This window comes from Erpetoichthys calabaricus, chromosome 4 (assembly GCF_900747795.2).
Source record: "Erpetoichthys calabaricus chromosome 4, fErpCal1.3, whole genome shotgun sequence".
Classification (NCBI taxonomy): Eukaryota; Metazoa; Chordata; class Cladistia; order Polypteriformes; family Polypteridae; genus Erpetoichthys; species Erpetoichthys calabaricus.
In genome coordinates, this window is record NC_041397.2 from 66,670,143 (window position 1) to 66,814,321 (window position 144,179).

At 36.2% G+C, this 144,179-nt stretch overlaps 1 protein-coding gene across 2 annotated transcripts; it reads right to left on the reverse strand.

Moving 5' to 3' along the window:
* Positions 1-248: 248 nt before the first annotated feature.
* On the reverse strand, positions 249-46,545 carry LOC114651332 (claudin-10-like). Of its 2 annotated transcripts, none has more exons than XM_051926795.1 (5): positions 46,259-46,545; positions 10,040-10,201; positions 9,864-9,945; positions 6,231-6,341; positions 249-852 (listed from the first exon to the last, which is right to left on the reverse strand). In XM_051926795.1, the coding sequence occupies exons 1-5, from the start codon at positions 46,470-46,472 to the stop codon at positions 717-719; spliced, it is 705 nt and encodes a 234-aa protein (XP_051782755.1). In that variant the 5' UTR covers positions 46,473-46,545; the 3' UTR covers positions 249-716. The 2 variants fall into 2 exon arrangements, with proteins under 2 accessions (XP_051782755.1, XP_028657092.1); XM_028801259.2 differs by lacking the exon at positions 46,259-46,545 and adding an exon at positions 24,065-24,461.
* Positions 46,546-144,179: the final 97,634 nt, after the last annotated feature.

Here is a 144,179-nt window from a genome sequence, read left to right on the forward strand (position 1 = left end):
GAGGCATCAAGGGTCTGCTCTGTCTTTACTATTTACGGGATACCTTATACTCGACTTTTGATTATCGGTCTCTTGTTTTTGTTAATAACCAATCATGTTTTTACACTTTGGCTGGCACACAGATCCACACTACATCCCCTTTGGTAAGTCTTATTTGTCTTCACACAGGAATTTCTATACATTAATTTTAAATTTGCTTCCCTAATATTTCTTAAACTTGATGATTTATTTTAACGTGGCTTGTGCTTCAGCTCTTCATATTTAGAATTTAGACTTTAGTAATCGAACAAGTACTTTTACATGTATGATGTAATAACAGTGGAATTCAAAATGTGACTTTCTATACTCTACCATATACGATGTGTTGGTGCTGACTGATGACTTAAATTTCTTATGCTAAAATACAAAGCTTTTGCAATATTAAAAAATAGCTTTGTTCAAGAAAACTGTCAAACAATCATGATCATCCTACACAAACATACAGTAATCCATTATTGACATTTCACAAATATTGAGCCTTAAGGTTTTAGTTACTGTATATATTTTAATATGTACAAATGATTTAGTAATGGCAGTCAGTTAAAAAATATTTTTTAAAGAAAGCAAGCAAACAATGTGCTGTGGTCCATTTCATATTTCCACCAAAATAAACTGATCAATGCCATGTGTACAGCACCTCGCTGTCTTCTTTGGGTTTCTTCTTTTATTTTGTGGAGTTAAACGTAGGCGTTTTTATCAAACTGTTTGGGTGGAATTCCTTTTCCTCTGCTTGATCGGACATCTGCTGCCTCATGTTGCGGTTTTATTCTTGAGGACAGAAAGGAGGCTGCTCCACTATAGGTGTATCCTACCCTGTAAAAGACATGAGACGGGACCGCATGTTAATTGACACAATTAAAGCTTTTTGTGATTCACAATGGACAGTAAAGTGGCAAAACCTATCATCCTGTAAATGTGTTTTGTGAAAAGAAGCTCAGGGTTGTGAATGCATGGCTCAATATAAGAATGAAAGTCGACACAGTGCATTCATTCACTTACCTGACTTTTCTTTATTCAATATTTTGCTATAAAGACTAATCGCGTTTTTCATCATAAATTCTGTATTTCTACCATTTTATGTTATAAGGCACATTTCCTCTGATGTTATAAAAATATCAGATCAAGCTGCAGTATGACTGCATAGGCTTGTGACATGGCGTCCTTCTGCACAGTCTGTGCCTGAGGAGTCTGGCAAGATGGCAGTCAGCAGACACATCATTTGTATCTCTGAAAATTTAATCCCAAATCCCCACTTTAACAAGCCGTTTAGTTAAAAAAGTAAAGAGAAAATGATAATAAAGACATATAGAAAAGGAAGAATAAATAATCAAATATGTCAAACTAGTTTGGTTTCAACTATTTAAATGATAAAAGCATCTGAAATGTTGAAAATTTCAAATGTGTCTCTTCAAATTCCACTGCAATGTGAGTGGATGACACAATTACACAGCCCTCCAGAATGTTTGAGACAAAGACACATTTTCCCTTTATTTACCCCTGTGCTTCACAGTTTAAAATTACAAATCAAACAATTCAGATGTGATTAAGGTGCGTATTGGAGACTTTAATTTGACCATATTCGTGTATATTCTGGGCAAAAATTGTAGAAATGACAGCACTTTTTCAACGTGGTCTCCCCGATTCAGGACATCACAGGTGTTTATGACTACTCAGGTGTTTTTCAGTGCTTCACTAGTGGAGGCATAAGATACCTCGGCTTGCTTCTACCCTTTGGAGTCTGTAGCTGCTATTGTTCAACATGAGGACAAAAGCTGTGCCAATGAAAGTCAAAGAAGCCATTATGAGGCTGAGAAGCAAAAATAAAACCGTGAGAAACATCGGTAAACCCTTAGGACTACCTACATCAACTATTTGGAATATCATTAAGAAGAAAGAACGTACAGGTGAGCTCAATAATCACAAAGAGACTGGTAGGCCAAAGAAGACCTGCACTGCTGATAGTGCAGATAGACACTGGATGGCAGAGGTACCAAAATTGAAGAAACTTTTAATACATTAGCAAATGTTAATGGGTTTAATAATAACCAAAACCCAGAAATGTTATTCAAAGTAACAGATATTAACAATAATTACAAAATAATTTATTACACAGATTGTATTTTGGTTGGAGGAGATTTTAATTTAACACAGAATGACTAGACAGATTGCCAGCTGCTAAATATGATTCATATCACTGTATCAACAACAAGGAGGCCAGAGTTTCTCTGTGCTCTCCGTGTCTGAGTGGGTTTCTCCTGGGATCTCTGGTTTTCCTCCCAAAGTTCAAAGACATGCAGGTTGGGTGAATTGGCATTCTAAACTGGCCGTAGTGTGTGTTCACCATGTGATAGACTGGCACAGTGTTCAGTGATCATTCCTGCCTTGTGCCCAGTGCTTGCTGGGATAAGCTCCAGCTCCCCCGTGACTCTGAATAAACGAGTTTAGAAGATGGGTGGATGGGTCATTATTTAACTTCTAATTTTAAATTATTTAAATGATGTATATAGGTACTAAGAAACTGAGATGTATGGTAATACATCAGGATAAAACTAAATGGAAATTACAAATCAAGGACTGATCATTAGCTTATGATAAATACATTGACAGACTATGTGTCTGGTGCAGATGTTCTTGTACTTCTTTAACAAATCGTTTAATACAAATTGCATTGAAATCATATACAAGATATATCCAAAACAAAGATTATTGGAAGTGCAGTTCATATTTTTTAAATGGCGAAGAATATGTAAAAGTACTTAGGACTTTAATGGAACAAATAATAAATGATCACAGCATGGATTAATTTAGTAATAAATGGGAACATTTTACATTCAAAGTTAGAATATTTTCAATTAAATTTGGCAAGATGAAACAGAAGGAAAAAAATAAAAAGAAAGCAAACTGGTTCAATACAGGTGGGATTGTCTTAAGCATGCTTGTGTCTCCCCTTTGTATTCATTGGGAAAGGGTCGTGTACAGTTTGGGAAGTGTCTTCTGATGGGTTTAAGGAATCGACGGCAATGCAAAGGTCTCAAAGATGCTAAGAAGGGCAAGACTGGGTGGTATGAAAATAAGTTTAAGAAACACTGGTCTTAAGAATACCCCTGATAATATCAACAGGGACAATGCAGTATGGTGGATATGCAGCCTTCTTTAGGTAGTTTGAACATTAAAAGAGATCAGGGGCATTTAGATCAATCCAGAAGAAAATGGCTTAGAGAAATACTTTAAATTAATACTTTAAATATTGAATAAAATGTGCAAAACAAAAAAAGAAGAACACAAAAAAAGCACATACAGAAGAATGGCACTAAAAAGGTGGATAAAAGTAATTGCAAAGGTACTGCAACTTCAGTATTTATTACATATAATTCAAACTTTCATAACTACACTTTGCTGTGAGACGAATCCACCATGCTGGTCCCTTGTCCCCTGAGTGGTGAAGTGGCTTCTCTCTCGCATTCCTAATGTAAGCTGATGCACCTAACCTTCCAATGCCTTGTTAACAATTTCTTAATTAGAGAATTGTGGTACAAACTGTTTCATATTATTGAGAAATGAAGGGTTCATGGTTATATAGATGTTTATGTGTTTCAGTAATATCTGGGGAAACTGGTTATGGATTCTCTGACAGGCTAGGAATGCATTAATATTTTTTCCCATTCAAAATAATGTAAAATAGTTTTATGGCAAGCAGAATTAACATTTAGAGATATCTTAAAATGAATTTTAAGATATCTGGAAATGCATTTTAGATATCACAAATTGAATTACAGATATCTACAAATGCATCTATTTTAAGATATCTAAAAAGCATTTTATAATATCTCAAATAGATTTTACGATATCTTGAAATGATATGCTGTACATTTTGAAATATCTTCCTGTGCATTTCAAGATATCTCAAATACATTTTGAGATATCTCGAAATAACTTCCTGAAAAATTTCCTATTCTTTAAATAGGACTTCCTGTCTATTTTAAGATACCTCAGAATGAATTTGAGATATCTTGAAATGCACAGGAAGTTATTTTAAGATATCTGAAAATGAATTTGCGATATCTTAAAATGAGTGGGAAGTTATTTTAGGATATCTTGAAATATAATTAAGATATCTCAAAAGGCATTTAAGATACAGTAACTTAAAATTCACTATTGTTTGAGATATCTAAAATACATTTTTAGATGTCTAAAATTAATTTCATGATATCTTAAAATGGGTTTCTTCTCCATTTCTGATATTTAACAATGTATTTCAAGATATCTCAAATTGTATTTCAAGATATCTAAAATGCATTTTAAGATATATTTAAAAGGACACTCAATTATTTCAAGATATCTCAATAGCATTTTCAGATATCTACAATACAATTTAAGATATCTGAAATACATTTCCAGATATCTCAAAACAGCTTCCTGTCCATTTTCAGATATCTCAAATACATTTTAAGATATCTTATAATAAACAAGAAGTCCCATTGAAATAATAGGCAGCTTTACAGGAAATAATTTTGAGATATCTTGAAATGCAGACACAATTATTTTGAGATATCTGAAAATGTATTTGAGATATCTTGAAATGAATTTGAGATATCTCAAAATGTATTGCAGATATCTTAAAATGTGAAGGAAATTATTTTAAGATATCTCAAAGCAAGTTTCAGATATGCGGTGGGCTGGCGCCCTGTCCGGGGTTTGTTTCCTGCCTTGCACCCTGTGTCGGCTGGGATTGGCTCCAGCAGACTCCCGTGACACTGTAGTTACGATATAGTGGGTTGGATAATGGATGGATGGATGGAAGTTTCAGATATCTTAAAAAGTAAATTACATTTAAGATATCTGAAATTCATTTTGAGATATCTCTAAATGTTAATTTGGCTTGCCATAATAGTTTTCCAATGTCTGATTCGTCATTTTCAGGAATAGAACAGAATTGTAATAATGAGGGATGACTGTGCTGTTTGTTAAAATAAATAAGAGCTAGATGTTCCAGGTCTAGGCATAATGTTGCCCTGGTGCTGCTTCACAGTTCAAAGGACATGAGTTATCTCTCAGTATATATACATATGGCAGCAAATTAAGTGTTGTAAGTTTATCATCAGATTCCAGGGTGTCATTCTGTAATTAATTAGTCCTAACTATCACCCAGCCAAATTATAGAAATTTCTGAGCAGCAGTTGTGTTTAAATAAAACAAAAGGATTCTATCTAGTATTTTCCTTAGCATACTGAACAATCCAAAGTGTCCTTTAATAAAAACCGGTTGGTATTTCGAATAGGAAAGCATAGCCAAGTACATTTCACGTAAAACGCTTTTGAGGGTGAAGTAGGAGATGAACGTCTACAACAGAGGCAGCACAGATGCTGGAATAATCCCACAGCTCAGTGAGCTACAATAACACTTCGATAATTGCTTCTGAATCTGGCGTTCCTTAGCAGTGGCACAGCTACCTTCTGAGAAATGGCTTTTACTTCACCTGCTCATCGGGCTGCGAGTTAAAAATAAACAAAGTGCTCCTCAGGAAAAATGCTAATCTGACAAGAACTTCTTGAAGAGGAAGACTTTTAAATGCAGTGGCACGCAGTGCCTTGTCACATCCTTTTTGCATTGTTTTTGTTTTGGTTATCAAATTGCAGATAATCTACCAAGAGAAAGCAGGCCGACTTGGTGGGGGATCCTTAGCTTTGCCAAAGATGTACAGAAGGTGTTGACATCTGCATTGGAATGCAAACAATGTGCTTTGATTACTGCTTTGCATCTGTTACTACTTTAATGTGTACCTGGTACAAGGATGGAATGGTAGGCTTGAAGAAGTTGGTCTTACAATTGTATCATTTTCAATATAATATAATATAATATAATATAATATAATATAATATAATATAATATAATATAATATAATATAATATAATATATATTAAATCCAACGTCTGTCTGTCTGTTTGTCTGCTGTTCACCAGAGAACTACTTAACTGATTTAGATCGGGTTTTTTCTATAATTTGCTTGAACAATCCAGTTGATTTTGCGACTACTCTCATTACACTATGTATCATAGTTCGCTTGCGGAACTGATTTATTCATGCAAATCCAAGAGACATGCAGTGGGCTGATGGTAGGGGGGCAGGGACCTCCCAAAAAATAACAGAGGAAACATAACTTTGTGGAGTTATTTTTACTTTTTAATACTGACCTTGTGGTTGTTGTTCCACCTTCAGACATTGAAAAACAGAAAACAGCACCACCGAGAATGCAAAGTGCGGAGCCTGCCCATCCAATGAAGAGAGCTGCTCCCAATTCGTACCTGAAAATGACAGCATAATTAAAAAAAAAAACATTTCTTTGTCTTAATAGTACTATGCCTGTTATTTCCTTTTGGACTAAAATTGTTAAGATGGTAGGTACACTTTGTTATGTTTACTTTAAGGATTAAATATTATTAAGAAATGCAGGAAATCAGGAATTATAAAGAGCAGAAGTACATCCATCCATATTCTGAACTCATTTTTACTGAGGTCCAGTGGCATTAAGAACTGGATAGGATCCAACATGGAACTGGATGCCAGTCCTTCACAAGGCATTGTGTCACACAGTCAAGGCCAATTTACAGCTTCTAATCTTTAAGATATATGAGTAAGTTAGTGTACTCAAAGAATCACCAATATGAATGCACAAAGTATGTGCAAACTCCACACAGACAGTGATTGGGCTGGGATTTGAACCTAAGTCTATGGAGTTATGATAGATAGATAGATAGATAGATAGATAGATAGATAGATAGATAGATAGATAGATAGATAGATAGATAGATAGATAGATAGATAGATAGATAGATACTTTATTAATCCCCAAGGGGAAATTCACATACTCCAGCAGCAGCATACTGATAAAAAACAATATTAAATTAAAGAGTGATAAAAATGCAGGTATAACAGACAATAACTTTGTATGATGTTAACGTTTGCTATTTTTTTTTGTGTGGACACATTTTTAAAAGACTTTTGTAATGATCTAAAAGTAGGAACAGTTATTCACGAGTAAATCAAAAGGTAAATGCAATTTGAAAATGATGCGGTAACCACAAAGGATAGAAACTGACACAAAACAACACGTTTGTGATGGCTTATGGAGAGTTTGGTACATGCGCAGTACAGTGTTCTGTTGTTAGTCTAGCTGAAGTCAAGGTCAAATGAACATGGACACTTCGCTGTGGGACAGCACCATTGTAGAATGTATTGAGATTTCTTTAGGCAGAGGAAGTGAAACCTGCTGAAATTCACTGAAGGATGTTGACTTGTGCTGATTAGTAAGGTGTTTGGGTGCATATCTTGTGCAGACTTTACAGTACCCCAAGTCACCATGCACTATGACACGTGCAGATCCATAGGTGATATTCAAATGTGCAGCAACAGAGAACAACATAATCTGTCAGTCTTCTCTGATAAAGGCATTTGCCATATCGATGTGGGCTTGTGTGCGTGATGTTGTGCCCAGTTGAGGCTGGGTGGTCTTGTGGCCTTGGATCCCCTGCAGATTTTGTTTTTTCTCTCCAGTCCTCTGGAGTTTCTTTTGTTTTTTCTGTCCTCCTGGCCATTGGACCTTACTTTATTCTTTGTTACTTAGTATTGCCTACTCTTATTTTAATATTTTTCTTTTTTCTTTCTTCTACATCATTTGCATGAAAACGTGCTATTTAAAAAAATGTTGTTGTTGTTGATGTTCGATCAGATTGAGTTTCATCAGTTACACTTGTTCTTCCTGCTTTAAACCTTCTACCCATTCATAAAGTTTTCATTTAGTCATGCTGTTTTCACAACATTCTTTGGTGATTTTCAGTAGGTTTCACTCCCTCGGTCCAAAGAAATCTCAATGCAATAGGTTGTTCAAAAATGGTGCAATCCTGCAGCAGAGCATAGCACCAATAATCTAATCAGGACACATTAGTATGTGCTTGTAGACAAAACGGGAATGCTATTGGTAGGGTTGTTACCTTACAGTGCTAGGATGTTACATTCTTTCCCAGAAGTAGTTGGCATGTTCACCCTCTTTTGCATATTTAAACCAATGCCAGTAAATTGCCCTGAATTGACTTATTGTTATGTGTGTATCTTTATGACCACAGTCTATAGTCTCATTTACAGTTACTTTCTATTTGGCTGACCTTGGTTTTTGGCAGAATGACTCTACAATATATATTTTTTAATACATTCTGTAAGTATTCTTCATTTAGTTTTACCTACTGCATTCCTTTAACAGTCACATTGAGTAAAGAAGCAATCATTTTAAGATATAATTAGTAATGGGCTTTTAAATGTGTGAAGAATCTTTTCTGTTATTACAGTTACACTAAAAACAGGTGCCATTAGCATCATTGGTTTTTTGGATCACAATGCTGCATGTGGTTTTTGGATTTTTTGGATCACATGCTGGATACAAATTCACTTTAAGGTTAGCTGAATTTTCATAATTTTATAATCTGACATGCCAAAATAATATTTTAACATGCCATGCATGCGTATCTGTGGATCATTTTATAGCTCAAATTATGTAGCAATACCACTCCAGGATGAGAGGGGGCACTGTCACTAACAATCTTATCTCTTCCCTCCACTCCGATCTCCTTCCTCCAGGACACCCCATCTTTCTGGTCTGAATAATATAAAGGTGGCCATTCCTGGAATGTGGCATCTCAGTCTCAATCTGATCCTACTGCAGAGGAGCTCCATAGACAACCCTTAGGTGAGAGCCATCAGTGGCTACAACCTGTTTCTTTGTTTTCTGCTTGAGCCATCAAGCGCCTGTTTATTTTGCTAAGAAAGAATGTTTTTGTTGATTTATTATTAAGTAGGGTGGTGGTTTGGCACTCCAACGTTTCTTTGGACTTTGTCTGTCCCTCGTGCCACGACACATGTTATTGTATTCATTTATATTGACCCTGTATGAATGACTGCTGATGTGCGTGCTGTTATACCCTGTGTTAGACTGGCATCCCAATGCTATTGGGGTCTACTCAACTGTGGTCTTCTCACAGCCCTATATTGGAATGAACAAGTCCAGAGAAAGGATGAAATCATTTTACAAAAATGTAATTATAAAACACTCAACATAAGACGGGAAACAAAGCTAGACAGGCAGCTGGATCACCACAGCACTCACTCACATGCACCCCCACAATTTAGAGTTTCCAAATAACCTAACCTGCACATCTCATTGTATGTGGAAGGAAAAATGGAGTAGTCAGTGTAAGACCTATGTGGACATGGCAGGAATGTGCACACTCCTTGCAGACAACATCTGGGTGTGGAGGTTCACCTCAGGATGCTGGATTTGTGAGGCCAACCACTGCACCATGGTGCTGCACTAAATTCAGTTAATTTATATCAGTTATTTAAGCAGTTCTGGGCAGAGAAAAACTGAATAGCATTTGAAAGATCTGCCCAGAAAGACCAACAAGAACTTGACAAATCCAGAGCTTTCCACCAACCCACACTAATAGACTACAACTAAGTAAAGCATGGATGGCACAGCAGCAGAGTGAGTACTGCTGCCATTTATAGTTCCTGGCCTGAAGTTCAGTTCTCAGCCATCACTGTAGGTAGTCTACATATTCTTCTAGCATTAATATGGCCTTTCCTCTTTCCTTACATTGTATAAAAACAAGCAGGTTTAAGGATGTGGGTATGAGAGTTCCCTGCAATAAGCAGGTACCCCATCCATAACTCAGTACTGATTATGATGGTCTATAAAACAGATGGGTGGATGAATTTACCAGAAATAAAATATTAAATACAACTGATCAAATATTTGTGCGTGAGACATTACTTACTTTTGTGCAACAAATGTAGGATCAAAAAACTCAGATGTAATTCTGTGAGCATATAAAGAGCATGCAGTCATTGAAGACAAACCTATCAAAAAACAAAAAGAGAGTTTTGTGAATGTACATTTGCAGTCTGTTCAAACAGGCTAATTGGAGAAGAATTAGCTGTGTATGATATTTACCGCCAAGTAGGAAATTTAATCCTGCCAAACAAGCAATCCTGGCCTTTACTCTATCTGATCCTCCAATCTTGGTACATTTCATTCCAACCAAGGCAAGAATGGCTCCAAAAAATCCAAGGCAGACAGCTGCAATCATGAGGCCCCTACAGACTTGGATGTAACCTGTGACAAAACAGTTGTTTTTACTAACTTGAAATTGTCTTTTTCGTATTTTTGGTATGCTGACAGATTGAATATAGTATATTACACAAAATTAATATTACAAGTAGCAGTGGAATGCACTACACAGAAATAAAATTTGCTTTAATGGCAAGAGAACACTCATTACTAAATGTTTGATTCCATGAAAACTAATTCAGCACTTTATCATTAAATTCTTTCACAAAGGTTACCATACCATTTTTTAAACCTGCTCAGTCCTAAGCAGGGTCACAAGTGCCTATCCCAGCAAGCATAGCGCACACGGCAAAAAAAACCCATGGACAGGGCGTCATTCCATCACAGGGTCGACACACTTTAGCATCCCCAATCCACCTAACCTGCATGTCTTTGGACTGTGGGAGGAAACAAGAACACCTGAAGGAAACTCACACAGACACGGGGAGAACATGCAAACTCCATGTGAATGTGAACCCAAGGCAGCAGCAGTACCAGTGTGCCACCCTTCATAAAATTTATTTGATATTAAATTCAGGATGTCTTGAAAAATTAATGTGTTTAAAATTCTTTAAGCCAAAACTCAACTCAGCTACCAGTACAGTAAAACATTGCCTCCCCATCCAATTTTCTAAACCCAAGTTCATATTGGGCTATCAGATTTTCATTCAGATCCTAATAGTAAATAAAAGTTAACCAATTATGAAGTCATTTTACACATTTATTTGGTTATGAGCCTTACTATAACTTTTTTAGGAACCTTTAAAGACATCTCTTTTAATTAGTACCATAAGTTGCCCAGCATTATTTCTAAGACATTCTGGGACCACCAGGAGATCACATATAAAAGGTGGTGGAGAACTCAGGATGCCTCCAAGCCTGTTTTGTTCTCATTTCAGGTGGGAGTCAGAAATGCCCTGAGATACCCAAACTGCAGAGGAGCTGACCAAACCATAAATTAATTAATTACATTTATATTGTTCTTTTCTTACATACCCAAACCCTTGAATATTTTGATGTAGGCCAGTCCCACAGTGAAAGATAAAAAAGAGTGCAAAGCAAAATGTCAATTTGCTAATCTGCTCTAGCGTAACAGTTCAGGGAATGAGCACCACCGACAAGCTAAAGTCGGACATCCAAGAAGTATGCGGAGATCAGACAGAACTGCAAGGCTCTGGACATCCTACACGGTGTTCTCAGTTCATAGCCTACCAGATACCAAGAGTTCTCCTGAACTTTAACTTTTGACAAGATTTGTGGCAAGCACCACAATGTCACCTTCTCCCTATGGACAGGTGGTCCCTCTGCAGGCATTTGCAAGGGTCCAGGAAGTGTGCAAAACCATGGTAGCCCTGAGAGTTGGTTTATCTGAGAAGCTCGTTCAGACAAGCCACTGTTAGGAATTTGTACGCATTTATTTTTACTTTTTGCACAGGATTAATAGTTACTTTTGGACCTGTTTTCTTATGTGACCTGTTTTCATAATGGTGATGTGTCCAAGTCACCAGTCTGTCTGTTTGTTTGTTGTGGGCACTGCTGTTTTATGTGTATTTTTGCAGGGGCTCCACCATAATGTCTATAGCAACAGTGCATGCTGATAACCATGATGCACTGGTGGTCCACAACATGTATCGTTTTTGCTTTGCTGCCTTTAAAGAATGCGGCATGCATATCTCATGAACACTCAAAACTTTTCAACAAAAGTGTAATAATAACTTGACTATTTGGACCAAATTCAAACTGAACCAATGTAATGAAGCCACAAAGGACTCAAATTCAAACCACACACCCCTAATGTGAATCATGGTAGTTATATATACTAGAGGGACTAGTGCAGGGGTCTGCAACCTTCACTATCAAAAGAGCCATTTTGCCCCCCCCCCCCCCCCCCTTCCTCCAAAGAAAAATAGTCTTGAGCCGCAAAACATAACACAGCTTATAAACTTTTAAAAGTTTTAATCTTTTTTTAGATTTTACATGTTACAACCACGGAATACAACAAACAGAAGTGCAGTGTGCATGTGTAGGGCTACTTTGAAATAAATTAAACTGAACTATGCAGGCCTATTTGAGTCCTTCCTATACCTGTGCAAAATTAAAATAAAAACTAGCCCACTTTAATATAAATAAAACATTTAGCTGTAGCTTAGCAGCTTTAAAAAAGTAAACATTAAATTCCATTTCAGTGTGCTGAATCAACTGAAGCACCTGAACATACAAAAAAACCTACATCAGCTCCGGGTCCGAAATGAATGTGTTTTGTTTTTCTGAAAAATAATAGCCTATTAAATGCTATTGTTGTCACCTGTTTAAAGTGACTTCTGTTTCTGAAGTTCGCTGCTGATCATCTCTATGTCGGGGCTGTACAATGTGACTTTGACCTTCACACAGGACTGCAGGCTCTCATGTGTGAGGCAGGAGCGATATTTGGACTTTATGAAGTTCATGCTTGAGAAAACTTGCTCACTTAAGTATGTTGAGCCAAAGATGGACAGGACTCCAAATGCATATTTTTTCATGTTCATATACGTTTCGGGAATGGCACTCCATGTGTCGAAAACAAATTTGTCGGGTTTGGGGAGGTTTTCAATATCAGTCCATTTGTGCTCTTTAGCGAGAGTAACCTTCTGACGGGTGACTTCTTCAAGATCCGCTGTCAGGCATTTGAACTTGGACACCCATAAATCTTTATCTGCTATGTCGTCCAGTTCAATTTCTAGATCGGGCTTACTTACTCACTCCTGTGAATGCGGATGTGTTCAGCAGGGATGGGTCGATGTCCAGGGGTGTGACAGGGAAGGAGAGAGTGTGTGTTTTTCCTTTCTGAACTCACTGAATCCTTCTCTAAATGCAGCTTGCATTTTCTGAACAATTTCCCGTTTGTTTTTAAAGTCGGAGAATAGATGCTCTGATATTTTTATGAACGATTCTTTCATGTATTCTCCGTCTGTGAACGGCTTACCCCTCCTTACGATCTCTTGAGCTGCCACAAAACTAGCAGCTGTAGTTGATTGTGGAGAAGTGATCCACTTTTTGAAAGTATGTTTGCTCTGTTCAGCTTTCCGTTGCAGTTCCGAAATTGCTCTCTTTCGCTCATCTTCACTTGGGTATTTTTCAGTGAATGCTGAGTGCTTGTTTCGAAAATGTCTTTCAACGTTACATTTTTTGTTGTTCGATAATTTATCGCCACATATTAAGCACACCGGTAAGCCAGCGTCGTTGGCGGTGAAGGCAAATGCTTCTGTCCACGCAGAATTAAACTCTCTAAATTAGATGTTAAAATGTATAACAGTAGTAGTAGTAGTAAATAAACATATATATATATATATATATATATATATATATATATATATATATATATATATAAATACAAGTTAAATTAAGAAATTGCCATTATTCATTTTCATGGTTTTTATTTTTTTGTCAAGGCCAAAGGGAGCCACTGCAAGGAGGCTGAAGAGCCGCATGTGGCTCCAGAGCCGCGGGTTGCCGACCCCTGGACTAGTGGTTAGATAGACAGATAGATGTTTAATTGCACATTATATATAATAATAATAATAATATAATAATACATTATATTTATATCACGCTTTTCTCATAGTATTAGCTGCCCCCTGTAGTAGTGAAACAGGACAGTGAGGAGGACCTTGCCCGATTCCCTACTCCTGACATCACTCTTCCCCCTCCCCTCGGCCCGCAGACTCTGTCTCGGATTAGCACAAATATATCGCTCCTGCAAGCGAACTTTCATTCTTGGTGCAATGAGAGAAGCCACAAAATCAACCGGAACATTCAAGCAAATTCTAGAAAAAAGCCGATCTAAATCTGTTAAGTAGTTCTCTTGTTCGCTAGCTAAGCAGATGTAAGATACTCCCCGAGGCTGGTGTGTGAGTAAGGAGGGATCCACCTCTCTCCCCTCGGCCCTCTGCATCTCTCTCAGATTCACGCAAATAAATCGGTACCGCAAGCGAACTATGATCTAAATCTGTTAAGTAGTTGTTTTGTGAAAAGCGGACAGACATAGAGATAGACAGACAGATGTTGGGTTTTACATACAGTATATAGAGATATGCAATGGAGAAGCAAGATGATTCAATGGTTAGTGCTCCTGTGTTTGCCTATGCGTGGTGAACACGTTTCCTCTGGCTTCTTCTTCTTCATCTTCCTCCACTTCTATGTGGGGTTAATGTGATTGATCAACCCTTTATAAACAGCTCTGTCCTGCACCTCCTCGCCAGTCACGTTCTGTTCCTTCAGATCTTCTTTTACTTTCGACCTCTGCTTTGGCCTCCCCCTCTCTCTTTTCCTCTGCACTTCCATTCCCATCACTCTTTTGCCCACATATTCATTGTCTCTCCTCATCACATGTCCATGCCACTTCAACCTACCTCCTTAGATATCTCTCCTTCCTTTGCTGCACCTCTAATTGTCTCATTTCTTATTCTGTCCTTTTTTGTTACTCCACTCATTTATTCAACATTCTCATTTCTGCCACATCTCACTTCTTCTTCTGTGCTCCATTTTCTGCTCATGTCTCAGCTCCATACATCATTGTTGGCCTTACCACTTTCTTAAAAAATTTACCCTTAACCTTCGATAACAACAACATTTTCCTCAGGTTACTCCAGTTTTCTTCCACATCTCAAAAACATGCAGGTTGAATTCATTTATGGCCCAAAATTAAAATTTCTCCCGTGCGTGTGAGTGCTGTCTGAAAATTCACATGCTCCCTGTAATCCTTGAACTGTGTTGGCAAATTACAAAATCAATAGATGAATATTTAAACTATTTGTATATTTTGTCTGAGTAGTATACACTGCTTTATATTCTTTAAAATATTTCCAGAAAATGTAGTGCAGTTCTAAGTTTTGAACCAGAATGTACAGCTCTGCTGGAATAAAGTGAATGTTCTCAATAACAAGTATGTATCAAAAAATGCTTACAACTTGCCAGCAACTGTAATCAATTTTCAGGAAAAACTTTTAGGGGAGTTTTATCTATTAATTTTTGATTTCATGAAGCATTTTTAATTGCTCCAAAAAGGGGAGGGGAGTGAATAGCATTGGAAATGTGACCATTCAAGAAGAAAAGGAAGTGGTGAAATTCACTTACGAAGGGTGTTGACTGCTCTGATTTATTTGCAGATAATAGTTTGCTAGTTAACAACTTAAGTGACTGGAGCATGAAGAAAATGACTTTAGGGCTCAATAAAGACACAATTTATGTCTGCGTCTCCAAGGAGAAATGCTAAACATTGACATTTAGAAAAATAAATGACACCTGCTAAAAATAACAAATGCCCGGGTCTTTCGATAGCTTTTCCCTCAGCACTCCCAGTAGTTTCCAAAAACAATGAGCAAAGCTGAAGAAAGTTGTTGCATGTCAAAAAAGGGCAAGTGAGTTGTTCAGCCATAAAATTAGGCATCTCTTTTATTCAGTATTTACTTTCAAGTTGCTTGTGCTGAAAGCCCAAGGCTCAAACGTCTAAATCAGTGAGGATCAAAGTATGGGCTGTTCAAATGTAGACAAGGTCTTGGTTAAGTGCCAGATGTCGGGCCAGACTTCACACATGAAAACTGTGAAATTTTCAAATGAACACAATGTAGCCATGGGCTGGAAAAAATGGCCAAGCTCCTTTCATTCACATATATCAGTTGCACAAGAAATAGCAAGCAGAATGGCTGTTACCGTGAACAAAATTTAAAGGTACCAAAGCATTGGTTTCAGCGTTATCATAAATGCCATCGTGCTCGCTATGTATTTGTTCTGAAAATGGTGGAAAAAAGGGGGGCTGGTGAGCCAGGTTTCATCTTGAGGACTTCCCTTCCTTTTATAAGTCTTTTTGTTTCCTAAATTCAAGTTCCTACATTTAAGCGCTATCTGACTTATACATAGGTCTAACCTGTTAGATATCTTTTAAGAGTTTTACTGCAATTAAATATAATTTACTTTTAGGTGAGCCTTTATCTTTGCCCTTTGCCTTTGAATAAGATGGAATTTAGCATGGCAGCCAATTCTAATCAAGAGGAGGTTGGTGATGACTCGTACTGCTCACATAGGCACGCAAATATGTAGTCTATGTATCTCTAAACCTTATAAATACATTCCTTTACATTAATTTACATACCTTAACAGGTTCAAGTAAATATCTTATTGGTGGCAGTAATCCAAAAGGTGTACATTTTTCAAGACTGGAGAATAGATGTTTTCACTAAGGACCAACCATCCATCTTACCTCCTGCTATTTCTCAAATATTTTTCAATGAAATTTAATGCAGATGCCTACAGACGTGCTAGAGAGTTACTGTCATTCACTTCTGCACCATGCATTTTTTCCTTACTATGATAAAAACACAGTGGTTACACTAGCTGTTAATGCTAAACTGGAACACAACTCCAAAAGAATAAAGCAAGATTTTAATTTCTTCTTAATTTGTGCTGTCTGGATGACTTTGTTTACTTACTTGACTAGGCAACCTACAGTTCTGGGGTTATCTACCATTCCTCCAACATCCTCTCTCCTATTTCGACTTTGTTTCTCTCTGTTATATACAGTAATCCCTCCTCCATCGCGGGGGTTGCGTTCCAGAGCCACCCGCGAAATAAGAAAATCCGCGAAGTAGAAACCATATGTTTATATGGTTATTTTTATATTGTCATGCTTGGGTCACAGATTTGCGCAGAAACACAGGAGGTTGTAGAGAGACATGAACTTTATTCAAACACTGCAAACAAACATTTGTCTCTTTTTCAAAAGTTTAAACTGTGCTCCATGACAAGTAAGAGATCACAGTTCCTTCTCACAATTAATAGAATGCAAACATATCTTCCTCTTCAAAGGAGTGCCTGTCAGGAGCAGATCATGTCACAGAGATAGAGAAAAGCAAACAAATCAATAGGGCTGTTTAACGGCTTTTAAGCATGCGAAGCACCGTGGCACAAAGCTGTTGAAGGCGGCAGCTCACACCCCCTCCGTCAGGAGCAGACAGAGAGAGAGAGAGATAGAGAGAGAGAGAGAGAGAGAGAGAGAGAGAGAGAGAGAGAGAGAGAGTTTGTTTTTCAAGCAAAAAATCAATACGTGCCCTTCGAGCTTTTAAGTATGCGAAGCACTGTGCAGCATGCGGTTTCAGGAAGCAGCTGCACAAAAGATAGCAAGTGAAGATAATCTTTCAGCATTTTTAGACGAGCGTCCGTATCGTCTAGGTATGCGAACAGCCCCCCTGCTCAATCCCCCTACGTCAGAATCAGAGAAAGTCAGCGCAAGAGAAAAGTAAGCTGGGTAGCTTCTCAGCCATCTGCCAATAGCGTTCCTTGTATGAAATCAACTGGGCAAACCAATGAGGAAGCATGTACCAGAAGTAAAAAGACCCATTGTCCGCAGAAACCCGCGAAGCAGCGAAAAATCCGCGATATATGTTTAAATATGCTTACATATAAAATCCGCGGTGGAGTGAAGCCGCGAAAGGCGAAGCGCGATATAGCGAGGGATTACTGTACTCAACTTTAACTTTTCCGACTTTGCCCTATCATTCATTCTTACAAATACTGTCTTCCAGAATCATCACCTAAAAGAATGGCTGTGTTGAATGGTTACCTGGAATTCACAGGTAACTGGTTTTTGTATATGAATATGTGATATCTGATCAACTGTACAGCCATCCTGTCCAGACAAATAACAAGATGTATTCATTCAATGACTTAGGTGGTAACCCCATCTCAAACTCCATGTGTAGCTGTTATCCTTCATGCTTACAGTGTTTCTGAACTCGTCTGGCTAATGGTGGTGACTTTTTTGACGGCAGATACGCATACATTTACCACTGGTGTATCCAGAACACCTGAAAATCAATGTTATATAATACCTATTCAGCTCCAGTGCTGGGTCCTGGGGTCAAATCCAGGCCTGTGCCCTGACAGTGTGGAGTCCGTACAGTCTCCATGTATCTGTGTGAATACTTTTTATCCAATTACTTTACTTTGCCTTCCACGATTATAAGATATACGTATGTTAGATTGACTGCTGACTCTAAACTGTACATTTGAGCAATGCCCCATCAAGGCTTGATTCACACCTTGTACTTGTGGCTCTTTGTGTGTTAGAAAATAAGTGGGTTAGGAAATGAATGAAGGGATACACATATTCAAAGAAGCATCACTCATATCAGGAATAAGTAATTAAGTGGCTTGAAAAACATAGCAATGACCAACTAAATAATGTACTGTAATAACAGTGAATTAATGTTATGCACTTAATATAAATACTATTTATTTATTGGCTGATTTTTTTGTGAAAATTAAAAAATATATTAGAATAAATGAGTCATCCTTCTTGTTTTTGATCCTGTTTATTGCAGTTCTGGGCTATAGGGTCAGAAGCCTGTCCTGGCAGCATTAGGCATACAGAAGAAAAAACATTGCTAGATGTGTAGCCAGTTACTTTATCTGAAACACTTATTAAGCATATCTATAAATTTTATTATTTTCTATCTGAAATTTTTGCTGTTGTGAAGATAAACTAGAACCTATTGATATGCAATCATAAACAACCAAGGGGAACATTAGAAGTCTGATAAATCTGTCTCACCGTTTAAAAGTTCTCAAGGATTCCACTTTAACTACACGACTCAGCAGTTTACGTCAAGTTCAGATTCTCACAACCCCTTGTGGGAAGAAGTGTTTTTTGGTTCTTTCTCTTAATTTTTAACAATTTTTAATTTGTTTCACATGTCCCAGTTCCTGTTTGTTGTTACTTGTTATATTAGGAGACAATTAAGAGAGCACACTCCACAGAAAATTACTAGGAATTATTAGCAAAACAGCAAAAGAGAATTAACTTAAAACTATGGCAAATCTATGGGACAAATAAAGTTCTATCTATCTATGTGTGTCCTTGACCTGCCCAGCAGGAGACAGCTATTTCAAACGGGACTGTTTCACTCAGGCATACGAATCTGAAAACAACTAACAAGTACTTTTTAAGAAGATCATTTGGGAGCTCATTTTTGACTGAAAAATTCCTAAAATGTATGTAAATGTATATGATATAACTGATCTGAATGCTTCTAGGTTCATATTATCTTTAAAATATTAGTAAAAACTACCAAATTCTGTGTATTTTGCTATTTTAGCAAGCAGAAAAATTCTGATTACACTTCTTTTTCTATCTATCTATCTATCTATCTATCTATCTATCTATCTATCTATCTATCTATCTATCTATCTATCTATCTATCTATCTATCTATCTATCTATCTATCTATCTATCTATCTATCTATCTATTTAAAACAAGAAAACATCTGGAAACCATACCCAGGAGTAATGGTGTCCGGTGTCCACCAACAAGCTGCAATGTCCGATAAATGAAGGCAACAAGATGCACAAAGAAAGAGGGATGTAAGGGCTAGCATATCCAGTGAACAAATGTTTCTAAATGAATCGAAATGTCATTGAAACAGACATACTTAACATTGTACCAGTGTGCCTGTTTAATAAATGGGTGTTTCGCTATGCTAGTCTTTCTAAAGACTTTCTATGTCTCATAAACGTAAATTTCACACTATTGCTCTTTCCTAAATACAGAATAAGAGAACAAAAAATAAATCATCTAATTTAACATTAACAGTGACTGACTGACTGTTTGCAACAAAAATCTGCTACCTCAGTTGATCCCAGTGCTCTGGTCTGAAATGCTCCATCTCAATCCGAAGATGATGAAATGGTTAGAGATCTTAAAGGCCAGTGCATCAGGATGAATTCTCTTTTGGAATCCTGGAACTGTTACACACTTTTCCTTAATTTACAGCATGAATTGTTTTCTGTTTAGAAAGACCCAATTACAAAAGGGCCATATAGAGATACATCTTACTGGCAACAATTTTCAAATAGTTTGTGGTATTTAGAAATTGCTCTAATTATATTAAAAGAGTGAAAAATGTGAAATGTAAAAAGACTCACGCTATTACTCTGTCAATTCCAGCCTGCCCTGTCAAAATCTAACAGAAAAGATCCATGAGCTCTTGTGACCTCAGGTTTATCCTGGTCCTCCTGTCTATATTAATCAGCAGCAACCGGAATTCATTAGACCTGAAGATTATTTTTTAATCTTTCTGTGTTCTTCAGCTTCATGCCATTGTACTATCTGATACACTTATTACTCTGACAAATTAAATATAGACACATGCATGCTGTGACAAAAAAGCTGTGCCCAAACATTAAATTAATACCAGTGTACAGAATACACAACATGTGACTAAGTCTGAGCAGAGGAATGATCTGGTCCTCAAACCAACTGCATGTAAAGGTAAAACCTGCATGGCTTACAATACAATGGACTTCTGTATGTGACATGGCATCAGGTCTTAGAGAATCTGAATGTTATCCTTGTTTACCTCTAACTGAACATGGTGTAGCATTCTTCTCTACAGGATGCCAACAGGTAGTGTGGGGAGAATGTGGAAAGGCTGTAGTCAGCATCTTAAAATACTGCACATGATCATTTGGACACTGAGTTGGATACTCTCACCATATTTGCATTTCTCATGTGTACTCATAGCATTGTCCCGCTGAAACTACCCTGCTGCTAAAATTAATACATAACATTTTATAGATGTATTCTTACATATTAAATCATAGAGGAGATTATTATGGTAGGCAATGGAAATCTAACTGTTGAAACTGAATGTTCTGGAGATCTGCCAACTGAAAAGGTTGTCTGCACATCAATACCATCTATGTCACCCTGTTGTGGAAGTCTGGTGATCTTCAGCTCCAGGAGAAAAGTAAGATTCATCACTGCAAAGTTTTTGATGGCATTCCATAACAGGTTAGGTATTTTGAAATCTTGAGCCCAATACAAGCCCAGATGTATCTGGTGATGGTGAATGGTCAAGGGTGAGCACTGCAGCAGATGCCATGAATGGAGTTTTAACTCCAAGGGTAATAAACCTGTAGTCTGAAGTTAACCATGAATTACGCCACATGTTTTTACTTCATATGTTAGAAAGCACTGAAATAAACCTGTGACGGCCTGTAAACGTCTGTGCTGTTGTTCCTGTCAGTATTTCAGAACCTTTCCGATTCATGTGAGAACCTTACTGCTGTTTGCTGTCGTCACCCTACTGTTATTCCAATATGGATAACGTGCTGCAATAAATAAAATTGACTACAAAGTCTCGTAAAGACCAACAATGCAGCAGCCATTGAAATAAGACTGACAAACACACTGTCTGGATATTCTTCTGTGTTTTTGCAGTCACTGTGATTCTACTTATGGTGGCCTTATCCAAGTCGTCCTGAGTGCAGAAAACATAAATATCTAATCATCTGATTAACTAATGTCCTTATCTCCTTTGCCTAGTTTCATTAAATTAGACCACCAGCCATTAGTGCAACTATTTCTGATTTGGCATCAGAATCCACAGATCGTACAATAAGTAGTGAATGAGTACTGAACATTTTCCTGCATTGCTTCCACTCCCTTGTTTTCAGTGGAGTAGTAAAATAAGTACTTTGCAGTTGAAGGAACTATTAAACTTAAAAAAAAAAAATAAAAACACTAACACTGCTAAGATGTGAGTTATTGCATTTAAGCAGTTGCCATTTTGTCTGCTGTATATTATATATGTATGTGTCTCAAGCCAGCAGATGCCCCCACTAGGCAGGGGGTGTGTAGTAGTGGCCAAGGCAATGGACTTTAATCCCGAAGGCTCACTGTGTTACTCTGAGCAGCTCACTTGAGCTCCTTGTATCCAATTATAAAAAATCCACATAAACAGTCAGATAGTATTGTGATGTTATAGGTCAGACCAGATTATTGTGCCAGTCAAATGTACAATAAATAATAACACTGAAAATGTTCTTGTCGGCTTAATTTATTAACAGCATTAGTGGCAAGAGCTGAAATTGTATACATACTGTGCACAATTATTTTAAAAGAAATGTCCATCTACCTGTGAACAGTGGAAGACTGAAATGCTTGTGTGAAAAAACAAATGAAACCAAAAAGCTGGCAACAGTCATACTGAAGTTGAGCTTTTTTCAAAGTTATTCTGCCTCACTCAACAATTATATGCATTCACTTACTCAATAAAACAAAAAGTTATCATTTCACTTATTGAACGAAAAAAAGTCTTGTTCAAAGCTCAGAGATTATACAAGACATCAACAGGAAAACAGCTGATCATTTATTAATATGTTTAAGTCCATGAACACAAGTGAAAAGTGGCAGGGAGCAACAGAATTTGAATTATTCAGTGAAGCAGCAGATCTTTGAGGTACACTCATGTGGGGTCCACCCATATACAGGAATATTCACTACCAAAAATAGCACAGAAATAAAAATAACAAAGTGACCATTTAGTAACAAATAAGGAGGACTGGGGCTCAACTATGCTGTATTTAACACTCAGTGATTGCTGGGATAGGCTCCAGCTTCGCCTCGACCTTGCACTGAATAAGCAGGTAATGAAAATAGATGGATGGATGGAAACGGGATTCTTAGAGTTAAAATCTCCACTCCATTATATCGAACAATTTAATAAACAATTGGGCATTTGACCTTTTAAGCACCATCCTAACCGTAAAGGACAGGAACTTTCTGCCATTCAATAGTTCTTTGCTGAAAACACACATACTTCCACTGAGTGTGATTTTAATTAACTTTAGAATTAAATATCACATCTACTACAAATATGAACTATTTTGACCAAACTGCATTTTCTATGAAATGTACTCATTCCAGTAATCTAAACACAATATGCTAAATGTTAGTGCGAATATTACAAAGTTTCTGTTTTACTGGTACCCCTCTGACTGGCCTTGACCCTGAATTGGATTACAGGTATTTACAAGATGAGTGAAATATCAGTCACATTTTCCTTGAACAAATCCCTATATTTCTGTTATTCCAAAAAACAAAAATGCCTTCAAGTGTGTGTTGGCTGTAGACAGCTGGCTAGCGTTTACTTATAAAGCTATCAATGGTGTTTATATAGTTCCACTATTATATGAACTCTCAGACTTTTCTCTCTGTTTTTTTTCTTGTAAGAACCTTGTGTGTCCTTGAATCTTAACTCCACCCTGCTCACAGACCTGGCCAGCAGGAGACAGCTATTTCAAACGGGACTGTTTCACTCGGGCATACGAATCTGAAAACAACTAGCAAGTACTTTTTAAGAAGATCATCTGGGAGCTCTGTTAGGCATTTTTGACTGAAAAATTCCTAAAATGTATGTGAAATTATATGATATAATTGATCTGAATGCTTCTAGGTTCATATTATCTTTAAAATATTAGTAATAATGTTTCAGAACTACCAAATTCTGTGTATTTAGCTATTTTAGCAAGCAGAAAAATTCTGATGACACTTCCTTTTTATCTATCTATCTATCTATCTATCTATCTATCTATCTATCTATCTATCTATCTATCTATCTATCTATCTATCTATCTATCTATCTATCTATCTATCTATCTATCTATCTATCTATCTATCTATCTATCTATCTATCTATCTATCTATCTAAAGGGCAAACATTTAAAAAGGAACTCAGACCTCCAATAGCCAGCACAGATGGGAAGTCTTTACGGATGGAGACTCCAGTACAATTAGTAACACAATTATCTTTAAAATATTAATAAATATGTTTCAGAACAACCAAATTCTGCATATTTAGCTATTTTAGCAAGCAGAAAAATTCTATCTATCTATCTATCTATCTATCTATCTATCTATCTATCTATCTATCTATCTATCTATCTATCTATCTATCTATCTATCTATCTATCTATCTATCTATCTATCTATCTATCTATCTATCTATCTAAGCACACAGTATAAAAAGTGCAAACATTTAAAAATGATCTCAGACCTTCAAGAGCCAGCATAGATGGGAAGTCCTTACAGTTGGAGACTCCAGTAGAATCAGTAACACAAGTTTTCCAGAGGTTGGACCAGAAAGTGGCAGTGGTAATTACTGTGCCATCAATGGAAGAGACTTTCCAATAGTCAATAGGCAATGTGGAAGAGATGAGGATCCAACCAGAAATTGTCAAGATGAAGGCTAAAATCTCAATGCCCATGTTTGCCATTCTGTATGTAGATTATATTTAAAGTTCCCTGAGCATAAAGAATGAAGGCTTTAGTTTGTTCTAGTAATATAAAATTTTCCTTCTCAGCCCTCAGAAATTCAGAAGTACATTTAACTCCTATTGTCTGAAAAGCAGCACAAATCCACAACAGTCCAACTGAAAGTCAGAGGAAAATTCCTTCTCCCTTGTAATTCACTCCCTGGTTAAAACTTCCCATACAGGTTATTAATAAAATAGGAGGGGCTCATTTGTCCATTTGCATCACCAAGTGCTGACCAATAGTTTTTTTACCTCTCTGTGAATTTCTTTCTTGTATTTCCATGTCCCACACACTCCAGCAGTAATGAGTAAAGAGAAGCAATGTGTAACCCCAAAAAGAAAGCACCATCTCTGTTTCAAGGGGTACTCATTTTACAGTTTCTCTACAAAAGGAAAAAGTCATTTTCAAAATAAAAAGGTACTGAGAAAAATCATGCCTGTTTTCACTTATTTTGTAAAATACAAGAAAATATTAAATTAGGAATATAGCACCATATGATCTCATATTGTATTCAGATTAATAAACTAAAATATAAATTATTCAGTATAAACTCAGTACTGCCATTTTCCTGTTGTTTGTCAATATCCCAGACACATACACTCATACAGATATATTTTAGAAATAGGGTCCTCTTACCCACTGTTCTTAAATTTGATTAAGCAGGTTCATCCTCTCATGTTGAATATAGCACTTTTGAAAATGCATGTAGTAATATATCATAATATTAATATTAGTAATATATAATATTAATAATATTAGTAATATTAGTAATATATATATATATAGTAATATATCACAATCAATAGAAGGGGTAAGCCTTTAAATTGGGTAATAGATTTTAGATTTAGTCACTCCAGAAACAATTGATAGTTGATGGAAGGATAGTGGTGGACTTGTGTAATGGAGAAAAAGTGCATCCACCAGATGGGTGGCAGCAGGTAGACCAATTATTCTACACATGGCTCCCAGCCACCCATTATAATGGACTGGTGAATTGTGTTAGGAAGTGGGGGTTCAACACAGTAAAGCCATCTGGAGAGCTAGAAGGATCTCCAGTAAACAGCCCTAGGGCTCTAGCCCTGCTGATGACTCCTGGTGAGGGCTTAAAATCTCCATCCAGTCATTCTACAGATGAATGTAAAGCTCAAAGAAGAACTGAAGACTGGTGAGAGGAAAGGCCAGAGGAAGAAGAAGGAGGATGAAAAATATGAGCAGGAAGATGCCTTTCATTCATTCATTCTCTTTATTCTTCTTATCTCTTCTGGCTAACATGCAGGTTCAACAGAAGAGCTGTAAGTTATATACCAGCCTGCTCACCTCTCGGTGTGTGCTTTTCTCCCTCTAGTCAGGGTTCCTAACAAATTCCCAAAGATGTGCCTCGGCTCTCCATAACTCTGTAACTGCTTTATAGTGCGAAACTTGTGCAAGCAACTCCATGGAGAGTGCTAAATAAAAATAAATTGTAATGCAAAAAAACAAATTCAGAAAATGGATTGACAGATATAGCCTATAAAAAAATAAGTTTATATTCAAATGTTTGTCCAAGTATTTGTGCAAAACGTAAGATGAACACAAATCTAAAAAAGAATAATGAGATTCAGTCCGCTGCTCAACAAGGGCCACCTAATTTTTTTTTTTCGTTGTGATCTCTTGCTCACCTTTCAGTCTGTCAGTGCTTTTACAGCTCAGTGGGTTTCTATTGTTGGGTCCATTTTATACTTTACCCTTGATGTTTATGCCATCTCATATGAGAAAAGAAAAAAAGGGTCACAGGTCATTTCTACAGGCCTGTGGACTCCTTACATTGTAATCTCAGGGTGCCCTTAGTCTACTCTCATTTTATAATCAAATATTTAAAAAAATATTGATATGATGATCCTGTGCTTAGCTTAATTGGATAGTAGGATGAGCCAAGGAAGGAATTGAGATTTGAAGTAGCAATGCATAGACTTACAGGGTACCTTCAACCACAATCCCATAACATCGTGCACTCTGAGACCACAGCTTTAGAAAATGGAGTAAACTATCTGTCCACATTACTAAGTTATTAGTGCCACCCAAAATTAACAAAGCTTTCTATCTTTGAGGACCTTTGTCTTCAATAGAAAGGAAGCTAAGAAGGCACTCCAAAAATGTCAAAATCAACTTAAAAAAACAAGTGATTGTAAGTATGGTACAACTCACTAGATTACATATTTAGAATGATATTAAAAACAACTACAAATATGCAATTATTTTCCACTTTGCAAAAGAATTCTCATTCCTATAATGTTTGGAAAGGTGGTCAGGTTTCCTTCGGTAAAGTTGCTAACCTGAATGCAGTCATAGGTTATGACAAATACATTCTGAAATTTTTCAAGCAAGTAAAACAGAAATTTTATATACTCGCTAGTCATGGCACTGGAGAGTGGCAATGTGTTGTATGTTGATTAGCACATCCATCTTACTAACCAAAGGTTGTAAACCGGATATGGATGCAGGGCGCTGGGCGCACGAGGAGCACGTGCACTGCCACATTGCAGCGCATTGAGGCGCATGCGCACTGCTAGAGCCCACCACAGAGAAAACAAAAAAGGTTGTAAACCGGATATGGATTGTAAACCGGATATGGATGCAGGGCGCTGGGTGCAGGGCGCACGAGGCGCACGCGCACTGCCACACTGCAGCGCATCGAGCTGCACGCGCACTGCCGCACTGCTATGAGCCCGCCACAGAGAAAACAAAAAAGGTTGTAAACCGGATATGGACGCAGGGCGCTGGGCGCGGGGCGCGTCGAGGCGCACTCGCACTGCCGCACTGCAACGAGCCCGCCACAGAGAAAACAAAACCGAGAGGATTCAGCGCATATGTGAATCACATTACAGTATTACAGTACGGAATCCCCAGACGTCCAAACTACACGGTGTAAACCGGATATGGACGCAGGGCGCAGGGCTGAACTTGCTGTGCTCCACTCTGCCAAAGGTCGGTGTCAGCAAAGGCAACGGAATCACATCTCCACAAAACGAGACCGCTTTACTACAGATATGCGTATGTAATTAAATGACATTACCCCAGACGCACCCACCCTCCATGATATGTCATCCATCCAGATATCGGATGGAACAGAAACTGATTGCCATTCTTGGATATCCGATTCGCTGGCGAATCGCGGGCTTACTAGTATACTAGAAAATAAGAATTTCACTGCACTCTGTACTCAATACTGCATGACAGTATTGGTCCAATGGCCCTTAAACGGGTAGCTCTACTGCCTTAAGAATCCACCAACCTGAGTTCAAATCATAATCACGTGCCCAGATGCTGTCTATGTGAAGTTTGCACATTCTCGCCATGTCTGTGTTGGTTTTCCAAATTGGCCCTGTGAGGGTGTGTAACATGGTAGGTTTTTCAGTAGACCGTCACCCCATTCAAGGTTGGTTTCTGCCTTGAAGTCAGAGCTGCTGGGTTTCTTGTGATGTTGAGTTAGGCTAAGTATGCTTAAGAATGGTGTATTATTTTAAGTTATGTCAATTAAATGGCATAACTCAGTTTTCCATATACATTATGCCATAACATTTTAACCATTTTATTAACAGCACTTATCAAAATTATTCTAATGCATATGCATCATATATATTTTTATCACTGTCACTGTATGAAAATCTATGGTCAAACGTAATTAATTATGCAGGTTTAATCGACTTTAAACATATTCATATAAAATGATGTAGGCAACATAAATTAGCTAGAGCAGGGGCCTGAATTCTTAAGTAACATTTAAAAAAATACATGGATATGAACAACAATTCCTAATGTACACAAATGTATATACAGAATTTCAAAATTATATGCATGAAATGAGTGTATGACATTGAATTCGAAATGTTAGTGCAGTTAGTATAAACTTGGCTGTAAAAAAGACAGCAGCGCTTGAAAAAGTCCAGTGGAGAGCGACTAGGCTGATTCCAGGGCTACAGGGGATGAGTTATGAGGAAAGATTAAAAGAGCTGAGTCTATACAGTTTATGCAAAAGAAGATTAAGAAGTGACATGATTGAAGTGTTTAAAATTATGAAGGGAATTACAGAGACTGTTATTTTACAACGAGTTAATGAAGAACACAGGAAAACAGTTGCAAACTTGTTAAGGGTAAACTTCACAGAAACATTAGGACATTTTTCTTCACACAGAGGACCACAAACACATGGTATTAAAACCAAGTAGTGTGGTAGACAGTAGAACTTTGGGGACCTTCAAAACTCAACTTGAAGAAGTAAGTCTACAAGACTGATGAGCGTTGTTGGGCTGAACGGTCTGTTCTCGTCCAGATTGCCTAATGTACAAAAAGGGCATGAAAACAGCAATTCAACTCAAGAAAAAATGATGAAGGGGTAACTGAAAAATCCATCAATCCATTATAAACGCAGTTTAGGGTCACAAGAGACACAGCCAGTCCCACAAGTATTTTAACTGGGAGCAAATATGAAGAGGGAAATAGTGAAATACTAACTAACTAAATAAATAATGTAACTAAATCGGTGCCCTTCTTTATCTATGAAGAACTTGGAAGTACATTTTATTTTACTTATTTTTAATGGTGTAGGGAGGCACAGAGTTAAAACAGCATAGCCTAAATAAGAATTTAGAGGAAATTGGTTTTATGGATGACTAAAAAGCTGTGAACTACATATATTATATTGGGTACACAATAAAAATTCTAACATAGTGTCACGCATGCATGTTGGAGGAGCTCCTCGCAGGCTCCATTGAGGTATGTAATAACCTGCCAAGGTCGAGAGGGTGCGCCGCTGAAAACACTGTTATCTCTTTCTTTTCCCATAGTGCAGAGAAGCCGCCCAGTGAAGGCGTTTAGCCCCGCCCATTCTGGTCCTACCACCATAAAATTCTAGGTGTCCTGGAGGGAGGCGTCACTTTTTGCCAGAACAATCCGCAAGTAGGAGCTCTGCTAAGATTGATGAAAACTCCATTCTACCTTTGTTTGATTTCCCATTGAAGGGGCTTGCACCAGCAAGTGCTATTTCAGTTCTTTTTTCTTTTGTTTTCTTGACTTCAGATGAATAAAAGGGACAACCCAGTTGGCACGGTCCTGAGCTGTCGTCCCTGCACCTAGCCACAATAGTAATGAACCAATGAATCCATTTCTACTTAATATATTCCTTCATACCCAAGTACCATAAGGAAAAATAACAAACAAAAACCTTTTTTGTTGACTTATTGTAATGGACTTATGTTGTCATTTTCATGTCTGGACCCTGGACCCATCACTTCTATTTTTAAAGCACAAGAACAGAGTACATATTTTTCAAATTTAGAAAAAGAATTTTTTACTTTAAAACTTTTGTTTATGTGACAAATTAATATATATCACAATTGCGAAGAAATAACTTTGACTTGGAAAAATACTGAAGTTATTCTTTAATTTTTAGAATATAATTATCACTCCTTTTAATTATATTTCAAAATGATTTTGCTACTTTTCATGCAGATTACGCTTTATTTGGATACACAGATTTTCTTTCATATACTTTCCTTTACTTGTTAATTGTGAATTTAGATGTGTGCAAGTAATAATGGATTGAGTTTACCCTTGGATGGACTGGTACCTCAATCACAATACAATCACCATTTTCCTTCCTTAAACCCTGCTTGAAAGTTATTGTTTTCCTCGTGTATAAATTATGTACTTTTCTACAAAAACTTCAGTGTTGTAGGAAAGGGTTCATCTGAACACTCAGTTAGTTCATTATTAATTTTGCCTTTGCCAATGTCAACACCTAATTAGAACACATAACAAGACACCAAATTAATGTACATTGAGTGAGGGGTCTCTGTTTCACTTTCCAGCCAGGATACCAGAAATATAAATAGATCTGTGAACGGGGTTCATAAATCAGTGAAAAATCTACATTAAGCACTTTCACTTTCTCTGTTGTTGTTTGTCATGGCAACAGACTTATTTTCCACAAATAACCCAAACATGCCTGTTACAATAAACAAAATATATTGATAACATAAGGATAACAGAAGATGTAAATATGCAAGTACATATATAAATAGTTCAAATGATCAAAGCAGGTGTACTTATCATTCTGACATACTGTAGGCATTGTTTTGTTCCTTTCCTGGCCGACTTTTCTTCATCACCTTGGTTGCTCCTTCTGGTTTTAGGGTGGTACTGCAATTTATACACAGTGCCCTTGGTTGCTAGCAAGGTTTTTTTTTTCTTTATTGATTTTAATTAGAAACAGATAACATTTCATACAATCAAGTCAAACTTAAGAAAGGGAAGCAAAATTCAACCCCCACCCAAGAGAAGGAGAGAGGAGAGTCAGCAGCCAAAGCTACTCTATAAAAGCAACAAGAAAGGAAGACCATCCTTTTCCCCAAAATGGAAACTTACTCTAATTTGATCCTGTCATATTTATAAAAATTTTTGAACAGATCCTTTAAATGAGAATTTGATTTTTTCCAATCGCAAGTTGTATAGAACATCAGTTACCCACTGACTTAAAAGTGGTAAGGTGGGATTCTTCCAGTTGAATAAAATGAGTCTACGCACTAGTACTGCAGTAAAGGTGTTTGTCTTTCTCCACTTTAAGCCCACCTAGGAGTGCACCAATGGGTTCGGTGTGACACCAAGGCTGTCTGATAGGCATGCAAAGATTTTGGTCCAAAATGTTGTTAATTTGATGCACGCCCAGAACTTGTGGCTCAGTGAGGCTGGAGCTTGATTGCCACGTTTACAGGTTGAATCTTGCTCTGGAAACATTTTGGATACTGTATATACTCGTGTTTAAGTTCTCCCGCAGATAAGTCAGGGCTTGATTTTACCGTATAATTTCTGGTATTTTATAATGTCGGCTGTACAAGTCGAATGCGGAAAACTCACGCTATTGGTCCAAGAGATTATGATATGCTAAGACCCACCTGAGAGAGTAACCACGGAGCACACTGCCTTTTTTTCCTATGCATTGTGCCTCCGTGACCACACGGTAATACCCGAACTATTCCAAAGCGACGTTTGCACTGTTTAGTGTTTTCTGTATCTCACACCCTCATACACCTTTATCGTAAGAGCATCCCTTATCTACGATAGAGAGTTCAGTCAGAAGAAAATATGAAGCTGGTTTACAATTAAAAGTCGTTGAAGTAGCAAAAGAAATTGGTACCTGCGCTGCTGCAACAAAATTCGATGCGTCTGAGAAACTGGTGCGAGATTGGGGGAGGCAAGAAGATGTAAAAAAAAATGTAAGTGCCACATTTTTGAACGAGCATGTAAGTCGGGGTCTGATTTTATGATAAATTTTTCGGGTTTCAAGACTCAACTTATACGTGAGTTTATATGGTAATTTTAAAAGAGATAATTGTGCTTGATAGAAGATTCAACGTTGAATGACTGAATGCTTTGCATATATGGAGCTCGAGTGTATTCTGTGCATGGCTCCCTTCCACTCCTTTTGTGAAATATTAAGTGACATATCCTTTCCCCAATGTACACTAGGGTCTTTGAAAGGAAGAGACTTAAAATTTTTGTTTTGCTAGAAAAGCTTTGCCTGCTTAGTCAACTGGTGATCAGTCAGCTCCCATCACTAGCAAGGTGAGTGGATGGCTTTTATGTGCAGTCAATTTCTGCTAAGGAAACAGCTGTTTTAATGGTATCCCTCATCTAACTCCTTTTATGGAGAGTCTTCCATTTTTCAAGTTCACTACTGGTCACCCTTTGGAGCAGAAGGAATTGCTTTTTCCTTTGTTAAGGCTACACCCTATGAGCAATGAGATCTCTGTTATGGAGCAGAAGTTACAACCAGGTTGACAGCAGTGAGCTGATAGAGGAAGCAAATATTTGGGTCTTTAAAGGAAGCAATAGACGTCTTGCCATTGCTTTCTTTGGTGCACATAAGCCCAGCCTTTTGGGTTGGCTACTGGAGCAAAATCATGCCCATTCAATTTACCCATTACTGAGATATGGTCATTTGTGTCTCAGCCATCTCTGGAGTGTCACTGGATGGTTGATCATTATGTCAGATGGGGCACAGAGGCTGTATTCCAAAGGGAGGACCAGTCAAGGGGAAGCAGATATTAAGAGCGTCTGGCAGTGGCTTGTGACCCAGATATAGCAAAATTGGTAATGTCAGGATGTCCTACAATGCTATAATTGTTTTATCTTTTAAGAAAGTTTATTTTCTCCAGGAGTGTATTTCTTGCTGCTGTGATCCATCAGTTGTAATCGTAGCTGTAGGTTTTTGTTTTTATTTAGTTACTTTAGTTTAGTTACTCAAAACACTAAAATTATATCAGTTCCAATTTCAAGAAATCAAGTAGTGGTGCAGTGGTTAGCACTCAGGTAGGACAGGCCCCAAGACCCAGACTAGCTTCTTAGCTCATTCTCACTCAATATGGAGTCTTCACATTTTATGTGTGTATTCTCAAGCAGTTTAGTTTCTTAAAAAATTAAATTAATGTTAGTTAAGGTCTTCCCTTCTGCTTCATGCTGCCACAATAGATGCCAGCTTCTCTCAACTTTGTAAAGGTAAAAAGGAGCTTTGGAAGAAGAATAGATCAGAATGTTCACCGAATGAAAAAGTATAAAGTGAAATGCAAAGCAGAGATTTAGTTAGAAACAGGATTCTAAATGTATCTGTAAGTTTGATCGGGTCCTTATTGTAACATATTAAAACAGATGGATGTTTTTTTCGCATATCACACATTTTAAAGCATCGGTAACAAATATATTTAACTGTCATTTTTAAAACAGACACAAATCAATATTAAGAAATGACAAAGTGGTTTTTGATTTTCACTGAGTAGTTATACCTCTCCAAGAAATCCAATACTGAACTTCTGTCATTTCTCTCACTGATAAGCTCATTTTTCCATCACAGCAAAGGTTTCAATGTTACTGTGAAATTTATATATCATAGTACATATTAAAAATTCAAACATTCAGTTACATGGTACCTCATATTTCATCTTCTTCCAGGCATCTGATTTCACAGCAGCTTGAGAAGTAAAAAAAGCTCAAAATGAATATTTTTATTATTATTATTACTATTATTATTATTGTTATTATTATTACCATTTTGTTCACTGTAACAATGTTTCTGAAGTGCTACAGATGAGTTAAGAGCTATTTTGGGGTACAGTTACACAGATACAGTCACCTACTTCACGGCAAAGTGAAAGGAATGAAGACGTAATATGACTTAAAATCAACTGCATGAGAAGATTTGATCTTACCATATGACTCATGGCCACACACATATCAAATCAAACACAATTTAGAAATGATGCGGAAATAAACACATGACTGGTTTACTCACAAATCTGAGTAAAGGTTATTTTATCCTGGCACAGTAAATAAAAACAATGGGATTGCATGGAAAGCTAAAATTTTCTTTTATTTTCAATAGATTGCGCCCTGTGTTAGCTGGGATAGGCTCCAGCAGACCCCCATGACCCTGTAGGTAGGATATAGCAGGTTGAATAATGGATGGATGGATGGATTTTCAATAGATATACACTAAACTTCTGAAGTTAGTTTAATTGTAGATGTCTGTATTTCCCTTAAAAAATGTATATACTCTAAAATGATATTGTGAATAACTTTGGATATTCTGCCAAAGAACAATATTAATCAATTAATGAAGTACTATTGTTCAGTTGAATCTTAATCTTCTTTGCTGTATGTTAATACTTCTTTCTTTTTGTGGCAATGAAAGTATTTTTTTCTTAACAAAATCTTAAACTTCATTCTTGTGATTTATCCTTTACCACACTGACAGGCTAAAATGAGTATTAACTCACTTTATGAAATCCTTTATAAAAATGAGAAAACTTTTAAAGTTCTACAATTCTATAATTTATACATTACAACTAATTGTGTCCCATCACCCTTAGCTAGCCACGTTCATCATGCCAGCAGAACTAAAAGCTCGCAGCTCTTTCCTCTTCTGCCATCTACTGGCTCTCAGTTGTCAGTGCTTAAGAAATATTTTTTCACAATTTGTAATTTATGAGATATTTTCTTTAGTTCTGCAGTAGTGACAAACTGCATCTACTCAAGACATAATGTGTTGAAAATGCAATTTATTTAAATACACCACTTTACACTTTTGTTCCTATTTGGTTTATTTACATTTTATAACAGGAGCTGTTTATGAATATTTCTTAGGGTGTCTGCAGAGCTCAACTAAATGTAGTCAAGCCATAAAATAAACTTGGTTGTGAACACCAAGAACTATTTTTCCTCACTCCTTTCCAGGATTATGATATATTGATACTATTGTGCTGTACAAAAGACCAGCTAAGAAAATCATTTTTAAAATAGTTACCTGTACAGTGTTTATTTACTAGAAAAAATACTAGGAAAGAGACAGAATATATGAGATTAATAATGATCAGGATTAAGATGTTAGCCTGCAGAAAGAACTATTGAAAATAGGGGATACATTAAAATTTAAATATCTACGATCAAGGTTAGATGTAGATGTAGATGTGGAGAAAATCTACAGAGTGCAGTGTGGATGGAACTATAGGAAGAAGGTATATCAGGAGTATCATGTGGTTGAAGAATTAAGGTGAAGGTTATAGATGAGGTTTTTAAGACAGTGATAAGACCAGCAGTGATGTATGGTGCTGAGACATGGGCAGTAAAAGGAGGCAGGACAAGTACAGTATAGGCATATGGGCTCTGCCTAGGGGGCTCACAATGTTTCTGATGTCTATGTATGTTTCTGATTTGCTATTAAAACAGGAGCCCCAGCACTCTACTTTTTGGTCTATTTTTAATTATTACAGTTTATTTTATGTTCTTTTGTTGTGACTGACTGGCTGTGATTGTTTTCCAGTTTCCAAGCTGGTTTTCCTGTGTTAATCGTGCCCACATGTGTCAGTGTGTGATGTCCATGCAGCTATTTTCCAATATGAAGAAGACCTAGAGTTATTTTTGAGAATCCTCTGATCTGATATCTACTTAAATGGGCATATTCTATCAATTTGTTTAACCTCTTTAACACCTATTGGCTAGCTTTTTGTTTCTTTATTTTTTTAAACCAAATATTTTAAAAATATTTTTAGAATGACATACTCCTGTTTGTTTTGCTTTTTTTTATTTTAGGACTGGGGTGCCTTTGGGCAAACTGCAAAATAAGCAAATTAGGAAGGTACTTAAGATCAACAGAGCGCAACAAACAATATGGACACCGTCTTAGCTTCTACTCTAAAGTTATTATTAGGGTCAGTGTTTTGTGCTATTAGCTGTTTTCTGGTTGGGTCTTTAGATTAAGTGATTCTGCAACATGTTTAGTGCTTCTTCGTTTTCATTTTCTCCCACTTCTATGTGGGGCCTTATCCATATAGCTTGCTCCTGTATCTCCATCACACTCATACCGTTTTCCTTTGAATCTTCTTTTACTTTATCTATCCACTTCCATTTCAATCCTCTCCTGCTTTCTCTTCCCTTGTACTTTCATTTCCATCACTCTTTTGCCCAGATATTTATTGTCTCCTCTTCAGTGCCTATACCACTTCAACCTGCTTTCCTGTATTTTCTTAGATATCTCTTCTACTATTGTTGCACCTCTGATTGTCTAATTTCTTGTTCTGTTTTTCTTTATAACTCCACACATCCATTTCAACATTCTCATTTCTACCACATCCAACTTCTTCTCCTGCGCTCCCTTTACTGCTCATGTCTCAGCTCCATACAGTATGCCATTGCAGATTGTGGGTGATCTCTGCATCCAGTTCTCCATCTTGGGCTACCGATCATCCTAGGTTCATAAGCTTAACCACTCTTTTCAATAGCTCTCCTTGTAGGCTAACCTCTGAATCCTGATCATCATTAACCCTCATATATTTTGTCTTCTTTCTTTTTATCTTCAATCCTCTATCTTCCAAAACTCTTCTCCATTCTTCCAAGGTCCTCTCCCCTTCCTCTTTTCTGGTGCTACACAACATAATGTCATCAGCAAAAGGCAGTTACCACAGTGCTAGTAAAAAAAATAATTTGAATTTGTGCAAGCTAAATCAAAATAGATGACTATTAATAGGTGCCAAAATCTTCAGCTTTAGTGTATTAAGAACAATGGCTGTGTTGTGATTTTCATGCAGTATTGTGTCTTTTAGTTCATCGAGATTAGTTGTCTAATTGTCAGACTTTAGAAAGCAGGAGTTAATGAATATTGACGTGTATAGAATAGCCTGAGTCAATCAGCTACTAGCTACTTGCTACAATGGTGCCAGTAAATCAGATTGCACAACTCCTTGTACATTGTCATGGATGAGACACGACAGCTAAGTGTCAACAGAGTTGCTCACAGTGAGTTTAAGAGCACAAATCCTGTAGGAGTGTTAAAACATCGCCTGGCCTAATCAATTCTTATTCCTGGTGATTGTGGTTGATGGAAGATCGGGATTTGGCAAAACCTCCAACTGTGCACTGCTTCATCCTGCCGAGTATCCTTAATACAGGGAGATGGTGGTATTGTGTTTGTATAGCAAACTACTTTAATACAAGCAGATAAAACAGTGGATGTCACAGGGTATTTATTTAAAAATTATAATTATAATTAAATCATAATTATGCTTCCAGAGTTTTATGCATACAATAAATATTCTTTTTCAGGAAAAGTTTGGAAATGATCACAAGAGCCTGACAATGAATTCCAGTGGCCATACAGATTTTAAGGTTTCAATCCAGTAGAGCGCCTGTGGGTTGAGACGGGATGAAGCACTTGGATCAGAATTTCTTTATTCAGCTAATCTGTAATAACCATGGGCAAACTACAGTTGACTTGGGACAATATTTCTGTGCCACACATCGACATCTTTGTCCTTGATTAACACAGTCTACTCTGAGCAAAGTGAAAAGATAGTTGAAAGAGCAAACAAATTACTGTACTTTGATGTGTATGATTTGAAAACACATATGGTCAGAATGTTTCTCTGTTACTGTTGACAGACCCAAGTGACTTACTCACTTCAAAAATTAAAATTATTAATATTGCACTACATGAAAATCCAGGAGCCAAATTAATTTTACTGCTTCTAAGTTTCGACTCTCCAACAATTTGTTGATTTCAACAAAACTCATCAGCAACTTGTTCCAAGTATCTTCATCTCCCTACATGAAAAATACTTCCTAAAATTTGTGAGACATTTGCCCCTAACCAATTTCAACAGTTTTCAGCTGTGGCATTTTGCCCATGTCTATGCTAACCACTATTGAGGCTAGGGTCAGTGTTTCTGTGGATGAACTTTAGCATTTGGTGAGCATTTTTAATTTGACAGAAATGGCATTTATAAAATCAAATATTCTGGTGGGGTGATACAGACCTGGGAGAGAAATTACATCATCAGGAGTGGAGCCATTTTGAGAAGCCATGCTGAGGATGTGTATGGTTATGAATCAGAGGGCTAGATAGAGAGCAGATGATCAAACACTTAATGATCAGTACTTACAAGTCCTGCTGCTCTACTGAAATCCATTGGCCTTGGTATATGGCCACAAGTCTCAGGGAGGAATCTGGCTTGGATCAGCTCATGGAGTTGGGCAATGTGGGTGCAGATGGTGTCTTCTCTGGCCCCAAGTGAACGTTGTGATGCAGCTCTTGTATACATGGCCAAGAGAAAGATCATTGGAGCTGCCAGCAGTATAAAAAGCTATAGGGGATTAAAGTGGCAGCAGTGTTAGAGGGTGGTAGATGGAAAGAGGCAGCCTCAGGCAAACTCTAACTGAGGGACCAAAAGAGGGAGACAGCATTTCACAATATTTTAGGTAACCAGCACCACTGATGATAATTTAAAAATCACACCAAGTAAGGATCTGTTGACCTATTATTTTGTCATACAGTGCATCCACCAAATGACAGTATTTAAAGATAACATCAACATCATATATTGAAAGAAGAAACACAAACAATGATGATGATTATTCCAAAACAGTGACATGTGCAATGTCATGCACTCTATAAATTCATTTACAAAACATTAATCAATGGGTTGGTGTGTGGAAGCACCTCACGGCTTCATTTCTTTCTTTATGTTCTCCATGCAGGTTTTTGCACTGGGTATTTACAATGACATGTTTAAGAGTTTGGGGTTAAAAACATGACTACTTATCAAGCTTTATTTCCTGACAGTGGTCCATAGCTGGTTGTGTTATGTGCTATGAAAATGCAAGGGCATGAGGGGCTGAATGAACAAACAGCTCATATATGCGCTGCACGCTTGTTTCCTTTGTGTTGGCATCTTTTTGGGCAGCAGCAGGCCAGTAATAGGGCACAAAACTAAGAAGAAGTATAGTTTTGCCAAAGTCGCTAGTAGCAAGTTTGCAGGAACAGACGAGAGCAAGTTGAATATGGTGGATGTTTGCAACATGAGTGGGTATATCCGTGTTAATGTGGTGGTGTTTAACAGATCTGCAAGACCTTAAAACCCCCTGGTCCTAAATGACAAAAACAATATTTCTTTATATTTTAAAGATTTTCTACAAAACATTTTTCAAAAAGGAAATCAAAAATAACGTGAAAAAGGGATGCCTAAAAAGCAAACCATAGCAAGCTAACACATTCCACAATCTCAACAATTTTATCCCTTAAAAACTCCAAGGCCATAACCAGAAGCCATAAAGAGAAAACACATATAATATCCAAGAATCATAAGAAGAGCCAGAAGATAGAAGATTAACACTAATACCCAGGCATTCATTTTCACTGCTTTTAATTTAAGTGTGTCCTATTACTGGGTTTTCCTCAAGGCATTGCAGCAGTCTTTAAATCAGTGTCCTCTGGTGTACTACTCTTTGCCATTTATTAACTAGCAGATATTTTTTTTAACTTTTATGTTGAATTTGTGCTCTTTTCTCCTCTATTCTGCAGTCACCTGGGGTACTGGAAGAAATGAGGAGGAATTGGAAACCTTATTATCGACTGTGCCCAATGGAGGGTGGGAGACCAGCTGGCCTAGGTCATTCTGATTTTTATGATGCACAAACTGATTACCATAAGACCTAACTATCTGGTTTGCTCAATTCTGTCTTCCAGCTGTGGCCCATCAGATTTTTCTCCTATCACCCATGGTAGGAGTTTTAAGTTTTCCTCTGCTCCATGTGAGCTGGTCAAACAATTACAATCAGGAATCAAAAACTTCATCTACATCCTAGATCTGTTGAAACCACTATGGACTGTTTTATTTGTTTTTGTATCTTTTCATTAACTTTATGATTGACTCAGGAAGGCCCACGTAACACCTGGCTACAGCAGATAGATGGTCATTTCCGGAGGTTAGGACTGTCTGCCTGGGGGGATTGCCAACCAGAATCTCGAGCTTTTTCATTGTGTGGTGGGTACAGCAATGCACTGTACCAGTGCCTGCTCCCCAACCTGACCTGACCTGATTAATTTCATTAATTTTCATTAACAACAAACTGTTTCTTGCCATGTACATATGCCTAGGGAAAATGTAGATATATACGGTATATATATATATATATTTATATGTATATTAATTAGATCTGGTTGTATAAATATTTTAATTAGAAAAACTTTGAGTGAAGGTTTGTTTTGCACTTTAGTGGTTAAATTTTGCTTAACAAAACCTGGTTAATTTTGGTATTTAGTATACAGGTACTTACATTTATTAGAAATTATCATAGTATTTAATTTATTATAATAATCCAAATAATAGATTTGCTGTTGTTGATTAATCTGTTCAAAGCACCTTGAATTGCATGTAAATGTATGATAAGGTTATCTATAAATAAAGTTATTATATTTATTATTAATAATAATAATTTCCAGTATTTTCTGCTTTTCATGTTTGTGTTGTGTAATTTTTTGTTAATAGTTTTGTGTCTTGGCATTCTACACTTTGTTTCTCAAATTGTCATTTGTGTCACGGTGTAGGGATTTTCTTATAGGTAAAATAATTTCATGACTCCACAGTGCGTGAAAGATTACTTTTGTTTTGTTAAGTCTGTCTTGGTTGAAGGGAATAAGCATAATATGGTATATTAACAAGTAATTTCCAAGAACGCTAACTTGTACTAAGACAATACAATAATCCAGAGTGCATACAGTAAAATCCACACAAAGTGCGGACCTACTTTACCAGTTCCTCATCCTGTGAGGTAGCATCCCTAACTACTGAATTGTGAATGAATATATATAAAGAGAAGAGAGGAATGCATTAATATACTGCACAAATATACTGCAAGGCCATCTTAACGTATGGGCACAATGGGCTCTGGCCAGGGCCCCAGGAGCATGCGTGTCCACGATGTTTCTGATGCCTATGTATGTTTCTATTTTGCTATGAAAACAGAGGCCCAAGCACAATACTTTGCCTGGGGGCCTATGACACTGTTAAGACGGCCTTGAAATATAAATCTTTCAGCTAACAGTATAGGTCAAAAAGGAACTTAGGGTTAACATAGCAATACAGAAGAAAGTAATGCAAGCCAAATTAACATTTAGAGATACTATATCTCTAAACTGGTTTTATGGTGTGTGTGACAGTGTAAGAGAATTTCTAGTAAGTTACTGTTAAATTAATGTATTAAGTGGAACAGATAATAAAGGGTTCTGTTATAACACACCAACAAGATAACATTTAAATGGAATATTCTAACTTATTTTCTTGTCATTCTGAATAGAGACTTACTCTGTATTTATTCAGCCTTGCACTTAGCAAGGCATAAAGTGTAAACAGTTTCAAACCTTAACTTAATGTAATACAATGTAAAGTAACTTGTATCTTGTACCTTGTAAACATAAATTTATTAGTAGAAGAATAATGTAACTTTAAGCACATAATGCAACTGAAGCTTAATATCTGAAAGCCAAGATTTTAACAACACAGAGAAGACACCATTCTTCCCCTTTATCATTTTTTTTAATTCTGTGTGTCTAATAAATGTTTCCTGAATTCTTTTGTGATTTGTTCTTCTTTTTTTTAAATTAGCTCAATTGAACTATGGATTTTATTTTATTACATATTCTAGTTATGCTGAATCCTTTCTTGAGAGCTTAGCAGCTGCTTAGTTTTTTGAAATTGGAAAAGATGCAGCTGCAGACTGAGTGGTGCATCCAGCTGGACAAATAATCAGACAAAAATGGTCCAAATTCACTAACTTGTAACTCTGTATGGCCAAGGGAAGAGAGAAGCAAACGTCTTTTTACTTAAAAAATAAGTAGTTTAACCAAAACCACAACACAAATCCATACTGAAATTTAAAGCAAAGTGAAGTTAAAGACAAGAATTTTTCCTGAGAATTCTATCGTTGTCTTTCTTTAAGGGGTCTTAAAGTTTGGACCATTGTTTGGTACAAGCTTAAATATCATAGCAACAATGATGTCACGTTTAATACGGCACATGACCACATTTCTAGTAAATGTGTAACACCATAGTGATAAGACATAAAATGTGGAGGCACTTATTACAAACAATGCACTTTAAGTAGATAACCCTAATTGGAACTGTGTACGTGGATGAAGAAATTAAAAAAAAAAAACACCCATGTTGTAACTTTAAATGACAAGCAGTGGTACAAGGCGGATGGTGTCAGAGCTCCTTTGAGAATGGATGGATGGAGACTTTAGCATTACATATGAAGGATATAGTGGTGGATTCTGTCTTGATGTTAATGTACAGTGGTATAAATCAGAATGGGCTCTATATACTCTGAACTGCATACTCTCTTCAACATTTACATTGCTCTACATATTGTAAGACTTCAGCAACTGTTTGTTACAGTTCAGAAGAGCAATTTTAAGACAAATCCTATTCATGTAAGAGATGTAATAGGTGATACATTACACGATTCGTAGTGACCCTCATGATATTTCATCTCTGGAAATTTCAGCTGTTTTTAATTATTATTAATATGTAATCTCTCTGACTTTTTTTTTAAAACTATGGTATGTCGTAGGCTAATAAAAGGAACATAAAGGTCCATAAAATAACCATTCATGCAATTACAAGGCAGACTTTGAAAGATAAAAAAGCACAATAAAAGAATTTTAAATATTAAAATTAGAATGCTATTTTTACAAGAACTCTTTCACAGTACAGACTAGCACTGGTTTAAAAAAAAAAACCACAAAATGATTTAAACAATATGACTGGTGACGGGCACTCCTGAGCAGACTCTGACCTCAAAGTAATGTCAAAAACATCATATATATATATATATATATATATATATATATATATATATATATACCCTGTATATATATATATATATATATATATATATATAAAAGAAAGGGATTTATTATAAAAAAAAATAATAAACAGATAGGTACATTGTTCAGGGTAAAGACAAAAAAAATAAATGGACAATACAATATACTAATCTACCAGGTAGGATGGCTGGTCCACTTTCCGACCTTAATGTGTATTTATTTATTTCCCTCTTTTTTTCTCTGGCCTTTCCTCCTCTTGGCAGGTGTAATAATGTACAGGAAAACCCAGCTATCAGTTCCAGAGCTAGGAAAAGGTTGGAAAACTCCTGAGGGTCATCCTGCCAGGAATCCCAGAGACACTGAGGCCCTATTTTGAATTTTAGCTTTCCAGACATCCCAAATGTTAAACTTTGATTTCCGTGAGAAGGCCAGCAGTACCGTTTCTCCCATGTAAACAGTAACCTTGTCCAGGAGTAAGCAGTCTTAGAGAAAGGATGGATTCACATGATCACAAAGGGGCAAAGTCTGTTTTAACAGGTACAAGTCTTCCACTGTGTATAGGTCAGTCACATGGAACGCAAACACAGCTAGATTTAGAGAGACCATCTTACCTCCTGGCACAGAAAGAAATTGTATATAACTGTAAAAAAACAAACATATCCATGGAGATAACAAGCAAATGCCAAATAAATGATGGCACTAATATCTTGTATTTTCCGTTATTAAAAAAAACTGTAACATCATGCTTCATGAGGTACTCTCATTAACACATGGAATAACAATGAAACTAACAATCGAATAAATGAATTTCACTAAAACAAAATACACATTTATCCACAACAGCAACAATGTGAACAATTTGCAGTCAATAAATTATTACAACTCGCTGTCATCACAAATGTTTTCTACAACAGTTGTCCTGTACTTTATTAAAGGCAGAAACACATTAAACATATCGTTGGGCCATTTTGGGCCTGTCATGTTCAGCTTCCGAGTATCGTACCAATTTACCTGGACATGACAGCAAAAAAACATAATATATATCTTAGCAACAGTCAGTCTCCTTGGAAACAGAAACAAATAACAAAAAAGTAAGGAAATATAGTACCTTATATAATTATTAAATAATTAAAACTATCTAGGGATGTCATGCAGATTGACTTTAATTGAATCTCCATTTCTTGATCTCGCCATCTTCTTATATAATATGCTACCGTGGCTGTCTGTTTGTCTGTCCAGGATTTTAAATCACTTGTAGCTTGCAAACCGTTTGACCTATTGACCTGAAATTTAGTACACATATACTACGTGACCTCTACTATCTGCTTTTGGGGTGATGATTGACCTCCAAAGTTATTTCTCTTTTTATTTTATTGTAGAATCAACTCTCGGTAGCGGGCAGCAGGGCGGCTGTGCAGCGAATGTGTACGGGCAACGTTCTCATCCCTACCATCTTCACCATCACTTCCCCTACCCCGTCATATCTTAAATCATTCTTGAGGCAGATTGAAGACTTATGTGCCAGCTTAAGTGAAAAACTAAAGAAAACGTACTAAGTAATTGCAGCACAAACACTGACTTGATCAGTTTTAACGTGAAAAGATGCCGACGAAAGAAGAGAAGAAGAGGGTCGCTAGGGTGGAGAAAAGAAGTGCTGCACAGGAAACAGCAAGCGCATCAACTTCTGAACAAACGAATGGTAATTGTGCAGAGAAACAGTATGAAAACTATGAATACTCAAGTCAAGTGTATTCACTGCACGTTACTATGCAGTGCACCGTTACTGGTTGTTATCTATATATATAAAATTCTTTTCGCATTTGAAACGGAAATTACGTATGACCACAGAGGAACAGGAAAAACATTCTTAATAAACCTGATTCTTGCCGAGAGAGCAAATGGTGACATAGCTCTGGCTGTAGCGTCATGGGGAATCGCTTCTACATTATTAGATGGAGGCCGTACAGCACATTCGGCATTGCAATTACCATTAAACCTCGCTCATGACGAAAATCCAATTTGCAACATACGCAAGGGCTCTGGAAAGGCAAAAGTCTTGCAACATTCAAAGATAATAGTTTGGGATGAGTGCAGCATGGCACATAAAAGAGCTTATGAAGCCTTGAACAGAAAAATGCAAAATCTCAGAGATCCTACCAAAATAATGGGAGGTACTGTTGTTTTACTCGCAGGAGATTTTTGTCAAACATTACCAGTTATTCCACGAGGGACACCAGTGGATGAACTCAACACATGTTTAAAATGCATGCTTCTCCCACGGTCAGTAATATGTCGCATGTTCTCGGGTAGGTACACTAAAAAATGAATACATTTATGCACGTAATGGGCAAACAAAAAATGTAGTATACCCGAAACCACTGCAGTAGTACTCAATGTATCTTTACTTCTTAAATGTTAATGTTTTACTGTTTAATAATTTATACGCTTCTTATATGTTGTTCAAATTCTTTTATCAAAATATTTTACTGTTTAATAATTTATATTTATATGCAATGTGCTTCTTATATATTACTTCATATTCTCTTATGTTAATGATGTTAATAATGTTGTTTATATTGATTTCTATATTATTGTAAATGCTCTTTATTTGTTGAAAAATAAAATTGCCAATTAACAAACTTATTTTATAAAAACTACATTTTATTTTTTTCCCTTGCACTCAGTGAGCGAAGCCACTGGGTAATCAGCTAGTATAAAGTAAAAAAGGAAGATTTTATTTTATTAATTACCTTTGTTAGTGAAATCACATGCTGTTTTTTGGCCCAGTTGAAGGTATCTTTTATTATTGAATGTTAATGATACTTCCTATGCTAATTTGATTAAAGCCACACTTTTTAATTGCCTGCAGTTTCATGGGAGCCTAGCTGGAAAGTGAGGGCCACAAACCTAAACTCCATTTGTAAAACCACAGCTGTAATCCAAACGTCCACTTTGTTTGTTTTTTGGGCCTTCATTTGGGAACGCTTTCTGCAGCCATTACAGGGGAATAAAATGATTGCCTGCTTAATCATATATCACGTATGCTTTCAGATCTATAGACTAACACTTAATTCATATTGCTGACCCAGCCACTCAGTTTCCTACCATCATATCCAGTGCATGTTCATAAGGCATCTGTGTCTATCCCAGAACCATTAGGCACAAGACAAGGCACACCCACAGTCACTCCTACCAGCCCAGTTATGAATTGTCAACTAACCTGACATACATGCCTTTGGGATGTAAAAGTAAAAATCATAAATTTTGAAAAAACTCACACAGACACGTGGACAAAATGAAATCTCCATACAGGCCATGCCCAAGCCAGCGTTTGAATTCAATCCATATGAGGTAGCAGCACTAACCACTGGGTGGACCTTAAGGTCATTTAATACTTTTGAATAGTCAATCGCTAACGGTATGCACAGGACTTTCACCAAAACATTTCTCTATTCCTTTGAAATCTAATTTTTTGACACTGAAATGTGAATTTCTCCTTGGGATTAATAAAGTATCTATCTATCTATCTATCTATCTATCTATCTATCTATCTATCTATCTATCTATCTATCTATCTATCTATCTATCTATCTATCTATCTATCTATCTATCTATCTATCTATCTATCAATGTAAGTAAGAAGGTGTCTTCACTGACACATAGTTTTAGGCAGTCAAGCAACGATTACATTAACATCTTAATATGCTATACATTTTTAAAATATTTATCAGTCAAAATGTAACTCACTGTCCAGTTTTAGAATGGTCAGATGCCTCCTGCAGTGTACAGCCCCCAAAGCATTGCCAGCGCAGCTCCTCCAGAGGCCCTGAAACACCCACGTCGCTGTAATTACAGAAGAAGCTCGGCTTGTTGTTTTCCATTCATCAGAGATGGTTGAGGCCAAGATAGCACCAAGACCACCCACACACCCCACAAAAGCCAAAATCTGCATTGCCTGCATTGCGTTAATAGCGTTCAGTCCTATTTGGAAGCCTGTAGGTAATTGAGTGGCCTTTGCAGTGGGAATGAGACGCAGGCGAATTACACGTTTAACACATGTTTATCAAGTAACTGATTTACGTGTAAAACACCGATGTGCTTCACTGAGTAGTCTAGGTAGAGGAAACATAATAAGATTTATAGTTTCTAAAATATCACTGTCATTGAGGACAATTCAATTAGATTAGTAGGAAGCTGGTAATTCTTTGTATTGTTTTAATATATATATTTTGCATTTTATTATGGATTTTCAGCAGTGTTAACCTACTATAGTTTTAATAAAATTAATAATTGAACAATCTATGAAGTCTGTGGAGCAAAGTCCAGTGCTTTGGTGTTCAACACTTTCTGTTCATTTGTTATTCTGTTACTCTGCCAATAGCCAGAAGAGACAATTGCCTTCCTCACCCAGAAATTGGAGTTTAGTACAACAGAAAAATGAATCTCCGTAAATCCATACCAGATACATCCTTTAGTTTATTGTATTAGTAGAAATACTGCAAAAGAAAAATAAAAGGATGCATATGCTGGTATTGATTATGGTGTAAGTTTGGTGTCAGACATATATACTATACATCCACCCACTTCCTGATTTCAAACTTGCACCAATTCAAAGACTCAGGGATTTTATTTCAGTACTCATTCACACAAGTAAAAGTATATACATAAAATACATATGTACCTAAAAGCGAATTTATGGCAGATATTAAAATGTACATAAGAAGAATACCAAATGTAGATTGCAATTTGATCAAATAAAAAGTCCTTACATCTTCTATTGACTGTAGCCGTCCACTGCTGCTGAAAACAAGTTTGAAATTTTAGAACAATATTAAATAAAGGCACATGCCCCTTGTCCTTGAATAAATCTAAAAGATTTATTAGATAAGAGGTGGTCATTAGTAGAGCGAAGTGCTCAATTCAGTATATAAAAGGATTTATCAAAAACTAAAAGGGAGTTGGCATATAATAGATTGAAAACTAGGGGTAAAATAATGAAGTGAACGTGCATTTCAACATGAAACCAATGCAGATGATTAGAACTAGAACTAGACTGGTGTGTGTGTGTTTTCTCAAGGTATTTGTATTCTTCTTTCACAGCCCAGAAGAAATTCAAATAAAATTAAATGACAATCATAACCTGACCCATGTGTGGGGGGGCTTTTCCAGACATGTACAGAGTGATGAGCTGGCTTTCTCAACAGATTGGCCTCAGACACCCTAAGACTGGATTGAGTGGGTTTCACAAATGGATGAAAGGATTTCCTTGATTTCCTTCCTCTATGCTTACTCCTTGAGTAAGCATAGCTGGCATAGTTTTGGAATCATAACCCTTGAACTATTTTTAAATTATTAGCTATGATGTTAGCTCTATAAAAAGTATACATTCTCTCCATTTTTATATTTCCTTACAATAATGAGCATGCTGTTCTGTGAACTGGCACCCTCTGTATCGACTGATTTTAATTCTGTATCTAGTGCTGCTGAGACTGACTGTGTGCTCTTGTGACCCTATAATTGATAAGGGAGTTTCAGAAAATCAATAAATGTGATTAATTAGTATTAATAATCATGCCTAAGTGAGTGTGAATGTATATGTAAATATATCCTGAGATGGACTGTGATTTGGTGGTTCTAGAATACACAATGCTCCCTGTACCCTTAACTTTGATGCTGAACATTTTTTGGTGCTGGGACAACTATTTGAAATTCAGATATCAGCTGAACCTCTTTGTAAGAGGCTGAGAAAGTTTTTTATTGCTGTAACCATGTTGGAAATGTTGGACGATTATTATTTAGATTTATGAAACAGGAAATGAAGAGCAGCCATATAAGGTCAGTCAGTCAGTCATTGTCTAACCCGCTTTGCCCTGAACAGGGTCCCAGCTAGCATAAGGCGCAAGGCAGGAACAGACCCTGGACAGGGCACCAGTCCATCACAGGGCGAATACACACACACCCTAACCACACACTAGGGCCAATTTATTGGCACCAACCCACCTAACTTTCCTGTCTTTGGACTGTAGGAGGAAACTGGAGCACCTGGAGAAAAGCCATGCAGACATGGGGAAAACATGGAAACACCATGCAGGGATGACCCAGGACATGAACTCATACTGCGAGGTAGCAGGGATACCATTGTGCAGTCAAGCAACCCATTGTAAAATGTCAAATGCCAAAAACAACAAGAGAAGACTAATTGTTAAGGTCAGAAAAAAAGACAAAGTCATAATTAATAATCAAAATAAGAGATCCTAAATGTGTTTAATGTCCTTTGTCTACCTCACTATCACTGTGTATTTGTTTGTTTAGCCATTATTCACTGCATGGACGCAAGGCACAGTGCACCGCCATCTTAAATAGATGCTGCATGATAAGGTCGAGTGTCACGCCAACTCAGGTCATGTGCCTGGTAACAGATATCGTTACCATCAATTACATGGCTATGACCACAAAAAAAGCAAACATAAAATGGCATGAATAAAGTAATTCTAAAAATGACTACAAATAGTGAAAAGCAATCAAAAAACAAGAGAGAGAGATAAAGTGAATGGCTTCTGCTTTTTGATGTACAAGGTTAAGGAATGGCTACGTTTAAGGTAGGTCAAGGTAAACTGTATTATTTTTTTTAAGTTCAGCAAGTCAAGCACATTAAAAAATAACAGACAAAAGGCAGGAAAAATATATTGTAAAATCATGAAAAATGCTCACCTGTAGTATACAGTATGCAAGGATCTGTTCCAGTTCTTATTAATGTACTTTATATCATTCAGCAGTCTAATTTCTGATGGGAAAAAAAGATCGCTTATTTCTTCCTCACTGCAGGACTTTTTCTCCAAACTTACAGTACAGAGGATAAAGCTGGATCATTAAGGACTTTGATCAAGATCTCTAAGAACAGGATCTGCATTGTAGATGTCTACAGAAATTTGATCAACTCCAGTAACACTGCTTGCAGCTTAATTATGCGTAACATTTTAACTTTATCCTGAGCATGCATGTCTCCCAAAACAGTGATTAGACCAAAGGACATAATATTCAGGGAAAGATACACATTTAATGTCTGTTAAGAATAGATATCTACATAAACCACAAGCTATGACTTAAAGTACTACCAACTATTTGTTGCATTACGTAGTGGACGTTACTTTGAAAGAGTGGGACTTTCAGGTACCTGCAGGTCGATAGATTTTGTAGACTGGGAAACTTGAGCAGGTTGATAAGCAAAACAAGACTGGTTCATGTAAAGAGTTTGGAAAGCTTCAGGGACACCTCTGGATGTCTGTGTTTATCTGAACTGGTAGTAGTATATGTACTAATTGTTTAATTCATTGTGACTGGTGGGTGATGACATTACTGAACTGATCCTAGATGAATAGGAAAAATCTTTATATATAATACACTACCGTGGCTGTTTGTTTGTCTGTCCAGGATTTTAAATCACCTGTAGCTCACAAACCTTTTGACCGATTGATCTGAAATTTGGTACACATATACTACGTGATGTCTACTATCTGCTTTCGGGGTGATGATTGACTTCCAAGGCTATTCCTCTTTTTATTTTTATTTTATTTTATCAACTCTCAGCAGCGACCAGCAGGGTGGCCGTGTGGCGCATGCGTACGAGCGCCGTTGTGAATGTGAATTTCCCATTGGGATTAATAAAGTATCTATCTATCTATCTATCTATCTATCTATCTATCTATCTATCTATCTATCTATCTATCTATCTATCTATCTATCTATCTATCTATCTATCTATCTATCTATCTATCTATCTATCTATCTATCTATCTATCTATCGTTCTCATCCCTGACACCTTCGCTGTCACTTCCTCTACCTCTTCATATCTTAAATCATTCTTGAGGAAAATTGAAGACTGAAATACCAGCTTAAGTGAAAAATTAAGGAAAACGTACTAAGTAATTGTAACACAAACACCGACTTAATCAGTTTTAACGTGAAAAGATGCAGATGAAAGAAGAAAAGAAGTGGGCCCGTAGGGTGGAGAAAAGAAGAAGAAGAGCTGCTCAGGAAGCAGCAAGCGCATCAAACCTCTGAGCAAATGAATGGTAAACATACAGAGAAAGAGGATGAAAACTATGAATGCTCAAGTCAAGTGTATTCCCTGCACGTTATCGTGCAGTGCGCCATTACTGGTCTTTTATAATTCCTGACGCTGACTGAAGGTTCAAGAAGAGAATAAATCACACTTAACCTCTTAAAAGAATCCAATAGTTTCTAATAGAAAAAAAATGAACTGAAAAAAACTGAAAAGAAAATCTGAAAGTTTAATTGTGGTATTATTAAAATAGTGTTATTCAATAATTTAAAAGACCTGATTGAATTAGGCTTGTCCAGTGACCTATGACTTAAACCCAGACAGATTTCTTTACAAGGTGTATTATTAGTCTTTGAACATTTTCAAAACTGTGCTGTCGAGGAGAATGTTTAGGCTTAATATTAAAATGAGAAATCCCATGGGGCCTAACTTAAAGTTTTGCTGTGCAACACTAAACTTAAGAACTGTGAACAGACATGGAGAGTTTGGGTTTATTCATGTGGTCTTGAGTGGGCGGTCACAGTGCAGATGAATTGAACATTGCTACTTGAAAAATAAATAAACTGTCATCAGTATTCTAATCGGGTTTGTTTCCCAAAAGCATTGTAATGCTAAGAATGTTGTAAACCTCATTGTTAAGATCAGTCATTAATTTACAGGCTACTATAACTAGAGTAGTACATTAAATCCTTTGTAATCTGCTTGCTCTCTAACCCACGTGTTAATTGCCAAGCGCTTTATATTAACTGGCTGGAAAAAATGTATGCCAACCGTTGTGACAGACAGCGGTCACCATGTAGTGCTCATTAAACTGGCGTCATGACAGTTTTCTGCACAATTAAAACACTAAAATGTAAACTTGATGATCTCATTTTCATCTTGAAATGCATTTGTAATATTATATTGTATGAATGCATTAAGTTCATTCAGACTATTCCCACTGTTAATAATTAAACTTTGTAATCCGATAATATTTCTGTGTTCTTTAAATATTTTGAAGAATATGCGTTCTAACATTGCAGCTACCTTTACACTGAAAAAAGTATAACCTCCATTCAACTTAAAATAATTAAAGTAATGATTCACACTTAATATTTTCAATCTGAACCAATATAATTCTTTTTATCTTATTGAACCCACAATTTTTAAGTTGAGGCAAATCATTTAGAGTGATTGGGTGCAATTAACTTGTTTTATACTGAAGTAAATCTATTTTTTAAGTTATTACAATTTAATATGGTTTATTGGTCGTAACCTGTTTTTATGATGCTATTAGAAATATTATGAACATAACACATTCCAATGCAGTACTTTTTACATTTATTTAAAAATCTAGTGCAAATACACAAGCATTTTGAAGTGTAAATCTTAAATATACAACAAAAAATTAGTAAATGTTCCTACAGCTTTCTTGAAGGTATGTTTTATTATGAGTCCTTATACTTAAAATTAACAGTTGAGAAACAGGGTTACTTACCAGAAATCCTCCATTATGAAAGTCTGCTGCTGAAAATGACCAGACCTGTATAGCCACGTCCTCCACTTGAGAAAGTGTTATTCTTTTTAGGCAGTTGGAAAACCAGCACGCTGGAAAGTTTGACCAGATGAATATACAAACGGCCCTCGCACTCCGCACACAAACAACCTAAAATATTAGGTTAACTGAAATAGGATGTTTATGTTTATTCCCTCCACCATAACTTACTTTGGTACAAACAAATTTTTTTACTTTGATTGAGATCTGTAACCAAATATTTCAAGCTACAACACTACATGACTAATCTTAAGTTGCTTGAAAGAGAAAATTTACGTTGAATGAACAACATCAAATGTTATAATTTTGTCAGTGTACTTTGACTGGGACATTTTCTGTATTACAGTTGCTTAGGGAGAGATGTGGAAGGAAAGAAAAGGGAACTACAGGAATTGAGTGTTGGCAGTGAATAGAGAGAGATAGTATGAATGCAATAAAGAAAATCCACTGAGTAGAATATCAATTGAATTATGTACCTGTATCTCCGGCCACATCTTCATGAACCTATTGGCAGAATTTGTCATTGTGTCAGAAGGCAAGGGTGAATACTGGGTGATAGTGGCTGTCTGCTTTGTGCATGACTGTTGACACCTTTGACTAAAACTCTGACAGAGTGTGAAGAGCAATGCCATGCAACACATCAGCATACCCTCAGCAAAGGGAACCCAAGATTTAGATATCGAATGTGATCAGATTTTCACATCAGTGTGGATGCTCTAGGATAACTGTTTGTACAATGTTAATAACATTGCTATATACCTGCTAGCGAAGAAAACACAACCATATTACTAACAAATTTTTTTTCTGGCATACAGCACTTAAATATCGTAAAGAAAATAACAATTATAAGTGGAAAGAAAAGTCAAGGAATAAGTCAACAAGGAATAGTCCCTGCAGCCATCTAGGTATATAGCTCATCCAGGCAGTGAACCAGTGATCATTGTTTTCACCATAAAAGAATAGTAGTTTGTTAAGGTCATTGAGAAGATGTTCAGAATGATGTGAGATAGAAGATAGATCTGGAAGTCAGATGTGGAATACAGGTACAGCACTAGTTTACAGCAACTGCTCAGGTTCCTCCTCCTTGGCTGAGAAGCAACATATCAAGAGCTATTCAGTTTTGCAAAGAAACCACAGAAAGGTGTTACTTGGGGCCAAAAGGTTGGGAACACAAGAGAAAGCCTTCCTTCAATGGGGGAAATATTTGCTCTCAGATTAGTTAGATCTCCATTTCACATTATACTGACTGAAAAGGTAGTCAGTAAAAAAATATTGTATAAGCGATGACCAGGAGAAAGGATGTGGTCAAAAAGTGGGCAAGGGTTGATACTGGAAGTTAGAAAGAAAGTGTAATAAGCTAAATTGCTATTCAAAAATCATAGTTTAATGTTTAGAGCTAGTTTCTATTGCCAGGAGTCACAAAAATAAGAAGTGCTTAATCGCTATTTAAATCAATCTCAAATAATGTGGGAAGTGCACATGGTGAGCTTCACATGGTTGTTCCAATGACGTCACCCATCATGCACTCCTGGTTTATCACAGGAAAGACTGCCACAGTAACAACCATGCCACTGTCCCAAAATGATGGCAAAAACAATATAGTTATAAACATTTCAGAGAAGTATCTGTATAAAAATAAGGTGAAACATTGAATTACTTGTGTCTGATAACCCCATGAAAGAAGTCAGAATGAATTTTATCTTGAGCAGGAATTAATGGAAGATACAATTCATAACAGAGCCTCCAACCTAGGGTGTGATACCTGGTGTCACACATGTGCACATGGGAGGCAGCTAAAGGGCTTGAGTAAGGGCAGTTCCGAGTCATACCAGGATGTGACAGAGTGCAATGACTCTTTTTCTCCCTTTCCTGCCGACCATTCACGGGAGATTCCACCTGGCCCTCTTGACGTCACTTCCGGGACCGAGCCTATGGAAGGAGTCCTTTCCGGCTCCGGCCCCTGTGATGTCACGTCCAGGCTCGAACCTATGGCTGAAGACCTTCATGAGCCCGACCCCTTTGATCTCACTTCCTGTCTTCCCCTTTAAAAGCCTCCACCTTTTCCCTATTCCCTCAGTTCTGTTTTGGACTTGGTTTTGTGCACATCAGTGCTGTATACATTTTTGCGACTTTGCAGCCAGGATACCAATTACACAGGTGGCTGCCCCAAAACTTTCTATGATTCTGAGTCGAGTTTGTGACACTGGACATGTCCATCAGGTTTGGAAACTGGAAATGAAGTTTAGACAGGAGTTCTGGAGTGTGGACATCGCTGGAATGGACCCAAGAATGTCTATATGGCTGTACCCCTGACAATATACTAAGTCACAGGTGTCGGACTCCGGTCCTCGAGGGCCGCAGTGGCTGCATGTTTTCATTCTAACTATCTTCTTCATTAGTGAGCCGTTTTTACTGCTAATTAACTTCTTTTGCTTTAGTTTTAATTAACTTGACTCAGGCCCCTTAATTGTCACTTTTTCCTTAATTAGTAGCCAAACAATAATGAAACAAGCCACCATATCACCAGCTCACCTGTGGCACTGGGGTTATGCACTATGGACAATGTAAATATGGATAATAAACGTGTGGTGGACTATAAAATGGTGTCCGTCTGTCTGTGTCCGGGCTATTTCTCACAACATTTAAATGGAATCACATGTTTCTCATTAATCTTTGGCAAAGTGGTAAAACACTTTTTATTAAATCATACTAGAAGAAGGTCTTCTTTTGCTATGATTTGATAAAAATTTTACCAGACTTTCTTCTGGATTAATCAGCGTATCTCCCATCACAGTGTTCTACAGACATGAAGTTCAACCCCAGCTGATAAACATACTGCATTTATTTTGCTTTCCAGGAAAGAATGTTCTTCTACCTTGAATTCTGGGAACACATAAAAACAAAACACAAAATCACAGAAGGATACAAAGCAGGAGACTTAAGCTTTGAAAGAAAGGAACAAAAATATAATAAGCAGGAAATGTTTCAGAACATGTGGTTTTATTAGAACAGAAAAAAAATTGACAAGTACAAGCCACTGAGCCCAACAAAGCTTACTAATCCTGTCTACCTAATTAGTCAAAACAGCATCAAGATGTGTTTGGAAGGTCCCTAAAGTTCTACTCACTCCTACTTTCCCTGTTCTTAAGCTCTTCCTCCACTTATATCGACTCAGCTGTAAGACTGGGTCATGTGGTGCTTCTTTAAATTTCACTATTTTGGTTTATAAGCCCTGGACCAGCCCAGACAATTCTATCAGGTTTGTCTTTCTGATGTATGACTCTCAAAATAAACCATTTTCTTATACCTCAACCCTTTCTAATTTTTTCTGTGTTTTTTTCTTCTTTGCCTGTTATTCCCCACATAAACGTTATCTCACACACCTTCCATACACTATTCTTTTAAATGCCAGAGACACCCTTTAAATCTGGAATACACAACATCTCTCTAAACTGAAATGAGCAATTGAAGCAGCATACAAGAACTAAAAACAGAGTTTACTTTAGGGTGTCTTACTGAACTTACCTTAAACATACAGATGAAATTCCTCCAGAAGAGACATTTTCTGAAGGTTTTATCTATCTTCATACATTATGAATATGATGTCAAGTGTGCAGACTCGATTGATTTCCTGTAATGTACTATGAATATCACCAAAAAGTCTTGATGACATCATATTATTTGATGTCTTAGTATTAGACATAAAGGCTAAGGCCTGGTAGTTTACAAGACTACTTTGTCTGCATCTGCTTCTTAGGCATGTTTAATAATCATTTAATAGAATCATCCATCCAGATCTAGGGAACTTCTGTAGTCCATCTATGGATCAAGAATGTCGATGGTGCTTTTCATTCTATTTCAGTTTTTCTTTCCTTATTGCTGTCCATTCTCTTTCTCCTAGCCATTCTTTAATGTCATCACTCCATCTTCTTGCTGGCCTTCCTACTCCCTGTTTACAATTTCTTTTTTTCTATCATCATTATTATTAGCATCTCCTTTCCCATTCTGCACATGTGCCTAAACGACACAACTTCTGTTCCTTAGTAGCTTCTCAAATCACCAACCAGAAAGCATTTGAGTGAAGTTATTTTACTAGGCTTTATGAAGATCTTAAGCTTTCAGGCCATTGGAGAGAGTAGCCCTAACTTGTGATAGCAGAACATCCAGGGTAGCAGATTCCTTTGTGACAATACACATTAAAAATGACTGGGCTCCTGTGGAGGATGTATTGCAGACAAGTGCACGGCATGCCAGTCACACTGTGAGTAATCTTGCTGCCTATATATAGAGCTGCTCAGATGACTCGCTGTTGTCCCAAAAACCTTTCTAGCATTTTCAATGCGCTGTTCCATTGTTTGACTGCATCAATCACAAGTGTGTGTTTGTTGGCAAGTCCAATAAATGCTGCTTCTCTTTAAGCTCATGACTAGCTGTACTGCTACAGTGGAAAAAGTTTGCAACACACTTCACTCGACAAAGCAGGCGAGCAATTGTTGGAATACAGTGATCCCTTGCTATATCGTGCTTCGTCTTTCGCGGCTTCACTCCATCGCAGATTTTAAATGTAAGCGTATGTGAATATATATCGCGGATTTTTCACTGCTTCACGGATGTCTGCGGTCTACAGTACGTGTGCTTCCTCAGTTGATTTGCCCATTTGAATTCAAACAAGGGACGCATTTGAATTGAAACAAGGGACTCTATTGGTGGATGGCTGAGAAGCTACCCAATCAGAGCATGCGGTTAAGTTCCTGTGTGCTGCTGATTGGCTCAGCGACAGAGTGCTGCATTAACCAGGAAGTACTAATCTCACTCATTCAGCATTAACGTGCACAAGCGCCAACAGAAGATGCAAATGATTGCAGAAAAGGTAAAAGTTTTGGATATGTTGAAGGAAGGAAACAGCTACACCGCTGCAGGACACCATTACAGCATAAATGAGTCCACGATTCTTTTTATTTAAAAAGGAGGAAAAGCATATAAGACCTACGGCCGCAGTGTCTTTTAACCAGGGCGCAAAATGAGTTGCAAGTGGACGTTGTAAGGCAGTAGTCTGGATGGAATCTGCTTTAGGGATTTGGATTGAAGAGTGATGGAAGAAGAACAACGGCGGTGCTACACAGTCGCCTGAAGAGGCTCCTTTAGAATTTGTGAATTTCCCATCGGGATTAATAAAGTATCTATCTATCTATCTATCTATCTATCTATCTATCTATCTATCTATCTATCTATCTATCTATCTATCTATCTATCTATCTATCTATCTATCTATCTATCTATCTATCTATCTATCTATCTAGAAGAGCTGTAACGCTATCCTTTGTTGTGCAGTAAAATTAAACTCATCGTTATCTGACAAGTTGTCGTGTCATTGTTGGTGAGTAACCATAATTAATTATTTACGTACAGTACTTATTACATGAACATAGTTTAGTGTCACTGTACACACATTTTATTGTATACAATTGTTCTTGCATTGTACGTATTTATTGATGGTGGCCTGTCTGTCGTAATGGCTGTAACATATGTGATATCGGAGACGCTCGATATCTTTAAAATAATATTTAGGTTTTACTGTGTTTACATACATAATTTCAACGAATCTTACCTAATATCTTAAGAGAATACAAAGGGTTTATGCTGTATAATTGTGCGTGAAATGTTTATAATAGTGTGGGAGAGTTTATAAGGGCTTAAAATATATAAAAATAACCACATGAACATATGGTTTCTATTTTGAGGATTTTCTTATTTCGCGGGTGGCTCTGGAACGCAACCCCCATGATGGAGGAGGGATTACTGTATTCAGAGCAGCCTGCGATACCAACGTGAGTGTGTGCTCAAAGCAGCTGACTTGAAGTAGCTCAATAATAGAGCCTTTATCAGATAAGATGGCTGGTTCTTTTTCTTTTATACTCCGTTCATTCAGTGCCACTGTCCACAAGCATCAGCTTTAGATCGTCATTTTAAAATACTTCCTTTTAGTCTGAGGACTGTGAGGACACATTTTAGAGATTGATTAACGTGACTGCTGACAACTGAAAACGTGTAACTTGTAGAATTACAGAAAGATACGAGAATTCCTGATGTATCTTCAATTTCGACTACTTCAGGATATTTTTAAATGTTCAAAAGGAGAATAAATTTGGCTAACAGTTTAGGATTATTTCAAATGTCCAAAAGGAGAATAAATTTGGCTAACAGTTTAGTTAAAAGGTGTTGCTGAAATTTGTCACATTGTATTAATGCTCTCTATGCATGGTTAAGTCATTTTAAAAAAAATGTCATCACAAATATACCAGTCAAGATAATTACAGTATTCAGCTAAATTTTTAACATGTGGACTTTATCAAAATATACCAATATAATCTATTTAAAAAATGCAATTAATAATTCTTGACAATACCACAATAGTGCGAAATGCAATGCAGTGTCATGCGGAAATTAGCAGGGCCTCTTCTAGAAAAGTACCCAAATTGCAAGTACACTCTGAGTCTTGATATGTCATAGTCATAACTCACGCTGATGTCATGTCAGATGGTTATCATTAGCGAAACATGTTTTTCTGCATTAATATTTGGACATGTTTATGACCTACAAATAAAATGTGAGTTTCAGTGTTTCAGCGGGAAGTGTGAAATTAACAAAGAGGTATCATCATGAAATCTCTTATCAGTTTCCAGGTTCAGAGACGAAAATCCATTTTTCTTGCCTTCTGATTGGAAAAGTCATTGATGACATCTTCGTAGTCTAATCTGGATGCAATATCTTTTTCTATAGATAGGATCCACAGACCACAAAGCCTGTCTTGAGACATGGTTGATCTGTACTGGAGTATATAACTTGACAAAACTGCTTGAACGTGACATGCGGACCTCAAAAGTGGGGTTCCCTTAGGCGCAGGGCCTGGGGGACATTCAAAAAGTTTCTGCACTTTAAAATTTTCTTTGGAAACTGTGAAGGCGGGAGGAATAGTAATTGGGCATTTAAAAATTGGTATGACGTTGGAAAAATTGTATTGCAAATGAAGATAACTGTGAAAAATTTCTCATAATTTGTTTTTGAAATTCTTAATAAATAGAGTTAAAAAAGTGCAGAAACTGTTTGAATGTCCCTCATATAAATAATTCTGTATAGAACAGGAAGTGTTCTTTGAAAGTGCCATCCATAATAGTGCAGGGGAGCAAAGGAAATTTGTCATTTTTTGTCATTGGGATAGATAACCGAATGTGCCAGAACTTTGGCACATCCAAGGTTTACGTAACTTCCAATAAGCGGGTCAGTTTTTCCAGAGGTTTGTGAATGTCAAGTTAAACAGATGGATCTGTCCAAATAGAACTGTGGCTTCTATGTGGCATGTGTGTATACCATAAAGATAATCATCCAGAGACAATCTATCACATTTTGTTTTGTGCAGACCTGCTATACGCATCTTTAAATGTTATCCCTCCCCACAGGGCATGCTGGGTATTGTAGTCCCAGGGGACAGCCCTGTTGGGTTCCTTGGGGTCCACTAGGGGGAGCACATGCACCTCTACTGCATGTGGCTTCAACCTCACCCAGAAGTGCTTCAGAGCTACAGCTTAATACCACCGTAACCAATCTTATTTGGGGAGGAGTTTCACACCAATAAAATCCCTCTGTTTGTGACAAAACCTCTGAGGCTAAGGATCTGTGCTGGTATCCAGAAGGTTGCCTGTTTGAATCCCCGTCACTGCCAAAAGAGATCCTACTCTGCTGGGCCCTTGAGTAAGACCCTTAACCTGTAATTGCGCCAGGGGCGCTGTACAATGGCTGACCCTGCGCTCTGACCCCATGGGGTATGCAAAAACTAACAAATTCCTAACACAAGAAATTGTATAAGGTATAAATAAAGAACAAAAAAAACCCAAAAAAACCTGTGTTTGGGAAGCTGGAGGTCCCCCCGGGTGGCCACAACACTAAATATTGCCTTTTAAGTGTATTGTTTTGGTGGTTTATGGACTTATTTTCATTAAAATTTATTTTAATTGATTCATTATTAAAAGATGACAAGCTTTTATTAGAAAGCCTTGCATATACTGAATGTAGCTTTTTCTGTACCACTGTTAATAAGGTCTACAGATTTGCAGTTGAAATTTATTTAAGACAAATGTCTATGATTGTGACATTTTGCAAGAAATTTCCATTTATTATTACCTTTCATACATAGTCTTTATGTACAGTATGTATGTATTTATTTATATTCCTGGAGAAAATGGTCTTTGGTACAGTGCAGCCTAGGAGACTGTGTAGACCAGTTACATTAGTCCCCCTACACACATTTTCATTTGCACTGTATAAGCTTCTTCTGTCCAGAATACTCTGCATATCCTCTTCTTTCTTGATCATAATACAAATGACTAACACTTTATAAAATGTACTGGATATGAATATCGATTAATAGGTAAATTGAACCCGAGTAGTGTTTCTCACATAAACCTAGAAACGATACTACTCCATGCTTAGAACCCAGGAGAGTCAATATTATGATTGATTGTGAAGGCTTATCCATTCATCCATCACATCCATGCATCCTGGATCCTGTTTAATCCAGTTCATGGTCACAGGAGTCAGAACCTATTCTGACCACATCAGGCTCAAGGCAGGAAACAACTCTTAGAGTGGACCAGTCCATTACAGGACACATTTACAGTATGTGTGCTACTCTATATGCTGTAGCTCTGTGTTATGCTATTGGCAGGGTTTCATCTTTGGCTAAAGTTTCTTTTATTTTTATTTACTCTTTTTGTTGTCATTTACATATTATTTTGTAAATTCAGTTTGTGCATTAAAAGGTTATTTTTCTATGGGTATGGTTTTGCTTTATGTATTACCTTTTATTACTGTTTAATGTTAATAGTAGTTTTTGTTTTATGTACTCCATCTTCTTTATGTTGAGCCTAAGATTTTGGGGCTCCTGATACTGTAGCTGTGGGATTACTCGAGGTCTTTATAAGCAATAGCGAGGGAGAGGGAGAAGGTCTCCTTTGCATCTGAACTAATCCCTTGACAAAAGTGTCAAAAGAAACAACAACTGAACTGAACCGGTTACCTTTGTAATGCTGTGTCAATGTATTTTTATAATTAATTGCTTCTTACACAAAATTGAATCTGTTAGTAGTTTATTTTGGGTGTTTAAGATTAAGGTAGACTCTACCCTATCTCTAGACAGAAGAGCAGCTTCAGCGACAGACTGCTGTCACTGTCCTGCTCCACTGACAGACTGAGAAGATCGTTCCTCCCCCAAACTATGCGACTCTTCAATTCCACCCAGGGGGGTAAACGTTAACATTATATAAAGTTATTGTCTGTTTTTACCTGCATTATTATCAATCTTTAATTTAATATTGTTTTTTGTATCAGTATGCTGCTGCTGGAGTATGTGAATTTCCCCATGGGATTAATAAAGTATCTATCTATCTATCACAGCAAATGGTAAATAAAATATTTATAATAAAAAAAGTCTTAATTATGATTTCTATATTACTTTTCCTTTTCAGACTGAGCCAGTTCAAACAGTCTTACCAGAAGAAGGCCATTCTGATGGAACAGTTCAAGGAAAAGTTTACTGAAGATACTTCACTGCTGGAGCAAATTATGCAATGTCACTTAATCTACTCATACTCAATATACTCGCTCAAGTATGTGAATTTTTTTATTTTGAGAATTCACATGTCTGCAAGCTTAAACTCTTAAAAATGTATTTCACTGTGAAAAGTTATCAGGATTAGGAATCAGGACATTAGAAGGTCAGCTCAGGTTGGATGGTCTGGAGACAAAGTCAGAGAGGCGAGATTACGTTGGTTTGGACATGTGCAGAGGAGAGATGCTGGGTATATTGGGAGAAGGATGCTAAGGATAGAGCTGCCAGGGAAGAGGAAAAGAGGAAGGGCTAAGAGAAGGTTTATGGATGTGGTGAGAGAGGACATGCAGGTGGTGGGTTTAACAGAACAAGATGTAGAGGACAGTAAGATATGGAAAATGATGATCCGCTGTGGCAACCCCTAACGGGAGCAGCCAAAAGAAGAAGAAGAACACAATAAAGAAATAAAATTAGAATGTTTCTATTACGTCTTATTTAAGTACAAAATTAAAATGAAATTTATTTAAAATGTAACAAATTCCACAATTTTGCGGTGTTTGTGTAGTGAATTAAATGCCAATGCTTAAAGTGAAGATACATCCATGACTTCTTGTTACGAGTTGTTTGGCAGAACATATTATTGATGATGAAAAGGTGTGGCACATACTGTCAGCCGTAGTAGACTGTTGCTGTTACTTTTGCCAATCTTCTTGCATCCCAAGCATTCCTTCCCAGGCTTGATATTCAGGCACAATTATGGCATTAAAGTCAACAGAAATGACTTTGAGACAGGAGAAACAAGTGTAAACTCTTTGCAGAAACCATCCTTCACAAGCGCTGAGGTTTTTAACAGGGAACATAGGCAGTGATCAGCGTAATGAACATCTTTCGGTTGAGCAGAAACCGCAGAGTTATCAGGCAATCTTCAAGGAATTCAGGAAAACTTGAGAGGTTACATATTGGTTGAAATTTAATGGCAAAGCCAACTTCAGCTTTGCAATATTTCTTGTGACTACTGGGTGTACACACTGCACTAATCTGTTAGCTAACACTAATCTGTTAAGTGTGTTTCACTCAAAGTCAGGTTGTCCAATTTATAGCTAGCTACTTCTCTAGTGTTGTGTGTCTTTCTGGCCTGGATGTTTGGATATGTACTGTCCTGTACCATCTGTACCATATATTTACTTGGGGTGGATTGCAGACTTGTTGAAACATACAGTGGGTGTATTCATTCCTGATCAAATGGATTGACAGATTGTGCAATAAAATTCAAACACTTTTCGTTGGTATTTTATGCTCTACAAGCTATTGGTTTTACACTTTTTTTATTATGTTTTCAGCATGCTATGTACATAGTAATATGAAGAAAGTGAAAGTGATTTGTTTTTGTTCATTTCAGTTTAATTATTTTTAAAAGCCTAATTGATTTTACGGTCTTTTCATGTAGTATACTTGTAACAAATGCAAATTAACAATAGAAGAAGAATTTATCCAGAAGTGCATACAATATATTTTTGTGAAAACTTGAAAAAACCTGAAAATTAATGTTTCTGTGTATTCTTTCTGCAAAATAATTCTTATTCTAAAATATGTTGACTGATTGAAAGTATTCTTACATTTTTTTTCTTACTAATAAACACATTTTGTTTATAGATTGCTTTAAAAGTTTAAAAATGTAATGAAAGAAACACAAATATATATGGCCTCTCTGTACCAATGATATCCAACGTTGTTTAGATACATCAAAGTGGACATTTTAATTCTTGACACTACTGAAAATGGTATTTCATGTGTTTTCATTTCTTTCTTTTTCTAGACATCTTATATCCTACAAGGTTGATGGTTGTCACATTGGTAAGGCACATTATTAAAGAGATGGAGGAACATTTTGGTACAAACATTTTAGTAGCTTATACATTTGAATATCTTTATTTAGATTTTATTGAATTCGATAATATGTATATGCACAATGACTGTTCAATTTTATTAAAGCAGGTGGTTAAATTATATGCTATATCAAATTGTTGGTTTCTATATTCAACAAATTCTCAATTGAATACATGTTATTAATTTAAAATGCTTAAATATACTCATTTAAATTTATTTAATATATGTTAAAAATGGTCACATTTTATTTTAAAAATAGTATGACATCAGCATCCCTTTTAATTGAGTTGTGTTTTAGTTTCTGTGCTGTAACCTTATTGACGTTTCTGCATGCTGTAGCAATAATGTACAGATTATCATTGATAGTCTTTCTTTAGCATGTGATTTTTGTAGTAGCTTATAACAATGTTCTCTTAAAGTTTGTCAGTGTGATTAACCTCTTAATCTTCATTTTTTGCCCTGACAGTGGTATCTAAGGCACCTCAACAAGTTTTGCTATTAAAACTTCCACTAGTTACACATGGTGCATTAATATTTTCATAAATCTCTGTTTGTACTTCTCTAAACCTGATATGTATGAGTGCTGGTGTAAAGTTTATGAATATATGTTCTACTTATCACCTAATGCATTCAGAAACAGCCATTACTGGCCTTCCTTGTTAATAAATATTGTGTATATTTTAAACTTTTCAGGGAATGGAAGAATTTTAATCTTTTTTTTCTTTCTTATCTCAGTTTCGTATTGCGATATGCAGAAAATGAAATGGAATTCCTAATATATTTGGTCTCTTGATAGAAACAAAAACCAGAAAGAAATAAAAAGGTGTGCAAGCAACAGGAATACAAGCAGGCCAATTTTAAACACACTTTTACAAAATTTTGTATAGAAAATCATGGGAACATAAGTGGCAATACACAGTAATGGGCAGAAATTAGTTTTTATAGTTTTGGGGTAAAGGTTTCTTATGTCTCCAGTCAGCACATTATTCTTCTAAGATCCACTGGGAATTTGTGTGTTACCTATGTAGGGATGATAATGTCATGCAGTAATGCTATCTTTCCTAATGAAGTACATTCTACAAAACAATTAAGATTAAGATAAAAAATTTTAGTCTGAGGTTAAAGTCTATACTAAAAAGTTACAGTATACGTTTTTGGGGGGAAAACAGTATTGATAAGTCATTTTGAACTATCCATCCATCCATCCAGTATCCAACCCACTATATCCTAACTACAGGGTCACGGGGGTCTGCTGGAGCCAATCCCAGCCAACACAGGAAACAAACCCCAGGCAGGGCGCCAGCCCACCGCAGGGCACACACTCACACACCAAGCACACACTAGGGACAATTTAAAATTGCCAATGCACCTAACCTGCATGTCTTTGGTCTGTGGAAGGAAACCGGAGCACCTGGAGAACATGCAAATTCCATGCAGGGAGGATCCGGGAAGAGAACACAGGTCTCCTAACTGTGAGGCAGCAGTGCTATCCACTGTGCCACCATGCCACCCCTGTCATTTTGCACTAAAGCAAGCATTTTGTTTCAGTCAGTTTGTTTTACCTAAACATGTGGATCTTTAGTTTACAGCTTATTTTGTCACTAGTATATATCCATCTATCCATTTTCCAACCCGCTGAATCCGAACACAGGGTCACGGGGGTCTGCTGGAGCCAATCCCAGCCAACACAGGGCACAAGGCAGGAACCAATCCCGGGCAGGGTGCCAACCCACCGCAGGACACACACAAACACACCCACACACCAAGCATACACTAGGGCCAATTTAGAATCGCCAATCCACCTAACCTGCATGTCTTTGGACTGTGGGAGGAAACCGGAGCGCCCGGAGGAAACCCACGCAGACACGGGGAGAACATGCAAACTCCACGCAGGGAGGACCTGGGAAGCGAACCCGGGTCTCCTAACTGCGAGGCAGCAGCGCTACCCACTGCGCCACCGTGCCGCCCCACTAGTATATAGTATAACTAAATTAGTTTTTTTTCAGGAGCTAGTAGTTTCACAGTTTGCATACTGTTTGCTTTGCCTATCTCTCACATGGCATACAGTTTTGTATTGTTCATAAGAATCTGGTCTTTTAGCTGGGTGTGGTCTTTGGGACAAAAAACAACCCAAAGACTCCGCTGCAGTTTTACTATATTTGTGAACTTGGAGAGGCATCAGATAACTTTTAATAATTACCCAGTGCAGAGGATGTGGACCCACCTGTGCTTGTTGCCCCACTAGCTTTTGTAAGAAGACACTGGCGATACCATATCTTAGCATTTGAGTCCTATTTATGGTTGTCTCAAGAAAATACCTCCAGATAGACAATGTTTTTAGTGAAAACTTCAAGCCTTGCCCTCCATTGCTGAGGTGTTTCACTTTCAAGTTGTTTGCTTCATTTAGACATTGTGTCTCTTCATCTGTGTCATTAGCATGACGTTGTTGTTACGCGGCAGCATTTGCTGCACACAGGCCTTTCATAGTGAGAAGTGAGGTTCATGCATGTGCCATCTACTGGCTGTGGTCGAGCATGAGCAGAGTGGACTGCTCCATTCACGCACACACAGGTCTTTCGTTTATGTTTCTAATGGTGCTTTACAGAAAAAGTTAAGTTTTTTTTTGTTTTTATTGCTATTCCTCTCACTTATTGTTTCTTGTCAATAATAAGTGGTCAACTGAGAGCAGTTTGGATAAATTTGCTTCTTTCTTCTGACTACTGACACTAATGCAGACTCTGTTTTTGAGTTTTGTCTCAAGCCAAGCCTGGAGAGTCTGGAATTTTGTTGATTTTGTTTACCATTTGTAACAAATTATTTTAAACCTTTGTGGTTAAATATATCGGCAAATGTTTTTGATCTTTTATTGCTACTTAAACCATGGTTTTGTGTCTTCCAGTAGATTGGCTTACATTTTTAAACCTATTTTCATCTGTGTTGCCATCCTTCTGCTGGTAGAAGGACTCTCCAGTCAAATACACTCCATTCAAATACTTTTAGTATTATTATGACAAAGACCTGAGCAGGATTTTAGAGCATTCCCTGCAAGGGAGAGTGGAAAATATGTTCAATGTTTTTGCTAATATCGTATATGAGGAGGACAGAGACAGAGAAGGCAATATCAAGTGAACCCCAGCTCCAAGATGGAAAGGAAGGAGGGAGAAGTACATAGATGCCAGCTCTGCAAGAATTAGAGAAAAGCCTTTAGAGAAGAGAAAGCCAGCCTGAGAGTGTTATGGGATCAGCTCAAGCAGAAGCTGCCCAGTTGTGCATAATATGCATAATATGAATAAATTAATAAAGAATTGGACTGATTTTATTATACCAGATTTTAATGAGGAGTATTTGTTGTTACTTTGCTTTTTCACTCCAGAATATGAATGGTATGAAATGCCATCTGACATGCTGATTAGCAACTGTGGATTGGCCCTGTTTGTGTGAGTGTGGGATATACGGACGTGAGAACGTACACAATGGCGGACTGACACTCCACCCAGGAATGATTCCTACTGTTTCTGGGAGAATCTCTAGTCATTGCAATGCTACATAGTGTTAAGCGTATTCAATAATTGATGGATGGAAACTCTTACATTTTGTAAATACAACTAGTCTCAGAATATATAGTAGCAGTTAAAAAAAACAGTGACAGATGTTTTATTCTTTTATAATTTTTCGGGGATATGGGTGGAAGATCAGATTACTCAGTGTAAAATACATTCAAAAACACATTCCTAAATGAGGTGAAAATGTAAACTCAACATAAACAGGAATGTATTTTATCATTTTAATTATTTATTTCGTGGATGTATATGCAAATCTGTGTCATGTTTGTTTTCTAAGTGATTTTTAAACTTTATAATTTAATTGTTAATTTAAGCAAAATTTTGCACTTGCACATTTAAAGGGATATCTGGTATTCTGTGAGTGTCAAACCACTGCATATGACTTTTTGTGGTTAGTTATGTATTGAAAAAGATGTCAGTTAAATAATAAAAAAAGTACTCCACATCTGTAGATATCAGAATTCATTTTTGAGTAATGATCCATTTTATAAATTTGTGGCAAGACCTCCTCCAACCAAGAATCTAAAGTGAATTGAGAACAAACTCTCTAGTGGGAGTGCGGTGTAATGTTCTACAAATAATCCTTTAGTGAGATTTTGCTTCAGATTGTTTTTGATTTCTATGGTAATGTCTCGGTTACTTCAAAATATGACATTATGTGTGCAATTTGAATTTCAGGGCCACTGAACAGTGACCCTGTAGTTAGGATATAGCGGGTTGGATAATGGATGGATGGATGGATGAACAAGAAAACCAAAACATTACTGAAACAATGTATAACCACATCAATGCAATTGATATGCTAGACATTAAGTTTTACCTTGGAATTTATACAGGTAATAACTAGTATTGAATTAAAAATGATCATATTTAACAAAAATATCCTTAGCTGATTTCTATTAACTTTTAGGTTAATTTCTTGTGTTAAAATTAGCACACTATAGTCACATTTCCATATGTTTTTACATCAATCATATTTTGTAAAAAAAAAAAAAAACTACATCAAATAGCAAGAAGTGTTTGCCTTAAAATGCCAAAAAACTGCTGTTTAATAAATGTTAAACTCATGTAGCAAGAGATGAAGAATTTAAATAAATAACAGGCCTGGCAGTCACTGTTTGCAGCTATCTACTCTATAAAGATGTAATAAAGGGGAACTCGTTTGATTATATAAGACACTATAGAGTGCAAGTCTTGGAAGTTTATGCTTAAATTGTACACTTTTTTATGACTTATTTGGAAGATTGCGTAGTGTTATAGAAAGTTCAGAGAAGAGCAACAACCCTGGACTGTAAGGTATGAGCTATGAGGAAAGACTGAAGGAGTTGAACTTTTTCATCATAAACAATAGGGATTAACTGGTGACATGATTAAAATGATCAAATCTGTGTCCAGTTTTTACTCTAAAAATAAGTTCTTCAACACAGCCTGGGTCCATGGGTAGAAACTGGTTAAGCTTTACTTTTGCAAAAGTAAGAAACTATTTCTTCACACAGGGAACCATTGATGCATGAAATAAGTTGCCAAGTAGTGCAGTAGTACTGTATTCTTATTTTTGTAATGCATTTTAGGTGTATTTAATTGATTTAAATACATACACAGCAAAATAGTCAGTGTTAAAGGAACTCTTACTATTTTAAAGTAACCCTGAAAAGTGTAGATAAAGAAACTGGGTTTCCATAACACCCATTAAATGTTATTTTAGCACTGATTTTGGTGTACATATGATCAAATAACATACATTTTAATTTACTATAGGAATGAAGGCACAAGATATTATATTTTAGCAGACAATATTAAAAAGGCACAGAGTTACTAAAAGCAGAGTTCTGTTCACCTAAAAAGCACACATTTTATTTTTTAAGCTAGCTGACCTCTTAAGTGAACATGTGTAGGGCTAGATGTCCAGCTGCTTGCATTTCAGTATCAGACAGAGTATACGTGTTACTGAGCATTCATTCAGAAATGTTTTTCACTTAATTAGAAAGCTTTCCAATGAATAAATGATAAATACAAACATTATAGAGATTATAGAGTAAGATGTCATTCTTTCTAAAGCTCCAACATTTTTTGGGAGCATCCCCACTGTCTGTGTCTTGCGACTCCTGCACCCCTGACGGTGACTCTGATGATGATCAGTCTCTCCTTATGACACTGGCTTGATGCACAGCATTCCCTCAGTTCTGCAGTATACACTGTATATGCGAGTGTAAGCCTGCATTGAAATCACAAACTACAGGGAGTTTGTCCCATCTTTATTTAATGCTGTGTTTTCTTTGTCTTGGTACTTTTAAAAACAAATTCCCAGGAGCTTGTGTCCCCTGTTGGTGTCACTACTGCTAATAAGTACCTGTTGATAGAGTTTGTGTTATTCTTTGGTTTGTTCAGACATAATCTTAAATAATTTGTATACAGTTATAGGCTACCACCTTTCCAACTCAAAATAAATGGTGGGCAAACAAAATAACTGATGCATAATATGTATTACAAATAAACATAAAACGCTTGTTGCCATCTGCTGTATATTTGTCATATAAATAACGTGAACTTCTTGCTTTAGAGTTGGAAAATTATATTGTTTAGTTTTAAAAATTTAAAATACATGTTTGGTCACATATTGTTGATGTGAGCCTATGCCAGATTGATCATGTTGATATTTAATAAGTCTTTTATAATCTATGTAATTTTTTTCCTAGAATTTCAGCTTTATTTTGCCTATATTAAAATTTTATCATTAGGGAGGACTTTATCACCTTTATATTAGATATAACTGCCACTTGTATGCAATTAAATAAATCTGCAACCTTAAATATATGGATATCTGATGTTTTCAGGATTAAGAGCCAGTATAATCATGTTTGCAATTCTATGCAGCTTGCTATTCTTCTGAATTTAAAAATAAAATGTTTCATGCAACACTGAGAAGTGGTATAAAGTTCTTTGACTTGAATAATATTGGCAAGTGGCCCTCATAATTTGTCAAAATATACTGTATATCTGCAAATTTGTCTTTGGAGGCACAATATTATTTTGCATTATTGCATTGTTAAACATCTACTGAAATTTAAGCACACATGCTACACTGTTTAGATTTAATAGTGCTGGCTGTGGAACAGAATATTGTTTAAATTTTAATTGGATTGAATTCTAATAAATAAATCAGCTTAGTTATTCACTAATTATTAACTCAATTTCAATTTATTCTAAGCTATGCAGGCTTCTTTGATGTACTGTAAAGTCTTCCTTGCTATAGCAGTAGTTTAGCCACTAGAGGGGGCTGTTTGTTTTCTTATGCTCTTGTACTGTCATATGACTTCATACTTTTTAACACTATGCACAGTTTTAAACCTGGAACATTTGATTTCTTTAATCTATTGTATTAATTTAGATAAAATATTGTTTAGTATAATTTTAATGTCATTTTGTTCCTACTCAGTTCCATTATTTTAAAGTTATTATTTATTATTTAAGCATTCAATGTTGCAGTTTAATTTGCTTCCTTTTCTTTTCATATGGCCAGATTATAGTTTACACATCTAATCACGACAGATAAAACATATCATGGAATAATTCTATAATACATTATGTATTTCAACTTTTGACAAAACCAAATTTACATGTAAATGATTTTAGAATGTAGAGGAGCAGTTTGACCTGTACATTTCTTATATTAGATCTTTGTTTAGTGTTCTAAATATATTTTTTAACATGTCCAGTTCAGGAAGCAAGACCAAAGTAGCAGTATTTTTACAACGTCACACCCACAGTCTTGCACAACAGAAAATAAAATTTAAAAAGTAAAACAGGTTTTATTGCCTTTTTAAAGTAGTCATATATATCTTAGTTGTACAGGAAGCAAGTTTATTAGTTTATAACTCAGCTCCATTTTAAAATACAACTTACAAGGTAAATGCAATTGGGATAATTATGTTGTGAATGACTTATTTCAACATAATTGCCTTTATTTTGAAATAAGTTTCTTTTTCATGCCAGTGTTTATGGCTTTATAGTCTATTATATATAGATATGATTGTTGTTAAGTAAGACTTTTTACTGCAGCTGAGCCTCTGTCTATAGAACCAATAATGCAATCAGCAGTAAAACTGATTATGACAGAACTTAGATATGCGAAGATGCATAATAGTCGTGAGCAAATAGTGCAGAGCTTTTCCTGCCAGCCTAATCTGAAACTTTTGATTATTCCATTATACGTGTTTAAGATAATTTTGATATGAAATATATGCCAAAAAAATAAAAAATCCTTCTCCTATAGACATTAAGTGAGCTTATTTTTTTAAAAGTAAAACTTAACAAGATTTAAAAAAACAGTCCACCTGTATTGCTTCATGTTGCTGTTGATCTTTAAGTTCCTGCCATTGCCATCCATATAAATGCTGTAATACTTACAATATGCCACATGCCAGCCAGGCCTTATTGTAATACTTTGTAGCTAATGGTGATGTTCAGGTAAATGGTGCACATCTGTATTGTATTTTTCTGCTGTTACTGTTTTTGACATTTTTCAGTTTGAATGTGACTAGATATTGCTAGGTGGAAAGATAGATAATGTGTCCTGCTGTCCTAATTGAAATATGTGGGACTTTAGGTAGCCCTGTTCACAAACTAAAAATGTACTCTCTTAATTTTACATTGTTTTACTTTTGACATCTGTCCCAATTGAATTTCTTAGTAGAAATTAGAAAAAGGAATTCTTCAAAGAAACATGGAGTGAGTCATGCATGCAACACAATTAAGTAAATCAATTTGCACAAAGTACAAACAAAGTCCTTTAAATTTTTTCATAAATAGGTGTCTCCTAAATGTAAATTCTGATGCTGTATTACTTCTTGTTAATGTGTACTATTGATATTACAGACAAATTGACCAATTTAATAATGTATTGTATACAGTTTATAATTTTGGAGTACAAATGCAATATATCAATCAATTTGTTGCAACTTCAGTACAGCTGAGAATATGAAAGATAAATGAAATATTTAAAATGGATCTCAGCATTAAAAGTCCTATTAGCTTTCATTTTTATTGCTTTTTAGTGGGTGGTTCTTTCTGGCTGTTTTTTTTTAAACTCCTTTTATGTATAATAACAAGTGTGCAATTGTTAATAATCAACACTGTTTAGAAGCAAAGGTAAAATCACCTATAATGACTCACAAAAACCACATAATAACACACTAAATATGATTTGAGGGTGTTCAAGTGCTGTGGCTATGCCTAATATTTAGAGTAGGTGGAGTGATTAAGACTTGTTTTGCTTCACAGTGTTTAGAACGAATATTGTGTTTTTCTTTTTTTATGCGATGGAGTAGGTATGTGTACTTGATCACTTATCTGGGTGTGTCATTTAGAAGTAGGTTTAAGGGAGCACCTCCTTTTCTTTTAATAGTATATGAAGTAGATTTTTATGATTATGAAAAAAGAAAAAGCTTAGCAGTTGCTGTTATCTGATTGCTGTTGTGTTGCTATCAGTAACCATTGTATATTAGGGCCAAATACAAGTGCCCTCCATTGGAAAGTAAACATTCAAAGAGCTTTATTGCTGGATTTATCAGGTACAGTTCTACTGAATTGCTTTCCGTGCTAAAACACAATTAGTGACCCGGCTATTTATGAAACCATAAAGCTGTAAATGTTTTTGCATTAGAATATTTAAAAAAAAAATATTTAGAAGTGGCAAATTATTTTTTGTTAGAACAGGATTTGAATCATTAGTGAATATATGCCCATTTAACATACTCCTGTCTAAAGTAATATTCATATTATTCCGTTTGTATTTCTAGTAAGTAGAATGGATGTGCTTGAACACAACATGGATTATGTAGGTCCTTACCAATAAGAATAGTTGAAAGGTTAGGGCCCTTATTTCATTAAATCCTCTTTCAAGCAACTCTAACACCTGATGCTCCCTTTTTAAGCCTTTTACTATTCTGCTCTAAAGTTCTTTACAGTTTACAAGGCTGCTGTGGACTGCAGTTACTCTAAAGAAGGGGATACGGTTGCAAATTTCCATTTTTACGTGCTAAAGTAAAATGAATGGGAATCTGGGAAGCAAGTGAGATAATTATAATTTAATAATATTCTTTTGGATGCACATTCTAGTGTTTCCCAAACTATTGGCAAAGAGTGTTTTGAATTATTTTGTAGATGCCATAAAGAATAGACAGGATAGTTGAATTGCTTTTCCCAAGATATTTGATTCAATTACTGATATGGATCTGTGATTGCCACAGTTTTCTCAAAGTTTCAGGGACTTTGTTTTTGTACAGTCTCTCCATGTTTGCTTAAGTTTTACTGTCATTCTGCTTTTTCTTCCAGCATTCAAAAGATGCGCATGTTAGGTTAATTGTTTGAAGTCTGGTTTGAAGTCCAAAGCGTTAACCACTTGGCCACACTGCCTTCCATGTCATATGTCATACACTCCAGTTGACCTGCCTAGCAATGGCATGGCAACCTACAACACCACAAAACATCTCAAAATGGCAGCACCCAAAAAGGAAAAAAAAATGATGCAGTGAGAGAATGAAATTCTTTTCAACATCTTTAAAAATGCATCAATTTAAAAAAATCCCAAATGATTTTTAACATATTTTTACAGAACAAAGCAACAGCTGCAAAAAATGTAAAACAAAAACCAGATCGTAACACAATGACAATTAAAAATTAAAATTCTACATCTTTCTCTGGCAAAAAAAAAAAAAATTGTGCACTGAATTCAATACTGTCATTGGAAGTCAGCTTGGACAAGAATTACACTTGGATTTTACATAACACTTCCAGTCACAGCTAAAGAGTCTCCTTCTACACCTGTGTTGAAAAGGTGATAAACAGAGAGGGTCTGGCCATGGTGATGTTATGATGCCATTTTTACAAATTAATAACTACCCCATATTGGCTGAATTTGCCTCAAAACATGGCAAAGACAACTCTCAAAGGTGGAGATTCATTTGTGGTGTCCACTAAAATTTCTGTCATTTACAGCAGCCATTACCAGTTGTTTCTGGATTAGTGTGTGGTTCAAGAACCAGAATTGCATGGGCTAACATTTGATTCCACTTCTCCCTTTGGTGTTTAATCACTACATTCATACACAAAAGCAGTGTGATCAGTTATACCATCCAGATAATATTCTCAAGTCTTATTGTCAGAACAACAGTTACAGTGGAACCTTGTGATCTACCTCCTTTTCCAAAAAATGTTATGTCGGAATGATTAAATACATTCTGACAAGAGCACACAGTGGAGCTGCACTAGCTATCTTGTCATTTACTTCAGTATTTCTCACATTTTAGGTTCTACATCTTGCCAGTGTTTCAGAGTGAATTAGATTCTAAAACAGCAAATCTAATTTTCTAGCGAAAGTGGGAGTGAAAATGCAAATGAGTCGGGCCAGGAGACCTTGTCGATTCCAGAAGGTTGATTGAAACTAGAAATGGCCTTATTTTCCGTGCTGAGCTTGCTACTCCACCTGCGGAAACAAGCAGTCCAAGCCGAAGGTAACGATTGCCTCAATGATACCCACCATAACTACTGCAATATCTACCACACTTGGGGAGGACATAAATGAGATAAAGAACAATATAAAGAAGAATACAAAAGATATAAGGAAAGATATATATAAGGAAATGACAGGATGATGAAAGATATAAAAGACATAAACATGACAAATAAGAAGCTGTTTCAGGATATTAAAGATTTGGAGAAACGTTTAAGTAATCTCTTTGAGGTAACCTTTAAAGCTATGTTAGAAAAAATAGAGGAGAAAATAGAGAAAAATGTGAGTATGTCTGAAAATAAATTTAAAGCACTTGATGCTCAGCTTGAAGACGTTAAGCAAGCGTTCACGACACGTATTGAAATAGTCGAAAAAATGGCTTCTGCTGCTGATGAAAAAGCAGTGGCTACTAAATCTGAATGCAAAGTGCTTGGAGACAGACTAGTTGTGCTGGAAGATGGATATAGAAGAAATAATGTCAGAACTGAAGGTCTCCCAGAAAACTGTGAAAGCCCAAACCCAGTGAAATTCATCTCTGAATTATTCTCTCAAATAATTGGAGAGGACTTCAAATCAGACACCACATACTTGAATCGAATGCCTCAAAATCTAGAAACTTCATTGTACGCGTCAATGAATTACAACCAAATATTAATCTGATGTTACTTCTCAGACTGAAACAAGAGATTATATTTGAAAATAACTGTAGTCACATTTTCCCTGATTTTGCCGTATTTTACAGCATCAAACAGCGTTTATGCAAAGCTGAAATCAAATACAGCCCTGCTAAATTGAGAGTGGATATTCATGGCAACTTTTATATTTTTAGTTCTCCGGATGAGGCAGAAAAGGAGCAAAAAAAATTGATCCCTACATTTTTTGAAATATGATTGTGAATCACAAAGTGCCCCGACATGGCAAAGAAGACTTTACCTGCAGTTTGGCCTATTTGCAGTGAGCCTTTTGCCATAATTATACATTTTACTACACATTTTACTTCTTTTCCTGCTACTTTAATGTTTTAATTATAATTATATGTATGGGTGTGTGCATGCATGTATATATATATATTTGCATATATGTGTATGTATACTGTATGCATATGTGTGCATTATGTGTATGTATGTATGTATGTATGTATGTATGTATGTATGTATGCATATATATATATATATATATATATATATATATATATATATAGTATATATCATTTTTTTTTCTTTCAAAATGGGACTGTTTAACATCAAATCCTTGATTTATTGTATTAGGAGTATACTATCATACATTATCTGCATCTCCATGGACACTCTTTAACATTACACCCTGGGTTTATTCTTTCAAGACTGTTTAAGATCATATTCTAGGCTTATAGCATTTGGACTGTCTGGCAATAACTACTGGCAAAAGATATACTTTATTCCTTCTACACCGTTGCTTGTGGGCATGTTTTGCTGTGAACGTGCTCTGTCTCTAGGCATGTCAAAGGACTAGGACTTTGTGAAGTGTGGTCTAGCCTCACTTTTGGAGGCAAAATGGGAGGGGTGGTTTGAGGGAGGAGAGAAAGAGAGCAAGCTATTTCTGATCTATCCTTTTCATCCCCACAATTGTAAGTGCCAACACAACAAATAGGCTTCATAGCCATAACTCCTTGCAGTATTGAAAATTAAGATTAAAGCTATCATATGTAATAATGTACAACCTTAATTTAAGATCATAAAATGACAACAAAAGTTAGGAAGCATTGTCTCTATGATCAAACAGTAATCTTTGTGAGCTGGAATGTCAAAGGTCTTGATCACGAACTAAAGTGGAAGAAAGTATTCTCACACCTAACAGGTATAAACGCCAAGACAGTGTTTTTACAAGAGACCCACTTATTAAGCAAGGATCAGTTTCGTTTGCAAAGTTGCTGGACTGGCCGAATATTCCACTTCAGCTATACAAAGAAAACTAGAGGTGTGGGAATCTTAATTCACAGAACAATTTCATTTGCAGTATCAGATCCTGAAGGACGAAATGTGATGGTTATGGGTAATCTATCCATCTATCCATCCATCCATCCATTATCCAACCCGCTATATCCTAACTACAGGGTCACGGGGATCTGCTGGAGCCAATCCCAGCCAACAACCCAGGTCTCCTTACTGCGAGGCAGCAGCGCTACCACTGCACCACCGTGCCGCCATGGGTAATCTATTTAATTGTAGAGTGATTTGGATAAATATCTATGTAAAGTATTTGCAATCATTCCTAACATGAACACTCACAAAATATGAATGGCTGGAGACTTTAATTTTGTTTTAAATCCAGACCTGGGTAGGTCTTCAGCTACAGGGGTGACAACATCTAACACTACAAAAATAATCACACAGTTTTTAATTGATCATAACATCAGACCCATGAAGATTTCTAAATCCACACCTAAGAGCATATTCCTTTTTCTCACCAGTACATCATTGTTACTCAAGAATTGATTATTACTTTGTAGATAACAATTTCCTGCCCATGATCAAATATTGCAAATACGATGCTATTGTTATCTCCAACCATGCCCCCTCATCATGGAGCTCACATCACTATGCTCCACATATTCATTTTGTAGCTGGCGTCTTAACCCCCTGTCGTTAGCTGATGAGAACTGTACAGAATGTATATCCAAGCAAATTGATTTTTTTTAGAGACAAATGTATCCTCTGACGTTTCTGCAGGAATACTTTGGGAAACTCTGAAGGCTTTTTAAAGAGGACAGATTATCTCATATCTTTCCCACAAAAATAAATTGGAAACCAAGTAGGCATAAGAGTTAATCAGTGAAATTATCAGAATTGATCAAGAACATGCCAGGTCTCCAAATGAGGCACTGTTTAGGAAAAGACAGGCTTTGCAATCAGAACTCAACCTCTTGACAACAAAAGAAACAGAACAACTCATTATTAAATCATGACATCGTTACTACGAACACAGAGAGAAGGCTAACGAGATCTTAGTGCAACAAATCTATAAGCAGGATTTTTGCAATGCTATATCAGTAATCACCAACACAGACGGAGACAGAATAATTGGGCATGAAAATATAATACACACATTTAGAGACTACCATAACTCCTTATAGTCTACTCAATTTAAAGAACACAAGATACAATCTAAGGTGCTTTTTGATATATTATGGATACCACAGCTATATAAGTGCAGAGGAACTGGATAAACCTTTGACATTTTCAGAATTACTAGATGCTGTAAATTCACTTCAGAGTGGGAAAGCAGCAGGTCCTGATGGCTACCCTGTAGAATTTTATAAAATATTTTCAGTTATCTCCCCTCTTATTAGCAACATTTATAGAAGCCAGAGACAAAAAAGTCTACCTCAAACTTTTCACCAAGCATTAATTACCGTTTTTCCTAAAGAAAATAAGGATTTATTACAATGTGAATCATATAGACCAATCTCACTTCTGGATAATGATGTTAAGACCTAGCTAGAAGGATTGAGAAAGTGCTCAGTTCAGTAATTTCTCAAGACCAAGCCAGATTTATTAAAGGTAGACATTTGGCATCCAATCTTCGAGGCCTATTAAATGTAATATATTCACCTATAAACACTCTGGAGATCATATTATCTTTGGATGCAGAAAAAGCATTTGATATGGTTAAATGAGATTACCTGTTCACCACTTTGCATAAATTTGGGTTTGGTCCAAACATATGTGCATTGATCAAACTACTGTATACCAGTCCAGAAGATTCAGTTTGTATTAGGAACATTATTTCAGACAACTTCAAACTAGAACGCGGTACTAGACAAGGATGCCTCTTGTCACCATTGCTATTTGCAATCGACATTGAGCCACTGGCTGTTTACTTTCGAAATGCATCAGAGATAAAGGGGATTTTCAGAGAAGGACTTGAACAGAAAATATTACTTTATGCAGATGATATGGTACTATATATATCAGACCTACACAATTTTGAGCCTATAGCCCTAACAGCACTAGCAGAATTTCAAAAGATATCTGGACTTAAAATTAATTTGATCAAAAGTGTGCTCTTTCTAGCAAAAAACATTAGATTGGACACCTTCCCTTTTATCATTGCAGATCAGTTTAAATACCAAGGGGTTAACATCATAAGTAAATATAAAGCTCTTTTTCAACAAAATTTTGCTGTTTGCATGGATACAATTAAACAAGATGTGCATAGAGGTCTACCTTCTATCTTACTTTAGAAGGAAGATTTAACATTGTGAAGATAAATATCCTCCCTAAGCTTCTGTTCCTATTTCAAAAAATCCCCATATGCATTAACAAATCTTTTTTTTAAGAAATTACATTCAATCATAACTTAATTTATTTGTAATTCAAAAAATCCACTCATTCAGAAGGCGACCCTACAACAACCTAAATCAGAAGGTGGCATGGCTTTACCTAATTTTCAGATTTAATACTGGGTGGCAAACATACAAGCTATAAAAACCTGGACATTGGCACAAATAGATGAACACACACAAGCTTGGTCTGCAATAGAAATGAAATCCTGCAGCACTTCTTTATATTCCTTGCTTTGTACACCAGTAAATACAAGTTATCGTCAATATACTAACAACCCATTTGTCATTCATTCACTCAGAATATGGAACCAATGTAGGAAGCACTTTAAGTTGGCACCTCTACATGATAACCACCTTTTTCCACCCTCTTGAACTTACACAGTTTTTAATGTTTGGAAAACATATGGGATTAAATCATTTAGAGATTTGTATATAATTAATGTACTATATTTGCATCCTATGAACAATTACACTCCAAATTTAATCTCACATCAACACAATTTTTCCACTATCTCCAAATTAGAAACTTTGCTAAATTAAATCTGCCCAGTTTTCCACACCTCTCACTTATTTCTATTCCAGAAGAGATATTGATCAGTCCTGGGGACTCAGACAACATTTCTATAATATATAAAAATACTTTTAAAGTCCCTTCCTTTTAAAGATCCCAGAGCACAGAGGGAAAAGGATCTTTTACTCAACATTTCAGAAACAGAGTGGAAAGCAGCCATGCGCAGAATTCACAGTAGCTCTATATGTGCAAAACATTTAATTATTCAACTTAACATCTTTAATCAAGCACATCTATCTCTTTTAAAATTGTCCAAAATGTTTCAGGGCAAGATCCAACCTGCGAATGTTGCAATCGAGCCCCAGCTTCACTGGGCCACGTTTTGGGCATGTACCAAATGAACATCATTCTGGACAAAACATTTAAAATGCCTAACAGACAGCCTTGGTATCACAATCTCTCCTAATCCATTAACAGCTGTGTTTGGTGTACTTCCAGATGGGCTTAAAGTGGAGAAGGACAAACAAACTGTAATTGCCTTTCCTTCACTATTAGCATGTAGACTTATCTTGCTCAACTGGAAGAATTCTAATCCACCTCTTTTAAGTCAGTGGGTAACTGATGTTCTATACAATTTCAAATTGGAAACAATCAAATTCTCTGTTAGAGGATCTGTTTAAAACGTTTTGTAAAATCTGGCAGGACCTAATCAATAACATTTTAGAATAAGCATTTATATTGGGGGAAAAGACTCCTTTCTCTCTTTACTAGTCTCAGTGGTTTTGTTCTGGTTGTTGGCCTATTCCTCTCTTTCTCATGGGTGAGGGTTAATTTCTATTTAGTTTTGTTAAGTTTGACATGATTGTATGGAATGTGATATGCTTGTAATAAAATAAATAAATAAAATAAACAAATACAATAAAAATAGTACTGTGTTATTAATATTGATACATGTTTATGTCTAGCACTAGTTGTGCTGAAATCTAAGTAATTAACATAGACCTCGTGTTTGTTATTTGACACGTGTTGTCCATTTGGTCTGGTTTAATAATACACATCCGGTCCCCTTCTCCCATGCCAGCCTTTTCCTCTTCAGACAGAGCAACCCATTTTCATTGTGTTGCTCATCAAACTAAACACTTTTATAGTTGAAGTGTTTTGCTAAGAAAATGCAGTGATGGCCTCAAATGCCTGGTTTAGCTAGTGTAGCATAGTCGTGTTGGTTCTTTGGTTTCCCAGTGTACATATTGATTAATCGTTATTGTCTCTCATCCATTGCCCAACATGTTAAATTATCAATCATTAGCATTTCAGTTATAAGCCTCATTCCTACAGGCCTGAGCAGATGCAAATAAATTGTTACCACGCTGCTGTTGCTGGTATATAATGTTGAACAACACAAATACAATAAGCCAATTTGTCTTATTTTTAGAGTTTTATTTTGGTAATTTATATTCTCTGTCACATGTGTGCAAATAGGGGACAGTTTAAGAATTCGGATAAATTGTACTATTCCTCTGGAAAGCCTGGAAAGTGCTGTTGACAAATGCCTTTTCTCTTCCCCTTTTTGCAGATCGGAAGATTGACAACCATGACACCTCTGAGGCCACTTCCAGATTCTGTCCACCTGGACCCGCCTTTTCCTGCCCTGGACCTTTGTGCCCAGAAGCAACTTCATTTTGAATCAGTCTGATGGAGACTTGAGTCATCTGGACATTTTTCGTAACGCTGTACCACACGTTTTATTTGAATATATGGGGTTGGCCCTTGTGGTGCCCCAAAGATTTCTAATGTCTCTTTGCCTCATTATTACATGTCATATTTGATTTTTATGACCCTTCTTCTACATGTTTTTACTGTTTTTTTAAATTTTTCTTCCTAACTGTGGCAAGTGATGGAAGCACAAATACAAAGGCACACACACACACAGACCATTGATCTTTTGTTAAGGTAGATTAGTTAACCTATCATTTGCTGTAAAATATTCTGTGATGAAACTTAGCTAAAGTGTTCCATTATAAAATACATAAATATTAACATACATTGTTTACCACTGAAGAGAAACACATGATAAAATTATATAGATTTCCTAGTCTTGAAATGCTGTGAAATATTTGCAGGATTTAATTGAAGAAGACATTCCATGTATACTCTAGGCTCCATCAAATAACAACTACTTTCATTCTTTTGTTGTTTTATAATGTTAGGACTGGAAGAGGATTAGCAGAGGATGAAACTAGATTTCTTATTTGGGGTATGTTTGGGGCCGTAGGCAAAATAAAAAAAAAAAGAAAGTTGCCGTATCACCCAGAAACTCTTTCCCTGGTGGACCCTGGAAATCCTTTCACGTAAGGAACAAACCTTTCCTATCGTAAATATATAAAATTAAAGCAAAACATAATGTGTCGCTAATTCAAAAGTTGCTAAACTATATTTTTTGGCAAGAAACACTTGAACTGAATCTTTATTGCCAAGCAAAATATTGCAGTTGCTAGGAATTTGTCTCTGTGTTACAGCCATAGACATAAGAAACGGCCAAGCACAACTAATGGTACAATAACTGTTAGTACAATATACTGTACAATATCTAACATCATCACAACATTACATACTGTATATAAGGCAGCAAACAGTACAAAAATGTAATTATATAATTTGAACAATGAACATTTACACAAAACAATGATACACCTAATAGAGACGATCTTAACTTTTTGGACTTTAGTGTCACAAAATGGCAGGACACAATTTGTTTTTTTTCTCATATTTTCTTCATCCTCTGTGTCTTTTTACCACTGTCATTTCCTTGCTGGCTTATCACGCCAGAATGTGAATTAACTGTCTGCTAAATTATCCAATAAGCTAATGCATTTAATCTTGACATGTGATCTTTTACTGGCTAATTAGCTAATAAAAGCATGTACAACAGCATGTACAAATTAGTCCTTCAGTATTTTGGTTTAGTGATGGCTATGACAAGATTTCCACAAATAGTAGTATTATAATGTATTCAGCTAGTTCTAGCTATATCCACAGGTAGATTGAAGAACAGACATGCATTCCACAGAACTTGACATAATTCTTTGTGGTGCTGGATGTAATTTCAGTGAGACAGAAATGAGAGAAATAAGATACTGGACTAACATAATTTAAGTCTTCATAGCCATTTTTCTAGCTGCAGCGCTCTGTTTTGGGCAATGGAATTAAGTGAATGGAAGGACATGCTCATGTCATCCTGGAAACTCTATGTAGATCATTGAGCAGCAGTGTGTTGGTGAAGGCATCTAAAAACAGCATTGCCAACATTAAAAAGGCTTCCCAAAATAATGAAAGGAAAAAACAGAGGTGTGGTACTTATTTTACATTTTTGCTGATGAAAACAGAAATCAGCTGCCATTTTCCTTCTGCAATGTGTTTTGGCAAGATAACAGTTAGCCTCAATAGTTAAGCCACTTTAGGTCTTAGTAATTGCTTTTCATGCACTGATGTTAAAGGACATTCACAACAAACACAAGAGTGACAAATGACATAAAATTTTTTGAAAAGGGCAGATTTCATGTACTAGGATATTTGACGATATCACAAAGTCTTTGGCAGTGGTTTTATTTAATTTATGCAGCACTTGATTTAAAACTTGTCGGATTGCTTTTTGGTAGAAGTATTGTTGAACTCTTGCATGGGCATGGCTATAACTGGGTTCAGTGTTTTGTGTGAGCAGAAGTATGCAGGGAGGAGTAGGATTAAAAATGTTGGTACCAGGCAACCTTGTAAAACGGAGAACCACAAAAAACTTGATCAAATCATTAAAATCATTCACTTCTGCTTTGCATTTAAACAGTGTAAAACAAAAGTAAATATGCTGCACAGTCCCAGGCAGACATTCACTTTATTAATACAACTTCATTTAATTGCAGTTGTACAAAAACACGTTGCATGTGGAATTTTAAATACAGAGTGCATTACCTGGTAGTTTAAACATTTCAAATTAAAGTTATAACCTTTTTAAAGTATATAAAAAAATAAACAGTTAAAAGTCATTATATGGTGAGCTTCGGTTTTATTTTATTTCTGTTGTGTGGTAAAAGAATAAGTAATTAATGCCTGCAGCCAACTTTACAAATGGTGCTTGCTCATTGATAGCCCACACAGTGTGTGCATGTGACCCACTGCATATTTCTACTTTAGCATAAACACTGCTTGAAACTTGTCTCACACAAGATGCAGTAGACAAATAGTGCATGACTAGCATTAACCTCAAATCTTTTGCCTTTTTAAGGTGAACATAGTGTTTGTTTATCAAGCCGATGTTGTCATGGTCTCTTAATATAAACTGTACATCTGGAGGCAACCATGAATGAATGGTGCTTAAAAGTGGGTGGGACCAATTAGATGGCTCACTGAGTGTCACATTTCTAAACCAATCGAATGCCTCATGAAGACGGTGATCACAGTAGGGGGCGTTAATTTTGAACTACAAAGAACAGAGGTGCTCCCGTTAACCTGGTTCAACAGGGAGCAAGCTTCTGTTTATGATGAACGATGATTTATGCTTTATGTTTAAGCTCTCACTATGTAAGGACGGCATAGAGAACACACCGACGGGAGCAACCAATAAAGTACATAGCATAAAGAAAAAAGAACCATAACAATAAATCCATTATGATTGAAGAAGAATCTAACAAACTTTACTAATCAGATTCTTTAGCCTGTTCAAGTCTTTTTGGTCAATACCCAGCTGCACTGCTTTGCACATGAGCGTTTGTGCTGACACCAGAATTAACTCTACATCAGGGAACTTTAACTCCAATTAGACACCTCTCTTGCTTTTAACACATTCTAAATAGTTCCTTATGCTAGAAGTGCTATAACTGCTTTTGAGTGTATAAGCTGTGATGAAGGGGCACTCATTATTGAGACATCAGTGTCACTGCCCTCATTCTCCCTGTCACTCATGTCACAGTCACTTTGACTTTTAAACAGGTTTACCTTTGCATTTATTTGCTTGGCAGATGCTTTTATCCAAAGAGACTTAGTAATAATAATAATAATAATAATAATAATAATACATTTTATTTATTCATAGGTGCCTTTCTTAACACTCAAGGACACTGAACAATAAAGAATCACATTATAAACAAAACAAAAAATACAAAGAAAAATAAAAAAAGTTAAAATCATACAGAGCGATTGTAATCAAAGAGAAAAAGCAGTCTTAAACATATGAGTTTTAAGTTTAGATTTGAAAAGTGAAAATGAATCAATATTTCTAAGCTCCGATGGTAATGAGTTCCAGAGCTTTACAGCAAACTAAGTGAATGCTCTGCTCCCCATAGCGGTAAGAAGGGTGAAGGGGACAGTCAAGTGGATGGAGGAAGAAGATCTAAGGGTGCGGGAGGGAATGGCAACGTGGAGGAGGTCAGACAGATATGGAGGGGCAAGGTTGTGGATAGCCTTGAATGTTAACAGGAGAATTTTGAAGACAATACGGAACTTAACCCGAAGCCAGTGAAGCTGCTGCAAGATGGGAGTGATATGATGAATAGAGGGAGTTCTAGTAATAATGTGGGCAGCTGAATTCTGGACCAGTTGAAGCTTATAGAGAGATCTGCGAGAAAGACCAAAGAAGAGGAAATTGCAATAATCCAGGCGAGAAGTGACAAGGCTATGAACAAGGATAGCAGTGGTGTTGGGAGTGAGGGAGGGGTGAATAGGATTAAAATGTTACACAGGTGGAAATATGCAGACAAGGAGATGTTATTGATGTGGGACTGAAAAGATGGAGTACTGTCAAGGATGACACCCAGGCTCTTGACCTATGGGGAAGGGGAGACAGCAAGTATCAATAATGATTTGGATAATGTTGATTTTGTACCAATGAAGAGAACTTTACAGAAGAACTACAGGATAACCTTACAGAACTTACAGAAGAAGGTTACAAAACAGGTTGCTATATTTTCTGAATGACTAACTGGACACAGAGCTTTTCTTTGCTGACTTTGTATTTTCTGATTTGTTCTTTCTCTTATAATAGAACTTTAAAACTCTCATCACACTCACTCACCTCTGTACTTCCACTCTTCTCACTACACACATCCAGAGGTCTCTGACTCATCTGCCCCTCCAGAGCAAAGGCTTAGCCCAGCTCCAGCAGGAGTCTGTCTTTAGTGGCCATAAATTGTGCAGTTATATTGGACACCTGAGACTTATTTAAAGTGGGGGCAACTGCCGCAACTCCCTCTGAATGGGCATTAAATGTTGTCTCCTCACTGTTACTTGTCTCAGACTCTCTGTTGTCTCTATTCACTGCACTTTCTAAGGAATTCCATAGTGCATTATTAACCAACACATGATTGGCCTCAGCTGCAATTTCTTTAGAAATAAGAAGTGTACTCTTCTCACGAGTGACTTTAAGCAATGCACTTCAGGTCAGATCATTCACTACACCCACTCCAGCCAAAACCTCATGGAACCTAGTTTCACTTTCCTCCATATTGTCTGTCACACTGTCATACTCAGTCTTACTGTTCCCATTGTTATCTGCATTATGATTTTCCTACCCACCAGCACAATGGACTCGCTGTGTCCCTTGTGTCCAGTTCTACCACAGTTAAAGCACTTCAGTGAATCAGATGTGATAAACTCCACATAGTCACTGCCGTTGACCATAAATCTAAGGGTTATGTGATGTCATCATTTATGTTATTTATTATCCTAAAAACTTGTCTCCTAAAAGAAACAGCATGTTTTAATTACTGCATTTTGCACCCTAATGCTACCTTCATTAATTCAAACATAGCCTGAATATAGCATTGCAATTCTTTCAGCAAAAATGTCATTCTTTAAAAAAGGTGGAACATTTGAAATTATTATATCCTTGCAGGTGCCGATAAGGGTAAATCTGAAACTAATGCACCATTAATAACAACCCCTTCTTCCATAAGATTATTCATTTCTTACAAAACCTGACTTGTTCATTCTCGATGTAGACCAAACATTTTACGAAATGATCTCTTTTCCCTCTGCTAACACACATGCTTCAGAAGAAATCTGAATGTTTACCAGGACCTTAGCTCCATGACAGCACTAAAGATTTTCAGATGACTTAGGCAACAAGCCAGACACCGTGCCTTCGGACACAGCCATGGCGAGAAATGCCAAGGCCGTGTCTTAACAATAAAAAACATCAATAATAGGTATATGCCAAACCTCTAATGATTCCTCCATGACTCAAACACACCCTCCCCAGACAGCACCAATCAGCCAACAATCAGAGAGCAAGAGAGATAGATTGATACATATAAGATAGCTTCGCTCAGGTGCAGTGTATTATCTTGCCAACTCATCCAGTTTGTTGGTGTAGTCCACCTGTGTAGGAAATGCATAGATCACCTGCTCTTAATTAATTAATGACAATAAATATCCTCTCCCCCCTAATCCACCCCCTCCTTGCTAAGGTCCAATACTATGGTGGGGATTTTCCATAAAGCAAACTAAAATGAAGACAAAAGAGCATTTGGAACAAGTCAGGGATATAATTACAGGTCTGAGGTAGGGTACAAGACCATCTCAAAAGAATTGAACGTACTTCACAGTTCAGTGCAGCTCATCATACAGAACTAGAAAAAGTATAAAATTTATAGCCACACTATCTAGGTAAGTCTGCCCCTCGAAACTTAATTGTTGAACAAAAATGGCACTTGTCAGAGATGCCACTGTGATACCAATTGATAATCTGCCTTAGATGCAGAAGTCCATCCATCCATCCATTATCCAACTCACTATATCCTAACTACAGGGGTCTGCTGGAGCCAATCCCAGCCAACACAGGGCACAAGGCAGGAAACAAACCTTGGGCAGGGCGCCAGCCCACCGCAGAGTTGCAGAAGTCAGTGACTATAATTAGAGAAGATGTTCACAGACCAAAAATCTCCCAACACATGGTGTAAAATGGGCCTTTATGGATGAGTGGCAAGGACAGAGCCCTGAGAAATAAACCTTGGCCAAAAAAAAAAAAAATTTTAAAGGGCCATTTAGAAGATACTACATATATATGCTAGAACGTATTGTCGCCTGATGAGACTAGTGTGGTCCTTTTTTGGCTTAAATACTGAGCAGTGTATGAGGCATAAATCTGACTAAAGAGGAATTTTTAGGTAGGACACTAAGCGGTATGTGCGGAGTAAATCTAAGACTACACGTCAGCCAGGAAATACCATCCCCACTGAAAAATGTGGGGTTGGCAGCATTGTGTTGTAGGGATGCTTTTAACCATCAGGGAATAGCAATTTGATCAGGGCTGATGGGAAGACAAGTGCTTCACAATACAGATAGATCCTGGAGGAAATCCTGCTCCTCTCTGCCAGAAAAACATAATTTTTATACTGCACTTGTTTTTGTATTGTGTTTTGTCATCTGTCTGAGGAGACATGCAAGTACGAGTTTCAATGTACACATCACAATAAACCTGACTGAAAGCTGAAACTGGCGTGGAAGTTTGTCTTTCAACTGTACAATGAGCCGAAGCACACTGTCAGAGCAACAATGGAGTTGCTTAAAATGAAGGAAATTGATGTCTGTGAGTGGCCCAGTCACAGCCCTGGCCTTAATCCTATCAAAAATCTGTTGTAGGAGGTAAAAATTGTTGTCTACACCCCAACTAACTTGGCACAGCTTGATCAATTTATCAAGAAGGAATGGGTAAATCTTGCTCTATCACGTTGCACAAACTTTATTAATAGACTTGTCCAAAAATGCTGCTTCCTGTAATAGATGTAGTTCAACCATGTAGTGGACAAGGGAATTAATCATTGCAAAATATAGACATGCACAGTATGTTTTATGGAATGGAGTTTTTTAACGGTTTGTGATTTTTCTAATTTTTGGGCATAACTGTTTTGATTTACACATTAGAATTCTTAGTCAAAAACTGTACAAAATTGAAGGTTGTAGCATTTATTTACTATGTGCAAAAATGGTTTGGGGCTAATTGGCTTTTCAAGGCACCACAGCTTTTCTGTAACACTAGCAAACAATTTGTTCATACAAGTCACTGTTTTTCATGTCTAATGATCACCTGGTAGAAGTGCATTTTAGACTATGAACATTAAGAGTTACTCTACTCTCTACCTTTAGCTTTACTTCTCAAACTTGCCAGTTATGTACTAATATATGCATTATGAAAAATCTGTCATACAGTTTCCAAAGTTTAGAAGTATGCCACTGGCCACCTGTATTTATTGGTTCATGCACTAATCATCAAGGCATTTGTGAATCTGTCAGGTGGTATGCTTCTTCTCTCCCATTACTAAAAAGAGCTAAAGCTAAGTGGACTATGGTGCCAGCTGTACTGTAGATAGAAGGAGCACAGACACTTTAGGCACGATGACTATGCTATGACAATGTACCATGGATTACACATGGTGGGTTACAGCTGTTGAGCCATACAGTTAGTGGCTCTGATAGATGGGCAGCAGACTGAGCCTTAGCATAGTGGGCCTTAAAGCCATAACATGAATCATTATGTCTAAGACAGATTATGATTAAAACAGCAATGGTAGAACTAAGACTTTTTCAAAGTTGTCTGATGTTCATTATGCAGAGATGACTTAAGTAGTCATTACATCTTTTGAAATTGCTTTTTATGAAATTAAACACAAGATTACAAAACAGTGTATTTGAGGTGTGTTAAAGTTCTGATGAAAGGAGACAGCTGCTGTAAGTATGTGACAGTTGAAGAAATGGGCACAGGTTATGAGAGCATAGAAGTGACCAGAATCAGTAAATCTGCAAATATCAAAATAGTACAGGTTGATAGAAAAGTTGATGTATTTCTTGAAAAAGATCTTTGGCTTTATTGCTATTCCTACAATTACTCTATCGGTGAAGCCATACTTCTTATCAGTTAGAGGTAAGTCTCATTGCTTTTAGAGCAAATATTATAAGAGTATTTTGCCAGGAAAAAAAAACTTTCCATGATAGATTATGAGCCTTATTGGTAATGGGCTTCCGTCCTGAATATTTATTTTAAAAGGAATAGTAGAATATAAGGTAGTAATGTTCACCTGGAAGTGCTTAGTGGCTTCATTTTATTTGTAATTAAGTTTTTACTGTTAGTTAAACCACTCAAAGTGTTAATTCAGTATGGAAGGGCTGATTTGATTAATATAGGGAAGTGGTTTGAGTTCCACGCATCCCCAAGGCTGGACTTTATTCCACCAGAGGTACGGCGGACTACTGAGGCTTTTACCATCCCCACTCTGTGGCTGAGACGGCGGAGGAGACACTGTAAACAAAAGCGGGGCAGAAGGAGCGGCCTACGTGCTAGGCTACATGCTAACCCATACAGACCGGCTCTTCCCAGTCTCTTCCTCACTAATGCCAGGTCTCTCACCAATAAGATGGACGAGATTTGGCTGAGGATTGCCTCACGTAGGGTGGACAGCTGTGCAGCAATTATTACCGAGACTTGGCTGGATAATAACATCCCCTGTGGTGGAGCTAGAGGGGCGCACTCTGTTCCCGGCAGACAGGACTGCAGCTTCCGCTAAATGTAAAGGTTGAGGGCAGGCGCTGTACATTAATAAATCCTGGTGTACAGCTACAAACATTATTGGAACATACTGCTCCCCTGACTTGGAATATCTGGCAGTGAAATGCAGACCATTCAAGACGGTAAGAGAGTTCTCCTCCATCCTGATAGTGGTTGTTTATATCCCACTGCGAACTAACGCTAAATTAGCATTGGAAGAGCTGTACTGCCTGATTAGCAGACAAATGAATGCCAATCTAGACGTGGCTGTGATTGTGGCTGGTGACTTTAATCATGTAGAATTAAAAGCAGTGCTTCCTAAATTTTGAGGATTTATAAACTTTCCAACTAGAGACAATAGCTTCTGGATCGAGTTTATTGCAGCATCCCAGGAGCATACAAGGCTGTAGCAGCCCCACATCTGGGCATGTCGGACCACATTGCAGTGGAGCTGATCCCAGCCTATACTCCCATGATCTGCAAGATAAAACCAACTACCAGAACAGTACAGGTATGGACTGAGGAGGCATCTTCAGCATTACAGGACTGTTTTGAGCATACTGACTGGGGAGTGTAAAGAGGGCACAGATCTAGAGGGATATACATCATCTGTCCTATCCTATGTGCAGTTCTGTACTGATGCTGTCCTGCCCAAAAAAGACCTTTAGGGTGTTTCCAAATCAGAAACCGTGGCTGGACAGTATGGTGAGGTCCCTGCTTAAAGCCCGGGACGTTGCATACAGGTCAGGTGACAGGCTAGCATATAGCAAAGCTCGAAAAGAACTAAAAAAAAGGAATAAACCTGTCAAAATACAGATACAAACAGCATATCGAGGAGTATTTTGATAACAACTACCCACTGAACATGTGGAGAAGCTTAAAGACCATAATGGATTATAAGCACAGTGATCAGCAGGTCAGCTATGACTCTAGTCTCCCTGACACCTTGAACAGTTTCTTTGCACGCTTTGATGCATCTAGCAGCAGGGAGACTGTACATTTCCCTTGGCTGGAGGAGCAGCATCAGCCTCTAGTCCTGCAACTACACCAAGTGAGGTCCACCCTGAGGAGGATCAACACCAACAGAGCTGCAGGACCGGATAAGGTGTCGGGTAAGACACTGACAATATGTGCTGATCAATTGGCAGGAGTCTTTCTGGACATTTTCAACCTGTCTCTGCAACTTGCAATGGTCCCTGTCTGCCTCAAATCCTCCATTATTGTGCCAGTTCCTAAAAAATCAGCAGTCATCTGCCTTAATGATTACCGCCCTGTGGCTCTGACCCCAGTAATAATGAAGATGCTTTGAAAGTATCCTCCTAAAGTACATCAAGGATGCCAACCCTGCTGGATTTGACAACCATCAGTTCGCCTACAGGATGAACAGATCTACAGAGGATGCCGTCTCAATAGTACTTCACACAGCCCTGACTCATCTGCAGTGCCCTAACACTTATGTTAGGATGCTATTCGTCAATTTTAGTTTAGTGCTTAACACCGTAATCCCGGACAAGCTGGTACAAAAGCTTCATAATCTGGGTCTGTCCACATCGTTGTGTCTCTGGATCAGGGACTTTCTCACCAACAGGCCTCAGGTGGTTAGAATTGGAGATCATACATCAGCTACACTGGTTTTGAACACAGGCACGCCACAGGGTTGTATGCTCAGCCCAGCACTCTTCACGTTATTTACACATGATTGCTCTGCCATCCATGCCACAAATATGGGTGTGCAGTTTGCAGATGATATGACCGTGGTGGGTCTCATATCAGACAATGATGAGACTCACTACAGAGAGGAGATACAGCACCTAGCACTATGGTGCTCAGCCAACAACCTCATCTTGAACACCAGCAAGAGCAAAGAAGTCATTGTGGGCTATAGGAGGTCCAGAAGAACAGAACATGCTCCTATATTCATACATGAGGAGGCTGTAATGTGTGTGGATAATATCAAGTTCTTGGGTATCCACATCACATTGGACCTGACCTGGTCTTTGAACAGATCCGCTATAGAAAGCATTCTCTGTCACAGTATGACAGTGTGGTATGGAGGCTGCACAGCACAGGACAGGAAGGACTTGGCACGAGTGGTGAGAACAGCACAGGGGATTGTGGGAAGTCCTCTCCTAGACCTGGACTCTGTATATGCTGGAAGGGTGCAGAAGAGGGCTAAATGTATAGCTGTGGATCTCACCCATCTGGGAAATGGACTGTTTGTACCACTGCCTTCGGGAAAGTGGTACAGAAACCTAAAAACACGTACCAGCAGACTGAAAGACAGCTTTTTCCCCAGAGCTGTGAAGTCCATCTGCCCCTGCTGATACACACACATACATCTACCCCTAACCTGCCCCCCTGTAGACATGCACACTCACTTTCCCTCATAATCAAACACACACACTCGTATTCCTCCCCTGCAGACCCATGCACACAGATCACTGGTTTCTGCAGGCGTACTACCTCAGGAAAAGTCTGGACTTGATAATGTTTTATTGCTGCTGTCTTTTATACTTTTTATGTTTATTTTATTATTTATAGTGTATTGTATATTTTAAGTATTCTGCCTTGAAGCCGAGTCCTACCAACAAAAATTTCGTTATGTGTATGCATAATGACAATAAAGAATTCTATCTGTCTATCTATCTTAGTGTTGGTTGGTTGGTTGACTTATATACACTAGTTGGGTAGAGCTGGAAGAGGCTTCAGCAGATCTATATGTATTAGAGCTTAATAATACAGTCTTGATTCCTTAGATGTGAATGTTTTCACTGACTGAAATTGCTAGTTGTGACGGATGTTGAAAAATAGTGGTGGAACATAAACAAACTTCTCTTTATGTACAACATTTACTCTGGGCTCACACATTTTGAATAAGAATGATATTTTTCCACCTTAGGACATCCCACATGACACAGGGACCCATACTGTATGGGCATCCTGCTGAGTGCCAAATATTTACAATTTGTATTGATGAATAAGAGAGGTGCATCAATGCAGCTTTAAGTTGCAGAAAGGAAGATGTTGACTACTATTTCCATGTACTATATCAAAGGTTACTCAGAATATGCAACCTTTTTGAAGACAGTGTGTTTGGATATTCAAGAGGGTACTGCCTCCTAACTGTAGTTCTGCTGATGGATTCACCTCTAATGTGAAGAATTATAGATATAACCTGGAGGGGTATCACTGGAAAGCACATTCGATAAGTATCTGCTCTGACACCAAATAATTAATTGTTATTGTATTTCTTGGCAACTCATGGAGTATTAATTATGAATAACACGCTCAAACACAAACTTACTTTAAGTACACCTGGTACCAGTTTATCTTGGACGAATGTTCATTATTAACTTTGCACATATATAATCTAAACTGAGGCTATATGGTGAAAGGACGTTTTCCGTACTTAGGTAGTGCAAAGAACTTTAAGCAAAAGGTGTACCGGCCAAAGGGGCAGCTTTAGGATGACCAGTTAGTAGTCAGCAGTGACATGAGTACCTAACAGTGAAATAATCTTTCACTTCAGTGTTAGTGTTATTGCCTCTACATTGGAGCTTTGTGAGGCCGTGGACAGATTCTGGCAGACCTTTTGAAAACTCAGCAAAAATATGTGGGCTGCTATCTAGGCTGCTCTTCTCAAGAATTTCAAACTTTGAGCTGGAGTGGGTTGATCACCAAGTTGATGAAGTGACACCTTGAGGATTTTCCAAATAAGGGGGTATTTTGTAAATTTCTGAAAGTGATACGGCACTGGTTATGCAATAGTGAAGCTATTCTTTGCCTTTGCACAGAAGATAACAGGTCTTAGACATCTGATATTTCTTTATTCATATATTCTGTGGATTTGTAAAAGAGTCATAAGCTCAATCCCCATAATGTCTTGAGGAGGCTTTAGGTGTATAGAGTTACAGTCCTTGTTATTCAGACCTTGTCTGTGTTCTCATACTTGGCATTGAGTTGACTCTCTCTAACATTGACATAAGACTTCACTGCAGATACACATTGTCTCCTCTTCTCTTCATGAACTTCATGAGCTAGGTATTAGTGTATAGCTGAGGCTTTGAGAGTATCCACTTTAAGGAACAAAAGGGCAGTTTGCAAATAATGTTCTTTAGGCCTCATCTCACTGTAACAGCGGGTCTTTCATTACACTGTTTCACAGTTTAGTCTGAAACAGTTGTGATGAGACTTACAGTAATACATCCACATCTGAAATCTCATTAGTAAGGAAAGGCACATGCTGTGTACAGGTAAGTTTGTTGAATTTTGCCCTGAGTGGAGCAGTTTTAAATTTATTGGGTCTTTTAAACACAGCAGAGTATAAAGACAATCCTAAGATTGATCAATGGTTCAGTGCATGCAATATTATGCTAAACAGTCCTAGTGAAGCTGGATCAAAGTACTTGGATAAACATTTTGATTTTATAGTCAATTCATATCTGTCATGGTTTTGTGTGGGTCTCACCCCAGATTTTGTTTTGTATTTCTTTTGTATAGTGGTGTTGTGATTAGGCTTCCCAATGAACACCTTGAGTCTGTTTATGGGTTTAGACCTCAATTAGGACTTTATACAAGCACTTGAGTCTTTCCTGTGTTTATGTGCTCCCTTAGGTCATTTGTATTCTTCTTTTGTAGTTTTTTGGCTTTTTTGTTTTTATTTTTTTGTTGTTAGCTAGTTCAGGAATGCTTCAGGGTTGTGCTTTTAGATTTGTTGTCTCAATTTTTTGTTCAGGATTTGCTTTTCAGTGTATTTCATTTTTTTCTTTTGAAACTACTGTATCTAGTATTTGGCAACTTGGAATCATTTCTGATTTTTTTTTGTACTTTTGTTTGCTTTATTGTTTGTATTTTACATTTATTAGATTAGAGCCTAATACAAAATTTTGGGTAGCCTGCTAGTGTTTTACTGAGTCACTATTTGTGACAGTGTGAGAAGCTCCACAATCTTAGATGACCTTTAAAGTGGGACATAAACATCTGACTTTTCTTGGGTGGTATTACTTCATTCAAAGTGTCTAGATTCAGTGTCCTTTTGCAAAAGGTGTTTTGTGCTTCTGTTATTTGGCATGTTGGGAATTTCTCAAGGACCTCTTATACCTTAAGCAAGCAGGCCTAAATTTAATAAGAATTTATGGTAGCCTGTTGGATTATTTTAGTCTTGGCAACTCTATACTAGGCCTTTCTGAAAAGTATATCAAGCTAATATGTAGGTGAATAAAAATGTATTTTGATGAGGAGGTTTATATAAAAGAAGCCATTTCTTAAACTCATCTTTAAAATTGATGTGACAATGTCATGCAATGAAAAACACTTATAATATTTAATGTCTCTAGCTACTTCCTGTTTTTGTTATCATCAATTATATCTTGTGTAGTAACATTCTGATTAAATGTATCTGTTTTTTTTTATTTTGGCTAGCCACATATTTGTAATTGCATTTTGAATTATTGAAAACTGAATTATATTTTAAACAATAGAGATTAGAATTATACATTTTAGTGAATTCAAGTAAAAAATATATAGAATGTAATTTTTGCTTAATAAAGTAGTCAAAATGTAGTTTATTATTTCTGAATGTATAATTACAGATATCTCAAAAACCTCTCCATAAAAATCAAAAGAAAAAGTAACTCATGTTTATTATGTCTAATCTCTGACTACTTTAAAATTATATTTTTGATATGAAACATTATATTTTAGACGAGATTCTATATTTCAACTATTCAAGAAAGGCGTTAATATTTTATTGTTATACCATACTTGTGAAATTTATAAGCTCAAAGGTATGGAAGAAATAAATAAAATGTAAGCACCTTTGCCACAATGGTTTAATTTTTTATGGTGTGACTGGTAGCCCTGAAAGAAAAAAAATGTTAATATGAGAGTTATATTTAAATGTTTGTCAACATCATATTGCTTAATAACTGGCAACTTTGTTTGCCAGACTGTGGCTTAAATATGAAAAATCAGTCTCTGAGAAACACTCAGCCCTGGTTGCAGTGATGTTGCTACCATAGCATGGGCTGCACGTACTGTACGTACCCAGTTATTTAGTAGTACTACTACTTAAAGGGAACAGTTAAAAGCCTAGAATCACAAGCACAACAAGGAAAGAGATATCTTGCAATTGTGAAAGTAACTGTCAAAGAATAAAATTTCGGAGCTGCATTGTCAGATTAAAACTAACAGAGTAACATCATGCAATTAGTTTAGTGCTCAGTCAGCTGCAACCCTCATCTCTTGTCCGATTTTGCTGCATTACACATTTAAATCTTCTATAAAAAATTTCAGCATAGTACATGATTGATGGATTGACAATCTATCCCTTCCCCAATCCACCAGCTATTTTAATCAAAAGGGTTGCCTATCAGTGGTAGTTTTTTGCCTTTTGCACCATTCTTGGTTAACTCATGAAATTGTATAGAGAATAGAGAAATGGTAAGATTATGGGATAAAGGACCAGGAGGTGAAATGCATGTACTCTAAGGCCTGGTTTATACTTAACGCAACACGATGCGTGGTCAGGTGGACGCTACTGCTCTGCAAGTGTTTTACTATTTATACATGTGCGCGTACTTTACGTAAATCTGGAAGTTTCCACCAGGTGGGAGTGCGAGATATCATCATGTTGAGAAAATGTTCGGGTTCACTGTGTTGTGAATTGCCTGAAACACCCATTAAATTCTGAGGACATCTTGCCACAATATCTCTGAAAAGGAGGTTTAATGATTACATCCATCAATCCGGGGATGCGCCCATTTCAGCAAGCATCAGACGCGAGACAGAAACAAAATCCCTGGGCAGGGCATCAGCTCATCACAAGTTGAACACAAGCATACACATGCACTAGCATCAGTTTAGCATCACCAAATCCCCAAACCTTCATGTCTTTGGAAGGAAACCAGAGCATACTGTGGAATCCCACTAGGAAAGCATGCAAACTTCAGGCATGGATCGCCAGCGACGTGAGTACCTGCGAGGCAGCAGCGCTACCGCTCTGCCACCATGCCGCCCCCATATGTGTAATTATTAACAGTATTCATTATTTAAATTAACGATTTACCTGTAAAATGTAATATACATAGCTTAATGCATTTCATCATGAAAGTGATATCAGGTATAAATCTAAGGATTCTAAATGTGCAGAGAACTGGAATATCATACATTTAATGTGTTCTCTGTGGCGATTGCTACTTGCCACTGCTGTCAATTCAAGAGTAAGCCCCAGAAGCATGTAGCAATTAACAACTGGGTTGGTTTTAAGATGACGTTTATGATGGTCTACTTTAATGATAAGTAAACTACAAGGTTAAAGTGGACATTTCGAGATTAAAGCCAAAATTTCCACTTTAATCACAAAATACACCTTTTCACCATGTTCTTAATTTTTTTCTCTGTGGCTCAAATACGCTGCTGATACATGATGATGCTGTTTTGAAGATGCAAAAAAAAAAAAAAGATGGCACAGAAGATGGTATGTGAGACTTTTAAAATGTATCATGTCATTACGTATGTGCGACACTTGAATATATAAGCATCACGAATGCATTTGTATGTCAGCATTTTGCTTCACCACATCGAACCATTCCTCAAACATCGAAGCACGAACATTGATCCCGTAGGATACTCAAAGTGGCTTTCTGTTACATGTAGATAGTAAACAGAGACTCTGACGTAACATTCCGACTTTTACCGCACTCTGGCCCCCGACTTTTTGTTGGTACTGCAACTCACGCACACGTCCTCAGAAATTAATGCAACATGCTCAGAGGATGAGTCAAATGAATGCTGGGAATGCATGGCAGCCATGATGCGTGCATGTACGTGTTCTGAGCATTAAGTATAAATGGGCCCTAAAAGGCAGACAAAGGTCAAAACTGTAAAGTCCAAGATATACTGTCAAAACCAAAATGCTAGCCATAACTTAAAGTAAAATGTTGTAGCCAGACAGTTCTAAACACTAAACACTAAATGTAATATAAATCTAATGCAGATATTTTAAAAGGAATCCACAATTGTGGACAACCAAGAAGTGAACAACACTGACCTTTATTACTGTCGCAAAAATGACATTATGAGCACTCCCATTCATCCCAGCATAGCAGCCAGATAGAAATGGTACACAAAAGTGCCACACAATGGTGATAAATTCACAAAATAAAATGGTGTTGCATAATAAAAAAAATAAGATGTGAAAAAATATTAACAAAAATGAAACCAAAAGTAAAAAATAATGGCAAATTCGAATTATACATATACCAGACCACTAAATGGATTAAAGAATGGTTAGAAAAAATAACACTAAAGAAAATAGACACTATGAATAATCATAGCAGTTATGCATAAAAAGCACATAATGACAGTTATAGCTATCATACCACATTCAGATTCACCAAGGTCACTTATTTCTTCTGTTCTGATGCTCAGCTGAACACTAACTGGTACTAGAAAGGCTGTTATGCCTGATTTTTACTATACATTAGGGATGTGACAAAGACCAGTACTTTGGTACCAAGTTGATACCAAAATCTGTTTCATGTAACAGTGCTAGCTTTTTTGCAGTATCGGTACTACTGAGTGAAAGTTGATACTGCACTCACGCGTGACTGCAAGCAGGCAAATTACTTCAGAAGGCACAATAATACATGAGAAAAACATAAGAAAAAAACTACAGAAAAAATGTCTTGCAGTGGTGATGATACAGCACCATATTAATATTACTGTCCTGCTCCACTGACAGACTGAGGAGATCGTTCCTCCCCCAAACTATGCAACTCTTCAATTCCACCCGGGGGGGTAAACGTTAACATTATATAAAGTTATTGTCTGTTTTTACCTGCATTACTATCAATCTTTAATTTAATATTGTTTTTTGTATCAGTAAGGTGCTGCTGGAGTATGTGAATTTCCCCTTGGGATTAATAAAGTATCTATCTATCTATCTATCTATCTATCTATCTATCTATCTATCTATCTATCTATCTATCTATCTATCTATCTATCTATCTATCTATCTATCTATCTATCTATCTATCTATCTATCTACCATGTCATAAAGAAAAACAGCAGAAATCAAGAAAGAAAGTGGTTTGAATTTGATGCAGGAGAATTTCAGCGCATGATTGCAGGGTAAAAAAAATCCAAAACACACTCCTTGTTATTGACACTTTTATCCCATTACTTAATTAGTTCAGAAACAGATTACTTTGTGCTTTAAAACTAAAATAACATTACCAATCAGATGAAGTGTAATCCTTTAACTTGTATTGTCATGATCTTTGTAAGAGGAGATAAAAAGATGAGCTTAATTGCTTTTAATAGTATCCTACACAGTCCAGATAAAAGAATGGAGGCTTCACATTCATTCTCTGATTGTAATGATCACTCATACAGATGTCTGTCAGTCTAAGCATCCATCCATTTTCTAACATATGGAAAATATACAGTTGAGTGTCATGAGGGGTGAACCTCGCATGCATCCACAATTACCCAAATTAGACTTTGGGATATAGGAGGATTGGCAGTGCTAAAAACAGTTGTAGCAAACAAAGTGGCTATTTTACAGCAGCAGTGAAATTATCAGATCCTTTTGTTAATACCAAAATTAATCGTATTAGTGTTTCTATGGTTTCAAGCACAAAGCACATCTCTTTATTAGTGCAATAGGTACTGGGTTAACAGAAATGCATAATTGCAGACATTCAGCTAGGAGTATGGGGCAAACAGCATAATTCATTGATCAATACAAGTATGCTAATGCTAAATTTGTGTCATTCATTTGATTTTAGAAGGCAAACCAGTGTTCATTAGTATACCTCATAAGTGAAAGCACACGTCATGTATATGAAAGATACATTAGCATCTGTAATGCTGTCTGTCACTTGTAAATTAACTTACTACAGGTAACAAGAGTCCATTAAGTTATTTAATTCTGCATTAATTCACATTCATAAACAATAACAAAGTCTGATCACTTATGTAAGATACCTTGAAAACAGCACAACAAAGGCAGTCTTACAATAGTTCTGAATATTGCATTAATATAAAATCTGACAACTTTGATTTCACACATGAAGTTTTAAACTTGGGACAATTAAAGCACCAGTAGTTTCTGACATTTGAAGTATGACTGATCCGTTAAATATTACTTTTTAGTAGTACCGGTACATTTTTTTTACCAGCTAACGTTGCAAATATAAATCTTACAATAACAAATGTTACAAATCTAACAAAGTGATTTTCTGACAAACCAGATTTTAAAGGTATGTTATGTTTAGTTCTGAAGTTACAAATTTGTTTATTTCTTATTGTCATATTTTCTTATTTTAACTCAACACCATCATGAATCTTGTTATGTGACCATGATTGTCACGTTGATGACGTCAGAGGATGTGACAATATAAATATGGTGGTGATCATACACTGCGTTACCCTTTGGTGGGTACAACTCTCCTTACAATTCTTATTGGTAATTAGTTCATTTATAAGTGGTAGGATTTCTAAAAACCTAAAAATGACATTCAGTGTCATCCTTTCAGTTCTGGGTACTTGGCTATATTTTGTGTTCCTGGTTGTGTCCCTTGTTGTCCAATCTTGGTATTTGACCTAATATTCAGCTTGCCCTGACCATATCTTTTTGCTGCATATTCATCTATTTGCACATGCTCATAATAATCCTTTCTATATAGCTGTATAGAAATTTTCATTTACCTCTATCAATACTTAAGGTGGTCACCATACATCTTAAATGAGTTCTTATACCATATGTATGCCCATGGAATTTATAAACAAACATTATTAGATATGCACAAAATAAAAGGAACAAAAAAAGTCTCCTTGCGTACTGTACAAGCTTTTAGGTAAATTTAATTTTTCACCAATCTGTTCACTTTAAATAAATGCCTACAAATGCTTATTTTTTGTCACATGTTTCAAAGTTCTGATTGTACTACTATGATGGCATTTGGAAGGGAAATATTTGACTGGGCCTTTTTTTGCTACTTCTTGCATTTGACTGTTTGTGTGTTTAAAACATTGAGAATAATCTAGGTCATTTTAAAATGAAAGTGAAATGAAATATGCACATTAAGAATTAGAGCTATGGGTTTTCATGGGGATGCTTTCAACAGCTATTAGTAATACATGGAATAATGTCACCAAGAATCAGAGATACATTGCATATTTTTGTGGTTGCACTACCCAAGCAGCTAGTGGCCAGAGGTCCAGTGATGCACTGATTAAAGCTTGTTCTATACCTGACATCTCCTTTCAGTAGTGTAAAGCCACAATCAGCCTTTGAAGTAGTGTCTAGAGTAGTGTCTAAGTAGTGTCTGTGGCTACTAGTTGTGCAGCAAAGGCTAAAAAGGTATGTATATTAGGGGCTGACTGATAAGCCATTTCTGTAAGTGGTGATGTATTAAAACCATATATACACACAAAGAAAGAGTGGTAATCAACAAATGATGAAATAAATCTACAGTAGAAGCTCTTATTTAAGTGACCAAGGTCATTAGTAGAGTACCTTAAAGAAAATACAGCTTCAAATCATTGATGTATTTTCAAACAATGAGAAAAAGGATAGCCTCACAGAGCATGAAAGACTGGTGTAAATGGATTCAGAAATAAAGTGATGGGTAAAGGTCTTGTATATTTCTATTTTATTAATAAAAGGCTCAGAATGAAATATAAGATGGGGTAATAATGATACTGCAAAATGCTATGAAGAGTTTATGGTTTTCCTGAAATCTCTATGAGTAATAGCAGTATCAAATAAAAAACTAAAAATGCCATAATTGCTTTAGATTATGACATGGTTTTTCATTTTTTTTGTGTTCTATATCTAAAGTTATGGCATTGAAGTTTTTTAGTGTAGTATCGAGCATTTAGCTGACCTATACTTTGCCCCAATTTATACAACAGTATATGAAGGCATTGTTAAGTATGCATTAAGTATACTCTGGAATTTGTGTAAATGGTTACTTTCACACTTGTCTGTTATATTAAGTGCCAAAGAAAAACTCAACCTGAAAAGCACTGAAAGTCAATGATGATTAGTTATTTAACCACATGTCACTGTGCCCCTCTTGATGTTATATTCAATGTACAATACAGTGAAGCATGTAAAATATTATTGGTAAACATATTACATCATATATATACATATATTTTCCTCAATAGGATCCGTGAACACTTTCTCACCTACTAGCGACTGGAGCAGTCTGGTTTTACACCTAAATCATTGACCGGATCCTGGCACTGAGGGTTCTCATGGAGCACAAACGCAAATATTGGCAGAGTTTTTTTACAGCCTTTGTCAATTTTACGCAAAGCGATCAAGCTGCCTTGTGGGACATACTAAGACTTCGCAGGATCCCTTCAAGGTTGCTGGATATCATGGTTGGCATGTACACTGGTACTGTGAGTGTTGTACAGAGTGGAGGTAGAACCATTGTGTTTTTCCCAGTTGGTTCTAGTATTTGTCAGGGTTGTGTTTTTGCTCCTACTCTGTTCAATGCTTGCATGGACTGGGTATTGGGCAAGGTTGTGGGGTTCAGCGGCTGTGGGGCATCTGTTGGCAAAGAAAGATTCACTGATCTTGAATTTGCTGATGATGCTGTGATCTTCACAGTGTCAATGGAAGCTCTTATCGGGGGTCTTGAGAGACTGAGTGAGGAGTCTGAGTGTATGGGCTTGCGAGAGTCCCGGATAAAAACAAAGATCCAGGCCTTTAATGACCTCTTAGACACAGCCATCAGCAGTGTGTCTGTCTGCGGAGAGAGTGTTGACCTTCTCGAGAGGTTCACTTACCTCGGCAGTGTCATTCATGTCTCTGTTGACTCTTCCTATAAAGTCAGTCGACAGATTGGGAGAGCACTGGGGGGTCATGAGGTCGCTGGAAAGGGGTGTGTGGCACTCCCGATATCTTTGCAAAATGACGAAGGTCCAAGTGTTTAGAGTCCTGGTGCTTCCTGTTTTGGTATATAGTTGTGAGATATGGACGCTATTCAGTGACCTAAGATGAAGACTGGACTCCTTTGGTGTCTCTTTGGAGAATTCTTGGGTACTGTTGTTTTGACTTTGTGTCGAATGAGCGGTTGCTCATGGAGTCCCAAATGAGGCATATTACCCACATTGTGAGGGAGCGTCGGTTATGGCACTATGGCCATGTGTCATGATTCCCCAAGGGTGTTCCAGCTTGCAGGATTGTCACTGTTGAGGACCCAAGGGGCTGGACCAGGTTAACGGGACGCCCATGTAATACCTGGCTGCAGCAGATAGAGGGTCATTTCCAGAGGGTGGGACTGGAGCACATGTCTACCTGGGGGGATGCCAACCAGGACCCCGAGTTGGTTCGTTCTTGTTGTGGGTGCGGAAACGCACTGTACCAGTGCATACTCCCCAACCTGACCTGACCTGATGTACAGTAGACTCCTGCGAAGTCGCGGTTCAAGGTTTGTGGACTAAGTCATTTGCGGATTTTTCCTTAGAACCTAACTTTTAGTTGTTAGTGGAAATCGCAAATATCCTCCGCAATATTTTTTATGGCTTTTTTCGTGGCAATACGGTGCTGTAGAGAGAACAGGAAGCAACCGCTGAGGGAAACGTGGTTTGGGATGGTGAAAGTAGCCAATCCGAGAGCGTTATTCATTTCACCTTGCTGCTGATTGATTGCTGCCTTGTGACGCGTCTCCAGCTGAGTGTCCTTGTGTTTTCCATTTTGTTATTGCTTTCATTTTATTATTCTTAAATGCACAAGATGTCGCCGAAACGCCCCACACTTTCTAAGGTGTCTGGGTCTGAGCCTAAGTGCCAGAAGCAGTTTAAAACACACCAGGAGAAGGTTGAACTACTAGATATGCTCCGGGAACTAAAAAGTTATGCTGCAGTAGTGCGTCACTATGGCATTAATGAAAGCACTGTACGCTACATAAAGAAGAATGAAGGAGCGATCCGGAGTACCGTATCTGTAAGTTTCTGTGATAGTGCCAAAAAGGTTACGACCGTAAGGAATAAAAATATTGTCAGGATGGAATCTGCCTTGGCATTGTGGACCACCGACTGCAGGAAGAAAAACATCCCCTTGGACGGTAACATCATCTGTGAGAAAGCACGGAAATTGTACCAGCAGTTTGCTACAGGAGACAATTTGGAAGGTGCCGAAGAACCGCAACCAGGACCATCAACAGCACCGGAGCCTGAAGATTTTTAAGCCAGTAAGGGATGGCTTGATCATTTTCAGATGCGATTTAGAAGGGATGATTGAAGCATGGGATCCTTATATGGTTCGGGCTCTCACAGTTAATAATGGCATCGATGCTGCAATTCGGACATATAAAACGCTCCTCGGCACCATGAAGAAACAATGACAGCAACTTCCCATCACAATGTTCCTGAAACCTATAAAGAAAATAGTGCTTTGAGTACTGAGAAAAGCGCTATATAAATGTAATGAATTATTATTATTATTAAAAGCCAGCATGAAACCCCACCAGAAGAAGACCTGTCCAAAGATATGACTCCTCATGAAGCGCCTGAAGAAGAGCCGCCACCCGAGGAGTTTTAAATCCTCTGCATCGTACTGCACAGCTACTTCATCTTCATCATCAATATCATTCATCATTGGTGAGTACCCGTACATTTTACTGTATTTTAATTAAATGAATTTATTATGTATTTACTCTACTTATAACAAAGAAAACGACAGCGCATACCAAAGAAAATGCGCTTGCAAGAATTACAGTATGTATAGCAGTAACATCGGTATATTACGTTCTAGCACCGTGGGAGACATAGCAGTACAGTACTGTACAGTATATGGGTTTACCTTTACATTCTGTTTTTAGGTAATGTATTAAGGTAATTTTTTACGTAATGTATTAATGTATTAAGCTGAGTTTGCAACGAAATTAAAGTGCTTTGGGGACATACTGTATTTAGGGTTTAAACTATAAAGATAGGCATTTAAAAGGCATTTTTTAACCACATCCAAAAGTCGCATTTTTTCACAATTCGCGGGTGCTCTAGGAACGTAACCCCCATGAATTTTGGGGGTGTACTGTATATAGAATTACATCTACTGTATGTGAAAGACTTAAAAATATATCAATATTTTTAAAAGTTTTGATATTCTAAGTAGACAAAATTATTGTTACATGAGTCAAAGACAGTCAAGAGTTTTTTTTTTGTGTGTGTGTGTGTGTGTGTGTGTGTCTGGTCCCTCTGAGCAGTCTGATTGGTCAGTTTGGCTTTGGTGATGCAATCAAAAGAAGACGTGTCAGTGGGAGGCACACTAGGAGAGGTAAAGGCATAGGTGCCATGGTGAGAGATGCCTTCAGAGATGGGAAATACAAAAGTGGACAGGAGGTGAGCAAGATGCCTTGAAATTACTTCAGTATGACATGCAGGCTCTACGGGAACACAGAGTGCCAATCAAGAAAGTTTCAGACACACGAGTATACTGAGGAAAGGTTATAAAGGTACATGTAGGGCAAGAGGTATCAAATTTTTTTTTAAATTGATTCTATTACCTGTCTTAGACAGTTATGAAATAAAAATGAAAGGATATTTAACTTTTGTAGACTGCAGTGTGTATCATCTACTCCAGTTTTGTTCTATATTTCAGTTCATACATCCTATAAAGGTCATTTAAATAAGGAACTGGAGCAATCATCTGAGAAAGCCTCTTTGACAAAGTCACCTATCAAGATGATACAGCATCTTTTAATATAGATACAATACTGCAGTGTTTTAATGTTTATATATTGACACATCATGTATTTAAAAGAGTCCTAAATTTGAGGCAGTCCACTTCGGCTTTAGATAAAAATCATTCTATTTCAGACTCTTCTAAGTAGAATTCCTTATCTGAATAATTCTACATGGTAATCAATATACCATAGCATACACCTGGGTTATACAGTAAATGTAATAAATGTAACATTGTTAACAATATTTACATGCTAAAGTAATTAAGGGAAATTAGCATCACATAGTAAATAATAATGTAAAAAACATTGTTACTTTTTTGAAAAGTTATATTAGTTTCTTAATGTAAAATCCCTAAAAGAGAAAACAGAATGGTATCTAATAATGTCAGATATAACAGTTGTGCTAGTTGTGTAATTGTAAGGTGTTATAATAGCAATAAACTATTGTTAAATAGTAGATATTTTTTGTAATTATCAGTTTAAGGTGCATTGGGTCTTTATGTACACTATTTCACCTTCCATTCAATACAATATTTAGGAATGTTTGAAATATATATCAACCATTAATTCTTCCATTTATTGAACTTGCTTAGTCCAATTTTAAAGTTCCTGGGAACTGGAACTCTTCCCAGTGGAAATGGGAATAAAGCAATCTTGGACATGGCACCAGTCCTTCGCAAGGGACACACAATTTCTGTTAACATAAAAAAGGATAAATGCAGTAGTTGACTCAAACAATAAATTCTCACCACCATTAATTGAGTTTTGTTTCTTAGGAATACATAATAATCAACAGAAATAGCTCACAGCACATCATAAATAAATTTAGTTTGGTCTTCAATCAGTCTTTTGTAATGTAGTATTCATGGAATCATATTATTATTCAATCATTTTTTAACATTCTAAAAGGTTATTTCTTTTAATTTATTTGCATTATTTCTAATAGTTTATAGTATATATATGTTGACTTAAATCAGGTATAGGTTAGCTCATTAAAACTTGGAATAGGGGTCCACAAATCATCTTGTAAGACAGTTCGTAAAGGAAACAGTATGTGATGCATGATAAGCTAACTAGTTTATTGGTACATTTTTTAAATATATAATAGAAGGTGAAACTTGCATTTACAGCACCTTTGAAACCTGCCTGTCAGTCTGGAAAAAGTAGGACAGAGGTGGGACCCCTTATACACACAGACTGATTCAAGGTCTTCTGCATCAAGTTATTTTAAGTTTGAAATCTTCATGTAATATACATTTATACTATCATTGTTTGCTTCTGTTAGAGCTTTAAAGGGCCACATAACAATTTCAAGGCTTATCGAAATTCTGTGTTAAAGGTACATTAGACAGGTCTGAGCATATTGGCAGCATAAACTTATAGTTCTTAATAGTTTTTGGTTAGCAATGCTGTTACCGAAGAATCAGAAAATAGTCATTTATTTCACAGCTTTATATTTAATTTTTTGTACTTTCTGTTATTGGCGACAACCACCTGATCTTAATGGATAATTTTAAGTTTTAATAGTAAAATCTGTATTTTGGGTGACTTAAAAAGTGAAAACGTCTACAGATCAATTGTATCAGAATGAAAAAATACTGAATAACATGTATACTTCATTCTATGAAACTTTAAAGAAATATAACTGTTTTTCCTACATTTTCCATCTATCCTTCTGTTTGTTTCTATGGAACTGGATAAAATTAAAATTGGACATTTTGACTTTTTTCTTTTTATTTAAAGCATCTTGTAGACTCATCATCTGAAATACAATAATAACAAATCATTTATTGATTTTAGTTTTGAACTTTGAAAATGACATTTTTTTACTTTTATTTTGACAGATCATTTAATAATTTGAAAGATGTAAGGTACATTTAAATACTTTATTTCTTTCATATGAGAAGCCTGTGAGACATAAAAAATAATGCCTTTTTTATTTTGAATATATCTCCTTAAATATCATTAATCATCACTTTATTAAGGTATTTCTGATCAGGCCTATTTACGTCAGGAGTGAATACTACCAGCTCCACACATGATTCATTCTGTAAAGTTACAGTATGTCTGTACAGGTTCTTTGTAAATTTGAACGACTACTGATTTTTTTTTTTTGGTAAACGGGTTCATAAGATCTTATACAAACAACTTACCCTATGTAAACAGATGCTTATTAGTTCACTTTAGAGGTAATTATTTACATTATTTACTGCAATTTCTAAATGTGTGGTTCATGTTCACAACAAATAGCTAGATTAATAAGTCATGGTTTGCTGTTAATAAGCTCTTAGCTTGTGCATTTTATTAGCCCCCTTTGTATTACTTAGCAAAACAGGGTCAAAGCAATATATGCATTTTCTCTGATTACTAAAGCCCTGATTTTGCTAGTTCCTGGTTTCTGTTTTGTGGTTTAAGGGAATTCTGACCAGTCAGCAAGGAATTGCTAGGATAAAGTACTAAGCTGCTTATGCTGTCTAAAGCCTGTGATTACAGGAACTACCACTGAGTGATGTACTTTGGGGTTAAGGTGGCCACAGTGGCAAGTCAGAATGCAATGTGTGGAACTATTTTATCAACAAATTACAGTGAATTTGCCACTGTAGGATTTTCTGCATTCTTACGTAGTGTGTCTTAAATGAAGATGCATTACCAGAGTGGTCTGGGAACTGTTAACACTTATAGGTAACATGATATCTGAATTTATTTTATAATATGTGAGATGAATGTGTAATTATGGATGCCTTTTAATAGAGAATTTACAAGTTGCATATATGTGATATGTATAATTAACTGTTCAATTCATACTGCATAGTACTTCAGAAAGCAAATTTCACAAAATCTATGAATAAGGTTATTGTTTTTGTCCCTTTCACCAAAATTCATAGTATTGTTAGCACCCTTGGTCTGTTAATGCTGTACATCAGATCTGCTGTCAAAAATCTTGATATAATTCTTTTTCTGATTTTTTTAACATGGTGGGTTGCAATCAGGTTGGCTATTTTCAGTCATCTGAATCTCATTATCAATTTAGTTTGGTCAGCTGTTTGAGTAAGTAACAAATGGAACAATTATCTTTTCACATGGCCAACACAATTGTTGAGTATCTTTACTACTTAAATATGTTAAGTAGCAACTTAGAAATTGTGTTATTTTTACTCTACTACTTTTCCTTTTATTTAATATTACATTTTGTCTAAAGATATGAAGCCATTCATTGTGTACAAAATCAGAGCATATTGCGAAGTGGGAAAAAACATTTGTACAGCACATGTGACAGTCTGGGTTGGCTCCATGCTCCCTGGTGTGTCCAGGAGTTTCTCGAACCTGTTACCAGTGATAGTCATGAACCTAGATGAGCTGGGCAAATAAAGACACACACATTCGGCAAGGGGTTGGTGCAAAAAGTGTTCAATGCTTTTATTTAAAATCCAAATAAGAGTACAAAGAGTGCAGTGCAAAGTCTTCCTTAAATAAATAATCCAGTAAAACCAGTGACAGTCTGTGGGTTAAAACCAAAAAAATAACCCAAGAATGAAACCAGAATAAAATAAAGTCATCCAGTCATCAGGTTCTTAATGTTCTTCCTCTATTGCAGAGCTCAGCTTAACTCCCTCTCTCTCTCTATCCCTGGCTCACCCATAGATCATTCAGGCAGCGAAGATTCCAGGAGCCATGGTCCTCTTCACCGCCCCCATCTTAGCTGCCTACTTCAGCGTTTGCCAGATCGCTCCAGGTTGGTTGTCCTCCCATCTCCCTTAGCGTACCTCATATCCCTGAGGAGGAATCCACCACCATTAAATCTACTCCACTGCAAACATCAGTGGGGATGATCTGCCCCTAGAGGGATGATCCTTTCCTCCTCCGTGGGGCTAACAACCACTCTGCCTGTTGCTCGCCTGCTGGCATGTTGTGCTTCAGCTCCTGATACTGCTCTCACGTTGTGTTAGTTTATTTCTCTTGTTTCTTGTTCTCTTTCGATCCCTCCTCTCTGCTGTCCAGACTCCTTTTATTCTGCCTGATTGGGTGCAAGCATTGTACTCCAGGGTGTGAATGAAGTGCCTGGCTGACCCACCCACATTTGCACGTGAATGCGTGATCAGCCAAGCACCCAATCAACTCTGCAGCAAGTGCCGCCATTCGCACACCCACACCCGATTGGAGCCTGCCCTCCGGCACTCGATTATTTATGTAAAACCTCAGTTCACCACGGACCTATCACAGCTTGGTATAAAAGAAAAAAAAACAGACCACAGGAGCATTTTAAGCACTATTCAGGTATTGTCCAGTGTGGGATTGATCCCACGTTCTGTGGAGCTGTGTGGAGTTTATTTTCTTCCCTGGCCAAAATCAATAAGTTGTCAAACAAGTAAAAGTACTTATTGCCAAGACCTGCTCGTTTCTTAAAAAGATGTCTGTTCACTTGAACTGATGCATAATGCTTAAAATTGTATATTTGCTAAAATCATTAACAGTTTGAAAAAGACTCCCTGCTAGAATGTCAGTACTCTCAGTACACTCACTGACAAGCCCCAATTTGTACATTTTTAACTTCTGAGAGCTTGTTGCACTTTTCAGAATTATCTTTTTGAAAAAAATGTGCTTCACATGCATGATTCACAACAGGTAAGGTGTTTCCATGCCATTCTATAATGGCAGTTTTAACAAAAATAAAATCTGGAAGTCAGTGTAGGAGTAATGAAGAGGCAATAAGGAGACCTTTAACTTCCCTTCCCTTCTCCTGATTTAAAAACCTTTACTGTAGCTGCAGGGAATTTCTTAGCTTCATTTTCATCATATGATGAAAAGCTGTGCTTCAAAGTCACAGTCAAGACCTTGCCTTCAAACCCCCAACCAGTGGATGTAAGCTTCTGTCAATGACTCCATAATATGTCCAGATTCTCCCCAGGTAACTCACTTAGAGAGGCAACTGAATAGAGCTGAAGATGTTATGTCATTCAGTCAAGATGCAAAACTGTAATCCTTAAAGCGGTCCTTGATGCTTAATGGAAATCAAAAAACACAACCCAATTAACATGCCAGTAAGTGATGAATCAAGCATGTTTCATCTCAGGCCAGTAATGCAATAAATGAAAAGAATTATTTAATGTTTGCTCCAATTCTATTGCTGTTTGCATCATTCAGAAAAGAACTAAAAGTTAAAAAAAAAATATATTAGGGAACAAGAAGTTAAAAAAAATATATTAGGGAACAAGTCTGGTATAAAACAAGAGCATTAATTAAATAAGTGATACATACTGTAGATGCAGTTCAGTAATTTACTAGTTATTACGACAGGAATTGGAGCCTTAAATAAATAAATATTACAAAATTAAAAGGTGTAAATAAATTCATGTAATTGTGATCCAGTATATTGTAAATGATCAAGAGAGACAAGAAAAAGGATTGGGGCTCTGCCTCGTATATTCAAAAAATCCCTGAAAAAATGAAACACACAATGTAGTCAATAAATGTTCAATGAAGCTGAGTAGTATCTTCAGACTGAGTCAAAAAGAGACTGGTGAATGGAGGAAAATGGCTGTCTTAATAGCTGCTGAGGAGGAAGGGGTATGTCCAAGGGGATGGAGCCGGAAGTGAGTTCACTGGTAGAGAAGGTTCTGGAAGTGAAGAAGGAGTTAGGTACACTTTTGTTCGGAGGGGATAGAGAAAAGGCATTAGTGCATCCCATTAACCCCTATTCCGGCATACCACAATCAACCAGGCCCATTGACTGCCTCCCATGGGCTCGTGTGTGACAATGTATTGGTGTTTCATGCTTTTTATCAGAATAATTAAATTTCTATGTATTTGGAAATGGATAAGAACTAGAAGACAGATGGAGAGCAAGGTGACATAGTGTCTAGTGCTGTAGCCTTCTAGCTCCTAGCTTTGAATCTCAGCATTGACCATGCAAATTTTTGTGTCAGTGTGGATTTTGCTCCTAGTACTGCAGTTTCCTTCCTACACTCTTAAAATGTGCATAATTAAGTTAAATGGAATCTTCAGTTTGGCCCAGAATGAGTGAGAATGGATGTGTGTGAGGGTGCCTTGTCTTGAACTGGCACCCTGAACTGGATTAGCAGGTTAGAAAATAATCAAATAGATAGGTGCTGCTAGTAACATTGTTGTAGACAGTGTGCAAAAGTGTGGATTGCAACTCAAAAAGTTGTACTTCTTGAGCCATAATGGGAAGGCTGTGAAACGGCCCCATAGAAAGTCCTAAAAAGAGCTACTGGAATTATATCAGGAGTAAACAAGTCAAGTTGTGAGGAAAGACTGAAACAGGCTAAACCAAAGGAAACTAGAAATAAGAAATACATGATAGAATTATTCTAAAAAAGTATTGATGTAAGCTGCTACTTTAAGTGTTCAAAAGCATTGAGCATTGAGCTGCAGTGCAAACTGGCTGGGATTAAATATCACAGAATTACTAGGACAAAGTAGCTTCAAGTTTTTTCAAAGACTTGAAGCTACTAGTCTTGCTTGAGCATTATTTTAAGACAAAATCACACAGCATGGTAACACCGTCAAAGCATGGACACAGTGTTCAGAAACATTTACTCCCTGAATAGCTAAATGCAGCCTGACTTTTTGCAATTCACTGTAACTATGACTTTTGATTACCAAAATTACTTCCTCATATACAAAGTATAGGGAAAGTATTGTAATCATTCAAAAATTCAATGTCGAGATTTTGATTACTCTCGACCTTTAGACCATCCTGACTTTCTTATATACGAAATATAGGGAAAGTATTGGAATTCTCCAAAAATTACATTTTGAGAATTTGATTTTGATTAATCTCGACATTATAGACCTCCCCGAATCTGAAAAGACCATTTTTGGAATTGTGTCTGTCTGTTTGTGTGCGTGTGTAACGCACCCTAACTTCGGTCAACCAAATTTTGCATACAAGTATTAGGTACAAAACATAGATTTCTGTCAACTTTTGGGCTATTTCTGCTAACTGGAAGTGGTACTTTACCTTTTATTCATACAGCTGCAGAGTCTGATTTATTCAACTTTACTTTAATAAAAATTGTTCAATGTATTACTAATTTAATTTGATTTGTTGTTGATGGTTCTTTAATGTACATAATATAAAAATATAATCATTGTTTTGCTGTTTACTCCTCAAATATCCATCCCCATATCTCAGCATACGAGAAAGTCTAGGGGAGACTACTCCCGATTTTTTTTGTATTGCATACTTTACATTGCTGTTCTACTCTTTATATGATTTCCACTCCTGTAAACCCTTTTCATTTACAATTACTTTATGCCAGTTACCTATTTGTCAGTTATAGAGAATAAGCAAGCTTGGTATAAATCACAAATCAAACCATTAAAAAATGTGAGGAATGAGATAAATAAACTGTTTTTATTGTATGCTGTGGTGCCCCCTTAGTTGTAACACAACAGATCAAATCTTAAACCTAAGCCCTAAGCATAATATAACAAAGTGCTTATTCTGCCACACTGGCTCCATCGTTATTTCTTACTTTTTGATAGTCTAGACTTTTAGCTAAGATTTTTGTGCATCTTGTGGGATTGTTTGGAGGGCACATACACATATGTGTATCTTGGGGATTTGTTTGGAAGCCACGTAACCATAGCCAGAATTTTTTACAGTCAGGCCTGTGATATGTGGTGTTGCTGCAGTTCTTCATGCATATCTACCCCCATATTTATATGAAGGTACAGACATCCAACACATGACTGATACTCTAGTTCTCCATGGCATTATACTCATGTTTGAAACTACAGTCAGCATGGCATCTACCCATTTGTCATCATATTCAAGACACAGTTAAGCACAGATTTTTTCACTATCAGTATAGTGTAGTCTTATAACCAGTCAGGTCAATTGTTTTCTCATAAATTTTCCAAACTAACTAACTCATCTAATTTATTTGTATTACTTAAGTTACTATTTGCTTCTTCACCAATGCAATATTGTGCTTGATGATTTTCTGAAGGACTTAAGTATGCTTTTGAGCCTAAAAATGAGACTGACTGAAATCATCAAGCAGTTTGTACATAATTTTTTTTTAAAATGCAGATACATTTGGAGAGCAGACACAAACCATTTATGTTTTTTGTGATTTTAGAAAATTAATGCTACCTTAATCAGGATCTTAAAAGATTTATGAAATGTCCAGTTTATCCTCACATCCTGCATAAGAGCTCTGTTTTGAAGAGATGTACTTCCTATAATAAAAATGTCACTTCAGCCTAGTCCACGTTTAGTTCTGTGAGTTTGACCTGGTAGGACTACACAATGTTTATATCCTCACATGGAACGTAACACTTTTTTTTTAAGTAGCAATTAGTGAACCACAGGTACACCCATGTCTGCAGAGAACTATTAAAGTTTATTTTATGATCATTATTCTGATGGATGGCTTTTATCCCTTTTTTACATGCCTTATTTTGTACTGACGGATTTAGGTGCAGAGTATGAGCCACGTACTAAACATTTCAGTGCAGGTGTGGTGTAATCTCCTTAACTATTGGATGAGGATTAAAACAAAGTTTCCAAAGGACCCACAATAAAGTGCCGATGGAACACCTGCAAAACCAAAAGTGGATAATGAACACCTGAATACATCTGAGTTAACGCAATTAAAGTCATTGACATTGCTACTTAGAATGGAATGGTGGGTGCATAGGTTTTGGTTCCTTTTTGTTTATGAACAAAAGGGTTTGAAACATATTCAATGCAGAGCAGCACTAGCTTTGTGTAATAAAGGAGATTTAATGAATCATTGTTTAATTTAGATATGGTTCAGTGTTTGACCATCTGATAGCTGTAAGTGTATATAAATATCTCAACTGACAAGCAGTTAGGCAACAGTGATTAATTTCCATTGAATTAATTATTGTAATAGAAAACTATGTATGATAAATTCACTGATTACAGTGTTCTGTACAGTTATATTTAATGAGTCAGATGCGGGAAGAAAAAGGGTCAGGAGCACTGGAGAGGAAAGTACAAAGCACACAAAGATATCCAATCAGAAAATGTAAGTATTCATTCCTTGTTTTTTATAGGCATGAGGAAAAATAAATGTCTTCTCTGAATTTAAACTTTTTAATATTTGCTTTTCTTTCTTAAGTTTAGTTTAATGTTATTACTGTGTGCAACAGATGATGATTATGTGCATCATTAACAGGGCACATATATTTTCATTTTTGAAAAAAAAATAAAAATGTTACTATGTAGCAGACAAGCCCTGCAGCAGCAGTTCAAGCATACTGCATCATTGGTAATGTGAAAGATGGCACAAGATAGTTAGATGGCTTGTTTTTTCATTGTTTTTTATCTGTATAATAATCATCACCTCATTTTTTTTTTAAGGAAGAATTATCCATCGCTTCTCTAGGGACACAGGTAACATGGATAATTTGCTGCCATTTACATTTGTAGACTTTGTTTAGCTAAGCTGCTCTTCTAAGACCCCTTTGCGTTTGCACACAATAGGGTCATTTTAGGATCCTTAGGGTATCTATTATTGTTGGAGTACTGAGATAATAAGAAAAGCATTTTAGGGTAAAGGAAAATGCACGAAAGAGCAACAGAAGCAGTGCTTATTTAATAAAATGTGTGTGTACATCTGAGGAGGGTGTGACAGCAAATTCAAAAACACACCAAAGGGCTGTTGGAGAAGTTAATTGGAAATGTAATTGTTAGGAAGGAGGAGCCTAGGGCTGCATTGTTTTCAGTTGTACTATCCCCATTTTCGGTAGCTACATACTCTCTTTGCTTGCTGATCAGTTACCCTCTAGCCTTCTGGAACACATCCAAACAGCATTACGAAATGTGACCGCAATACAGAAACAATCAACTCTCACGAAAGACAGTAACGATGAGCCAGATCATGCTCCTATTAGCAGAAAGACAGGAATCTTTGCCACAGACTTAGAGATTCAGAAGCAGGTGTGGTTCCTTAGTTAAGCAGAGAAAAAAGATCAACAATGCAGGAATGAAAATAATACTGTCTTGAGAATAAAAGAATGATGGTTATGGCAGATAAAAATCTTGACAGGAACAAAAGCAGTCTTAAATAGTTGCAGCACAAAAGATCAAAAGCACAAAGCCTGTTTTTGTATTCTGTGGTTTCATTATTTTAATTACATATAAGGGAAAGAATAAATATAACCAAGCATATAAGCAACTTACATTATTTCCTGCCAAAAGATATGAATAACATCCTTTTTGCAGCTAAAGAGTGGATGTGTATATTATTGTATCTTTGTGACAGTTATTTCAAGAGCAAAATGAAATTATCAAGGAATAGCCTATTGAATATTTTCCTCCTACATTATTATTACAGGGGTTTGCTGAGTGTAGCTAAATGTCTGGAGATATAATGAGCGCTAATACATATTTCATTTTAATAAGAGAGGTTTGCAGTTCTTTTTTTGATCAACTGTTCAGTACATACCATTTGCTGCCTTCAGTAATGTAAGAATATGCAAATATTTATTCAGTGATACTGAAGGTTTGAGCCCTTTTTGTGATTTTTTAATTTTTTTGAGTAATAGTTCATTTGACGCTTTTGCCAGTAGGGGCAAAACAATTGGTCAATTCTAAAAGCCTGATCAAGAATGTTTGCAAAAGTAACATTGTGTTCAGCTATTGATTGGCTGACATTACAGACTTGTTTTCTAGCCTGGTCTCAGTCAGGTCTATCTGAGAACATTTTTAAAGTTATGCGTGAACTTACTCTGATACTGTTATTTATTGTATTGTACTATATTAACTGGATACTTGCAATAAACAGGCACCCCATCCAGGTCCAGTTTCTGTTTTCCAAATAATGATACCATTCTGTTTTTAGCTATCAGTTTAAAAGTAGGATAAATAATGGGTTTAGCATTATATACTGTACCTACTTTTTGAATTTCTGAGCAATCTTAATCAACTACTGATAAGAGTTTAATTAAAATGTATAAAGCTTTGATTTTGTAAATTCAACTTTAGTTAAAACATATAAATATTTGAAATTTTTCAGCAAGCTACTTCAAAATATTTTATTCAGTTTAAATTGTTTTTGTGACAGTCGCATATGGGTCATTCCATTTTTTTATGCCCTTTCCCCCTATTGATGACCCCAGTGTAGTGATCTAGTAAGTGTATTGCATGCTACTTTTTTCCTGTCCCATTTTCTAAAGTTAATTCAATATTGCAATTTTTTAAATTATAGATAACTGACATCCATCTCTTCAGTGCCTACCCATTATCATAACATTTTATATTAATACTCTTAATGACAGATAAATATTTTGATTGGGTTTGGAGAATAGTAAGAATTTAGCAGTTAATGGCATTGTGGTTTATTGCACTTATATCCATCTGTTAGAGAGTCAGACAATTTTGTTTGCTGTTTTCTCTTTGAAACAGTTTACTGTTACTTTTGTATTTGCATTAGTGTAGTAGCTTTCCGTCATTGGGTTTCCAAAGTAGCATGTAAATGACATGAGGAAGCAATGGAAGAGACAGTGTACATTTTATTGATTGTATAAAGAAGCACTCCACATGGAACAGAGACAAGTAAAGGTGTGTAAAAGGAGGAATTTAAGAGTTCATTCAGTGGAGAATAAAGCATAGGGAACAAATTGCAAGAAGAATATGGAAGAGAGGAACAAAGTTAATTGAAATCTACAGGCTTCTAAACGCTTAAATTATAGCGGACAGAAGCACACAATGAATAGTCCAGAGCAAAGCTACATTATAAGCTTGCAGTACATTAATCATCTATGCTAAATCTACAGGGGTATGAAGGTATAATCTGCTATGGGTACGAGGGTATTTTGCAAGACTACTAGGGTATGACTGCCAAGCAGTAAAACAGGAACCATTCCATAACAAGGCATTAGTCCATCAAAGGACACAAACTCCCTCACTTCAAGATCTGAATACATTTTAATCACCTTTTATATGCATTTTATTTAACAAAATACTTTTTTCTTTTTATGTTTCCATTTTGTTCATGTTTACATTCTGCTGCATGTCTAGATGTGTGCATTGTGTGTCATGACATGTGATGTCATGGATGCTATGTTATTTTAGAGCAAGTCACGTCTTAGGAGATCATAAAGGGAGACATTATTACAAAATGAAAGTATTTTTTAAACAGTTAAGTTTAGGTGAACAAGAAACTTTAATTTTTTCTTTGCCTATTCTACTATGATGCTCATACAGTAATGAAATGTGCTTTCATTTAAACATATGTCTGTCATTAACCTTTAACCTGGAATGATTCACACTCACACAGGCATAGCCACAGTTACCATGTAACCTCTCTTGCATATCTTTGGAATTTGGTTGGAAAATGCTACTGAAAAATAATGCCCGAAATGGGACAAACTCTGTCCACACAAGTAGTAGATGGATTGGGATTTCCATCAGCTTTAACCACTTATACCACCTTGCTGCCCACTTAGCCCAAAAACATGAATTAATTAAATGAAAATTCTAAGGGGGGATTACTGCCCCCCCAAACATATTTTGATGTTAAAAATGACATAGAGGCAGTATATATGTTGTCAGCACATTTTAAACAACATTAAATGCAATTGACTTTACAGCAGTCAAATCAGCTTTCCTTCTGATTATGAAAATGGGCATGGAATGTGAAGTGCCTATTTTATACACAAATGGTACAGAGGAAAGCCTTTTCGACTTACGCAACTATGATGGGAATAGTGATGATTCTTTTAAGTCAAGCCTACAAAGTGCCCAGTATCTTTCCCATCTCGTTTATTTAATATCAAAAAATTAAAAAAAAAATGTGACAGATCAGTCCACAGAGCAGTTTGCAGGAATCATAGCACCTAGTAAACAGGTAAACAGTCTTTGGACCTCTTACCAGTGATCGATACCTCATCCATCTTGATGCACCTAAAACATAAATATAAAATAAAGCAAAGTTCCTTCCTTTCTTCTTTTTATTCCTCTCCAGGTTCAGCTGCCAGATGTAAAATGATCATTTAGAGGAACCTTACTTGGCGGTCACCTCTGTAGACCCTCCTGGGTACTTGTCCTATTAATAGACTTCCGGTCTTCCCCGTTAGAAAACAGACCTGACCTTAATGCCTCTAGAGTTCTTATGCAGACCTCAACAACCCTTCCCTGTGTCCATGTATTGTATCTGCTGGGCGGCATGAATTGCTTTAGAATTCTAACTGATCCCTACTATCTGTTATTTGTATTTCAGAAGTTTACAGCAAGATGCTATTTGATCACAGTTTTTTTTAAGTATTTCATCAAATATTAGCAGAAATTTCTATACTGATATTTATTTTGGCTTAGCTGATGATTTTATTAAGCATGCTAATTCTTTTTTTATTTTAAAATGTATAATGTATGTATACTGTTGATGAATCCTGTGTTATCCTTTTTTGACCAACAGATGTCACCATTGATTCTGATGTTTTTAACGTTAAATCAACTGCTTAACACCAGTATAAAACTTTAAAGGAGAACAATGTTTTATTATAGTATTTTTGGTTAACAGTATTATTTAGGCAGCTGGTGGCAGTTTTTGACATGGATATAAGAATATAAAAATTAGACAATAGCTAGGATGCATATTTAAAGATGTCATATATCCACTGTAATAATAATAATAATAATAATAGTACATTTTATTTACATAACACCAAACATGAAAAATACTAGTAACATAAGCTGAATATTTCCTTTTTGCAATTCAAAATGTTTTTTTCTCCCACAGTAAACAGTCATCAATTGGACCAGGTAAATTGCTGTCAATTTTAAAACAGGCAAACTAGCCTTATGTTCTTTAGCATTTGATTACAAGGACCCATACAATATTATTTATCATTATTTTTAACATGATATTGATAAAGTACCTCATGAGAGGCTACTGATTAAAGTAAAGAAAGATAGTGAGAGCTCAAGGTTCGGAGTATAGATTGGCACAGGAGTGACTGAAACTCATAAAGCAAAATTTTATGGGACAAAGATAAATAGGTGATCTTATAAGTGATGCACCTCAAAGATGAATAATGGGTTAATTGCACTGCTTAATTGATAACATGTTTATGAAGATCATTTGTAATTGACAAGCTGGTTATATTTGGATATGATACCAACCTATGGCAGACACCTGAGAAGCAGTAGAATAGCTACAGTATGATCTGACCAGAATTCAGGCTTGAACAGATATGTGTCAGATTAAATTTACTGTGAATAAATGTAATGTGTTACACATGTGCAATTAAATTATTAAATACATTTACACAATGAAGGGTTTGCAAGTTAAAAGTACACTTAATATGAAGAATGTACGTGTAAGAATGAAATCATGGCTGCTCAGATGAAGACATTGTACAGATGTCATTAAGATGGCTACTAGCATGCAGTGCCCCATACAAAAAATGGGAGGTTTATTATAATAATTAGTGAGACTTTATCAGCAGTTTTCTGTGCAGTTTCTGTTGGCGAATGTCCAGAGAAGAGTGACCAGACTTATTCCCAAACTGTCAGCCATGAGAAAATATTGAAGGATTTGAATCTTTTGGAGGTTAAGAGGATACATGATAAAAGTGTTCAAAATTGTGTAGTAATTAGTACAGTGGGTGCCAGCTTTTACTTTAAAATGAGTTCTTAAACTAGAACATTGGGGTACAGCTGAAGCACATTAAGTGTAAACATATATGGTAGACGTTTTTCTTTGCATAATGAACCAGAAATACATGGAATAATTTACCCTGTAGTGATGTATATATTAGCATCTTGGGGAGCTTTAAATATCGACTTGATGCTATTTTATACTGTTTAAGTTGGGTCAACATAATTGATACACTGTGCTGGGATGAATGGCTGCATCAAAATATTTAATATTTTCAGGTTGTGTTTCTTAAATATTCTTTTATGCCATTTGAAACTTATGCCATTTTCAACTAATATATTCTGATGTATTTTTCTTCTCTGTGGTGATCTTCCTTTCTGTTGCTTCAAAGAAAAAACAAAATTTGTCCAAGAAAGGTAAAAGTCCTTCACGGCAGATATTATTTTTACTCTAGGTAGAGGTCACCCACAAATAAATATAATGAAATATTTTCACAAATATTTTTTTACTTTGCTGTAATTATGTTTGTCTTTCTGATTTTAGCATCAAACCGTAATTTTGTGTTTAAATAAAAGTAAAATTAAGAATAGTTTGTAACTATTCTGTAAGAGAAACTGTATTGAAAAATAAATAATATTTTTGTACTTTTGCCTTTCTTGTTTTAAACTAAGAAATGGTGTTTCAATTTTCTGATGATAGTTCCTGTTCATGGAAAAAATGAATAAGACTAATTACTCGGATTGTACTATATGCATGGCTGTGCTTTGTGCAGATACAATGTTCCCTTTCCTAGTTTTAAAAAGATCACGTTTATTGTGTGAGGTACAAAGATGGCATCATTTTGACAAAGTGTCTTTGTATGACACCCATTGTAGTTTTGTTTGCAGGTGCCTTTTATAGAACATTCTCTAATTCTTTAAGGAAGAACTATTTTTCCTTCTTTTAAGAAGTATTAGGCAGACAAAAAAGCCACTGATCCTTGCTATTGTTGTTCTTTCTCTGAGGGACATTTCCCAATAGTCATTGTTTAAATGGTTGTCAAGGGGAATAAAGTGAAACTTAATAAACAATGCACTAACTGGTTTATCTCACTCTGTGTGGAAAATGCTATTCTGATGAGGATTTGCATTTAAGTAGAGGTTTTTATGCTGAGGTTAGCACTTGGCAGTTCTGAAGAGGGTCATATTTCTTAAATTAGTTGTTTTGGTTAAGCTTGTAAACATGGTATTTATCAAACATATATGAATCACTTGCTTTGTTATCCTAAACTGTTTATATACAATATAAAGCTTCTCAGTTAATATTCCCTAAAATGGGACAGTGGGAGTTTTTTTTTGAAAACTTTAGAATGCAGAAGGAAAGGATCTGCATTGACAATTAAAGAGTATTCATTTATAGACTTTAGAATCAGTATTTGACAAATGCAGATGCTTTCCATTTGTATTCACTAGTACCTCATTTTCCCAAAGTATTAGAGTGAAAAGTCAAGCAAAATGACACCTTTTATTGGCTAACTAAAAAGATTACAATATGCAAGCTTTCGAGGCAACTCAGGCCTTTCTTCAGGCAAGATGTAATCTAGTACTAAAGTATTAGAGAAAGGTTCTCTGCTTAAAGAGTTGCCAAGTGATGTTATTTCTTTGCTATTTATATCGCTTTGCCTATTTAGTGAATATATTTTTAACAAATGACACTCTTTTTTTTTCGTAATGTTTATTGATATAATGTTGTCTGTTAGTGGCCCCCATTTCCAGAGCCAAATGTAAAGTAAGATATCCCTTTATGTATGAGGTACACTATGAAATAGAGCTGGCATTATGGAAACTTCTTCATGGAGATACTGTATTTTAAGATTGCCTTTTGAGTAGTATTGTTATTCCTGTTATGACTGAGAGTAAAACTGCCCACCTGAAATGCATAATAATGATGCATTATTATCAAAATTGATATCTGCTTAATCTTTTAATCCATTTGTTAACTAATAAAAAAGACAATATGTCTGACACAGGTGCAGTGGTTAGTATTGCATCAAGCATCTTGGGTTTGAATTCTTCACCCAGTTGTTTTGTGTGTGGAATTTGCACATTCTCCCCATGTGTGTTTGGGCTTTCTTCCAATGCTTTAAACATATGCAGGTCTGGTTAATTTTCAGCTTCAAATAGGTCCCCAATGTCAGTGTGTGCACTCTGTAATGGCCTGGCTCTCTGGCCTGGGATGCGCACAATGCCTACTTAACCCTGGGTATAAGTGAGTTTGAAAATGAATGTATGTATGTATGTATGTATGTACTGTATATGTCTGACTTTTTGACAGTGCTAGTGTAACAATACAGACAAATGAAAAAAGCTGAATGATCTTCTTACATAATATGCTACCGTGGCTGTCCAGGATTTTAAATCACCTGTAGCTCACAAACCGTTTGACCTATTGACCTGAAATTTGGTACAAATATACTATGTGATGTCTACTATTCGGTTTTGGGGTGATGATTTTTATTACTCGTTTTATTTTTATTTTATTTTATTGTAGAAAACAACTCTTGGCAGTGCTCAGCAGGGCGGCCGTGCGGCGCATGCATATGGGCGCCGTTCTCATCCCTACCACCTTCACCATCACTACCCCTATCTCTTCATATCTTAAATCATTCTTGAGGCAGATTGAAGACTTAAGTGCCAGCTTAAGTGAAAAATTAAGAAAAACGTACTAAGTGATTGCAACACAAAAACTGAGTTAATCAGTTTTAACGTGAAAAGATACAGAAGAGAAGAAGTGGACCACTAGGGTGGATAAAAGAAGAGCTGCTCAGGAAGAAGCAAGTGCAAAAACCTTCTGTTAACTCTCAAGTAATAAATTGTATCAAATTCCAAAATATACAGAGTAACACAATTGAAAATGTGATGGATATATAACATAATTTTGCATGCAGTTCTTTATATGACAATTTGTTAAGTAGCCTAATAACCTGTGGATAAAAACTGTCCCTGAATTTAGTGGTGCTTACGTGGAAAAAAGGAGGACAGTAAATATGCAGGATGACATAATAATAATATTTCTTTTTTAGACAGTGTGTTTAAATGTGTAAAACAGAAGGAAACTGAATTCAAGTGATATTTTGGCCTGGTTCACCACAGTCCATAGAATTATGCATTTCTGTGCTGAGTAGGTGCTGGATATAGAGAGGTGACTGGCAATAGACAGACATCCAAGACATCTAATCCAGATATGTGTTTACTTTCTTCCATGACCTGTGACTCTTTTAATACTTGTTGTGTATGATTTGACAGAAAGAATTGTAGGTCTGAGTGAAATGTCCTATTTTCTCCCATTAGATGTGATAACATGGTGTCTGCTGGCCATTCTACTGGATGATGTGAAATGAATGGTTAGAAATGATGCAAGATTAGAAGTTGTCTGCATAATAATGTGAGAAAAGCGCTATATAAATGCAAGGAATTATTATTATTATTATTGATGTGAGTACAGCAAACATACTATCAACTTTATCTGTTACTCTTCTCCAAACACAGTTCTATGTTGCTGTATGTCAAAAAAAGAAAAAAGTTATCCCTAATATTATTTGAATTACACCTTAATGTATTCACTATAATTGTTTGATTAATTTCTTAGGCATTCAATGTACAGTTTGTTATAGTACATAGTATAGTATAGTATAGTATAGTACAGTACAAAAAAAGCAAACAAAAAAACAGTTGCCTACTTGTATGAATGCTGATTCTTACCCATGGAAGTATAATACATGGTCTTAGTAATGGAAGTCACCCATTTTACATCATTCAGTGACATCAACATCTGTATGAGCTAGGGGAGCAGAAATAACAAAACACAGGTGTTCATTTTTCATAGTCTTAAACTTAGTGTTAGAAAATCGCTTCCAAATGAGACATTTAAATACTGATCCTAATCTGTTTCTGACATGAGATAGATACAAACAAAACAGCAAACCAGGAACCAATTCATGATCTGTTACAGATGTAATTTGAAGACTTATCTGAAAAAGCAGTTGAACAAATGATTATTGGTATTGTTCTTACAGAAAGCCTTCAGTCCCATCGCCAAAGAATTAGCACAAGCAAATACAACAAGGTTCAAGAACAATTGGTGGAGCTTTAATGAGATTTGCTAACAGTCATTCAATATTATAAGTAATGTGCAGTTTTCTTTATTATTAGATTTTTTTTCCTCATGTAGAACAGATGGATTCATGCTTTTGAATCTGTTGATGTTTTTAAAACACAAATAAATAAACTTGACATTTATTTAGGCCAGAAACTACATTGCTCTTTGCAGTAGATTATGCATCACCTTAATCTGTGAGTTTAAATATTCATTATAACATACAGCATATATTGCCTCATTTATCAGTTTTTAGTTGTTGCTAAACATGTTCCAGTCTGTAGCACTAGCTTTTTATTATTAAGTTTGCCTTTTGTAACAACTCAAGAATAAAATCCTATTCCTAGGCTACTAAGTTGACAGTCACAAGGTCACAAGCCTTTTGCTTGGTTCTGGAATATATTAACAGAATATATGTGAAAGAAAATTAAAATGTATCTATTAGTCCTACCTATTAGCCTCCACTCTTGCCACCACAGATATTGTAAATGTCAGTGGTTTCTAAATTTTGCTTCTGTTCTATTGAATAGGTTTCCCCTTTCTTTCTAAGAACATGCTATTACATAAATCACTTCAGGACGCCATAATTCACTTCTACTCTGTGACCTACTTTAAATCAAACTTTCATTTTACTCATTACTATGTAAACAGTGACCAGTCTGTGAATAAAGCCCATCTTTTAGCACTGTTCCACTCACATTTTCTAAAATCAATTAAGTCTAATTTGAACGCAAAAACATTTCACCAAATGTTTGGACATTCAAAGCCTAAGTACATTTTTTATTGACAGTGAAATAAAAAAATAAATAAAACTTTGTCAGCAAACAAACTAAAATAACAGCATTTTTAATTTTAATGTACATTTATAATTTATTTCATAAACTGAAAAATGTGAAAAATAAAATAGTAAATGTGGCATTTGCAAAACTTTGGGCCCCATTTCAGTTGTAATGTCTCAGAACTCGTTAGATTGTTAATCTGGTCAATTATCATTAGGAATTGTCAGATGATGACAATTCTAGAGCCTAGTACATTCTTTGACTCTTCAAACAGTGTGTAATACTCAACTGACCGAGGATCTGAATGTTAAATGAATTGATGGCTGCCAAGGAGGGGAAGGCTATAAAATAATACCAGAGCACTTCCAGCTAACAGTTTTCACAGTCTGAAATGTCATGTAGAAATGGCAGATAAGGGGAACTGTGGCGGTCAGGACAAAATCTGGAAAACTCACAGCTAGAACAGCTTGCACCCTATGCAGAAAGACAAAGCAAAACTTCCATATAACTGCAATGGACCTGCAGGTAGGTTTGTCTTCTGGTTTATATGCAGTTTTCCTTTACACCGATATGGCCTTCATTGAAGAGTTATTGAAAGGAAATCTTACCTGTGATCGTATCACAAAAACAACAAGCATATAAAACAACATCTGCATAAGACAATTAAGTTAAAATCAAACTCTTTGATCACAACCACAAAATGTTTGATTGGAAAAAGGAGCACGATTCAAAGAAAAGTAAACCTTACTAACTTTTAAATATGGGGATGGATATAATGTGCTTTTTGAGAGGCAGTTAGTGGCACAAGAAGCATTGTGAGAGTACAAGGAAGAATGGATTCTGCTACATATCAACAAATCCTTAAGGAGAATGTCAGACAGTCAGGAATCAGAAGTTTTAGAAAGGATGGTTCAACAACAAGGCAACAATTCATTATGAAGCACCTCAAGAATTACAAGGTGAACGTTTTGGAAAACCCCTTTCAGTTCCCAGACTTGACTATCACTGAAAATCTATAGAACCTAAGAACATCTTATAGCTGGAAGTGATCTGCAAGGATGAATTGGGAACATTTTCTAAAAACGAGAATTTAAAGACTCACAACTGGCTACAAAAAAGCTTTGCAATTAGTGATTTTTGAAGGGGGTGCTACTAACTTAGTAAGGTGCCAAGACTTTTGCAAATATCATATTTACTCTTTCATTTTTTAGTTCAACCAATAAATGCTAACGGTTTTAGTTGGTTTGATGTCAAAGTTGTGTTTACTATTTTATACTTCTGATGTCAACATAAAATGTACTTTAGCCAGTGGTGTTCAAAATTTTGCATGGAACTGTATATAAAGCAAGAAATATGAAATAATACTATGTTGATAATTAATGTGAAAGTGAAATGAAAAAGCAATAATCATGTCAGAATTTGCATTAATTTCTGTGACAAATCTACATTACTTTAGGTGCATGCATTTATCTCGCCGTATGTAACAATTATTCTCAACATGTCAGGGATAACGTTTTAATCAGGAATACTGTAGAAAAAATGCCCATGTGTCTTATACCTAATGCCACTGGCATAGATTCTAGCCACCCCTTTACCTTGATTAGGACTAAGCAGGTTTCAGAATGTTATCAACTACAGTACCTACATCAGGCTGCCACTTCAAAAGCTGCTTTTAGGCAAGGAGGAAGCTACAGAATTGTGAAACTGTAAAGACATTAGTAACAGTGAAAGAAAATGTATGCCAAAATTATTGTGGTAATAACACAAAGTTATCCTGTTTGGCTTTGTAACAAAAAAATTAAATTTACTTCCTAGTATTTAAGTAGTACTGTAGACTTCAGACTAATGTTTTAGCTATTAGACAAAATTGGGAGTTTACGAAAAAACACTTGGCACTTGTACCATGGAATTGACATCATCACGATACAGGAATGTTTATTGTTAAAGACTAGAATAAAATAGAAAATTGATGGAAAACTGGCCACATACATACTATGGGAAATCTTGTTTCACTTAGTTTATAATTGCTTCAAAAAATCCTCTTTCAAAAAATCATTTACTGTGAGACATGTACTTGCATCCTGATATTAACTGAACAAATCTGCCAGGGCAATTGGACTAAGGTTGCACCAACTAAGTGTATAAAACCGCAAAGACTGACGCAGAACAGTAGCATTACTGAGCAGACTTCCTCCAAATGTATGTAGATAGATATCAAAAAAGAACTCCTTGGCAGAGGATGCAGGTACTTGGGTAAGGCTCTGTAAATATTTATATAGACCTATTGTATATATACATGATTAAATAGGGTTGTGAAAATGTATGTGCCCTTTCTGAGTTTGTGCATTATTGTTAATTTCTAAGTGGTATATAGAGGAGAGGCAGTGAGAGTAAAAGGAGTATCACAACACCATCATTTGGCACTTTTTTCACTTTTGTGTGTGATAAATACATTTACAACTCCTCAGCCCCTACATCCAATCAATGTTAAGGAGCCATTTAAGGTGTCAAGGTATTCATTGATTAACAGTCAAGCCTGATTTCGGCCAGCCCTGTCCAATTTCATTTCTTAACATTAGAATGAATTTGTTACATTAGAATGAATTTGTTAGCACACTGGTTCAAGAGACACATCATGCCATGTTAAAAAGATTCCTGAAAACCTCTAGGGGGAGAGTTGTTGAAATCTATCACACGTGAAAGGTTTACAAAACCATGGTGGTATTGGCTAAGGTTAAAGACTCTCATGTCTTAATGTGGTTTATTGGATTGATTTGTTGTATAGTTGATTGGACTGATTGTTCTTTTTTTTATAGCAATGAGTGTTTGATTGTTTTATTATCTATTAAAATACATATATGTGTAAATAAATAAAATTAAATTTATTAGGATCTGAAACTCCACTAAACCACATTCATAGCCATATTGTTCAAATGTAGGAAGTATAGAGCTGTCCTACCCAACTTACTTGAGGAGCATAGGGTGAAAGATTTCCCTGAAGTCACTTAGTTGTTTGCGGTTGCAGCCTTGCAAGGTTGGAATGACTAGTCATTAAAACTTTAGTGCCCAGTCCAATTTTTCCAAAATGCACTTCTTCAAGAGGTCTGGAACACTGTTCAGTGACTGATGGCTCAAAACTATCAGGTTTTGTCTTGTTCAGTGCCCAGGCTATAATTAACACAGCAATATTTATGTGTGATGGTTGTAGGGCCACAGTATGGGAATGCCAGCTTTATTCTGTTCCTGAACTTTCTTCACCTCTGGTCCAAATTTCTTTTCCTGCTTTTACAATTAAATGATACCTCAAAAGTGTTTACTAACCTTTCATGCAAAATCCATTGGTAACATGGTTTATTGCTGCTTTGCACACTATTTATTTTCTGAAACTCTCACTTTTTTCTACTCTGTAATTGTCAACTAAATTATATGATTAAAAAGGTCATTGTAAATATCATATAACAGTTTTCATTTCAGAAGACTTTCATGCAATATTTTTAAATGATTTATTGTAGCTTAGTTTTAAGACTTCCCAGCCACCCACTCATTAAATATGCAACTTTGTCTTATAAGCCATATTTTGGTATTAAAAGTTATCCCTTATTAATATAGTTTCTCTTGAATCTGGCATATTGCCTAGAGTTGTTATAAATTAATCTGGTTAATCTTTTTGAGCTGTAATGATATCATGAGCAAACTGCTTGTGCTTGGAGGCACTGTGTGATTCTTTAGTATATTAAGCATGTTGGACTTTGCTAGCTATTATGTGTGTGTGTATTTTTAACATCAAAAGTTTTATTTAGTCATTTTGATTATTAGTTACAAATTAAGCAGAACCTGACTTGTTCCAAAAATCAAGTTAAGAAGGAGTTACTGGGCTTTGCCATTGCACTTTTATTTTCCATTAGAATGCCACAGACTACGTTTAGTTTACTGGTTGTGTACTTTTCAGTTAGTTTTTAAGTACTTTAATTATTATGTTGAGCAACAAAGCAAAAACAATGCTGACTGACTTATAACTCTTCTAGGATGGTGACAGATCTCATAGAGCCTTAAATATTATAATGTGGTTGACTCAAAGAAAAGAGGGAAGTGAGTGAATAAAACGCAGAGAATGGTGCTTCTAGTCATGTGTCCTAGAGCTCCGTGTGAAAATCTGCAAGGCCTGTGTGGTCTTGCAGCATTGTGCTCCAGTAAATATTTCACATAGCTTAAGTTGCCCCTTATATTCACTGGATAACCCGAGGAAAACAGCACAAGACAACACTTTATTTGCACTGGCAAAAAAATGGGCAAATTAATTTTCTAGCAAATATAAATATAATGGCTGTTTTTTTTGTTCATTTAATGTAAATATTGGGGCCAGTCCTCACATGTGCTCACAATGTATACTCAGTTTGTGGCAAATGTGCATTGTACAATTTGCAATGTAACCGAGCAGTCGAAAGTTTTATTTAATTCTCTAACTGCCTGCTCCCCTTTCTCATTGTTTTGCAATTGTGTGCATGTAACGTATGTGTGAGGGTGGAAGTGGTGACATGTGAACAGCCTTGCAGCTGTGTCGAAAGAGAAGAAGCAGTGATTTATAGAGGGAAGAGTGAATTACAAAACCCTTTCTGAAAGCAAGAAAGAACAAAATCAACAGCTTGACTGAGCTCAAATAACTGACTTTTCATACCTTTTCACTGAACACAAAAGCCTAATCCTGGGACTACTTGAGCCACCAATGTAGGCAGTGACTGAGACCACCACAGAATGTGTCAGTCCCTCCTCGCCATGCACAAAACACATTGACTGCCGCTTTATGAAGTGAAAATGTTGAAGAAAAAGAAAATGGGAAGGAGGTGTCCACAGTCATTTCTCTGAAAGAATGGCTGCTGCATCTGGGTATTTAGAATGAAAGGGCCTTAAGACGGAGATAATAGCATGGGTCACTTGCATTCTTACATGCAAAAGAGTGGAAATGCCTTTGCCTGTTTCACTACCACTGACCCTTGCATTTTATTGTGTGGCAGAGTCAAGGAAAGTGTGTTGAAAAAAAAATCCATTCCATTAATTTTGCTTGCTTTTTTCCTCCCAACAAAAGCTGCAGTCTAAAATGAGAAAGTATCAAGGTTAGGTTTGGTCACTTGAGAATTTCTAGTTCAGAGATATGCGGAAAGTACACATATTGCAATTTTGCTTAATTTTCTAATTTTGTTTGCAGTTCAAAAAGGAGATACCATCACTCACAAAACAAAGCAATTAAGGAGCTGAAATTTCAATGCCCAGCCACACAACATGTATAGCTAAACCACAAAACCACATGTATTTTCCTTGCTTTTGTTGAATGAAACTAAACGTAACACTTTATTTCAAATGCTGGTGTGCTGAAGTGCTCTTTCATTTTTTCATTTTTGGCAAAGGGATCTTTTTTGTAATCATCACTATCTGCACATTTTCAGGGTGGGGAAACATTTCTGTGATTCATACTTGATAACAGGCAGACTAAGCTAATTGATCACATCAAACAAGAGCATGGCGACAGTTAGTCATTGGAGACTTTCAAAGATTTGAATCTAATCTAATTAGTCTGACTTGATTTTGTTTGTGCCACATAAACAATTTAAGAAAGACATGAAAAGAATGCTGAGTGTCTTAAATATTCTATTATAATATAATACATTTACAGTTTCTCTAGATTGAGAACTATTTAAAAGAAATCTTCCTTTACAGTCAAAGATCTGACAAGTGATACCAAAATAATAGAGATGTAAATATACATTATGTACATCTTTTATTGTGTTATTTTAAAGTACCTCAGAATTGTTCATTGCACTATAAGCAAACATTGGGGAGGGCATAATTTTCAACATATGTGGGCAGAATGGTTATAAAGTTCAGAGGTCACCATGGGTCAGCAGATTTGCAAATATAGATTGTGACTATATATCAGCATGTTTCTGTTCTTTTGTTGTCCATGTCATAATGAACAGATATTCCTGTCACTCATGAATAGTTTATACCTGCCTTCCAACTCAGTATGCTCAGTTATTGTGTTTTAGTTATTTTCGAGTTACCTTTCTGTCTATCACTGGAAAATCATACTGACTTAGAAAGATATTGAACTGTTAGTCTAAATGGATATTAATTACAATTAATGAAATAGTATTTTGCATGAATATATATATCAACCAATTGCCACAGCTTTGCACAAACTGCCATTACTATGCCAAGTACAAAATGAAAAGCAAAATGTATTAAATTCAGAAGTATTTTTAAAATCAGTATACCTAAGTATATTTACCAAAATTTTTAATACTAGCACAATGAAACATTAGTCAGAATCTTGAAGTAAGAGTTTGTATTACACATTAAACCATCAAAATGAGGCAAATATAGAGCATACCAGTTTTTATTCATCCAGGTTTATTTAACATACCTCCACTGTATGTCATAGTAACACAGTGGTTAGCTGTCATGTTCAGTGACCATAAAATACAAAAAATAATTAACATTCCCTTAAAATACATACATTTTTAAATTAATAGAAAGCACAGAAAATATTTATCCATGATATGTATAGCATAAAATAAAATTATTTTTATAATTACAGGTTGTCATATTGTCATATTGTTTAATTGCTTCAGTACTTATCTGAAACGATGTTTAATTTTAAAAAAATTGGGAGTGGTCTCCCCTAGACTTTCTCGTATACTCAGATGTGGGGATGGGTATCTGAGGAGTAAACCACAAGACAATGATAATATTTTTATATCATGTACATTAAAGAACCATCAACAAGAAATCAAATCAAATTAATAATATATTGAATAATTATCATAAAATTAAAGTTGAATAAATTGGAATAAAAGGTAAAGTACCACTTCCGGTTAACCGAAATAGCCCAAAAGTTCATAGAAATCTACATTTTGTACTTTGTGTGAAAAGTTTGGTTGACCCAAGTGAAAGTGTACTCAAGTTATCGTGTTTATACACACACACACACACACACCCACACACACAGAGACAGACACACAGACATAATTCCAAAAATGGTATTTTTGGACTCAGGGAGGTCTAAAGTGTCAAGATTAATGAAAATCTCGAAATGGAATTTTTGGAGGAGTCCAATACTTTCCACATACTTCATAAGCGAGAAAGTAAAAACAGTAGTTTTAACCATTTGTCTAACAAATATACTGTATACATATATATTTATATTTACAGTGTGTATATATATATATATATATATATATATATATATATATATATATATATATATATATATATCCATCCATCCATTGTCCAACCCGCTGAATCCAAACACAGGGTCACGGGGGTCTGCTGGAGCCAATCCCAGCCAACACAGGGCACAAGGCAGGAACCAATCCCGGGCAGGGTGCCAACCCACCGCAGATATATATATATCCATCCATCCATTTTCCAACCCGCTGAATCCGAACACAGGGTCACGGGGGTCATATATATAAATATATACACAGTATATTTCTTCTCACACATTGATTCAGTTAATTGACATTGGCAATTAAATATAGCTTAAATGTAAATATACAGTTCAGTTAATAATAATATACTACTACTTTTTTCATTGTTAAAATATAATTTACTGTATTTTTTTGTTTTTATTTCTAAAGTGTACTGCATAAACATTTCTTGGAGAAGGATGCTAAGGATAGAGCTGCCAGGGAAGAGGAAAAGAGGAAGGTCTAAGTGAAGGTTTATGGGTGTAGTGAGAGAGGACATGCAAGTGATGGGTGTAACAGAGCAAGATGCAGGGGACAGGAAGACATGGAAAAAGATGATCCGCTGTGGCAACCCCTAATGGGAGCAGCCAAAAGAAGAAGAAGACTGCATTCCTAATTTTTGAGGGTGTAATTATAAATATGGGTTACCATTAGAATTATGCAGTACTTGTTTCTTACCAAAACTTAAGCAAATGATAAACAAAGTACAACCCCAATTCCAATGAAATTGGGACGTTGTGTAAAACGTAAATAAAAACAGAATACAATGATTTGCAAATCCTTTTCAACCTATATTCAATTGAACACACTACAAAGACAAGATATCGAATGTTCAAACTGATAAACTTTATTGTTGTTTTGCAAATCTTCACTCATTTTGAATTTGAAGTACAGCTTACATAAAGAAGCAATACAACTAAATTATTTTAAAGCTTAGAAAAGCAGACACTGAAGAAAAATGTTTTTTTTTACCAATCACTGCTTATGTTTTTTGTAGTGTTATCAGCCGATTTAGATCAGTAGCCAATTGAGCATCAGTAAATTGGACAAAAAGGAAGTAATGAGGTTATCTTTGTACCTATGACCTGGTGATATCACCCACAGCATACTATTAATTGATCTTACTTAGCAACAGCAGTGCAACTGCCAACTTATAACTCTTAAAATGGCGGCTCCCTTAAGACTAATAACTTCTTTAAAATGAGTTGAAATGCAAAATAAATATTGCCAGAAGGTTCCTTGGTCTCCAAAACCCATTATAAATTGTAAAAAGAAAATCGGGAAACCTAGGAACTATTGAAAAAAAAAATTCAGTGCATGCCAGCTCATGACACTGACACTGAAAAAGGACTTCTGAAATTGTCATAAGTCCTCTTCCACTGGACTTTAACTATTTGAATGTCTACATAAACATCAATCATCTATTTTGTCTACACCTCATCCAGTAGCACTAATTCTGAGCATAGAGTATTTCATTATTTTGTATAATGCGTAGATTGAAGTACATTAGAGCCTGAAGAAATCAAGTACAACAATTAGTGCATTGCTGACTGTTGAGTTTTTATTAGGGATTTATTAGGAATTTTCAGATTAGGGCTCTTATGTACAGTATATTAGCTTTGATATTTATTGGACTATACAGAATTGTAAAACAAGTCAGACTAGTTTCCTATTTTTTGGCACTCCTTCCTTGTATTTGCATTCATCCAACATTCTTGCCTCTTGACTAAAACCAGTTTTTCTACTAGTTTTCTACTAGTTTATCACCACACAAATATCTTTCTATACCTGTTATGACTGATGGTTCTCTTTAGTAAAAAGTAGTCTGATGGTTCAGAATGTTATCCTCTAGAAGAGAAGACCCCAAGAAGCAATAATGGATATTATATAAGAATTGGCCTTCTCCACTCCTTTTATGCCATTTTTACAGGAAATTTCACAATAAACTGAATTGTCTTGTTAAGAATTCACACTTCTGTCTTACTTTGTGAAACACTGTGGCTACAATGCCACATCATCATCTGGTACATAATCAGAATTTGTTGCATTTATAATCTAACTGAAAACAGAATACAAAGACTAAACAATTAATCTTGCATTTCAGGCTAAATAATTAAAAGTAATTAATTCCTGACAATATGTTATTGTATTGTTAGAAACAATGGCTTCTTTGTGAAAATTTTCAATGAAGAGCTGTAAAATGAAAATGCTTTATTGTTTTAAATGTCATACAAAAACTATATAAAGCAAAATGATACAGTGTAATTTAATAATTAATAAACTTAAAATAAATTCATATTTTCATTAAAGACACTCACTCAATGATGAAGCATTGTTTCCTTAAATGAAATGAAAATTATGGATGGATGGATGGATGGGTAATTTTAAGGTAATCCCCTAAAACTGCAGAAGCTGTGAAAATGCTTCTCTTCTAAGCGTTTTCCTAAACGCATAAATGAATAATTTGACAAATGAATGAGAAACACTCTAAAAAGTAAAACAATTGTGCCCCTTACAGAAAGATGATCCTTAGTAGGTCTTTTGCCTTGTAGTAGTAGTAATAATAATAATAATATCATTAATTTATATAGTGCCTTTCCCATGCTAAAAGTGATTCTCAAAAATGAATGAGAAAAATACAGAAAAAAGATTGAAAACGCAATATTGAATAAAACATCATAATATCATAAAACTTTATATAAAGGATAAATACAGGAATCACACAGACTTTAAATAGAATAAGAGACAAAAATAAAAAAAAAATACTACAAAAATCCATGAACAAATAACATCACCCTGGGTACCTGCACAGAGACGTCGACTGAGAGAAAAGGTCAGAATGTCAGTTAAATGCCTTCTTTAAGAAATGTGTTTTAAGTTGCCTTTTAAAAGAATAAATTAAACAGGTTAATCTAATTAATTTAGGGAAATCCGGGCACAATAAAGCTGAAGGCTTTGTCACCCAGAGAGCACTGGTTAGTTTGGGGCATAACACGATTTTCCGAATCACTGGACAGGGACGTAGTGATGGAGGAGGTTACTGATGTAGCCCAATGCAAGGCCATTTAAAGCTTTACAGGGTAGTAACATAATAGTATATTCAGTCCCATAAGTCACAGAGAGCCAGTGAAAGCAAAAGAGAATAAGTGTTATGTGTTCGCTGTTGCAGATCTGTGTAAGGACTCTAGAAGCAGTGTTTTTAACTAATTGGAGCTGCAATAAAAGATTAGAAGTGGCACCTGCTAGTAGGGAGTCAGAGCAGTTGATGTGAAATATAGTAAAAGTGTGAACGAGGTTCTCTACATCTGAAATGGAGAAGAATGAATGAACAAAGCATATGTTGTGGACTTGGAAGTAAGATGTGGGATGAATAAGAAAGGGAAGAATCAATAAAAAGACACCAAGATTCCCTGCAAAAGAAGAAGCTCTGATGGCATCCTCACCAACAGCTTATTAAGTTGATCTTTAGTGCCAGTTAGCATGACTTTGCTTTTTGCAGTTTAATTTTAAAGAGTGTGGCAGAATGTCCAGAAGGTACATGCCCACATTTATATGCCAAATAACTAATTGGATTAAAAACATATTTTTTCACAGGTGAAAGGTGACTCCATTTCACAGAGACAAGTTCAGGCATTTAATCTGACTCATCTGTGTGATGTTTATACGTAAGTGTTCTATGCATTTTTACATGCCCTGATATAATTCATATATCAGCTTTAGAAAAATATGAATTTTGTTTAGCATTTTTTTTCTAATAGTACTTCATAGAAAAGATGCAAATGGGTCGACTATAAAATCTAAAAAAAAATTCCATGACTTTGAGTACTGTGTTTTAGTAAAAAGTGGTAAATCATTAAGGAATTAGAAAGCTTTGCTGTGGTTTCTTAATGGTGTCATGTCTTACCATCACAATCTATCCTTTTGCATACCTCATCTAATGATTAGCAGCTATGCAGCTGTGTCAATATCTGCCTGAGTATTCCTGGGTGGCCTCAAAAAAAATTTAAAACCTCAATGACCAAAGAAAAATGTGTAGTGACATACAAAACAGCAGCCTCCTGTGTTATGTCATGTCTTTAAACTGGAAAGCAATCATGTATACTTGTTCTACAACTTATAACTTAATCACCACAAGCTTAACTATGGGTTGTGGTCACCTGAGGTATTGCAAAAGTGACAAGTCACAAAACACTGTTTGTGAAAGCTGCTATTTTGCTTTTTTACTTAAATGAACTACTTGTCATCAACACATAGAAAGGGATGTCAAATTATATAACATAATAAAAATCACAGCATATAATGATGTAGCAATAAAGTGAACAATGAGTCATCACTTTCTATTTCCAAACAATGAAATGAGGACATTAACACAAGTATTGCAGTGTAATGTTACATAGTATGCTGTTTTCAAGTGTGACTTAAGAGAAATTACATTTAAGCCGTGAAACCTCTTCTGCAATATTCTGTGTTGTTTTGGTCTCTGTATTTAAAAAAAGGAATATACCGCTGCAGGAAAGATTGACAGAAGAGCCTGCTAGACTGATTCCATGACTACAGGGTATAGATATGAGTAAAAAGTGCACAACTTGTTAGTTTTTAGCTAAGGTAAATAGAGATTAAGTGGTAAGATGATTTAAGTCTTCAAAATTCTTAAGATAGCAATGTGGTGCAAACTACTACTTAAAATCTGAGGGTTTTTTTACAATATCACAAGGGGCCGAATTTGAAAGATATGTATTGAGAGTATTTTCTTAACACAGAGGGCCACAGGTACAGTGGCAAGAAAAAGTATCTGAACCCTTTTGAAATAACCTCTTTTATGCCTAAACTGTCTTAAAATATGGTCTGATCTTCATCTAAGTTACAATAATAAACAAACACAATCTGTTTTAACTATCCATCCATTTTCCAACCCGCTGAATCCAAACACAGGGTCACAGGGGTCTGCTGGAGCCAATCCCAGCCAACACAGGGCAGGAACCAATCCCAGGCAGGGTGCCAACCCACCGCAGGACACACACACCAGGGCCAATTTAGAATCGCCAATCCACCTAACCAGCATGTCTTTGGACTGTGGGAGGAAACCCACGCAGACACGGGGAGAACATGCAAACTCCACGCAGGGAGGGCCTGGGAAGCGAACCCGGGTCCCCAGGTCTCCCAACTGCAAGGTAGCAGCGCTACCCACTGCGCCACCATGCCGTTTTAACTAATAGCACACCAATTATTGTATTGTTCTTGTACATATTGAATTCATGAATTCCTACATTTACAATGTAGGTTGAAAAAAGTATGTGAACACCAAGGCTAATGACTTCAACATAAGTTAATTGTAGTCAGAAGTTAGCAAACCTTGAGTCCAATTAATAAAACATGATTGTAAGTGTGGGTTAGAGTTACTTTGACCAAATAAAAAAGAATGAAATGCTTTGAGTTTACAATTCACAAGAAGCATCTGCTGAAGTGAAACATGCCTCATGAAAAAGAGATCTCAGAAAATCTATGATCAAGAATAGTTGATCTGCATAAACCTGGAAAGGGTTACAAAGTCATTTCAAAGAGTTTATATAATTAGATTATGTATAAATGACGTAGTTCTGCAGCTACTACTTCTGGAAGTGGCTGACCAGCCAAGATATCGCAATAGACATAATGCAGAATGCTCAGTGAGGTGAAAAAGAAATGTTGAGTTAACTGTTAAAAGTGTGAAGGAGCCATTGGAACAGGTTAACATCTCTGTTCTTTAGTTTTCCATAAGTAAAATGTCAAACAGACATGTTGTTCATGGCAGGACATCAAGGAGGCTCTCGAAATTAAAAAAAATAGCTGCATACCTGAAGTTTTTCAAAGACCACCCTTAAACTCTGCGCTTCAAATGTGGAAATGTTTTGTAAACCGTTGAAACTAAGTGTGAATTGCATACAGCAGTAGATATGGTGTAAAGAGGGCACTTCATACCAATATGAAAACATCAGACCAGCGATGAAGTATGGCGAAGGAACCATCTTGATATGAGGCTGCTTTGCTACCTCAAGTCCTGGACAGCATGCCATCATTGGGCAGAATTAATTCTCAAGTATCCTATAGGATAAGGAAATAATCTTGCCAGTCACCTGAAAATCTGTAGAACCTGGGTAATACAGTCAGCCAAAGACACTAAACATCAAAGTGAACCTACTGCAGAATGGCTTTAAAAGGAGAAAACCAAGCCAGTCAGAACCTAGTCCTTCGCCCAACAGAAATAACCTCAAGAGAGTAATTTACATCACGGGTGTCAAACTCGGGTCCTGGAGGGCCACAGTGGCTGCAGGTTTTCATTCTAATCATCTCCTTCAATAGTGACCAGTTTTTGCTACCAATTGACTTATTTTGCCTTAGTTATCTCTTTTTCCTTAATTAGGAGCCAAACAATAATGAAATTCAAAACAAGCCGCCCCATGACCAGCTCACCTGTGCCCATCACACAATATCTGAAAATAAAGAAAGGTGATGGTCTCATACAAGGTTGATCCTTCAGGTCACCAAAACATTTTGACATTTGGTGTTCTTAGAAAAAACAGAAAATATCAACATTTTTGGAAATGTCTGCTGTGGCAGAATGAGAGCAGCAACAAGCCATGGAATTAAATAACAGGTTTAATTAACAGCAAGAACTGGCTTCGCATTAAGAGATTGATTGGAGTGAAATTGGTTGGAGTTTGAAATCCCAGTTTAGTTGGTCATCGGTTGGCCCGTTTTACATCTCATTTCTGTTTGGCTGTCACTTAATGAAGAAAAGAATAAATGCAGAGGACTGAATCCTTAAAAACAGGGCTATTAAAATGAAGGGAAAAGTAGTTAATTAGCAGTGAAAACTGGTCACTGATTAGGAAAAGGGTTAGAATGAAAACCTGCAGCCACTGTGGCCCTCCAGGCCTGGAGTTTGACACCCCTGATTTACATTAAACATCCTAAGAATATAGCTCAGCTGAAGCAATTCTTTAAGGAAGTATGATCCAGAATTCCTCTTGAACGTTGTGCAGGTCTAATCTGCAGCTACTGGAAGAACTTGTTACAGGTTATTGTTGCCAAAGTAGGTTCAACTGGGTATTAATTCTAAGGGTTCATTTACTGTTTCCATAGAACACTGTGTTTGGTTGGTGTGTTCAATAAAGACATGAAAGACCACAGTTGACATTGTGTTATTATTTTAAGCATATTGTGTTTGTTTATCTACAGTATACTTGTGACTGAGATGAAGATCAAATCACATTTTATGACAAATTAATGCAGAACACCTAGTAATTTCAAAGGGTTCACATACGTTTTTTTGCCACTGTATATAAAACCAGTTACTAAATGATCAACTTGACAGAAGTATCTGTGGGACTCTCAAATATCATCTTAGTAACAGTTTTTAATTGTTGGGTAAACAAGATTAACAAACTGTTTTAAACTGAATGTTCTGTTCTCAGGAAAATGTTATCATATTCTAATAATAGTAAGTATGTACAATATAAAATGTACAGCAGCTGTTAAAAAGCAGCATTGGACATAGATTATATGAGCTTATGGAATTTTCCATTTACTTAGATGGAATTTTTTTGCCTTTAACTCATAAAACATTATAATACTCTATTGAAAACAAAATAAAAAGATAAATTAATCATGAGTAAAAATCATGATCATAGCCTCTGGTTTAATCTAACTATCCTTTAACTGAATTATCATTTTCTGGTCTTCAGGGCAAGCACATAAAAAGATTGTTTTTGGTTTGAATCCAAAGCCATTTTAAATAAATGTCCGCATGCTATTTCCACATGCAACAACAGTGGTCATACGTTTAGCAACCAATGTTGTAATAAACAATAACATGGCTGCTCTCTTGAAAATAACCAAGAAAATGTCAGTGCCTTTGATTAAAAATGCACAAAAATAATGTTAAAATGATGTCACTTTTTAAAATTAGCAGTAACAAAAAAGTTATAATGGTGAGAAATAACTTATTAATAAATCAAAATAGTCAAAACATGAATTATGACAACTGATTCCCTGGATCACATACTTCAGAACACTTCCCTATTGAAGACTTATTGGAATAAAATCTATTGGTCTTTGGTTTAAAACGGTTCCTACTCCCTTCACACCTTAGTTTGAGGTGACACCTAATGGGGCATTACTGGTTAATGAGAACTCTTCATTATGATACATCACAGTCAAGCATCTGAAGTACACTGTCTTGTTCTGATCAGCTTGGAGAATCCTAATCCACCTTATAAAACATAATGGAAACAGAATGTCTGTTTACTTAAAATGAGAAAAAAAATCTAAATTCTCTGTAAAAAAAAAAAGTGTTTATAATTTGGTGGGAATTAATCTATTAATTCAGCATTCTAAACCACTGCTAATTTTTGGACATCTCAGCTATTTCTGAATGACTTCTTCATATTAAATCTTTTACTGCTTCCTAGATGGGTAGGGGAGTGAATATATGATTTCATTTAAATAAGACATACTACTATACATTTTAAAGCATTTTTAAATTGAACAAATGCTACACTTTCATTTTAATTCTGTTACAGAATTATTTTTTGATTCAGAAATGTGACAACGTCTGGATAAAATAAGCTTATCCTATGCTCATGATTTATTTTTTATATGAAAAAAAATATTTTATTAAGCAGCCAATCATTCATTTCAGTTTAATCTTAAACAGCAGTCTTCTCTATAGACATACCAAAATCACTTACACAGATGAAATACAAATAAATAGCTTAAATTTACACATACCATATCACTCTTGGACCTGCTTATTCCAATTCAGGGTTGCAGGAGGCCAGAGTCACTCATTTGGCATCTCTTTCCAGGTCCAGGAGGAGTAACAACTACAACTGGTCTCAATGGTAGGTTTAGTTTATATAACTGACTGAGGTTTATGCCATTTAAGCCATCACAGCGAGCAAATTTTTCATTGTAGTTTAATGTGCCAATGTAATGGGACTTCAGTCTGGGTTAAAACACTGTTAATCAAAGGCTGCATGTCTTATTTTAACATGCATATTATTCTGAAGTGGGACCATTACTTAACGGCTTGGTTCCCTACTGTAATCATATTCTTCAATAGAATTGTAAGAATATGTACTGTATTTATTGTATATGCAGGCTTGGCTGCATTCATTTATAAAAAAAGTCCAAACTAACTTTCAGAGGTGCTGTGGCAATGTTCCTGTTTTTCATTATTGACAAAACACAAGATTTGCATTAAGCCATTTTAAAGAATAGAAACACATAATATTGAAGATGCCATTATGAACAATCCCACACATTCTCTTTCAGATACATTAACACAGAGTACTTTCAGATAACAAATTTCTCAGTAAAAGAGTGTAATGAATCTGTCTATTTATCTATCTATTTATCTATCTATACAGTTTACACTTTAATACAATGACAGAAGACCTGATTTAATTCTTTGTGGAGAAAGACATAATTTTTAGCCTTGTTGGTGGAAGAAGCGGTCAAAGAGTAACACACCAAACTAAACATTTTGAGTCTTCAAGCTTTTTTTGTTTTTTCCTTTTTTTTCTTTTTTCAGTTGCTTCATTAATGTAAACAATCATTTTTGTAAGCTAAAGCTTGCTGTTTTCAGTAGTTTGCCAAATGCAGCACACTGACAATAGACCACAATCAGGGCTAACCCAAGGATTTCTGTCTCCCTAGGCTAGATAATTTAACAACGGAGACATCCTGGCTGCTGACAGAGTATGAATGACACTTGTACAACTGAGAAGAAGTATGCACACGCTTTCTTTCCCCAGAATAGCTAAAGGGTTCAGTCCATCCAAAAATGATACAAGTTGAGTCATTTGGGTTTTTTGACAGATTTGTAAGCTTTTTGAGAGTATCTGGACTGCTCAGAGGCATAGTCTATTAGATTTTTTAACATAAGAACAATTACAGAAAAGTTTTTTTTAAATAAATTTAAATACATCTTTAAATAAATATTACCCATAGATCATATACCAGTTAGGAATGTGATACAGTCTTGTTTTAGTTACACATTAATATCTCTTATTATTTAACAGGTAGGACTAAGGAGAAGTCAAGCAAAATGACACCTTTTATTGGCTAACTAAAAAGATTACAATATGCAAGCTTTCGAGGCAACTCAGGCCCCTTCTTCAGGCAAAATTATGAAATCATAGTGTGGTGAAAAAGTAAACAACAACTTGATAATAAAGGCGAGCTAAATTAAGAAAGAAACATGAAAATTATTTTTTGCAATGAGTCAATACAAATACAGTCAAATACAGTTGTCTTTTGTGGGAAAAATAAGTACACCCCTGGCTTCAGTGTTTCCTGTAATGCCATAAATAACATCTTGTAGTTGTTTTTGTAATTGTCTCTCAGTCATTATTCCACATCATTATTCCAAAAGCCTCCATTTCTTTCTTTCTTTCATTTTTATTGTGAGCCGACCCTTTGTGGACTTGGATGTTTTGAGTAGTTTCTCTTGTTGCAAGGTCCACCTATGGTTCATCTTCCACTTTTTGACAGGTGGTCTTGCATTCTCTTCAGATATTCTCTGATACAATGTGTAAACCATGGTAAGGTTTAGTAGTGTCAAGTTGGTCAGGCCACAAGGCAGAAAGCATCTCTAAACCATAATGCTTCTACCAGCATGCTTAACAACTGGCATGAGGTTCTTTGAGTCAAAGGCAAGTTTTGCTTTTTGTCAAATGTGATGTCTTCGATTTTAGCCATACACTTCTGCCTTTGTCTTATCTGTTCAGAGCACAGAGCTCTATCAGTCCTCTTATTTACTTAGCTGTTGCCTATATTATTTATTTTTATTTAGTGAACAGGCTTCTTCCTTCCTGACCTTGCATAAAGTGTCCTCTGCCTGATTTGCACTCAAAATTCTCACTGTTTTTGCACAGATATAGAGTACATTGAATTTAATTATGCTGCCCAATCTGTACCAGAAATGTGTTATCTTATTTTAAGATATTACTATATTTGATAGCTTCTGTTTACTTAGAGGTTGTTATTGTGGTCGAAGTTGTCCTTATTAGGACATAAAGATTTTTATCTTTACATTGAAAGATAACAACTTCAGCACTACAAAACATTGAAAGAGTATGTGTAATTGATAGAATTTAATTCTAATTCAAGGAAGATGGAGCAAATTGAACACCATGTATTAGGGAACTTAATGATTAAATGTATGACAACTAAACTGATATTTTTATTCTTTGTGTAGTATAGCCTCTTCATCAAAGAGCTAGTAAGAAATTAAATTTACAGAGGCAAAAAAGTCTTTGCTGTTCAATCAAATGAAAAAAGGGTAAAAATCATGTGTCGTAAACTGTAACAAGTGCATTTTCATTTTTTCATCAAATCTCTTTAACTAGAAGTCTGTCTACATGTAAAGTTGACTCACAAAGTGTAAAGATGTTCTTTTTCATCATCATGTGCATTTTTTGATAGCGTAATGAGTACCAAGATGGTTGAAATACATATACTGTATATGAGCATGATGGCTGTTTTACACAGTAAATATGGCAGGTAGCTGGCAACCTGATCGGTAACTGCTCTTATCTGCTGGCTGCTACACGAGCCATAATTTTAGCGTTGACTAACTCTATTTTTGGAAGTGCTCAAGTAGTTAAATAAGTTTTATTTTTAACTTTAACTA

What these genes read in the sequence shown, in the direction of transcription:
- LOC114651332 (XM_028801259.2), bottom strand. Translation starts at nt 24,284, where the DNA reads ATGGCAAACATGGGCATTGAGATTTTAGCCTTCATCTTGACAATTTCT. An exon ending in ATTAAATTTCCTACTTGGCG is followed by an intron (nt 9,946 to 10,039) that starts GTAAATATCATA and finishes GTTTTTTGATAG; the next exon opens with GTTTGTCTTCAATGACTGCA. An exon ending in CCTACATTTGTTGCACAAAA is followed by an intron (nt 6,342 to 9,863) that starts GTAAGTAATGTC and finishes TGTCATTTTCAG; the next exon opens with GTACGAATTGGGAGCAGCTC.